We start from the raw sequence: 117,510 nt of genomic DNA, 5'->3' as shown, positions 1-117,510 counted from the left end.
CCTCCAAGCCGAGATTTAATCCACATGGAGACTGGGGGCCATTAAAGGATTAGGTGGCATTGCTTATTAGTGGGGTCAGCCATACCGGTATGTAGTCCACAGATCAGTTAATCCACAGATCATCTGTTCTGAATGTAGCCATATAGTTGGCTGCTTGCACACACCTCAAATCACTTCAGTTTTTGGAACAATAAATGTAAGAACATATTTCCCCTCAGTTACACAAACAGACGCAACCTGTTTCTATGGTGGAATTTTTTTTCAGTGAATGTTGTAAAGTTATGAAAATTAATTTTGAAAAATTTATTTCTCACCTTTAAGGTATGGCATTTTCACGTATCAACTTTTGAACAAGGCATTGTGATAAAGGCTTGAAAAATCGTGTCTCATTCATAAAAAACATTTTCCCCATTTTTTATAACTTTGAAAGCTACTTTCATATTATCACATTACCTGCAGCATCCTCTTGATTTCCTCATCCATCTCTTTCCTGTGTTCTTCGCTGAGAGTGCGAGCATCATTCTCATTAAGCGTGCGCAGACCCACCTGCGAGGAAAGTCAGAAAATATTTTCTTAAATATAAGAGAGAGAGATAGCGCGCGCACTGAAATAGCATGTTTGGCAGCCATTCTCAAACACAATCACAGCTTTCCCTGGCAATTTTTTAGCCCTACACCCAGTGCATTTGTAAAGTTGCAGGTACACCACACACAATACACACAAATCTACATGTACATATATCATGTATATTCTAACTCCCAACCAAAATAGCAACCTATCAACAAAGACAGGTGTACCATGAACTGTACATACATAGAAGATTCTTCATATATCATCATATAGGTCTTGTATAAAAAATAAGTGAGATTTAAATACATCTTTTAAGATATATTTGCCACAGTATCTTTTAATATTTTCCTATAGGGTAAACAACGATGTACCCATACTTACCAATAGTTAATGAGCAGGCTACCATATAGCACTATTCTCTGCACAGGAAAATCCTAATGTGTGAGTAATAGTTATCTCAGTTGATCTTTATAGATGCATTTAAATCTTACTTATGTACATGTACATAAATCCAAACATACATACATGCAAGCATGTACACATATTCAATTCACTGTTGTTGCATACCATAGTAAACTCATTGAGTGGACTGACCTTCTCTGACATGGCCCATCTGGAAACCATGGACTTGGCAAGGAGACTGGCCTGGTCACAGTCCGATGAAGCACCTGTGGTGACTTTGCCAGATCCAACCAATAACTCCTCGGCTGCCCTTCCCCCCAGCAGTGTGTCTAGTCTGCCCAGTAGCTGTTCTCTGTTAAGGCTGGTCACATCTTTCTCTGTGTAAAATGAAGTCTGAAGGCAAAAGTGATTAAGGTTTTAGTGTAAAACAGTCCAAAAGTATAGATGATTAAGTTCTCGGTGTAAAACAGTATTCAAATAAAGGGCAAGATTAGTAGCATTTTCTGTCATGTTCTTGAGAAATAATTCTAAAAAAATTACCCCAATCCATCATGTATTACTATAATTATACTCACATGTCCAAGAGAACCAGATGACCGGGGCAGTATGGTCAATTTGTGGACCTTTTCAATGCTCTTGCTAAAGAACCCCACCAGCGCATGCCCAGCTTCATGGTGAGCTGTCAGCAATTTTTCCTCGTGAGAAAGGAGTTTGACTCTGTTCGCCAGTGCCAAGCCTGAAGAACGATTGTACTGAATTAGATAATCAGAACTTGATAACCAAAGAAATATTTTTCAATAAATCACATGAACATCCAAGAGTTTTTCATTGCTAAAACTTGCGATGAGGTGGACAGCTTGAAATTTATTTTAAGTTTCAGTGGCTGTAGTAATTAGTTTTTCTGATGCTGATGTTCTGACCAAACAACTCGATCACTGACCCTTAACTCACAAAAGGACGTCACAGTGTGGCAGATCACAGGTTTGGGAGTTATGTATCATATCTTTTATTATCTCACCCATTCTGATTCTGTCCAGTGCTGTATCAAAGTGAGACGCATCTACTTCAGTGGCGCCATCTACTGCTGCTCTGAGGGCAGCCTGGTTGACAAAGTTGGCCAAGTCAGCACCTAGAAAAAAATTAGACAATGCTGCCAAATGTACCAACTCCTCTCCAATTTTCATTTTTATAATGATATTGATCATTCATATCTAAGTAATAGTTTCAAGATGGATCGTTAAGCTATCATGTCTCTTGAAGATAAAATTCATTGAAAAAATGTTAGATGGAAAGCACCACTTTGTGTGAGAGGAAGAAGAAAATGGAAAATAAGTTTTCACGGCATTCCTTTTCTTTAGTATTGGTGGCATGCCAACTAACTTCATAAACTCCATTAAATGATCAGTATATTAACTAAACAGCATTAATAACGTATAAAACTTAACATCTTTTTTATCTCCAGACTTACCAGTCATTCCAGTCGTCAGCTTGGCTAGCCTACCAATATCTGTGTCTGCAAACAGAATTATGTACAATGAATTCAACAGTATTTTTCCCTGTGAAACTGGTTTGACCCTTGGGGGGGTTCTTAAATATAGTTCTATTCCTATATATTGCCTATTTTAAATTTTAAATTAGTTAATTATTAGTTTGTAGGCAAATTTGTCGCTTAGTTCACCAGGCAATTGTCTCTGACCTCTGACCTATGTGGCAGACGACAAGGTCTGATTTCCCATGATGGCAGATGCACTTCTGTCCTGCTATGTTATCCCTTCAGTTTCTTACCAGGTGCACACTTGATCTTCTTGATGTAAAGTTCAAGGATTTCTGTTCGTCCCTCTAGGTCCGGAATACCTATGTCCACCTGAGTATCAAACCTTCCTGGTCTCCTTACAGCACTGAAACAATTGGAAAAAGAGGTTGGGGGAGAAAATATAATATTTGAAATCAAGGATGAGTATGCCAAGAACACATATATTGAGACGAAAAATTCCTGTGAAGGATGACAGACAATTATATATTCCTGCTTTTATTCTTATATAAACACACCATAAGAAACCTAGCATTAAGGTAGAAGTGCAAGAAAATGAATTATTAATTATGGTTGTTAACAAACAAAGTAATGATTCCAATAATTATAAAATGCACAAAGTTGCAATTTAATGCCAATGTTAAAACTGCTGCAAAATTGATGAGGACATTTGGTTGATTTTCCAGAATCAGATAAAAAAGGGTGAAGGACAGCACTTGAAAAAAAGGGTTAAAGCTTATCAGTGGTATAAAAAATTAACTTCTATAAGCCACATGTTGAAAATATTTAATGTTCAGTATATATTTATGTATGAACATGGTGGCAACTCACCTATCTAATACCTCAGCCCTATTGGTAGCTCCCAAAACAATCACTCCTTCTGAGGAACTAAACCTGAAATAATAAAAATATGTGTATAACAATTTGACTCAAAATATTAATAAGACAATTAACAGAATTCTATTTGACAATAAATAATTTGGTTTCCATTTTCCTTGAGAGACAAAGCACCCAATTCAGTATAAAAAGTTTAATGAAATTCCAAGATCAACAAAAGTGCTCAAAATAATTATGAGGTTCCAAGTCACATTCCTCACAAAGCAGCACCTCACAAAAGGACACCTTACACTCACCAAATTGTCACATTAGCCACATGGCAACCATAATAACTAACCACCACAACTGCTAACCAAATATCACATTTGCCAAATCACATCTACTCACCCAAAGTCACTTATCTCACTCCACGACTACTCACAAAGTCGCATTCTTCACTCCACAACTACTCACAAAAGGTCAATTTCCACCACAACTATTCACATAAGGTCACTTATCTCACACCACAACTACTCACACAAGGTCAATTTCCACCACAACTACTCAAATAAGGTCACTTATCTTACACCACAACTACTCACACAAGGTCAATTTCCACCACAACTACTCACATAAGGTCACTTATCTCACACCACAACTACTCACACAAGGTCAATTTCCACCACAACTACTCACATAAGGTCACTTATCTCACACCACAACTACTCACACTAGGTCAATTCCCACCACAACTACTTACCCGTCCATCTCTGACAAGAGTTGATTAATAGTCTGATTGGCATAGGGCTGCATGGCATTGGCTGTTCTTTTACCAGCCAGTGAGTCAATTTCATCAATAAATATCACAGCAGGTGCTTTACTCTTAGCTTTCTCTGACAAGATAATAAAGGAAAATAAACACAGATACCTTATATGTTAATCGGACTAAAGAATACGTCACAAATAATCTACATTCAACCATAACTGAATCAAGTGAGAAAGGGATTTTTCAGGCCTGTGTCACAGTGGTGATTTCGTGTCCAAATTGCATTTCAGAAACTTCTCAGAAAGGATAATACAGGAATATGTGAAAGAATTCAAAATTACTCACTGACAGGTGCCTGGGTTAAAATTGATTATATTGGTTGAATCTATGTAAGAGTGTGTAATTGAATAGTATGAATTGCAATCAAGTTTTAAATGGCGATTTCAGTGGCAAAAGGATAAAAAAACACCAACAGATACACAAAACTGACCAACATATTGATGATATCATATTATATAAAATCGTATAAATCATACTAGAGTACCTAAATGCTTAAGCTCAGAGGAGCAATATTTATATGCTAGTAGGTTAAGAAAACTTACTGAATATATTCCTCACTCTACTTGCTCCGACACCAACAAACACTTCATCAAATTGGGAGCCTGAGGCATAGAAAAATGGAACACCAGCTTCACCTGCAATGTAGAAGAAAAACATATCATCTGTGCGGCTTTGGAAAAAAGGGATTGGTGCACGTATATACTGCAAGTTCTTCAAATTTCCACATAAAACCTATTTAAACTGTAATTATATCACTGAAACTTGAACATCAATATTTAATGTATCTAAGTAGGATATTGGTGCATAATATACATGTAGGAAGATGTGTGCACATGCGAAAGTTAATTTTTTCTTCCAGCTAGGACGATTTACCCGCAATCGCTTTAGCTATTAAAGTCTTTCCAACACCAGGAGGCCCAACCAAGAGAACCCCTTTAGGAAGTTTGGCTCCCATTTCATTGAAGCGCTCTGGGTCTTGCAAGAACATCACTAAATCTTTTAATTCTTCCAGTGCCTCATTTTGCTACAAAATTCAAATATATATAATTTTTCAGTTGCTATATTAGAAACACACTATGTCAAGAATGTCGATATTTATCAAATAAGCAACTACTTCATTTACAATAATTCTGTCCAACACTGAAGCTAATAAATTGGCACATGACAGTGGTTAACATATCCTTCTTCAAACCTACAGTTGTCTTTGGCTCACGGGCAATTAAATATTATAAGAATTCAGAAAAGGAAGTAAGTACTCTGAAGTGGTTGCTCACCCCTTTAACATCACTAAAGCCAATATCTGGGTTGACCATGGAAACCTCGTAGTTATCTCTTGATATAATAGAAGAAATCTGACCAGGTCCTGAAAACACTGAACAAAAAATTCTTTTTCTTAAAACTATGACTGTGGATCCAAGAAAAAAAAATGAAAAACCAATGCAAAAATTGTCAAACTTTGTTTTACCTTGACAAAATGAAAAGGCTAATTATCTATTTGAATAATAAAAGAATGTATTACCAAGTATTTTATGAAAACTGATCAGTTCCATAAGTATGGAGGCAATAGGTAACACAATTTCCCTTTTATTTGCATAACAGTGGTTAAAATATGCTGAAAAAAGCAAAAAACAGCTCAACTTTTGGGAAAATGGTCTGATCACGCTGATTTTTGAACTCGACCTGTATCAGTGTTCCCAAAAAACTTTGGGCACCTGCCTAACATTATGTCTGACATAAAATATCTTTGTCAGACATTTTTTATTATATCAGACATTTGAAGAGCATATAGTTTTTCATGTTTTAAAGAACAGCAGCACATAAAAATGTCGAACTGTGTGGCATTCTATTTGAGTTCAAAACAATAAAGTAAGTTCCAGTAAATGCTTTAGCAGTCGTGCAGAAAATGTACTAGTAGATGTAAGCCCCAGAATTTTGCAAGAAGGCTAGAAAATGCTTCTTCAGGGCAAAACGGTAGACTAAAAGAGTATCAATGCATGACCTTCATTCTCCCCACAGGAGTACAGAGCACGTGGCTAAAAGTGCTTACAACTAGGCCAGGGCTTAGTATTTTAAATGCTCTGTCATCTGATAGTAAATTTGATATTATATATTTCTGTATGTGCATTTTGCTTACTGATTTTGTTGTCTTGCATTTATTGTATTGTAATAATAAAGTTCTAATGCTACTTTGGACATTGTGACTGACATTACACATCGAACATTTTAAATTTATGGCGGACTGCCTGTATTTTGTCAATATTTGTCAGTTCTGTAAGTTCGAACACCATGAGTAAAAACATTTATTATCTTATTTGCATAACACTGAAAGTGCACAGTGCCGACACCGTCGACAACAGACACAGGAGATGGCTCTATGTAAAGACACATCTGTTTCTGTATGTAAAAATGGTCAATGTCCCTGCTCCTATAATTAGACAGAAGCAAGTAACCTCAGTCTTTACATAGTAAAATCATCAGTATTTAACTTACTTAGGAACAGAAGTACAAAGACTGTAGACCACAGGAAAATCTTCAGAAAATTTGTTGAAAAACCATCCGCTAAATTTTTAGTAGACTGGAATAAAAAAACGCATTTTAACAAATCAGTAATAATCCACTTTAAAAAATGTTGCACCTGCATTTATGACTTAATAAATGTTTTAGACCACTGGCTACTTTTAATATTATCATAATAATTTATATTATTATTGTGGCTTACTGCACATTTATTCCAAATTGAAAAATCCAAAATTTTTGATGTAAACTCCTATACCAAGCCAACCCTCTCAATAATACCTATGATGTGCCAAAATAACTCATAACTGACTCTTTCAATGCAAATATTTTAACATGGACTCTAGCAAGACAAAAAAAAAAAACAAACTTTTTTCAAAAATGTTATAACTTTCCATACAAACCATCACGTAACAGCAAATACTAAACAGAGGAATCAATTAAATGGAATCTTATTTCAATCATGCCAGATTTAAACCAATAAAAACTGACAAAATTGAAAGAAAAATTAAAATAAAATCTAAAAGTGTAACAAAATTGTAACATAATTTTACAATTACGAAATCCAATTGTGTATTTATTGCAGATTATGTAACATTAATTCGGTAATACAAATGAAACCTTTCCAGCATCTGATTTTGTTTTTTCTTCTGCATCTGATTTTGTTTTTTCTTCTGTCCTCTCTCTGGTTTTCTTTGCTGTTTTCTCAACAGTTTCTGGAGAGATCACTCCAATGGCTCGTGAGTGTTTAGTTTTAAAACCACGTGTTTGTTGCAGACCTGGAATACAATATAAAAGACACACTAATAATAACATTCATGGTGCTACTGCAGTATACAGTAACAAATTTCTCATCAGGGAAGGACAAAATGGGGTATAATGGCCTTCTACGGGTAGATATTGGAGGGTTAACAGAGTGAATAGACTTCCACTTAAGTTAGATATTGGTGGGTTAACAGAGGAAATAGACTGTGAACTAAACTGATGGCAATTAAAACTTGTTAAACATATATTGACAGACGATTGGTCTTAATCAATATTGCAAAATATAATCATTTTCACCATCCACTGCCAACTCGGCAGTCGACCATCTTGACACAATTGGAAAATAATGTGGGCCATGGCTAATATTAGCTGGAAGTCAAGTCAGTAGAATGAACGGCATATCTGGAAACCTCTGCTATGTGTGGGTTTTGATCTTTTGCTTTTCCTTTTAAGTGTTACAAAAGACATGCTGAAACTGCCAGTCTGATCGATCATGACCAGGAAAATTTGTCTGGACTGGTAGAAAATTGGCTTTGATTGCTCCTAAGGACCGACAAGAGTTTTAAGAACCACAATTTTGAATTTACAGTCATCTTTCGACAAAATTCACTAATGAAATTACATAAAACCCAAAGCATTTTCCCTTCCATTTCAAGCCTATCACATTCACAAACAAAGTAAGCTACCTAATCGTACTGGTAGTATCTGTCTCAAATGAATAGGGGGATTTTGGGTACGACAAAAATCCATTCGGTCTGGCATATTTTTCATTACTGCCGGTCCAAATTTCCGGTCCTTCTGAAAAGTTTTCAGCATGTCTGTTACAAGAGACTTTACGAAAGGGGTTGGACCATTGGATATGCCTGGCAAATTTCGTCTCGGTCCGATAAAAAATCCTGTATTGTCGGACCTTCTGTTTGGCAAGTTTTCAAACTGACTGGGAATGTGTAAATATAGGGAATACATTGTTGTTTCTTTTCTGAACGATATATTTCGAAAAGAAAAATGGGATCAAACTCCAGGGACGTTCCCAGCTAATTATACATAATTTATTACCTCAGTTTCACTCAAATGCTATTTTGTGACTGGCTGAGGTTGGGGGATTCCTGGATGATGTAAGATACAGTCTCGTTTTCATTTTCGTGATACCCTTACGCGACAAAATGGCCACAGGACATGTGCTCATGCTTTTTTGCGTTTTTTACTGACTTGATCCTATGTTTCTTCATTATATGTTGTGCACAGTACTCATGGCTAAGTCTTTTGTTTAGAAATGTGATGTTGTTGAAATTAAAATACTTCGTTGGTGCACAACATGGGGAAAAAATGAAAACGAAGTGTGGAAAAGAGCCAGATTGATCGGAAGTTTTCTGAAATTGGAAAGAAGGTGGGCCCTGGCGGACTTAGAATCTGGAGGAGAGGAAAATGGTGTGTACCGAGTGTCAGGAGTATTATGATCAACAGCAACATAAATCTTACTGCTTTATTATGGGTTCTGAAATTATCAAAAATTATATGTCTACTTTTACATGTACCGTTCACGACCACGAGTTGGAGAAAGTGCACATAACTTGATGAAGGCTCATAGTGTGCGTTTCTTTTTATAAAAAAAAATGAAGAAGGAATTTTGACTCAGGCTGGGCAGTCCCTATCAAAGTTTCAATTGGATGAAAGAGACTGCCTTACTGTGCTGTTTCACAATGCATACCAGTATGTTATATTGCCAAAAAAAAAAAAAAAACAATGGATGAAATGGTTATCTGATTAATAGATGTTTTTTTTTTTTTTTTTGGACAAACGTTTGATATGACTGGCTACAAATTCTTCATACTTGTATTGGTATTAGTCCTTGTGTCATTCTACAACACCTTTTTCATTAGATAAAAAAAACTTGTTATGCAAATAATTTTTTGTCTATTTTTGTTTTTTTGTTTTTTTTTTACACACACACACATTTAATGCTGATGATTAAAAATGTTATAAAATACACCTGAAAACATAAATGATTTGTCGTATTTCAATTATTTCACTTTGGTCTGACAGATTTTGTTTCGGTCTGACAGAATTTTCAAGCTTGCCAGACCGAATGTCTGACAGATTTTTTGGCCTTTCGTAAAGTCTGTTACAAAGTTATGGCAAGTGTCAGAAAAGGAAGATTAAAGATTGGTTGGTCAAGGGAAGATGTCTTTTACCCTGGGGAAATTATTTAAATATGAGTTTTGAAGGGAAAACACTTCCTTGGAAGCCTTTAAGTAAACCTCCAGTACCAACAACTCACCTCTACATGCATGCTGTCTACTTGCTAGAAATATACTTCCTTCAACTATCTGTGGTGAGGTAATGTCTGAAAAAAGTTTTAGTCACAGCTATCAAAAAAATGAGCATATCTCAACTTAGAAAAATTCTTGAAAACTCAATCTTTGCCAAATGTGACACAGTAAGTTTACATAGGTAGGAGTGAATATGGAAAAACTTCTGCTTTGTTTCTTAACAAGAAAGACTTGGCAATTGTTTCAGACTTAAACTTTATCTTTATTCAACCACTTGCTTTAGATTTAAATTACTACATTTTGGTCACACAGTTTAGACCAACTTTCAAACTTTAGAAGTGTTGAGAAAATGACCCCTGTCTAATATGTGCAGTTATTGGAACAAAACTCACATGGATGATTCACTTGCTGTAACAATCTGTGTACCAATCTATGTATCTTTTCTTGACCGGGGCATAACTGGCTCTGTAACAGACTCTCAGGAAAACCTGAAAAAATGTTAAAACATCTAAAAGCATCAGATATTTAGTAATATGTTAAAAGCAAAATGCAAAGTTTGGGTTATAGCCTGTTTCCTTGGTAGATCGGCCAGATTTACAATTTTATATCTGGTTTTCATCGAATTGTTTAATTCTGATAGGTTCTCAACCCACAAGGCAGTATACAACATAATCAGCAATTGGGCATGACTCTGAAATTCCGTGACCAAATAACAGTTTCACATTTTTGATTCCACGTTAAACCTGCTTTGGCCACCTCTGATGATTCTCATTACCATGCATAACTGGTTCACCTAATACCGTACCATTCTTACCATTTTTATTCTCAAAGAATGTGTGCCCAGACTGGTAGGAAGACTTCCAGCATGTGTGACCAGTGGAGACTTCAGGTAGAACTCTGGAGATGGAGCTTAGCAATTCTGGACTTGTCTTTATCTTTAACAAACCTGATAAGTCCAGATTTCCCTGCAATAAAAAGTTAACAATGAAGACTATTATCTTTTTTTAAAAATCTATTTCGAAGTTAGCATTAAAAGCTGTAAAATAGTTAATTTCTATTATCAATCACTCTTTATCCTTTCATACTCTTCCCAATGTTTATTCTATCTTTATTTTTGAAAATAACAGATATGCATTCAAGAATACATAATGTATCAAGTAATTCTTATACTATACAGGCCTTTATAATCATAATGCATTTTCTTATTGACCAATTTTGTAAGATAATCACTGTTTCTTACCTAATTTTATATTACACAATGTCATTCAGGAAAAAGTAATTCATTTCATACTTTTCTTTCTTATTTAAAATTAAATCTTATTGGGTAACATCATGAGTTAGAAATTTACTGGATAAATTATTACTGTGCTTAGGGTCACTATAGGAGGCTTTACCTGATGACTTTAAATAAATATCTCTCTTCTCATTTATGAAACTTACTTTACTACTTATTTATTTCAGAGATCAATATTTAATATGCTACTTTTACAAACCCAGCACTTACAAGTACCACAGTGTTATCTCCTTTCACAGGCTTTCTGTCAATTTGTTTCACCTCTGTCACAATTTCTTTCACACTCCTTCTAGAAGCAGTGCGAACACCAGAAGGGCGCACAGTGCTCCAGGCAAGATGGCAAATTGGAAATACTGCCTGTAAGTAAATATTTACCTCCATTAAGGCAGATTGAGAGAACCAAATAGCAGTCTAACTAGTAGACAAAGCTAAGCAGAAGAATTTTAATGTAATATAAACAAATATATAATCACTTTAGTTTCCAACCACACGTGAAGATAGCAGGCTTTTTTTTTTTTTTTTTGCTAAATTGATCACCCACCTCGTCTTAGAATACAGAACAGATGATAAAAGGTGACACGAATTATTACATAAACAGCCCATAAAAAGTGTCCCCTGAGTGTCCAATTTCTACCCATTTTCATATCATTATTGCATGCTGCTTTGCAACTACTGCTTCAGGAAATGAACATGTGTTGAAATTTGACTTACACATTGAACAGTCAGTATAGCAACTGCCACGCCACTGTTTTGACAACTTTGGAAAGGTTGAAAGTGAAAATATTCCAGGGTTAACTTTTAAATTGACTTAATCTTAAAAGTGGTAAAGGGTTGCAAGATTAAATATATGACGTGTAATATAAACAAGGACTTAACTTTTTCCAACAGCATGTCAGTTTTTTGGTAAAATTTGGGAAATATTTATTTTGTAATAAGGCTTTCTCCAGCGCCTCAAATATAGCTGAATGGCTTACAAGATTTTTGGCTTGGTTGGTTTGACTCCCTATGAATTAATTCAACCAAATTACAGATTCACAGGTGGACTCCCTGCACCCCAATTCCCAGGGAAACCAGCTTTAATTTGTAATATTTTGCCTCCCCATCCTCTTGTTCCCCATTCTACCAATGTTAGGAGGTAAAGTTCTACTGCATATACTTTGTATCAATTTGTATTTTCCATATTGCACACATCCTTGGCCAAAAATTATTTCACTTTGTCTGCTTCACTAGAATCAAATTTTAAACTGTGTGCCCATGCTAAGCACATTTACTAATCATGCGACAAATTTCAAGTTCCCATGATATTATTTAGGGGGTGAAAATCAAGTGCAGCAACTTTGAGTCTTTTTTGAAAGTTGCATCTGAAAAAAATTCAGACATGGTTTCATAAAACTTGAATAAGTTTTTATCGAAATGATATAGTTAAAAAATTTAATGGTTTATTCATACTCTGATAAGTAGCTATCTGTGTGTAAAATATCAAGTCTCTTACTTATTAAAAAATGTGTGGACCCTACTTAAGTTAAGAGTCTTACACACCTAGCATAGCATATGTGTCATCGACTTTACACTTGGGCATCACACTTGCTTCAACTAGTTAGCATTAGTAATAGTAACGTTAGTGCATAACCAGGGTACCCATGGAGTACATTGCCACCCAACAGACCAGTGTTGGTAGCATTAGTCTTAAAAGCTGTCTGGGCACTTGACTTTCTGCTGACTTGTTGAGGCTGCAGACAGCATTACCAGGCCCAGTGGAAATTACGTAAATTTCATAGGCATAGCCCAGATGGTTATTTGAGAATTCAGATGCACATTATAGTACATGGTTGTTATTGGTTGTCTTTAACTTACCTGTTGTGGTAGAATACTCGGACTGAACATTTTGAGCTAATCAATTTGTAAACATTTGACCAATATTGACGAAATAATAGAAAGAACCCGATCGACTGCAGTCTGACCGGAAATGGGGATTCTGAAAGCCTACTGAAAGACTGCTTTTGATTGGCTTGTGGTACAATGAGCACTCCAATGGCTGCTATCGTTACATTAAGTGCTTGTAGAAAGATTATGCGATAACCGTGAGGTGTTGCATGTGCATATGTAGTTCCTTTTCTTGTCCAATGTTTCGATGTCTGCCGTCTATCAGATTTGATCAATCCATTCAGTGGTGTATTTGGCATAGAACTAAGGCAAATAAATACTAATAGTTAAAATATTACAGGCCCGTAGCCAGCAATTTCAAAGGGGGGGGGGGTTCTTTTTCTGAAAAAGTGGACCTTTTACCATGTAATCCCCATGTACATGTACATGTACCTAGGTCAAATTTTACCCAGAGTGGACCTTTTTCCAGCAAAAAGGGGGGTTCTTTCGAGGGGGGGGGGGGGCAAGGCAAATATATCTCCTGAATATAAGCTATTCACTTGGAAAGCAGGCTACCTAATTTTGAAAAAAAAAAAAAAGACTCGATCACTGCCTGGCATATGATTATGATTTTGACTTATTAGGTGCGTTAACTGTCTGTGCTCTCTCTCTCTCTCTCTCTCTCTCTCTCTCTCTGAAGCCATTTTTCTTTCCATCGTTGAACTATTAGTATTTCTTGAGTCTTGACGACAAACAGTAAATATAGCAGTCGTTATTACACTGCTCTTGAGCTTGTATTTGTACTTAGGCCTATACCTTGTAATAATAGTGTAGGCCTACGTTGTGGATATATAGTCTGATCATGGCTTCAGTAAACGTTGTGCTATCTAAAGTCGGTGGAGGTCGTAATAATTGAATATTTTCAACCATTTGCACCAGTAGATTAAAACTAGGAATTTGGTGGGTTCTAGACCAAAACAAACGACACAGTGTCAATCCCTGACAAGCAAAATCCAAGATGGCTTGCTTTCGGCGACAGTATTTTCATATGATACCCGTGTCTATCCGAAAAATGATGGAGGTTGTTAATTGTACGTTACAATTAAAACCCAATGTAATATACAACATTTTTTTATGACAGACATAGTGGACCTGCAGAAAACATAAACTGTGATGCAGGTTTTGCATAAAACATCTATTTTAAACGCAGGGCGTATTTTGTAACGGAATCTTGTTAGCATGCATCTGTTATAACAATTACAAGGTGAAATTTCCGCACAGTCCTACAGATGGTTTATGCTGAATGTAGAATTTATCCCGAGTTTTTTTTCTATGAAATCATACCTATGTAAAAAGATTGTATTTTAAGGCGAAGCAAAAGGACAAGTAAGCCATATGGAACCTTTCACTGAGCTCAAAAAGAGTTGGGGATAAACATTCTAAAAAATTGCCAGATTAAAGGGCCAAGGCGTTCAACCAATGTTTGTTGAACTTTCTAAGCTCAAATGATACTTTTTGATCATTTGAGAAGAGTCATATTCGCAAGTATTTTCTAATCTATGTCAGCTGTCGAAGAAGATTGAAAAAAAAGCGCTTTTAAAAGCTTGTTTCAGAGCTACGATGCGTGTCAGTAAGGGAGAGTCATACTTTGCAAGTGATGAGTCGAAGAAACACAGCATTTGAAGGTACACTTCTTGAATATTCCCCAAATGCTTATTGCCAACCACAGCTTCTTATAAAACCTTACATACACCTAAGAACGCGTTTTCAACCTTCAAATAATTTTCTGGAGTGTACCTGATGTTGAAACTTCCATCGGAACTTAAGATGATGGTCGCTGGTTATAATGACTGGATAGTCATTTCAAACTTAAACAACTTTTATTAATTTAATTAATAAAGGTTGAATCCAAGTGCAGAGATCTGATGGATAGATTAATGATTCACGAGTAAAAGAAAATTGCTTATTTTCTCGGGAAATCTATTTGGCGGCTAACTCCCATGGAGTTGCCCTATAATCAGGAATAATTTGTTTCGCATAATTATTAAATATCTTTAGCAGGACACCTTTTATGATTGGTGTCCCATGAAAATCAAATCTGTCTTTTTGGGTGCCCAGCAAAGTATTCTGTTCACCGTAATCATAAATCCGATGATCTTCGTGTTGACCATATAAACTTAAAATGTTTATGCACGCAAACAGACTGAAAAGCAACGCTTAAGCGCTCTATCGATACTTTTTTCTTAATATACGTCAGCTTTATCTTATTCGTTGATGGGAAACACGATAAACCAACGCGTTTCCAGATCTTGTTTTATTATTTCGGTCAACCTAATCGAAAATGTATACCATCTTTCGCTGTAGGTGCCCTTTGTCCATTATCTGCAGTACAAATGTATAAAGGAAGTCAAATGTAATGGCATTATAAACCTCGATATATTCTGACATGATAAATTCGTCTCGTGTGCTTTTAACCACAATCTTATAATTCTGACAAATTGCCATTTAATGTCATTTTCCTTTCAATATCTCGTTACTACAATTATTATCACTGTATTAGTTAGCTCACATGATATGATGAACTAACAAAAACCTCTTAACTGTCTGATTTTATTATATTGCAATGTATCCTGTCTAACTATAAAATATGCAGGTGAAATGACCCCATTAATGAGACACCTCAATGGCAAAATGGAAACAGGCAGAGACTGAGAAAGTATATAATTACTATTGCGATTCAAAAGGACTTCGTGCGTGGCGTCACTTGTAGCTAGTCGATTACCCTCTACCAGGGCCGCAGTTATTATTGTGGATATTACTGAGAGCCAAAATGACTGTCTATTTATCTATAGACATATCTATAAATATCTGTGGAAAATCAATCTGTCGCCCTGGTAGAGAGTACTAGTCGATCGGGTCGATCTGCTTAACCGACAGTATGGATTCATCTGTCGAGAAAAACCGTGCAATTAATGGAAAATGGTGAGCTGGAAATCCACCAATATATCACACATGTAGCACAGCGTATGCAAACGTTAACGCATGTTAACCAAAGAGTCAAGGGCAAAGAAAAATAAAATAGTCATAGATTTTAATATATATTCTCATATTTAGTATAGAAGATATTCTAAAAGGTGAAATCATTAGTATAATCCACTGCTTTGGCCAACTTATTGCACGGTTTGGCCTATTTGAACCAAAATGTAGTGACCCCTCAAGATAAGCTTAATTTGTCGCTAAATGGACCTCTAACTTGCCTATTAAAGACAAAAGGCCCTGTTCTTGTTGTTTCCCTTTTTTTAGAGAGAGAGAGAGAGACAAAGAGAGGTGTGTTTATTTTATCTCTGAAGGAGCAACTGTGAAAAAAAATTGACACGATTATTAGGGCTGCTGGTCACGTTTTAACGTCTATATAAAAGAGACAGCTAGTTACTCCTGGCGTGGATGGGATCGCCGCACGAGAGCCACTCAGTGCTTGAACATGCAGTGGGTCAGGCAGAATTGTTTGATTTTCTTCACTTTACTCTCACTGGTAAGTACGCATCAAACGTTTTTCCGCTTTTTAGGCAAAATTTATCGAATTACCTCCGCCCAAGGAGGTAATATTTCTGTTTGTTAGTAACTCTGTAGTTAGTTTGTCTGTCTACCAGTAGCATAACGCAAACATTTATTTACAGATTTTGATACGTTTTTTTATTGCGGTGAATCGGAATACATGTAGTTAAAGAAAGGTAGAATTGGATACGTTTTTATGTAGTCCGACGGAGTACTTTTTTAATATTCAATTCCCGGAAAACCCGGGCCCAAACGATAGCCTGATGCGGTGTAATTGACGATAATGCAAAACAACTCACCAGAACCTCTACTTCTATGCCTGAACGCAACTGCAGAAAACTCGCTGAAACGGAAGGGACGTAATGTACTTGGTAGACTCGTTTAACCGCCATGCTGCTTATGATATGAATGGTTTGGAAGCTTGTAGCGAGTCGTAATTCTCATCGTTTTGACTGAAACATGTTGAAGAGAGGCAATGGGCGCTATTGTGTGGCGCAGGGATGCAATAGTAGCTCTATTGACGAAGTTTTGCTTCATTGCTTTCGGGTAAAGAAACAGAAATTGAGAAGACAATGGATTAATTTTGTTCACGTGCCACGTAAAGATTTTGATGTGCCGTCAAAAACGATGCAGATAAGTGAGAAACATTTTGAGGCTTTGCGTTACCTAATAAAGTAACGACTATTGAAAAGCATGGAAAAAGAATAAGAAATAAAATGTAAAACTTTGCTAACAGAGGCTCGCATGCATAGGAAGAAATTCATCATACAAGGTATCAGATTGTACACCCAAACCCAATATAGAGGTGCATTTCACATGCTGAAGTGTAAAAAAAAAACTTGAATGAATTCAAAGTTGTATTCAGTTTTTTTAAAACATGTGTATAGAACAAAAATCCAAATTTAAATTCAAATTTTTATCTTACCATGCCTTTTACATTACGCAAAGAGCCCTAAATGGTTACACATGTTCCAAAAGAGTACGGTAACGGGTCCTTAAATAATGTGGAGCTGTTCATTAAGATCAATTGGTAAGTTACAGAAATACAAGATGTACTGCAATGTTTAGTTGTGCATCTTATGGATAATGTGTAATATACATGCGGGCTTAAATACCTGTGTTTTTCCATTCAGATCCACAAGGCATATCCGCTGGGTAACTGTACAGTCGTTGGAGGCGGGATAAGTAAGTAAATCAAGCTGATACAGATATTCACGTACCTCTTTTCACTGAAGACATGTTATGGTCTTGTTCCTTTTAATAAGACTTTTGCGGTTGATGTAATCATTATATATACACGTATATTGCCTGTTGAGTTTTTAATAGTCCTGATGCCCCACCTGTTTGCGTGTACTTTTAGTATTAGTTTTTGCAAACATTTTCCTGTCACGCCAGAACTACAGCGTGCAGTCTTGCTAAAGATGGAATATTGCAAGAGAATATAACATCTAAGATTTTAATTACTTCAAACTAAGATAAAATGTATCCTACAACCAGCTCAGTGCTTCATTTTAACCCCGATCAAGTTGAGATGGACCACTGTCATATTGTAGGGACGACCAAAATAAGGATTAGCAAATGGCACCATTTCTTGCATGTACACTTCAGTAGCTGGGTTAAAGAACGCCTGATTAGTTCGAGCTTCACCGGGAATAGAAACCCAAATTTGGACAGAACCACCACCATGGGTATTGGGAGGAGCATGAGTATAAATTTTGTTTCATCAGAAAACCAGACATGGCGCCAGTGACGCATTTCACGGCAATGGAGTTGTTGGGTCCTTTCCTAGCTATGATGGCTATGATATTTTGCACTGGGCTTCATATGCAATTAACAAATGTTTTTAATTACCAGAACCAGACATATGCCTGAAACTCCATGGGTCCTCTGCTGAGATTAGAACAATTTATTACTTTTCAGCTGTCCTCTATATACTTTTTCGTGGATTCGTGTGTGTTCTGTCAAAAAGACTTTAAGACCCCAGGCTATGCCATTAATGTACCCTGATTTTTTAATATTTTTTAGGCCTTGAGTAGAAGTATTTAAACCTGAAGTGTTGTGTTTGTTGAAGCATGGGGAATATTTTTAAGAGAATTAAACGTTACAATGGAAGTGAATGGTATTTTTTATAGTGGTTTGTAACCTAAACCTTCAATCCGCAGACGTAAGTTGCGAGTTTTTGTACAGTGCGTCGGAAAGCTCAGAATTGCACACAGTCAATTGTAGATATAAATGCATTTTGAGCAATAAGACGAATAAATCTTATGAATCTTATATTATTGTTATATATAGTGTTGTTGTTGTCTGCTGTCCCCGCGGTTTTAAGTAGGTCACCAGAAAATATCGCTCGATATCGCATGACTATGCAATGCCAGAGAGGGCTCCGTCAGTTAAAATCTCTTAAGAGATTTTAACAAAACGTTTAGGGAAAAAATTCTGGACTAACTTTGAATGCAGGAATGGGGTCGTCGACCAATGGTAAGTACGGGAAAATTGCCGTTTACCCCAGGAAAATCCAATTTTTGGCCAAAACGAAGAGTTATTATGACTTTAAGTGGCTCTGATGTCTGGCACGCCCACTGAAGTTGTTAGGGGGTAAATAACTATCGTTTGAGTGCAGTTTAACGAGAATCCCCACGGAAATAGGTCGATCCTGCTAGATCGATCTACGAAATCTATGGTAACAGGGTCTTACTCAGGAATTGTGCAAAGATTGCATAATTTATGAAGTCTGCGAGGTACATTGTAGGCCTATTGTATATTTCAATTGTAGCGTGCGAATATTACCTTGTGATTGGAAGCGGTTACACCATGGTATACGACAGGGACCGAGTGATGCCGGATTGCACCGACCAGAATGGGCGCCCCCTTGCGACCGGATGCGTAGCTTGTAAACTGACGGAAGGGGGCGACTGTGGCGGCGTTCCCAACAAGACTCAGATTTCATTTGGTATGTTAGGGCAAGCTTTGTTCTTCAGGATTAATTAAAAATCATACCTCATGTAGTGTGCATTGTAATAAGTTTTGTTGTATTACAACTTGGGGGTTGTGCGTGCGTCTCTTCCGGCACAGAATAGCTGAACTGTCAATGTACTTTGGGACAGCAGTGGAGAAAATCAAGTGTTTTTTACTGGCAATTTCACCCTTTGAAATGTAATCATTTTTTATTTTGAACAAATATGTTAGAGTACAGGCATAAATACCCCTTATTGTGATTATTGAATGTGTTACTGTTAGGTGTGCCAAAAACTATTGGCAGGATTCCAACTCAACATTTCCTATAGGATTGCATGCTATTTGTGATAGATACAATACGAGTCGCCGAGCTGTACGTGAAATATTACGAGTGTATTGGCGAGCCGCAGGCGAGACAATACACGAGTAATTTTCACGTACAGCTCGGCGACGAGTGTTGTATCTGGCTTAAACCACGGCCTCTGATTGGCTACTACACTAGTAGTGCAACAGACCGTGGAACGCACTCGTACATGACGTGCTTGTATGTCGCATACAGCACGGCCGAGTCTTTTGTTCTACGCACTAGCCGTGGTTTAACTATACATATGGTATCTTTTTTTGCCTGCCAGTCAGGTCGAGTTGCGTCACGCGCTTTCCCCATGTGCTTAACAGCATGGAAGATGCATGTCATCAGTAAAGTTTAAAGCAATCGTTGATTCCACTTATCTTCGTGCGCGACTGTTTAAAATGACCTTATTTCTTACATGACCTTTTGTATTATTTATCTATTAATATATACCACGTTTCTTTCTAGATGATGTCAATACAGGTGACGGAGTTTACCGTAGAATCTCGACTGTAAACGGGAAGCTCGTTGGTCCAATAATACGCGTGAGCACAAAACGTCTTACAGATTTACTTAACGAGCCCCCATCCGTGAATAAATTATATTTTATTTCATAAATAATATAAGTAGTGAAAATAACTTACTATTTCGACATTTAGTTCCCTTTGGTCATGAATTCATATATACCACAGTGATGTACAAGTTACGAGAAGAGACATGTAAAAGAACAATCAACATTCCATTCAAACAGATTTAAACTACTACTAGTCTGGTTTGTTCGAGGGTTAAATTCAGGTCAGCTGACCTGCGCGTTCAAACCACCCTTCAGGACACGGAGGGGTGGTTTAAATTAATAATCGTTTAATACATAAAATTCAGATCAATACACCTTAATTTCATTCTTCATTTTTCTTACCTATCCCAGGGAAAACTGGGGGCACAAATGGTTATCCATGTGACCAACAACATGATCCACGAATCGTTGACCATTCATTGGCATGGACAGTTCCAGCGCAACACCCCTTTCATGGACGGCGTTCCCATGATCACTCAATGTCCCATACATAGTGGCCAAACATTTACCTACAGGTTCAAGGCAGACCCGGCAGGTTAGTTTAATACGATGTCCTTCATGACAACCACTGCAACGATAAATAATACAGAAAGACTGATACTGAATTTGAATATTGAAACTGATCAATAAAGGCCTTTCGCTCTTTGCTCTTATTAATGGAATACCAGCTATTTTAATATTTATAATATTAAAATGCCTCTTGCGTGAATGAAATAACCTTAAAATTTGGTGGTTTGTATTTGTGTGAACCACATTTTCATGTATATCAGGGCATCTTCTCTGTTACAGGAACATTTTGGTACCACAGTCACACTCCCGGTTCACGATCAGACGGCGTTTTGGGTGCCCTTATCATCCACGAGGACAGCAGACCTCATGGTGAGAAGTATGGCGCCAAGCATGCTCCATCTATCGGCGAGGTTTCAAATAACGACCAACACGTAATTATTCTACAGGACTGGCAACACGAGGAGTTTGACAATCTTTTCTTGCAACATTTTGGTAACGGATGGTTTTGGCCAAACAATCCAATTTTTCCGGAACCAAGCGATCGACATAATTTCAGTTTAGGTCCAGATGGCGTTGCTGCTGTTGCAGTTCCTTACGTTTCGGCCCTTATTAACGGTAGGGGACGCTTTGAAAACCGCCTTTGGCACCAAGACAGGCCTGTAGAAAATAACGTTCCTTACGCCAGGTTCTACGTGGATCCTACTGCCCCTGATAACCGGTACAGATTCCGTATCGTAGGCGTTTCCATTGAGGGTCTCTGTCGACGCCCATTTGGTGACAGTGATAGCCACAGATGGATTTGACATTGAACCCATCCACAACGTTGAAAGTGTTTTGGTTACCCCGGGAGAACGGTATGATGTCGTAATCACAGCTAACAATCCGCTGAGAAGAAAGGCCTATTACATCCGCGCGTCACCCGATCTCAGCGATGCTGGCTATGCAACCGATCAACCATTTCAAGAGGTTAAAGCATTGCTGATATATGGACGAGAATCGGAATCGTATGTAGAACCGCCTACAGGCGTGCTTGATGTCCCACGTCCATGTGAAACCCACCCGACCTACAAATGCAGAATTGTTAATTGCCCTTATGCTTTTTTACCTCCTTCTTACAACGCCCAGTGCATTCATGTTGATCAGCTCATAAGGAAAGGCGAAGATGTCCCTGTCCCTGGACTGACGGCACTACCAGCGTCTAACAATTTCTGGTTCAACACGGCGTTCCTGCGTGCAGGTCCGAGCATAAGTGGCATTGCATTTGAACCGCCATCCTCCCCGCCTCTTTCGCAGAGAGATCTCTTGCCTAATTCAGTAACACCCTGTCCAGCCTCCTGTCGGTCTGCCACTAGCCTTCAGGGCTGTCGGTGCACCAATATTCTTACCCTGGATTACAACAAACCCTACCAGTTAATTTTCACCAATGTCGGCGCGGGCGGAGCAAACGGTACGTAGACCCTTTTCTGTAGTAAAAGAAATCAAGCAGTGTATTTTTTCGATCATAATCCCGCTTCCCAAAGTCGTCGCAAACTTTTGTTTGTATCTTTTCATTCTAAAGAAGTGATCGACATTTCGTATCTTAATTATAGTTACACGTACAGTTTCTATTTGAACCATCGTTGTTTTTGCATAAAAATGCAAAATTGCCTTTTGTCCAGTTCCGCAAGACAAGATTGTAAGTTGTTAACGATCTGTGAGTACTTTGAGAAAGTTGGTCCTGTACAATTTCCGTTGGGAAATAACCATATAAACTTATAGTATTGAAAAAAAAAACACAATCCTGTGAAATCATCGAAATAAAACTTGACATGCTGTGTATTGCCTGAATACCATCGCATCAGCCCTAAATTGTTTTCTATTAAAACCCCTTTTCCATCGCTCACGACGCTGTTTTATTTTTTAGAGGGCTCTCCTCATCCCATTCACGTTCACGGTCATAGTTTCCACGTGCTCAAGGTGGCCTTTGGCGAGTTACAGAGCAATGGGTTGTACCGCAGAGCAAACTCGGATCTCTGCTGCCCATGTCCGGACGATGAACAAGTGTGCTGCACGGAAGTAGACGATGGGTATAGTAGGGAATCTGAACATGCACATGCGTGAATTCGAAAAGAAAAAAAGCCTTTGAAAATATTTGAAAGTGATAAAAAAAGGGTTTAACGGGTTATTTTTTTGAACATCATTTCTACTCTTGGAAAGTTCTTGTACCTGGAGATAGAGTAAAACCGAGTTGAAAGTTGGTTGAAATCTTTTCTTCCTAGTCCAAAGAAATCATGTTTATTAGCACGACCATACGCATACACTTCTAAATTCCTTACTGATGTATTTGTGTTGATGCAAAGGGTCATCGGTCTTTAAGTAAATACTAAATACACAACTATGTACATCCTTTATTTCATTATGAGATTTCTTTCCAAACCAGCAATCGACATCTCACAACTTCTACAAATGGGACTGTACCATGTCACAGTCCTCGTTTTGTAAACGACGAGTGGAACAGAGACCCGAACAAGATCTCCGGACTCAACAGAGAGAACCCTGTACGTAAGGATTCCGTCATAGTGCCATCAGGGGGTTACGCGGTCATCCGCATCACATCTGATAACCCGGGTAAATAATTTTATAAAGCGTGTCTGTCCCCATAAGCAAATTTGGTTTTTCTAAAGAGACCAATTGCAATTTGTTTGTTTGTTTGGAATCAGTCGTTTAATAAAGGATTAAAACGCCATGACATTGATAAACGCATTAAATCTCCATATAAACGTAAACTATTCTGTTTTACCATCTTTACACAAGGCCAATTTCGCCGAATGAGGGAACGACTTCTCCCTAACACGTGCTATAAACACTAGTAATCTGGTGCCATTATTTCAGGTTGGTGGTTCGTCCACTGTCACGTCGAGTTGCATTCTGTGGCCGGTATGGCCTTCGTCATTAACGAAGCACCAGAGAGACAGCCGCTCCTGATCAAACCACCAGGGTTTCCACAATGTGGCGATTTCACGTGGACGTCACAGGATTTCCACCGGGCAGTCAACGCCTTTGTCACTCCGGAGGTTTCTCTACGTGCTCGTCGTTTTGGTCGACCAAACTATCATTACGTTTACTGAGTAATATCCATCTATAGCATTCGACTTCCTTCACTGGTATTCCATTTTTGATTTATGTGAGCAGAATTAAGTGGGCTTATATATGGTTCCCAATGGATTTCAAAACACGAAATAAAAGCTAATAAATAACTTGTACGAGTATATTGCGCTACATTTGTGAGAGAAATAAACTGAATTGCAGTACTGCATATCTATGCTCTTACAGTAAAAAAGAATCAAATATCACGATTAAGATTTTGGCGTTAGTAAATGTCTTGTGAAAAATAAAACCGTGGTCTTGATAGAGGGTATATAGACCTTAACGCTTCAGGTTGAATGTGGCCTTCCACCCACATTGCTGCTTTCAAAGTGTTAAAAAAAATGTATCTCTCAAGATAAATACCTTGAAATTATTATAATTATATTATCTTAAATGTTTGTTTTAAGATGACGTTAACAAATATCATGAAATTCCGAATTAGTATGCGCTCTGCTGCGGTACAGGCCTACGGATTAATTTTTTATAATTCAAAAGATCACCGGTTGAGAGGGCAATATGATCAAGTGCAGAGAGAGAAAATCAATGTTTCCCTATTCACTTCTAGAGGTCCCTTTAACTGTTACAAAGTTAATTAAAAGTCATTCGTCCAATTTTGTTACAAACAGAAGGGCATATGCAAAAGAGTAATGTTGCCCATGGACGCATTTCCCTTCGTTTGAAACATATGCCGAGGACGCGAACATTCCAATATTTCATTAAAATCACTTATGACCTAGAAGAAAAAAAAAAAAATAACCCAAACCATTTACCTGCATGCTTCTTTCTTTTAGATTAATATATTTTACGGTTATAACTTATACCGTGTAAAACAAACACCGAACAATGTGTTACAACTCGGCAAAGTCTATACGTGTTGTAGTTCTAGCCAAGTCTGTTACCGGTCAGGTTACACTGTTTGGCTACATAAGCGGCGCTACGTCATTAATGCTTTCAGAGGCCCTCTTTGCTCGACTGTGATACCTGTCTTTGAAGTATTCCCTTGCATCACAAAGGTTATGTTAGTCGTTAAGGGAGACCGGGGCTAGTTGGACCCCGGGGTAAGTTGGCTCCCTATCAAGTCTTTTTAATAAAGTTACTTTAAGATGCTAAATTATTTCATTTGGACTCACTGCCGAGGCTTTCTTGGCACTATTGGATACGGCCACTTTACAAAATGATGTGATCAATTCTTTTACCTCATAGTTACTTTGATGGGGGGCCAACTTACCCCGGGGTCCAACTAGCCCCGGTCTCTCCTAATTTCCAAAATAAAAAAGAAGAAAACATATTTAGAGGAACAAACCGAACAAGAGCACCCTTAAATACGCCGATGACTATATCTCTAAGCATTAGCGGAAGTACATGTAGAAAAGGTAAGAACCGGACATCATTTTTGGTGTTTGAGTTTCAGAATGATCAGGGAAGAAACGTTGCTGTTGCCGATTAGATTCACCACACCTGCACGTGGGAAGCAGCCTTTACATCTTGCCACCCGAATTAATTTCAACGTGTCCCGCATTTCAGACGTGAACCTAGAAAATCTCTCAACGGGTTTGTAATCAACGAGCGATTAGATGTTGCGTGGATGACCGCCTTGGTCACATCACGCCTACATGTAATTTGTCAAGAGAATATTATCATGAAATGGGTGAAATATCACAATGGGAAAATAATGCGTCTTTAAAATCCTTTAGGTATTGGAAAATTGCAAAGATACATTTTAATTCCAATTGACAAGAGACGAACAACGGCACTAAGACTGAAACGGTTTGCATGCATTGCATATACTGCTTGTATTCTTTCTGAGTGTGTTGTTCTACAGAAAGATATCTGCAAAAGCCGTAAATTTTCGAATGCTAGGTCTGTAGAAATAGGGTAGCATATTACATGTAGTAGTGAAAACAAAATAAAAAGAATCAGTTGCAAGGATAGAATATTATGATTATTCAATTTATTCAATCCTCAAGTCCTGCGAGTCATCTGACAAATGTACTTTATACAAGAATTTGACAAAAAAATACTATTAAAAATTTTTACAAACATATTAATAACAATACTCCACGAAAACAATTTGATAAGTTTGAAAACGCTTTGATTGTAAAACCGTTGTGTTGGATTATGCACAAAATATCATCGTAAAATAAGTTCGTTTTATGATGAAGTGCCAGTATGCACGTGCGCTTAAATCGACCGTAATGATTAATAACGAGGTCTAATTGGGTATTGAAATGGGCTCGATTCCACTAGGTGAAAACCACGCAGACCGACATTTAGGTGTAATTGCACACCAGCACCGGGTTTAAGGAGCAGGTGCGCCCTGGGTGGTGTTGGGCAACCGTCAAATTATTCAGCGTAATTCGCTTGAGCAAAGCATTTCTGTTAGTATATATATAAGCTGGCATAGATGGAAAAAATCACATTGTCTGATTTTCAAAGCGAACATTTGAACAGGAGAAGTAATCATGTGGTTGAAGATAGCCATAGTGATGGGCTGCTGGTCAGTCCTGGTTTCAGGTAAGTAACCAGTGGCGCATCTAGGGTGTGGTAGCTATAGAGAGCGTCATAAGAGATGCTCTTTTTGGGTCATGGTAACGTCTTTGCAGCAAGAAAAAGCTTTCAGCCATGTGCGCTGTTTGCAGTAGATACGCCAATACAGGCGACAGATGCGGTGGTGGCAATTTATCTCCAAATTGCTGTGCATAAAAAAACATGTAAGGGAGTGGACGTCCAAGAAGGCACTCACATGCATTCACAAAGACGAATGCTTTTATTTCGATAAAAATTTTAATAATTCTCAATTACTTTTCATCAAAGCTAAACCCGCCGGGCGTATTGACCGAGTTGCACGGCAGACAACGTTCCCGGACGCCTGTTACGCAGGCAGCCGTCCAGAAGTGCTGACCGAAAGCGACGCCAGCAAAGACATTGCTATTGTCGACTACGAGAATGACATGAGATGTAAATGGAGAATTGCAGCCGGAGAAGGAGAGGTACACAGGCCTATGGGGGGCAAATAGGGGGGAGGGGGGTTCAAAGAGTCACCGAAGAGGTCCGTTCTAAATGAAAAAATGATTCCGTAAACACATGGTTTTCGCGGTATTCAGGTCTACTTAGTAAGTTAAATTTCCAAATTTCAGTCGAACGGAATGTTATGTCTAGAAACTGTATTTTGTGTTTGTGGGAGTATTACAATGAGCAAGCGTGAGAGGTCCCAATTACTGGTTGGTTCTTTGTGTTATTAATATTACGTATATTGTAGAAAATCATTTTTAAAAAATCAAAGGCCATGCTTGTGCAGCTAAGCCATTTAGTGTACGGAAAGGTTTTGGGATGAAACTAGACCTGTTTTACTGGACGGAAAAAGGAGAGTTTAATAGTTGGATAAATCTATTATGTTAGAAAATTTAGCGGCAAAAGAGTGCCGCTTTAATACAAAATACCTAACGTATGAATTACATCTATCAATAAACACTTTCCATTATATTTCAGAGAGTCCGTCTGACTGTTCTCAGCTACAGTATAGAAGACCACGGCACTTGCAAATTCGACAGGCTGCTGGTTCGCGACGGCTTCAACAACAAGGCTCCTCGCTTGGCCAGGATTTGCGGGAACAGCACAGGCGTAGAGGTGTATGAAAGCACGGGCAACTACATGTTCCTTCTCTTTAGAACAGACGAGTCGGTGACGGATTCAGGATTTGGCGCGTTTTGGGAGGTGATTACCAATGACACTAGTAAGTGGGCAATTCGTGACTTTTTTCAACTTCTCGCAAGCATTTCCTGATTCTGTAAATGCGCACATGTGTTTTAGCTTTATTTTGGCAGTGTAAATGTATAATAAACTTCATGTGAAACATAATACCGCAATCGTCTTCTGTCACAATGTGTTATTACAACAGATTCTTGTTTTGTTTTCAGACCCAACTGACGCTCCAACTGACGCCCCAACTGACGCCCCAACCAACGCACCAACCCAGGCCCCAACTAACGCCCCAACTAACGCACCCCCTTCTGGAGATTGTGGTAACTTATGGGGCATTTGAAAATTTGTAACCACTTTTCGGTTCCTTAGTAATTGTTATCACTTCCACTTCTTTAATTGTGTGCACAATGAATTTATGCTGAAATTCAAATTAGTGCGCCGGATTTTCGATGAAAATACTGGTTAACCCAAGAATGCATAAAATGATACGATACATATTTTAATTATGGACACAGAAGGAGCGCGAAACCTTTGTACAGCATAAACGAATCTTCCTGGACATTTTAAAACTTTTTCTTCATCATCATACCATGGGACACCATGTCCAAAACATTGGCAAATTACAAACTAGTTTATAAACCCGTTTCTGAGTTTAATGTTTTTAATAATTGAATGTCTCTCTGGAACGGAGACTGAAACATTTCACTGGTAAATGCAAATTTTGAACTCGAATACTGGTTTATACAAATTCGTCATTTTCCTTTCTGTTTTGTGTTTTACAAAATATATATATATATATATATATATATATATTTTTTTTTTTTTTAGCGAACTGCGGAAGGCGGGGCACTGCGGTCTCGGCATCAATCGTTGGCGGGCAGGAGGCCACGCCCCACTCCTGGCCCTGGATGGTGGCTCTGACCAATGGCTTTGGCGGTGGTCAGTTCTGCGGTGGAACTCTTATTGACCCTGAATGGGTTATGACGGCAGCCCATTGCACAGGGTAATAATAATAATAATAATAATAATAATAATAATAATAATAATATGTCATCTCCTAAAAATAGAAATGCGCGGCAAGCGTTTATCAAATATTTAAAAGCTTTGACAAAAACACTCAATGAAATTACTTATATCAAACGAGAACTTAGACATGATAGTAATTTATGAAATAATATTTATAACTATTTTTAAACATGCAGACATGTTGGGATGCTATCTGTTTACCATATCCAAACCTTTGCCTCTACATTTTCTATTTGGAGTTATGATCTCCCTTTCACTCATTATTATTTTTTTACTTCACACAGTGGAGATTATCTCAGTGGCACACTGAAGATGTTTTGGCAATTATTTTAAACGAAACAAAAAGAAAATGAAAATACAATGTACAATTTTACTGTTTATAATCAGAGGGACCATCGTCGTCAGGCTTGGAGAACACGATCTGTCCGCCACAGAGAATCCGAACCTGGTGGTGGAAAAACGTGTTATCAGAACAATTGACCATCCCAACTATAATGGAAACTCTCTGGACAACGACATTTCGTTGTTGAAACTGGAAAGCGCCGTGACGCTCGGAACTGGCATTAACATTGCCTGCCCCCCTGAACCCAACTCCGAACTGACCGATGGCCATTACTGTGTGACGACTGGCTGGGGCGCAACAGGCAGCGGTAAGTATGGAGAAATAAATACCACTTGGGTTAAATGGTGGGGTGAACAGAGGGCGGATTTGGAAATAGTAGTCAAGGATAATATCATTGTCAGATGACGTCCACGGAGATAATTATTGGCTTGTTTTTTTTCTACTTCGCTTGCCACAGGGAGAGGGGTAGGATCAGATACATCCGACGCGATTTAGGGAGGGGGGGGGTCACATTGATCTGTGGCCTTTGGATCCGTCATCTTAGGAATTATCAACAGAGATTCCTTACTTGAGGAAGAATAAGTATTTTGTTGCTAGTGCATGACAACGACACGATTCTTTGTGAGTCTTAGACTGGGTTCCCATGCCTAGTTGATCCATCTCCAAGGGGTTTCTCGCTAAATTGCTTTCAGCTTAAGCGGCTTATATATCTGGCACGCCTACTGAAGCTGCTAACGAGAATTAATTACCCCAAAGTTAGTACGATATGGGCTGGGAATGGTCCCTTATTTACAATTGTCTTATTACCAACCTTTTCAACAACGTACTTTTTGAGCCAATTTTAGCAACATTGCGTGAACTTAGAATATTTGAATGTTACCGTGTATTACAAAAATTAACATTTAATTTTAGGGCAATCTGGAAGTGATAAACTATTGGAGGTGGATGTCCCTTACATCTCCACCGCCACGTGCCGCGCCGATAGCGCGTACGGGAATCAGGTCCTTGACAGCATGATTTGCGGCGGAACCATGGCAGGCGGCAAGGACTCTTGCCAGGTAAGACTCGGGACCGGTGTACGAAGAAGCCGGTGTTACAGAAAATTAAGTCTGCTTGGAACCGTAGTCCATTTTCCATTACTTTGTACAGGTGACACTCGTCCCATACACTAACCCCAACTAACCCTTACCTGTGCTAACCATACGGAATCCCGGACTTCCATTACTAGGACTACCGTTCCTGTCACATAAAAATGTATAGCTGAAATATAGTCTAAACTTTGGAACCAAAAATATTAGTCTTGCTATAACACAGGATAAATCTGATACATGTAGAAAGACTAAGACTGGAGAATAAAAATAAATCAATGGCAGTTTCAAGAAGAATTTAACAATAGTTATGCAAAATGACAAAGACAAATGCATTTGCATCAACTCCCCTTATTTACTTGGTAACATAACAACGTGGATTATTGATATGTAACTTTTATATCTAAATTCACTCAGTACTTATTTAACCGTGTCACGTATTTTTATAAAACATAAAGCAAATGACGTTTACAAATGTCAGCCTTGAAATGAAAAAGAAACTACTGTATTAGAAAATTCATCTTTGGTTCTTCTTTTTAAGGGAGATTCTGGCGGCCCCTACGTTTGCCGCTTCATGGATGACAACGGTCAGGCGTTCTGGAAGGCTTATGGTGTCGTCAGCTGGGGTTATGGCTGTGCCCAGGCAAACAGACCAGGTGTCTACTCTAAGGTGTCCATATACACCGAATGGATCAAGAACACGATGAACAGCAACTGAAGTTCTTAAACCTGGCCAATAAGTTAGATTTTAGGACGTTAACCTTATTAGGTCCCGTTATTGGCGTGAAAATATTTTTGTGGGCAAGAACTGCTATTATTAAGTAAAATTTCCTATTCTTGTAGTCTCTTTAGCTGGGCAATAAAATCATATCGGTATTGATGATAATTATGTTTTGTGTTTTCCTCTTGATGTGTCTAATTCGAAAGATAAAAGAAAGAAAAATGAAGATATTAAATTGCGATTAAGGTCGGTTTATCTCATTTTTGTAGTGAAGTTTCATTTTATTTGTCATGATCAGAGTCCAGGACTAACGGGTTCATGGTTTTGTTTTAAATCATTATTATCATTATGTGATTTATATGGTATTTACTAACCCGTGCCTGCAGAAAATATGAAGTAACATTCTGCCTCCTGACTAATCCGCCACGACCCACTGGAGGTGACCTGTTGGTACCTTCTGCCACGGCCGAAGATTAATTATGTGCAATTTTCTTCAGTGCGACCCTGTACCTTTTGGCATGATAAAGGCAATTATTTCTACACTCGCGCCAGTGCCTTTGCTTTTGCGCTTCAGTTCCGCAATCTGTCTTCGATTATCTGTCTGGTAAACATGTCACTTGGTTAGGAGTACGCTCGTCTCTCACCTTGAACGGTTAAAAAAACAATCCGAGGCACATTTCTGCATGAAGACCAAAGCTTTTACGTGTAGTTTGTTGAAAGGCTCTGAAGTTGTCGGAAGTCAACCAACGTTTTTTCATGGGAATTTCCCCGAAAATTCTCGAATAAACTTTTAGCAGGTGTAATTACATTCATGCCACTGCTAGACTTCCCCCTTGGCAATCCTGTACTGGGAAAATAATCGTGCACATGCTTGTATTTGTCACGTTTATAACAATAATATGACGTGAGAAAAAGAACAGGCGCCACTCAGACTCTAAATGCCCGTGCGCACAACGTTGCTGACTGATCTGGTTATTTGAGGTGATCGAAATTTACAAACAAAAAGAGACTTTTAAGATAAAGTATTAAAATACTAGTATGTACACTATCCTTTTTAAGTGACATGCAAATAATTAAAAAAGATTAATAAAAGATTTCACCATTCGAGCATTTTGGGGAAATTCTCTCTGAACAAAATGGTGGTCGACACCCGCCTTCCTCGGCAATCGAGGAATTTATCTGGGAACTTCCTTCTCTGTTATCGGCAGAGTGGCCAGATGGTGTGCATGTTGCTTGTACCTGTCGACAGAAAGTGCAGAGCAATTTCAAAACTGAATTGATTGCAGTCAGAGGGATTTGGCAGGAACTTGCGAACTGGCAGTGCAAAGCAGTTATGCAAACAATTGCCAGTCCTGTAACTATCCTTGAGATTTCAGAACAGACTCACAGCAGAGAATCAATTGCAAGTCACGAATTAGTTGGAGACATATCTGTGAACACCTAGTGAAAAGTCAATCTGTGGCCCTGGAAGTATTGATAACCTATGACTTCATTATGTAGTACAGGCAGCAAGTTTGTTTTCACTTTGATCGTAGAACACGACAATGGCATTGCGCAACAAGGCTAGGGGAGACCGGGGCTAGTTGGCCCAGTTAGACACTTTTGGCCTTGTAGAGCCAACTAGGAATGGGTTAGAGTAACAAAACCGGTTTCAAAGTAAGCCCTATGAACTAAGCTACGTATGTAACGCCATTATTTTTCAAATATAATGCCAGATGGCTCACAATTTGACAAAAAACGCAGTTGACGTCAAGGGGGCCAACTTGCCCCGCCACGGGGCAAGTTGGCCCCAGGGTCGGGGCAAGTTGGCCCCCCTATACTAAAATGAAGTATATATCCCATATAAACGCCTTGAAATACATTTTTATACATTTTTAATTTATTAAATTGATTTTTGAGAGTCTTTGATGAATAAATAGTTCAAATGAGGCAGATTTATTGAGGTTTCCGTACGACACGTTGTGGGGGGGGGGGGGATGTGTTGCAAGAACAAAAAAATCTATCAATAAAATTTGTTTTGTTTTAATTAAGAATAAATTAATAATGTTATAAAGCAGGTTTTTAATGAATAAAAACTAATAATAAATTTACGTTTTAAAAGAAAGTAATAAATTCAGTTTTAAACCATTGAGTTTGTTTCAACAATGGGAGGGGTAGAAAATCCCCTTGGGGCCACATACAGTATAACACTATAAATTCAATAAAATCACCTTACAATGAATTAAGGCAAAATAAATGTTTTTCTAAGGAAAGTCCAGTGGATTTGCTTTCTAATACATACAATCAACAGAATATTTCTAATATAAATTTTCGAAAAGACACTAGAGAGCAAATTTAAAAAAATCAATCAGACGGTTAACTCCGGCAAGCTTTGTCAATTTCACCAACTTGTTTATTTCAAGAAGTTACAACTTCTTGTTTATTTCAAACAGCGTTGCGCGCAAAGGATTGTGGGTAATATGAGGGTCCAACTCGCCCCGAGTCGAGGGGGCCAACTAGCCCCGGGTGCATATTATTTATTTTAAGGGATGGCAGCCATTTATGGTGCTAGAATGAGCAACGATGATACATCTCTGTGAAACTTGAAACAATGAGCTTCAGTTTGATGCCCTATACATATCTTATATTCGATCAAAAGCCTATGAAAATTGATTTTTAAATCTCTTAAACAAAATTACTTTTAGGTGCAAAAATAGTTTATTTGGACTCACCGCTTAATTAAAACTTTTCAACGGCCGACACTTCCTTAGCATTGTAGGCTACGGTCACTTTACAAGAGTATGTGGCCAATTTCTTTACCTCGTAGTTACTTTTTCATAAAATGACGGGGGTCCAACTTACCCCGGGGTCCAACTAGCCCCGGTCTCCCCTATTTTAGTAACACCACGATTTGTGCACGCTGGCTTCGCAAAGTGTAAACAAATACATTATTTTGGGAATTTTCTAGTTACTGGGGGTTTATGAAAGTTTTTTTCAACACGTGATCAACAGCTTCACGGACGCAAGTGCACTTGCACAATGCTATGCTGTTAAATCTCTTTTCCCGCTAACTTTTAGTCTCTGACAAGCTAACAATTGTTTTATAACAACGATAGTCTGTTTCTCAGTACAGGTGGTTGGTAAGCCCCGGGGACAATATCTTCGGTTTATAACGCCGTATTGAAATCGGTCGTCTTTTCACTGGCTCCTATGTTAAATGCCCAAGTTGCCCAGTCAGAAGTAAAAAGTGAACGCATGCGCAGCGAAGTAATTTGTGTCGCATTTATCGCGCGAGTCATTATTGGACAACTTTATTTTGTTCACTCATTTCAGTTTCTGAACGCTCATTAAAGATAGACCACCAACAACATAAAAAATATATTCTACGCAAACGTCGTCGTCGTAAATATTCAACCACGAGAATGTTGCGCAGGGGCACATTCTTTATTCTTCTTCAGATCATTTTTGGTGGGAATATAATTTACACTGCAGCAGTTGCGTCTAGCGCTTACTCCTGCCACGTTGAAAACCACCAGCAGCAGAATCTGTCACCCGGCTACGTGATCCAAACCAGTCTGCAGCCGAATGATAGAGAATGCGTCGCCGAATGCATGACCAGTAGTAATTGCAGGTCGGCCGCATTTTGCCACACAACGGGGACTTGTACTCTCTCGAATTTCACGAGCGTTACTGACTCTGCACCTGTAGATCTTCTGACCAGTGACGGCAACTGCACCTATCTGGATTTGTCCAACTGCCAGACGCCCGGATACGACGTGAGTTATACCTAGCTGGCCATGAGGTTAAAGACGGCCTGCTCGTTTATACAACTTGCACACCTTAAATGCTGATTATGAATTCATTTATTTTTCATTCATTCATCTAATGTTCGAATCATCGAGATTTTCGACGATGACAGTTCTGCCTTAAGAGAAATATTGAAGAATGATTAGGAAAGGAGACTGTTAAACTAGGTTTATTTTTAAAAAAGACAGAAATAAGAAATTGATTTAAAAAACTGAAAATAAAAACGTCCGCAAGAGAAAATGTTTTGTTAACAGATTAAAAGATGAAAATTGACCTCCATTCAAGGAAAAATATTTATAAAATGTTTTGTGAAAAAAGACTTTGCCATTCAGAAAGATGCTTCCAACGCTTTTCCATCAATGCTCGATGTCAAATTTTTAATTTGAAGATTAAAATCATTCCTTCTGAACACCGTAAAGTAAGTAGTAAAACTTTCTAAGGTGTTTGTTTCCATTGTGTCAGCCAACCCTGTTTTGCTTTATCTTGAATTCTTAAAGGACACATATTTCAATATTTAAGAAGTTCTTATGTCTTACACACGATTTATTGAAGTTGTTTAATACTTGAAAAGCACATTTACCAAGGTTATCTCGGCGAATATGTTTTTAGCAATAACAAATTGCGTGTTAATTTAAGTTCTCTGCCTTTGCTTTAATACAGATAGTTTCTACTTCATTATTATTATTATTACTATTATCATTATTATTATTATTTCAGCCATGCAGTCAAATCACGTGTCAAAACAGTGGAAAGTGCGTTATCGTTGACCCAACAGTCCCGCGGCCTGTAGGGGAATGCTCATGTCCTTTCCCCTTTATCGGGAAGTTTTGCCAGTCTTGTAAGTTTTAGTTAGTAACTATCTTACATGTATTAGGAGAGAGAGAGAGAGAGAGAGAGAGAGAGAGAGAGAGATGGAGGACAGGAGGGCGGAGGCCGATACGATTGCACTTAAGTTTTTAGAGATTTGGGACCTGATAGTGCCCGTGCAAACATTTTACCGACATTAAAGGCAGAAGGAAAAGGAGAAATTGTATAATAATACATGCACCAGTATGACACACAAAGTAAATGTTATCTGTTATTATAATCAAAGCAATTTATACGAATTTCTTTACCTATCTGTGGTATCTTTTTTACTAATCAGTGTACCGTTTGCGAAATCGAAACCCTTCCAATCTACGAGACTTTACACGTTTCTTAATTACGTAAAACGTCGGCAGTTAGAATTACTGATGCTAATCAAATCGATAATTAGTGCTAAAATTATAACATATCGACCATTGGCCATACAGGTGCCCGCGGACAATTCGTCGATGACCATAGCAATCACGAGAGCATGCGTTTATCGAGAAGAAATGTCAGAGGCGGGGAACTATCAAAACACCGTCATTAAAAGCTCGCTTGTCGACATACGGACTTACAGCACAGAGTGAACATTTTGGCCTAATTGGACCCAAATTAAAGCAGTAGTAGTCCTTTCAATTTGGATGCTGAACCTCTTCTTATAATAATGGATGAAATGCCTGGCAATTTAGATCTGTTATTACAGTTGTAGTATAATGAAACGTTAAATACTGCAATGAATTCGAAGTTGCCAACTTTTTTGGCCGCACAGTACATGTAGATAATCTGACACATACTTTCAACTCTAATTATTTTGGGCATTTGGGGGCACACTTTTCTCTTCAAAGACCTATAGATATTTCTGAAGGGCAAGGCATGTACATGTATCTGTCGACTTTCACAACAACAATGGCAGAACTCTTGGCTCCTATTGGTGTATAGATATTTCTAAATCTCATATCATTAAACAAAGACGCGTTGATTAATATTTAAGATTGTTCTACCCTTATGCACTTTATCTAAAACGACATCTGTTTACAAATTCCAAAGAGAAGAAGTTCATGACTTTATTTTATTGATTATTGTTAAAATCAATGCACAGAGCAGTAATGCCCTTCCACTTCATCAAGGTATTATATAATTATAATAGATGTAAACCGCACAATAGCTTTGTTCGATATCGGTGACGTGCTGTAATCAAAACATTATTTCCAGATAAATCTCAATTCAGACAATAGCACACTTCAGACAATAGAATAATTGCACATGTATGTCGCATTTGAATACGGTTTGATTCGTTTCATTCTCTTGTAAGTGAAATACAAAGCGCCAATTGAAGCGCCAATAAGCGGATAAGTCGGTTCCAAATCTGCCGAGACGAGTAGCCCTCTGAGCAAGCATACTGTGGGCGATTCGTCTTGTATCATGTACGTTAACAAATACATAAAGAAAGACAGAAATTAGCACAAAAAATGGAATGTGTTGCATTTATGTGTTCATGTTCGTCGGGGTTGGGTGTGTGTGTGTGGGGGGGGGGGGGGGAGGGGGGCAAGTCGTATGGAGGACGTTGAAATTGACTGTTCTTAGGGGGTCTTGTACAGGAAGTTATCTTAATTCCAATATGATACAAGAGAAAATAAATCGTGGAAGTTCTAACACTTATCGTTTGTCTTTTCACCAGTGGATTGTCCCGCAGGGTTTGATGTGGAGTACGGAACCAGCTGTTACATGTTTGACACGTCACTGCAGAAGAATTACGCCGACGCTGTGACGTATTGCATGTCACTGGGAGCTCATTTGGTGGCGGTCTCCGACGCGAATGAACACGCCTTTCTGCACAATCAGATCTCGTCAGACAATTGTAAGTTAGCATTTTAAACAGATCAGACTGACAAGTGGTTGAGGAAAGGGGCTAGCAGTTGCGGATTTAGAGGGTGGGGGGGGTGGGGGGTGTCAGGGGGGTCCTGACCCCCCCTCGATTTCTGGTCCCCTCTTGAAATTAGACTTTTGACTAGCTAAATCATAGTTCTAAGCCGTATCAAATGGCACTGTTCGCCCTCTAAAATACCACAAATTTTCGGGTCCCTTCAGCCGGCCCCCCGAACTCCTCGGTGGGGAAGGGGGGGATCGGTTTCACATCCACGGACCCCCCCCCCCCCCTTTCAAATAATCCTGGATCCGCCCCCGGCTAGTCTGATACAAATATTGAACTCGTTGCCGACGAAAACCTGCGTTGGTCCCACTACATGGTTGTGTGAGAGTGTATGCGTTTGCCCATTGACTTAACAGTGTACACTTGTGTCTACCAGTAAACGCATGTGCATAAGGGTTTAGGCGCCCACATAGGGAAGTAATATTTTCATACAGATGAAGATCGGGCTACGTAATAAATTACTTTTAAAGTAGTGACAACAATTGAAGTACGCGTAGCACCTTGTTTCTTTGCATTTTTTAAAACTGTGCCTCATTTAACGCCGTTTAAATCGCTTCTTCTTTTGGAATTGCATCTACCAGCACAATTAAAAAAATTAGACGTCCAAATACATAAACAGTCGGTCCAAAGATAATCACGATCTTCTTTAATACAGAGATCTATCGAAAATACACATACTGTTTTTCTGCAAATCACCTTCCAGCTCGCTCTGGGTTAAATTGGTGGGTGGACGCCAATGACGAGACTAACGAGGGCACATTTGTAATGAGGAGCTGGGGCAACATCCCTCTACCGTACACAGCGTGGGACAACGGCCAGCCAGACGACGGTGGCAACCAAGACTGCGGTTACTACTGGAATTCCGGAGCGGCCTGGGACGACGGAAGCTGCAGCAGCAGCATAAATTTCATATGCGAATATGTGGGTTATTAAACTTGGTTTGCAGTCACACACGCCGGAATCTTCTGGCCTCGCGTCTGTCAAAGGATGACAACTATCGCATGGCGCCGTTGGGATATACTCTTTACCAGAGGCCCTTCTAGCTGTTCCAGCAGTTGCAAAACTTTTGAGGGACTTCAATTTTCGATTTTGTAGCAGCCAGTGAGCCTCTGGTAGAAAGTAGTTGTCAACCTCACGAGAACTACGGTTTAATAGTGTATAATGATATATATATAATTATTTAGAAATATTAGCCTATATAAGCTGGTCACATATGGTTCACCTGAAGATTCACCTTAACGATGATATTACCACAGTAATTAACTATTGACAGATAACGCAAGTTGAGAAACAGATAAACCTTTAGTGTATACATATATATTTGCTCTCCCCTGGATGTCTGACAACCTTCATAAACTCGGTTTACAATCACTAGGCACGACTGTTACAGGATAAATAGCCAGACTGGACAAATAACTGAATAAAAAGCTGTAAGTTGGTCACTCGCACAAGTAGTACTCACATTTTAAACGTGTGGAGAGGCTTTATTTTGCAACTGTACTCCTTCCTTTATGCTACTCACTTAAACGGGAATTCACATTAAAATTGAATTTTTGCGTGCTATATCAGTAAATTGTATGTCACACGAAGTCTGAAATGCTTTCATTTGTAAATATGCGAGTCATTAGATCCTCACTGAAAAGTTTGCAATTGGAACGTCATCAAGGGAATCACCGTGGTTTGGACAGGACTTACAAAAGATGACTAAGAGTTGTGACTTCAAGCTTTTTGTGCATAATTAAAGTGCCTTTATCACACACATATACACTTTCCTACAAATAGAAAATGCAATATCATTTTAAAATCTTTTCCTTGGCACATAAAGAATATAAGTGTTCTCAACTTCTGATAAGTACCAGAAAAAAAAATCCACTTGGTAGCTAAGCACAAAAATCTTATCACTGAAACAAAGAGGATATTGACCAACAACAGTTCAACAGGGAATGGATCAATAATTCTTTTCATCATGTTTTATCATCCAGTGCTTTTTCCAAATCATTCATCTGAATGTCCTCTATCTTTACAGTGGTTGATAAATGTTCTGGTTGTGTCTGGTGCCAGTGCCTTTGTTTGGATTTTTTCTTCTTGCCCTTGTTTGGATAGCCATGTCTACTGAAGCCACGAGCAGCACCAGCACCAAAACAAATTGTTGGAGGAACACTGAAAAAATTGCAATAATCCAAATGTTGTAATATATTGTAATGTGACCGATAAAACATTAATGAAAATAAAAGTTATTATTATTATTATTATTATTATTATTATTATTATTATAAGTTTTGAGTATTCTTTTTTGTAAATGTAGAGAAAAATGATGCCTTTCTACACAAAAAGAGCAGTATCATGCATGATATTAAGTGTTCAGATGTGACAATTAGATATTTTTTGCATATGATTTTGCCAAAAAGATAAGAGATAAACCACAACAATATACACAGTACTACAAGCATGTCAAATACGTTGCATATCTTCTAATGCGGGGGATTTGTATTAGATAGACAATCAGAACAGCAAATCTCACCCTGAGCTTCAGAGATAACTAGACACTAACCTCTTCACTATAGCCTATCTTCACACGTAACTTGACACGATAAAGATAGGCTATAGTGAAGAGGTTAGTGTCAAGTTATCTCTGAAGCTCAGGGTGGCAAATCTTAACTTAAAAAAAAAAATTGAAACTTAATGCATCACATTGTGCTTAATAAACCAACTGTGAAAAACACTGAAAAAATGTGAATATTTTGTACTTAAACTGTTTCATAAAATAACATGCTAATCATATGTGAATGAGTGTGTTAGTTGCCCCTGCATCAACCGTGACAATGTGGTGTACAACTATAAAAATACTCTAGCTCTACTGTCATATTGACGATTATTTGTGTACCATGATGAGCACTCTTTAAATGAATTTATAAAAAACATGAAACGTTATACGCTTTCTTTACCATCTGCTAACAGATGAAAAAAAAATAAAATACAACTGCCAGGGAATAATTTCACTCGAAACTGAACAAATCAAGAATATGGTCACATGTATGAGTAGAAGAAATTTATTTACAAAATGGATGGTGTTAATCTGGTGACAGAGTACACAGCTCATCAAGAGAAAAGTTTCCTTCACCAAAAAGTCACCAAAAATGTGCACCAGAATACCAAGTCCTATGTAAAAGAAAATCTGTTAAACAAGTATAACTGAAGTTGGTAATATGCTTTTTAATTCACAATGGGAAGGGCCCTTTCATTAATCAATAAGCTGATTAACTCTGGAGATCAACTGGTCTCATACATAATATATAAGATACAGGTTCTAACACTTTGCGTTTCTGGTGAAATATATGGAGAAGAATTGATATACCTGTGGAAAACTCATTCTTTCACACTGTGCAGTGTACTAATAAGTATCACAATTTTTTGAGAGATTGGCGATTTGATAGTCTGGTTATAAGAGAGACATTTAAATGGAGCCTAGGCGTTAGGCATGGACGACAGAGAGGACAGTTAATAGGATTCAGACATGGGAAAAACTTTTTAGGTACTGATGGTCCAGAGGACCTGCACTACAAGAAATCAGCAGGTCTTCCTAATTGTATGCTTGTCCAAACTAAGTATTTTATTTCCATTAGCCTATGTTTACAAGCAATTTCTTTTTATTTGCTTTATCTTCACATAAACCTTACCAGTCTATAGGACCTGCATTATCAAAAATCTTGCTGGTCCTCTGGCTCTTCAGGCCATCATCACTGCCTAGACCAGCAGTTTCCCCATGTCTGTCGGATTCACTTTGATTGGCCCAAACAGATGGAAGCAAACTTGTGAAAAGGAGCATCCCCCCCCCCCCCCCCCCCCGCCTCCGACATAATTAGGTGTTAGGACCAGGCAAAATGTTGTGATACAGATAAATATAAGTATACCACACCATGTACACTCTAAGGGCCTTAGTTTAGATATGACTTACCTGTAAACAAATCTTCTTTGTTGGCCTCCGCCCCCAGTGTCCCCTCCCTGAAACACGTCCATTTCCTGCTGTTGCTGACCAGTACCACCTGTTGCCCCAGTGCTCCCTGAGGCACCCCCCTGTGCCTGCAGAACATTGTCCATGTCCTGCTGCTGACCACCTATGTCTGTACACTTTAAGCTCTGCTTGGTTTCAGTGGGGTCACTGATGTCCATCTTACAGCTGTCCTCTGAGGCCTCTTTCTTGGGTTTAGGTCTAAGATGGGAAAATGGTATTAAGAAATGAACAATCCCGCTGTCAAAGTGGTTGTATACTATGTGTGTGTGTGTGAGAGAGAGAGAGAGAGAGAGAGAGAGAGAGAGAGAGAGAGAGAGAGAGAGAGAGAGAGAGAGAGAGAATTACTCTTACTTTTTCTGTCTGTCCCATCTATAACTGGCTGGATAGTGATGCTGCTTGATCATGTGATCCTTGCGGGATTTCGCATCTGGGAATTTGTCAGCACAGGCCTCAACAAGACACTGGTACTAAAATAAAAACATTCAAATAGATTGTGATATTCCAATATTTCAACACATTTTTAGTTATGATTATCAGAGATGTTTATTCGTTATCTGTTTGTCCATTCAATCTTTAGCTAATATTACAAAGCATAAACTTTAAAAGGTCTTTATAGATTCTTCAAAAGCTCATGACAAGCATCATTAGAGGGCTTTTTAGTCCTCTGATGATACTTGTTGTGTTGAAACTGTTTGCTGAAACTGTTGTGATTCTTTTATATTATAGATAACCATTTCTCAATATATACCCTTCACCAAATACCAGTAAAACTGAAGAACAGTTTAATTTTGTTAATTTGTTGGTCAAATATATTTTTTTTACTTGATGCCAGAAGATTCTTAAACCCAGGTGCCCCTGACATTTCTGACACAGACTGAGATACACTTACCATGTTCTTTTGCCTGGCTAGTAAGTGGAACATGGTATCATGCCACTCCAGTATGTGTACCTCCAGCAGGTGATTGGTGGGAAACCGCCTCTTGCATTCACTGCACACATGGGTGTGGAAGTCCCTGTAGTGAGCCTCGTAACTATGGAGGGGGAAAATAAGGTAAATTAAGGCTGTATTCCCAGAGCTTTTAGATCGATCTATCCCTGCGGGGAGTCTCACTAGATTATGTCAGATAATCTGGCTTAAATGTCCATCCCGCCTACTACAAGCTGTAAGGGGGTAATTAACTTTCGTGTCCGCTCGGCTGAAAGCTATTTAGTGTGAACCCCCAGGGAGTTAGGTAGATCTAAAGTAGATCGATCTAATCTCTGGAAATGGGGTCTAAGGCTCTATTCCCATAGATTTTAGATCGATCTATCCCTGCGGGGAGTCTCACTAGATTACTTTCAGATAATCCGACTTAAATGTCCGTCCCGCCTACTACAAGCTGTAAGAGGGTAATTAACTTTCGTGTCTGCCCGGCTGACAGCTATTTAGCTTGAACCCCCAGGGAGTTAGGTCGATCTAAAGTAGGTCGATCTAATCTATGGAAATGGGGTGTAAGATACAGGGGCAGACTGAGGCTGTCTTCTGAGTCTTATGAAAGATGGTCAGAATTTTTCAAGTTAGTATTGATAGGCATCTACATTTACTTTTTTCAGTTGGATGACAGATAGAAAATGGAGGATGGATGAACAAAGATAATTTGGAAGACTGTCAGAAAATACTTGTACATCTGGATCCGCCACTGAGATATACTGTGAAAGGAAACCCCTGTGATTACTACCAAGTACCTTGATGTGGGAAATGTGTTGTGATCATCATATCTGCTTTGGACATAGAAATTTAGGTCCAGTAACTATAATATCTATAATCCATGTATCCTATAATCCATCATAGTATTATGTAAATATATATTCTAAATGTGAAGGATCTGAACCAAGAAGCTGAATAAAACTTCAACCTGAATGATAATTTTGCACATTTTTGAGCAAGACCCATTACAATTAATATTATAACCACCTCTCTTACTATATCTTGAAAATCTACCGAGTTTCTGAGTTCAACAGATGGGGGCGTCTCGATAGTCTGAAGGTTCATTGGTCCGAAGGTTCATTGGTCCGAAAAGTGGTAACATTTTCATCGATTTTTTAATCAAGGGTTCATTGGTCCGAAGGTTCTATAGTGAACATTCAGACCAATGAACCTTCGGACTATCGCTACGGACCCCAACAGATAACTAGAAACTTCCCCTTTCATCAAGCATACCAATGCTGAAACAATACAGAGGGTCAGTCACTGTCAAGGTGCAGCTTTGGAGAACCAAGGAGTTATAACAGATATAACTCCTTGGGAGAACTAGCTGAAAGAACTAACCTTCCAATGGTTTGAAAGCATTTGGTACAGCCCGCAATATTGCATGGTATCACTGTATTGCTGGAATGATAATAATATACAACACCGAGTTTTTTTATTAGTTTTTTTTATGGAACAAATGTGTTTTATATGCCTTTTTTGAAATATGAATTGGTTTGTAAATAAAATCATTCATTTAAAGTTATTGATACTAAAATGAACTGTTAAATTATATCTAATAATGATGAAAACACATTTTGGTTTAATGATGCTTAGTTGTTACTAGTATTTTTCACTTCTGCCAAAATTCTACAAAAAGAATGTTGTTAAAAAGAATGAAACACTGTTTTCGTTTTGAAAATTATTTCATCATAACCAATTCTTCATTTTTGAATGGGAGGGAGTCTTGCAACTGTAGGATCAGTGTTGGAATGTTGAATAATACAGACAATATAGAAAGACAAATTATGCACTTGGATCAACCCTGGTGCATGAATTTTATTTACTAGTAGGCACACCTGCCATCTTCAATGCTGTCTTCCTCCTCTCCCTCTCCATTCAGATGGATCAGTTTAGCCTGCAGAGAGCACACTAAGTCACCTTCCTCAAACAGGGGGTGACACGGGGGAAGCCGCCTTTTCACAGGTTCCCAACTCCATTTAAATGGCGTACACATGCTGACATTGCCAGTTCTTATTCCTGCGCAAATATAAAAGAAGTTAGTCAAATAAGTATGGGAAAGTGGAATGAGGTGTGCCTTAGTTCTGGGAGGCACGAAATCTACAAGAGTCAAAGTAGTGGTGAGTGGAGGTGGGGGGGGCGAACGTATGTTTTTGAAAATCTTTGCGTTTGTTTTGTCCCTGCAGGTAATACTCAGCGTCTTGATATAGAGCAATATATATTTATTTTAGCGATCGATCAAGATTCTTCATAATATCTAGCCCAATCACATGATATGCATAAACAACTTACACTTTCTCAAGATCCGTATTTCCCCGTTTAGCTTAGCGCATGCGTACAACATACTTCCGTGGAGAACGTGTGTTGGTTGAGGTCAGAAAGCTTACCGAGTGATCAAGTTTATTTTACGGAAGTTGAGTGAAACAGTCATACAGCCAACGCGTCATGGGAAAGGACGTAAAAAAAGTCGTGCGGGTGGGAACCCGAAAAAGTCAGGTAAGGGTGAATTACGAAAATCTGGCCCATAAAACGCGATTGTGTAATTTACCTCGAAATGTTATGTACATGATCCACATACAGTAGCTTACATATACCTGTAAACCCTCATGTACTTTAGTGAGATGATTCTTGATGTCCCCGCTGCAGTAACAAACCCTTGTATGGCTTCAGGCTTATCGACAGCAAACCAGCTAACAAGACCAATGTTATTTTAAAAAAAGTTGGTTTTGATAAAAATAAGTAAGACTTGACACACAATCATATGAGGTCTACAGTGTACTTAGTATATATATATAGTGTAGTGATAGGGAACAGCTGTTTAAAATTCCCACACATGGCACAAGATGTTAGTGGCATCTTGTCTCAGCTTAGTTGGAATGATTGGGCATTTTCTTTTGAAGCTGGGTGTTGTGACATGAGGAAATCTCTTCCACTACACCATAATAATAAAGATACAATGACAGTGTACTGTACGTTTCATTTTTAAAAGTAATAAAATTAAATGGGCCTGAGCATGATTGAGATTGAGAAACAGGCCTTTACTTGTTGCTCAGAATCATTTAATTTTTTTACCAGTGTATCATTGTTTGACCTTATAAAAGTAAATAAAAAAACTTAGTAATGTTTTGAGAAATATGACTTAATTTAGCCAAGAGGGTTAGACTATATTCGCAGGTGTGTTTTAAAACATGGTAGTCCAGTCCTGTGATACATCCATTGAAAACCATAGTGCATTTCATGATTTGTTGGTGGAACTAAAGCAGAAACCCCTTCATTATAACAATGTTGATTTATGTACAGTATAGAAATGCACGAAGTATGACACATATAATAATACAGTTATTACATGAGTTATGTAAGACAACAACAAGGCCAATATGATTGCTTTATTTTCTAATATTCAGCGCGGCAGTAAGTATGCTGTGTGAATACCTGATGAGGAGGACTAGACATGCGTGATGTATATGTAACCTAATACTCAGTTATACTTATAGGTGTAAGGGACAAGAAGAAGAAGGGGAGGGGGTCACAAAACTGGACAAACATTGATCAAGTGTTCATAATACTCAGTTATAAACATGCTTTTAGTTAAGAGTCAGGATAGTCACTGTTAAATAAAAAACCTAGGCACTGTTTTACTTAAACTTGTATTTCACTTTGCTTTTAAAAAAATCAAATCTTTGCAAAGGTACGAATTGTGCTCTAGGCCTCATTCAATAATATGTGAACAGTTTTATCTAATATATCGTACGTATATATATATTGTACTCCATAAAATAAATGACTTGGATCAAGTGATCAAAGCATGAATCTTTTGTCTGCTACAGATAAGTATGAACTGTGGTATATAACTATAAGGGATTTTTTTCCATTAAGACAGTCTAGACTACTGAGATGATAATCTGTGTTGATATTAGCATAATAGAACTCTAGTCATTTGGCATCATAAGTCCCATACCAAATGTCAGTTGAAAGCAAACTTTTGGCCTGACAAGTAAAATTTTAGAAATTTGTTCAGTTACTGGTTACTGTTTTTATATAAACTCAGTGTATTCTTATAGTCTGAAGGACCAAGGTTTGGGCTTAGATGTTTTAGCACAGACTGCAGATTATGCCTCCTTTTCTTAGGGTAAAACTAGTAATTCTTTGTAATATTTATTTTGATAACATCAGGCCAAACTTTGATGCTAATGTATACAGTTTAGATAATTTAAACTAGTTCAAGGTCTCTAATGATAGTCTGGGTATCTTTTTAATTATCTGTAATTGTCATTAATAGAAAGGGAGCATGGATAAACATCACGTAATAGCTACAACCAGCATGTATCTTGCTGAATACAAATTCAAATGTATTAACGCTGATTGTTTGTTGAAGAACTACACAGATACCAGGTGTATGAGTATTATGTCAGGGTTTATATGTCTCTTTCATATTCTCCACATACAGCAACTAGCAGGTGCTCTGTTGTTTTATTATCACTAGCATTACCATATGATGATCATTGACTGACATAGACGATTATGGCCCTCTATTCTTCTCCATCCCTGGTCAATCTCAGCAGCTCTGTAGTAGTAACACTTTCCAGGTGTGTCCATTCTACAAGACTGTTTATACTATATTAAAGTTCATGTGAGGTTTTCTATTTATAAAATAAAACCATCAAATGTGGTAAAATAATTTCTAAAAAAAAAAAAAAAAAAGAACTTAATCATATATTTATATATGGGGTGTGTACTAGTAGAGTAATGTACTAGTATTGGTCCTGTAGCCTAACAGGTCAATGTAAGTCCCTGTTTGCTGAACCGAGAAAAGACACCTCATTTTAGTTAGTGTAGTCTGTACCAGGCTATCTGGTTGGTGTCATCTTACACTACAGTACTAGTATATAGCTCTGTCCATAATCAAAGATGTCCAGTTTATTGGAAAAAAAACCTCAGATGTTTCAAAGTGTCGGTGCGCACTTTCTTGATTATTATGTTGCACCACCCTTTAAACAATAAAAAGAATTTGTGTAGTCTATTATTTTCTTTCCTTTTTTTCATTTCATTCATTTTGTAAGTTTTGTCCCCTATGAAGAAAAATTATAGAAGAGAGAGAGAAAATGAGCCAGTCACTGATGAAAATAGTAAATATTTTGATTCTCTTCTCTATATTTCTTTTGATATATGATTTTTTTTATATTTGAATTGTTTCAGCTTGCCCTTATACAGACCCACCATGTGATAGATCTGCTGTCTAAAATATACCCAAATATTGAGTTTGAAGTCAGTAAGTATGGCACATGTATAAATACAAACAATTACAGAATTATTATTGTTGAAATGCATGTACTAGTACTAGGAGGTGAATGCTGGTGTTCTGTACTTTTAGGCCTTTCTAATCCTTTGTGTGCTTATAAAATATAGACAGGATTAGCTTTTGAATATAAGTTGACGGGGCCATTCAGAGTGAGTTAGGTTGCACTAGTTAGTGCATTTCAACTCCACTGCGGCTCTTGCTGAATGCAATCAGATTAACAGACTGATATGTCTCCTCTTGTCCATCATGCTTTTATAATCATCAGCTTCTCTGTATTCTTCTCAAGACCAGGTGTGTTAGTCTGTTAATCTGATTGCATTCAGCGAGAGCACTAGTCCCCCTACTTGTGCAGCCTAACGTATTCCTTCTGAACGGCCCAAGATGAATGTTGCTTAATTATATTACCTAACATTGTTGTCAAGAATGTGATGTTGTGTGTCTATTCTTCATTGTACTTTATCTGTTAAAGTTGATTTTTTGTTAGATTGAAGATGAATTTTCCCTCTTATGGTGGATCTGATATCAGATAAATTAGATCATAAAAATCACTACTTCCATATTTGATAATTCATGTTGGTCATGTTTTATAGACAGAATTAAGTAAATTTTTATTCATTTATATCATAGTAACACAGGGAACTGGTGGTGGCTAGATTAATATGACTATAAGAGAACCAAGCACATAAAAAGAAAATAATAAAATTGAAAGTTGTTCATTTGTATGCAGAGAAGATCACCATGTTTTGTTATCATATTCCTGAATACATATTGAACACTGTTGTATGAACTTTCTGTTGAGTTTGTTCTGACAGTTGAACTGATGACTTTTTAAATTTTTTCAGTTAAAATGTCCACAACTGGTGACAAGGTTTTGGATACAGCCCTGTCTAAGGTACATATAAATTGTCAATTTTTAGAATAATATTCATCAGGTTTTTCAAATTGTTTCACATGTTATCTGTCTTTGATTTCTCTTCATAGATATATTATAATAATTTAAAAGTGTGTGCATTTGCATGTGTGTGCTATGGCATAATAATTATTATGCTAAGAGAAAAATGCTGCTGTTTGTTTTATCTCGAAAAAAAAAGAAAAAAAGTAAAATGTTCGGTAGATTTGGACACCTGTGACGAGGGTTTGCCTAAGGCCACACTATGTGTACATGTTGGTCTTATACCAGTGGCACCCGAGGTCACACACAGAAATATGTGAGGTCACACTTGGTATATCTGACAGCTGGTGACATCTGGTGTCAGGTTAGGTACTATATCAGTGATACCTGAATTCCTTGATTATTTCCTAAGCTTTCATCATAAAAAAAAAGAAGAGAGAAATGAAATGAAAAGAAATGGTGAATATCTTATTTTATTTTATATTCATCTATATATATATGGTTTTGACAATCTTGATTTTTTAGATTGGAGAAAAAAGTCTGTTCACCAAAGAGCTAGAGTTTGCCCTTGAGGACAAGAGAGTAGATTTTGTTGTCCATTCCTTGAAGGATCTTCCTTCTACCCTTCCTCCTGGCATGATTATAGCAGGGGTGCTAGAGTAAGTGTTGAGTATCAGGACTAAAGCTTCTCAATGATCACTCTCATTTTAGGTTCTGAGTTTTATAAAAATAAAATAACTGAACTGATTTTTTAAATTCAAAATATTTAGATTAGATACAAAAAAATTGCTTTAATTTCGTCAAGATAAATTGCCCATATATCTTGGTTGAAAGACTAAATACAAGGAGGCAATCTGGTATTAAGATTCTTTTTGAAATGTTGATTGGTTGGTTAGTCCAGTTAAGATTTAAGTCCATAAACTGACAAGCTATTTTTGTGAAACAGGCCCCTGATCTACAGAGTATTTAGCATAGAAAAAACTTAAATAGTTTTTGTTCTATTACTCAGGAGGGAGAGTCCCTGTGACGCAGTTGTCTTCCATCCAGATGTGAAGGACAAGAAATTACAGAGTCTTCCACAGGACAGGTATAATGAAAGCTCTAGTCACTTTTAAAGAAAACTGGAGAGTAGTCTTAAAGGGTTTGCTTTGTTTGAAGATAAGTTGGAAGAACAAGTCGGGCTTTTGTGCCATTTTTAGTACTCGATTAAAATGGCAAATTTCTTTTTCTTTTCTTTTTTTTTTTTGCTAAGTTGTTTTGTCTGAATTAAAACAATTTTGAAAGATATTTTATTATATAAGAAAGAAATTTAGACAATGAAAATGAATACCTTTTCTGTTTCAGTGTAACTAACATTTTGTAGTGGGTTTTGGATAGACTGAAATAAAATTATTTATGATACTATTATTTTTCATGGAATTTTGAATCGGGTGAAAGTCATGAAAATGTGGACTATTTTTTCAGTTTCAGTATTTTTCTCATTTTTAAAATGGTTTTACATGAATGAAAACAACATGATTAAAGATATTTAGATGAATTTTTGAGTTAAGTGGAAATAATCAGTATATATTCTTTTTGTAGTATAATTGGCACAAGCTCCTTACGCAGGGCATCACAGCTGAAAAGACAGTTTCCTCAGCTCAAGTTTCAAGATGTTGTATCCTTTATTATAAATCTGTATTAGGTAAGCCTATTAAGAAAAGGAGGTATTAGTGAAAGAAGTTTGATCACCCTTGCCAATATGTAACTGCTTTAAAAAACGAACATACCTGAATAATTGCATACTAAGAGCTGAATTTCTACTTTCTTGCAGCTTTTCCTTCATATGATGCTAGATCTAAAATTTACTAGATACCTATGAATAGTTTGTGATAAAAAATTTAAAGTATTTTTACATGTTTTCCCACTTGTCATTCTTAAAAATAAAAGGATCATACCTGGATTCATATAAATTTATTGTGATCATTTCATTCCACCCTGAATAATTGTCTATCCTAAAAAGTTCATCTAAATATGTGAAGAACACAAAAAGTTATCTCACCTTTAAGGTACATACACACAGTCAAGCATACAAACCAGCAACAGAAAGCAATAAAAACAACCTCTTCTGTTGCTGGAGGTAAGGAGAGTATAGGTCCTTAACGCACTTTCAGCGGGGCAATCTGAACACGAGACTTCGTAAGCTGGACAACGGAGATACTTATTCAGCTCTTGTGTTGGCCGAGGCAGGGCTGAAGAGAATGCAGTGGAATGACAGAATTGATGAGGTATTTTCCTATGAAAATATGAAAAAAAGATAACAGTAATAAATAAATAAAATAAATAAAATAAAATAATAGTTAACCATGTTAAGTAAAATGTGACTGATTTAGTATGTCCACACTCCTTCACTGGGTTGAAGCTACCGGAGTTAATTGTCAAATGATGAAGCAACAGTTATTGTGTGTAGAATTTATGAAGTTCATGAGATTTTCCTGCTACTGAAACCATTCCAGTAGTGCACCTGTTTCCTAATTATTTCATTTCATTATAATTTATTGTCGGCTAAATGAAGCTGGGATGTGTATAATTTAATGCATTTACTCTACTGAATGATATGTTCCTCTCATCTCTTCAGACTGGTACATATTATTGTGTGCCAAATGTCAGTCTATGATCGAAAAGGCTACAATTGACATACATAATATATATTATTGATTTTTTCTGTTTTCCAGGTCCTGTCCCCTGATGTTTGTATGTATGCTATATGCCAGGGAGCTCTGGCTGTGGAATGCAGGGACAATGACACTGAAACCCTGGAACTGATTAGTAAACTGCAGCACAGAGAGTCTCTTCTTAGATGTGTGGCAGAGAGAGCTTTCTTGAAGAAACTGGTGAGAAGATTGGCTGTTAATTTTTTTTCCTATCGTAAAAGCAGATGTCAGTCAGGGGAAAGGTCCTTTTGTATGAGATTGAATCCCCTTTTTTTATGTACAGACACAGATGTGTCTGTACATATTGCCATCACCTGCGTCTGTCGTCGCCGGCGTCGCCGGCGCCGTCGCCGTCGGCGCCGTGCACTTTCCTTGTAAACACGATAAGTGGAGGGCAGTTTTACTTTTTGGCTTTATATTTACAGAGCTGATGAATATTCATAAAACGCAGATCAAGTTCGAAAATCAGCATAATCGGGCCATTATTGTAGAAGTTATGCTGTTTTTTCACTTTTCAGCATATATGCAACCCTGTAAACACATTTTAAGGAAAACCGTTAGGCCTGTTGTCATGAAACTCACAGGAGTAATCAATCTTACTAAAACGCAGGTCAAGTTCGAAAATCAGCATGATCGGACCACTATTTTAGTAGTTATGCTGTTTTTTCATTTTTCAGCATATATGCAACACTGTAAACACAATATAAGAAAAATAGATTGGCCAATTGTCATTTAACTCACAGGAATGGTCAATCTTACTTAAACGCAGGTTGAGTTCGAAAATCAGCATAATCGGGGCATTATTTTAGAAGTTATGCTGTTTTTTCACATTTCCTAAGATTCAATTCTTAGGCATGTTAACAGTCTTATTATTTTACTAATAAGATACATAAAAGTGTTTGTTTGACATTTCCTGCATCTTTACAACATTGTTAGTTGATTATGTAAAAATGATGGTAAACTTGTTATCATGTGTTGTGTAATAAAGTTTCAAAAATGGAAATAAACTCATATCATTGCTGTTTGTCAGATTCAATCATTCACTATGTTCAGAATCTCAGAATGGAGGAAATTGGACATTTAACACTGTTGTATTGATATTTTTCCCATCTCATCAATTTTCTTAGTTGATCGTATAAAAATGGCAGTAACCTGTTAATATTGTTTTATGTTAAAAAATTGTTAAAAATGGGGAAAAAATTTTCAGAACAGTGCTGTCTTGTTTACATTTTGGCATTTTCAAGTTGTGACTTTGAAGCTCCATGGGCCTGAGGACCTTTGCTAGTCACATTTTCTGAATATCCATGATACTAATATTTTATTATTAAAAATTGATGGTCATTATGCTGTTAAACATTATGTAATATTGCATCAAAATTTGAAAAAAAAAAAAAAAACTATTTTGGGCACTGCTCCCATGATGACCATTTAAGAAAAACCATGTCACTTACTGTTCTCAACCTTACAGGAAAGAAACATGGGACTAGAATACAGCTTCAGTAGGCAATGCAGTCTGTTTGGTAATTCTTACTGCCAGTTTAAACAGTTTTTTTTTTTTTTTTTTTGTGAAAATTTAATTTTTCACATATTGGCATTTTCAAGGTGTGACTTTGAAGTTCCACAGGCTTGAAGACCCATGCTAGTCACATTTTCTGAAAATCCATGATACGTATATTTTATTATTAAAAATTGACGGTCATTATGCTGTTAACCATTATGTAATATGGCATCAGAATAGAAGAAAACTCAATTTTGGGTGCTGCTGCCATGATGACCATTATGGGAAAACCATGTTACTTATGATTGCCAAATTTTCAAAAAAGAAATACGGGACTAAAATGCAGCCTGAGTTGGAAAAACAGTCTAATTGGCTTCTTTTTCTGGAAGTTATACATTTTCAAAGTGTGAACTTGTTACACATTTTACTTATATTGGTATTACCTGTTGAGCATAATTAAAATTTGATGTTGAATTTGCAGTTTAACATAATGTACTTTTGCATCAGAATTGACAGTAGCCTATTTTGAGCATAGTTATTTCCTGTTTTTTGTCTGTACATTTGACAGCTTTGCTGCCTTGTTTAATTTATAACAATCAATTAACTGAACTTTTAATTGGTATATTAGGAATGTTTGACTTTGATCAAAAGGCACATAAAAGGGATAAGTTTTCTTATAATATTTGAACATTAAACTTTTTAATGTATCTCCATAAACATACATTTTGACATGAATTCCCAAAATTTAGAACTTAACAGGGTTTTTTTCAGGTATTTCAGTACTGAAACTTTTATTTTTATTTATTTTATTTATTTATTATTATTTATTTTATTTATTTATTTATTTATTTATTTATTTATTTATTTGGGGGGGGGGAGGCTGTTAAATACTATTTGTTCAGATGAAGTGTGAAGTTACGGCATGTTTATATTTATTGTAGGAGGGTGGATGCAGTGTTCCTGTAGCTGTCCACAGTGAGCTGGCAGATGACAACTTGATGCTGAAGGGGGGAGTGTTCTCACTTGATGGCACAGAAGCTGTAATAGACTCTATCAATGTAAAACTTCCAGAGGAAGGAGAGAGGTCTCCTAAGAGGGTAACCTAGGAATATTTTTACAAATTTGAATACATGAGATAATTTTTATGTTATATATTTTGAAAAGTGTTTGAAATATTTGTAGTCTTTTTGTTGTGACAGCAAAAATTACTGGAGTTAAAACCAGGCATAATTCAACAAATCACCTTGTGTTGAAAATAAATAATTGCATTGCTTTAATTTTTAAAAAGTGACAAAAACATTGACTTATATCAATTTTTGTATGTTTTTAGTTTCAGAACATTAAGTGTGTTATAGATTTTAATAACTGCATTAGAGATGGGAAATTTGATTAATATATATGTTTTTCCTGCATAAGAGATGCCTCAAGATTGGACTAATCTGAAAGTTTATGTTTTCTAATAATTTTTCTACTATTTTTTCTGCAGAGCCGCAGTGTCTTTGTTCCATCATGTGCAAGTGTCGTGTCCAATCAAGTTTCATTCCACGTGATGCAGGCTGCAGAGGCTGCTGGGATACGTGTTGCTGAACTGCTGCTAGCAGAAGGGGCGGGACCCATTTTGGAACACTCACGACAACACACAGAGGCTCATACAAAACGGCACCCATCTGGTGCGCCTGCTTGCCCATACTTTGAAACTGTGAAAAAGGAGCTGGAAACAGAGGGAGTGATTGATAAAAATGATGGCCACGTAATAGACCATGTGCCTCCTAGAAGACCCAGCGCGGGTGATGAAATTGAGGGGTTGCCGCACTGTCCATATTTTGAAGTTGTCGACAATAGTGAGGCTGATGCCACAGATGCAGGCAGCAATGGTAATGGTGTTGTCAAAGAGACCCCTGTTGTCATAGAGACACCTGTTGTCAAGGAGACACTTGTTGAGACTAAGAGTAATATACAGTTGAAGGAGGCTAAAACAAATGGCTCTGCTGCAAAGTGTCCATTTCATAATGTAACAGATACAAAGTAGTAAAATTGTGGGGTACAAGACCTACATCACTGCCATATATCTGCGCAAAATTCCATAAGTTTAAAAATATTTATAAGTTAATTTTTTCTTTATGTCTGCTAGTACTATTACTACTGTTTTTTTTAAATCAATTCCTGAAATCCACAAAGAGTTTGATATTGTCTCAAAGATTTGCCACCACCTAGTATTTTATATTAAGATCTTGACATTATTATGTCCATTTTCTTTTGGCACTCATATTTCCATTTTAATTTAGATGCTCTTGCTTAATATCTAATGTGGGTTAGAGGGCTAGATATATTTTTAAAAATTCTTATTTGAACAGAAAGCATATTTTATGCTTTTTAAGTCTGTGATTGTTCATGACATGACCTTTGTTAATATGTTTGTCTTCTTGTATTTTGCCAAAGTGATAGATTAAATAAAAATGAATGCCTAGTTAACTAGTAATGGTACCAATTATATTATTAAACTCAAATATATCACACATAGAGCAGAGGTACACTGAAGCTTTAGATTAAATTATCCATTATTTTCACAATTATAGTTTTATTTAAAATAAGTTTTAAGTGGAGAAGGCAGCTAACTTATAGTATCTAATAGATATGGTTTTTATCATCCTTGTTTTCACAGATGTTTTATTTTAAGAAAGTATAACATTTCTTTAAATATTTTATATAAAAATTGTTGGCAATTGAAGATTGCAAACTATAAGCAAGTGGCCCTTGTGTTGAGACGATCTCTCTTACAGATGTTTCTTTTCCAATATTTTACAAGAAATGCTTTCATTTCTTCAGTCCAACCTCCTGAGCATGAAATACAGCTGTTTGTTTGTTTTTTGTTTTTTTTAAATATTTTTAATTAAGCACTTTCAGCAAAGTTCTTGATTATCTTTTGTTCGTTGTATTGTGCAATACCCCAGTCATTGTTCATGTTAAATGTTTAATTAAATTCTTTGAGTATGTACATATATTATAATATTTGACAGATAAATCTTATAAAAATTGTACTATAACAGCTGTTAAGTGATGGTACAGGTTTTCATGTACAAATGTATATCTGAAGTAGCTAATAAATAGTTGGAGAGAGATCTAATTTTTCGTTCTTAATTTTGTAAGCAAAAAAATTATGATGCAAAAAATCCTTAACATTAATTTCAAGTTACAAGGGACGAGATGGTGTATACATTCTGTACAAATTTTACTGAAGTTTGGCCAATGTACTCAGACAAAGGTTATGTTAATTTCAACTTTTGCATTGTCTCTTGGCAAAATTTAAGCATGGAGTTGGAACCATGTACTTATACGAATTTTAACAATTTAGTTTGTCCTGTGACATCTTTGCGTCACAATTGCTTCTCTCTCACTTGTCTCGTATACAAATAGATATCAACTTGTCTCGTATACAAATAGATATCACAGAAATGCTTTTTAAATGTTTCTGTCAGCCAGTCAATTCAGTCTGAGTCGACTGTTAGTGATTTATCGTATTTGTCCAACTCTCTCATGGTGGCTTCTATATCAAGTTCCATCTCTTTCTCCTCATCACTGTCAATTTGTACAGGCTCGGGCTTAGGCTTCTTGATGCCTTTATGATCTGATACTTTTTCTTTCTGTAAATAGAATAAAGATATTCATCAATAAAGCACATACAGAGTTATCCTGAGCTTTAGTATTTTAAAAAAATTATGCCATGTTAGATCTGACATGAACTGTCCATTGATGATTGAAATTGATTAAATGCTGTTTGCAAAATTTATGTAAAAAATTGCCACTTAAAATCCAATATTTTCATTGTATACATTTAGTCTGTGAAACAGAGGGTTTTAAAAAGTGACATCCTTACCATAATTCTATCCTCTCTTTGCTTCTGAAGCAACATGATGGCATCCTCCCTGAATGCAGCTTTCTGTTGCAATTTATGATATGCATCTGCCCTTTCAAGAGCATGGGATGTCAAAAGGAAGGACGTCAATTCTGAAGGAAACATCAATAAAACGAACAAATTAAATAACACTCACAAAAAAAAAAAAAAAAAAAAAAAAGCAGTACATATACTGCATTAATACATTGGGGGCCAACAGTTGCGGGTGTGAGACAGACTGTGTTTGATACATTTTCACTTTTCACATCACAGCTATTTCTGACACAGCTAGAGCCCAATACTAGTAATTACATGTACTGGTACGTAGTACATGCATGTGTTTGCATTGCATATCTATCTAAAGTTTAACGCCCAGCTCCATCAAGGGTTATACCCTTTCAAATTTACTTTAAGTGGTATGTTCTATACTTACGCGGTGGCTCGGCTTCTGTATGGTGAGCGAGGTTAATGGCTGAAAATATACATGTATCAAAAGAACAAATGAAATGATTTAAGTTGTCTCAAAAGAGAACCTCGTAAGACCTTCAGCTCTCGTTTTCAAAAATATGCATAGATTTTATTTATCTTTCATTAAAATAATCTTCAATGCATGATAGAGAGAGAAAGAGAGAAGTGAGAAAGGGGAGGAGGGAGAGAGACAGGTGACATACGTTGTCCGCCGGGTGGTGCTCTCTTCAGTCTTTGGCGGATATCACTTGAAACTAGACGGGACTCAATCGGAGGATGGAGTTGAATAGATTGCCAAAAACTCTTTGCATATGCTTTGTCTTCTTCTGATGATCCACTGAATTCCGTTTTCTCGTTGCTTTTCGGAAGTTCAACTACCACAGTAGCCATTATGGGGTTTCTATAAACAATTTGTATGCGCTGAACTTATGCGCATATCGCTTAGAACAATATATTTTGGGGTCGCTTATAATTTAGATTTTAGCACTAAAATTCATGTGAGAGCAACGAAATGATATCGTTATAGTTCGTTAATTATCAGTTATGACATAATTCTTTCAGCATAATAAAAATTCTAAAGATTGTCGAAAAGTTGCGCCATCTGACGTCATGATATGTCATGGCAACTTGAAATGTTGTCCAAAATGTGGTAGCGAACAGAATGCAAGTCTCCTACTGGATTGGATAAAATTGGGACCGACGGGCACTCTGATTGGACATGACGTCAAGCTTGCATTATATTCTACGCAGTACAACTATGAGAAGGAAAGACGGAGACATTTCACAACAAAATATACGGAGGGGAAAGAACGTTTTTGGGAAAGAGGTTTGGACAAATAGGTTAGTTGTACAACAAATGGATGTTTCAAGCATCTTATCGTGTATTTTCAGACCAAAAATGTGTGTTATTAGAAGAAATTTGCAGGGGTTTTCCATGACCTATTTTTTATAAACAAAGGAAATTCCAATTTCCAGAGTGTCGTATCTGAGTCACTAAGTAGTAGTCTTGCGTAGGATGATCATGTGTAGGAGAATATTCGTCAGTTTTGTAAAGGTGTGCTTTGTAACAATTACAACCACAAGGACTTGTTAACTATTGTTTAATTATGCTTTTGTTGCAGGTAACAATTTGAAGGCTTTGGAAAAAAGTAAGAACAACACGTAGAATACTCGGCGCCAAAAAAACAGCAAACTGATAGTAAACAATTAAGTAAGACAGACACGTACTATAAAATCTAAAATTTGCCCTTAAACTAGGGTATTGGTAACATTTTATTTAAACTGTAAAAGCTATGTTAAAATTAAGTGCATCATGAAGGACGAGATCGCAGCAGCAGTTGTATTCATCAGTCGCCTACTCGAGTCAAACAAGCAGTTGTCACCAGAAAAGGCTCAAGAATTTTCTGCAAAACTCTCAGACATTTTGGGAGAGAAATTCAAGAATCATTGGTACCAGGATAAACCTACAAAAGGCCAGGCATTCCGATGCATTAGAGTCAATGAGACAGAACCCAGGGACCCTGTGTTGGAAAAAGCAGCATCCGAGTCTGGACTGAAGTATGAAGAGTTGAACCTTCCTCTGGAGTTGACTTTGTGGGTAGACCCCCATGAAGTTGCCTGCAGGTTAGTGTTTCTTATAAAATCCTCCAGAATTCCTGGTGCAAAAAAGTGTATGTAATTATCACATATTACAAAAATAATATTAAATGTGTAAGACAAAATAATAATAATAATAATAAGTAAATAAGATGATTTAGGATCACTCCCTCTATTCATTTTCCAATCACAATATTTGTTGTGATACATTTAATGTATTTGATGCGAACAAATGTCTTCTTGAATTACACCTATATGTTACAATGGCCTCAACAGTAAATAGTCATGGGCATTGTAACAATTTCTGTGTTTACAAATATAATACAAAAATTGCATCACTCCCCCTTGAATGTTGCAGTTTCCTTGTTTTGATTTGGCATAGGACAGTATCTGATGTGTCCTTGATATGTCATAGTTTGTTTTGAGATGGAGATGATATCAATTTTTCTACCACTGGAATCCATTGAATCCTCCCTTAGATAGTTTTGAAATTAATATCACAATCTTATATCTATATTTGATCACATCCCAGTTGTCTTTTTATAAGAAAAAAAAAGATGGCAATGGTGTCAGATTGTTTGAGTGAACTCCCAATGCTATGAAAGGAGATATTTCATCTTGATTTTGTTTGGTTCATATGGGGTTTTTTATCTTGATCATAATTACCTGCTTATCAGAATATCTTGAGTTGATCTTTGCTATGGAGATTGTGCTTCTTATTATTGGGCTTTTAACCTGCCTCCACCCCCTCTCCCCAAAAAAATAAAAATGTAAATCGTGTTCATCAATAAACTAGTACTAGTAATTTGTTAAAAAAGAAGTTGACTGAGATCAAAAACCCCAGCTGAAGTAATTAAAGTCATAATAACTCTTCGTTTCGGCCAAAAGATGAATTTTCCTGGAGTAAACAACAATTTTCCCACACTTACCAATGGTTAATGAATCCATTTTTACATTCGAAGTTAGTCCCTGGTTTTTTTCTAAAAAGTTTGTTTTTTTGTTAAAATCTCTTAAGAGATTTTAACAGAGTATAGACATCAATGGAGGTCACGTGGTCTAAAGACAAGCTCAGATATCAGAATAATAGCTAAAACTGCCGTTTTTGTGGTAAAACAGAATATATTATATTTCTATGAATTATTCACAATGTTTTTATTATGAAATATAGATTTCATACGAAGAGTTATTATCCCTTTAAGTTTGTTATGTTTATCTACGTCGCATCAGCCAGTGAAAAGGTCAAGTTTTATTTTGTATCTCCTGTTTAGAGTGGAGTAGAATAGAGTGCCTTCTCAATTACCTTTTCCCTTATCTTGTATCTGGTTGTCAATGTAATGACACTTGAGGAGATGGCAGGTATATTCTCCTCAAATCTGGGACATTGCATATGAAGATGACCAGCAATGATTGAACAAAGGGTTAAATGATTGCTCTGTTAACTTTGTGAATTTCTCTTCACATGAATATGCTGTAGATTTATTTGTTTTCACCAAAGTAAAAAGTGTCTCATAAAGCTTTGATCTCTGCTTGGTGAAGCTGGTGTTTTATATATCATATGATGATATTAGTAGAAAACGTATGCAAGAGCAAGAGGTTAAGTGGTACTTAGGTGGGCAACAATTGCACTGTAGTGCCTCAGTCAGATGATTGAAGTAGATGAAAACAATGCAGTGCATAGATTTCACACATAGGTTGCTTATAGTGGAAATGAATGGCTGCGAGTGACTCCCATCTATTTGTGTCATGATATAGCGCATGATTATTGCTAAAGCTGGGAATGTAAGTCAAACATTTCAGAAGCCACTACGATCCACCTGCATATATGCTATTATCACACACAGCATTCATATCATTTATTTATTCTCTTCCGCTTTACATACATACAAATTGATTTCAAACCTGCAGCTGTATCAAAAGTGACCTGGTTGTTATGAAAATAAAAGAGAATAAAAGAAAAATTTGTTTTGTGAATAATTTAGGGAAATCATGTATATATTGTTTGCTAAATTTTAACTTTGTTTCTTATTTATTTATTGTTTGTTTGTTTGTTTATTTTGGATCTCTACTTGAAACCATTGACTCGATCATGGGCATTGAAGTTGGAAAAAAAAGTAAAAGTGGATAGCCTGAATCTGTACAGTTACTACCAGGTACAGCTTGTTGGACATTATCATATGGTGTCCAGGGTAGCTTGGTCAGTTGGCAGTGCTTTGTGGCCTTGGCTGCTGTTGCTGTGAAGGCCAGTATGGTGCCTGTTGAAGCATACTGATATGGAAGAGTAACTGAATAAGAAATTGGCCACGGCCTATTATGAAGATTCAGATCTGCTGTTTCTTTTTATGTACAGACACAGATGTGTCTGTACATATTGCCATCGCCTGCGTCTGTCGTCGCCGTCGCCGATGGCGATGCCGATGCCGATGCCGTCGCCGTGCACTTTCACCGTAAACACGATAAGTGGAAAACAGTTTTACTTTTTGGTTTTATATTAACAGAGCTGATGAATATTCATAAAACGCAGGTCAAGTTCGAAAATCAGCATGATCGGGCCATTATAGTAGAAGTTATGCTGTTTTTTTCCTTTTCAGCATATATGCAACCTTGTAAACACATTTTAAGGAAAACCGTTAGGCCTGTTGTCATGAAACTCACTGGAGTAATCAATCTTCTTAAAGCGCAGGTCAAGTTCGAAAATCGGCATGATCGGGCCACTATTTTAGTAGTTGTGTTGTTTTTTTTTCATTTTTCAGCATATATGCAACACTGTAAACACAATATAAGAAAAACAGAGAGACCCATTGTCATTAAACTCACAGGAATGGTCAATCTTACTAAAACGCAGATTGAGTTCGAAAATCAGCATAATCGGGGCATTATTTTAGAAGTGAAGCTGTTTTTTTCGCATTTCCTCAGATTCAATTCTTAGGCATGTTAATAGCCTTATTATTTAAGTAATAAGATACGTAAAAGTGTTTGTTTGACATTTCCTGCATCTTTACAATATTTTCAGTTGATTTTGTAAAAATTATGGTAAACTTGTTATTGTGTTTTGTGTAATAAAGTGTCAAAAATGGAAATAAACTCATATCATTGCAGTTTGTCAGATTCAGTCATCCACTATGTTCAGAATCTAAGAATGGAGGAAATTGGACATTTAACACTGTTCTATTGATATTTTTCCCATCTCATCTATTTTCTTAGTTGATCATATAAAAATTGCAGTACACTGTTTATTTTGTTTTATGTTTAGAAAGTGTTAAATATGGAAATAAACCCATGTCAGAACAGTGCTGTCTTGTTTTATTATACTGTGGGTGAAGAGGTTAACAGAAAAGCCAGAACTCTCTTGGGAAGATTCTATAAGCTCTCATCAAGAGGTTTCCCACTATCCCCAGTTCATTTGACTAATGAGATGCAGTGACCTAGAAATGTGCAACTAGAGACTGTTGCTAAGGGTGGAAAGGTTAACAGAAAAGCCAGATCTCCCTTAGGAAGATTCTAAGCTCTCATCAGGAGGTTTCCCACAATCCCCAGTTCATTTGACTAATGAGATGCAGTGACCTAGAAATGTGCAACTAGAGACATTGTGAAGGAGGCCATAGGTTTACAGAAGAAGCTTGGTAAGTTGTTAATTTTAGTTTAATGTTAGTTTTTAAGAGGAGTTATTTATACTGCTATTGCAAAACAATTTAAGAGCAAAAATAAAGCTAATTAATAAATCCTAATTAACAGTTGAAAAGATCATACATACATAACATTAGACACTGAAGATGTTTATGTCAAATCTGTATCCTAAAGCTCTATAGTATTTAAAACAGTGCATAACTTTTAGAGATGTGCATCAACAATATTCACGACTAAAGAAAGTTAAGAATAGCTATGTGAAAAATCTCATTAAATGGCAATGGTGTCTTGCTTGCCTGAATTGATGCCACATTTCTTTATTGGGGAAATTTGCCTTTCATTGATTCACAGGATAATGCATTTGTTTTATGGTGTTTAACAGCATGTGTACTTTGCTCCAAAAGGGGGTCAAGGTTTATCCTGTGTTACAGTACTAGTAAGTACTAATATTACTGGTGATATTTTAATATACTTGTAGAAACCATAGTTTCTTCTCAACATTGTGGCTGATAAAAAGTGAAGGAGTATGTTTGTGATGGGTCCATAGCAATAGTCCGAAGAATCATTGGTCCGAATGTTCACTAAAGAACCTTCGGACCAATGAGCCCTTGATTAAAAGATCGGCAAAAATGTTACCACTTTTCGGACCAATAAACCTTCGGACTATCGAGATGCCCCCTTTGTGATATAAAGAGAATCAATGCTAGATTTAATCATTTTAAGTTGAATTTGTATAATATTATATTTCTTCCAGCTCACAGTTGAAGTTAGAAGCAATTCAGTTGAAGCTTCACAGAATAATAAGTGTGGCAAGTATTGTTTGTTTTAAATCATTAGCATTTAAGTCTCACGATCATCAAAATACCAGAATTATGCATTTGATGTAGATAGCTAAGTACTAGAATTCAAGTATATAGAAAAGGTAATACTTGAACATCTAGGCAGCTACTAAATTGCAGGAAGTATGTGGGTTGGTTATTGAAGCAACAGAATAGATGGACCACTGACAAGCAGATCTGTCCACTAAATATGTTAAATTCCTTAAAGGTCTTCTTGCCCCCACACATGCCACAACTGCAGGGGCCTAATAATTAAACCTTGCATGAGGTTAAATCCATTTAAGGGCGCATGTGGAGGATGTAAGACCTTCTGGATTCAGCGCTATCATTTTTAAAGTAGGGTCAGCCCTATTTAGTTGGCAGATCTGCTAGTTGGCGGATCATCTTGTTTTAAATGGGACCTACAGAATATATTAATTTACATTGCACCATATATTTCAATATCGTTTATATCTCAACTGTTTATTTTTTATTTTTGACTCTTTTGATCATATTCTGTTCATTTTACCTCTGTAAAATCTACTAAACATTTTTTTATGGATTTTAGACTGTAAATAAATATTATTATTATTATTTATTATTATTATTATTATATGCTATATATATTTTGAGTAACCATAGTTTCTTCTCAACAATGTGGAGCTTATCAAAAGTAAAGGAATATGTTTGTGATATTAAGAGCATCAATGCTAGATTAAATAATAGTCAGTTGAGTTTATATAATATTCTATTTCTTCCAGATCCCAGTTGAAGTTACTCAGTCAGTTACCCTCTCAGTCAATTGCACCTTGTCAGGATAATTAGTGTGGCAATAGTATGTAAGTATTGTTTTAGATACTTGTCATTTAGTCTCAAGATCATCTAAGTACCAGCAGTGTGCACTTTATATAGATAGCTACTAGCAGACAAGAACATACCAAGGAAATACTTTTAGATTGGTAGATACTTTATTGTTGGCAATATGTGGGTTGGTTATTGAAGCAACAGAATAGAGGGACCACTGACAAGCAGATCCATCCACTAAATAATTTTTACCCCACTTCAAAAACCATGCCATTTATTCTTTAACGGTCTTCTTGCCCCTACACACGCCACAACTGCATGGCCCGATGGGCCTTATAATTAAACCTGGACACATGGTTAAATCCTTTTAAGGGCACATGTGGAGGATGTGAGACCTTTGGGATTCAGCACTATCATTTTTAAAGTGGGGTCAGCCCTATTTAGTTGGCAGATCTGCTAATTGGCAGATCATCTTGCTTTGAATGGGACCTGCAGTATATATTTATTTACATTGCACCATATATTTCAATATCTTTATATCTTTACCAGCTATTTTTTTATTATTGACTCTATTAATCATATTCTGTTCATTTAACCTCTGTAAAATCTACTGAACATATTATATATGGATTTTAGACTGTAAATAAATATTATTATTATTATTATTATTATTATTATTATTATTATTATTAGGGTATTATTATTATTATTATTATTATTATTATTATTATTATTATGTTTGTGATATAAAGAGCATCAATGCTAGATTTAAATAATAGTCAATTGAGTTTATATAATATTCTATTTCTTCCAGATCCCAGTTGAAGTTACTCAGTCAGTTAGTTACCCACTTAGTCAATTGCACCTTGTCAGGATAATTAGTGTGGCAATAGTATGTAAGTATTGTTTTAGATACTTGTCATTTAAGTCTCAAGATCATCTACGTACCAGCAGTGTGCACTTTATATAGATAGCTACTAGCAGACAAGAACATACCAAGGAAATACTTTTAGATTGGTAGATACTTTATTGTTGGCAATATGTGGGTTGGTTATTGAAGCAACAGAATAGAGGGACCACTGACAAGCAGATTCGTCCACTAAATAATTTTAACCCCACTTCAATAACCATGCCATTTATTCCTTAACGGTCTTTTTGCCCCCACACATGCCACAACTGCAGGGGCCTAATAATTAAACCCTGCATGAATTTAAATCCATTTAAGGGCGCATGTTGAGGATGTGAGACCTTCTGGATTCAGCGCTATCATTTTTAAAGTAGGGTCAGCCCTATTTAGTTGGCAGATCTGCTAGTTGGCGGATCATCTTGTTTTAAATGGGACCTACAGAATATATTAATTTACATTGCACCATATATTTCAATATCGTTTATATCTCAACTGTTTATTTTTTATTTTTGACTCTTTAGATCATATTCTGTTCATTTTACCTCTGTAAAATCTACTAAACATTTTATATATGGATTTTAGACTGTAAATAATAATAATAATAATAATTATTATTATTATTATTTTTATATGCTATATATTTTTTGAGTAACCATAGTTTCTTCTCAACAATGAGGAGCTTATCAAAAGTAAAGGAATATGTTTCAGATATTAAGAGCATCAGTGCTAGATTAAATAATAGTCAGTTGAGTTTATATAACATTCTATTTCTTCCAGTTCCCAGTTGAAGTTACTCAGTCAGTCAGTTACCCACTTAGTCAATTGCACCTTGTCAGGATAATTAGTGTGGCAATAGAATGTAAGTATTGTTTTAGATACTTGTCATTTAAGTCTCAAGATCATCTAAGTACCAGCAGTGTGCACTTAATATTGATATCTACTAGCAGACAAGTACATACCAAGGCAGTATTTTTAGATAGGTAGATACTTAATTGTTGGCAATATGTGGGTTCGTTATTTTGAAACATCAAGCCTTTATGGCAATTTTTATTACTTAAATATAATACTGTTGTATACTTTCCTGAAATCTGAAATGTCAGTATCCACTGATTGGTTTCTCCAAATATGAGAAAAGGCTCAAAAAAGTTTGCACCATTTTTGTTCATGATTGATTGTTCACATTTGAAGGTTGCTTTTGAATACATAACAGACCCTTAATTAGTCCATCTGTCTAAAACGTGCAATTTACAGGTGTTTGGTTCAGAAATGAGGACCAGATTAGTGTTGGGCTGAATTAACTTGTCACCCAGAGCATCAATGAGCATATTGAACACTGTTGTGCTAAGAGTATCACCTACAGAGTATCACCTAGATCCCTACAGAGGGAATGAGTTACTAGTAGCAGCCCTTTTATTAATGAAAATATCCTTTTAATTTAGTGCGCATTTACTTCATAGTATGATTGTTAAAGGTAACCATCAATACCACACTTTAGCATCTTACACCCCATTTCCATAGATTAGATCGACCTACTTTGGATCGACCTAACTCCCTGGGGGTTCGCGCTGAATAGCTGTCAGCCGGGCGGACACGAAAGTTAATTGCCCCTTATGGCTTGTAGTGGGCGGGGACGGACACTTAAGGGGGATTATCTGACGTTAGTCTGGTGAGACTCCCCGCGGTGATAGATCGATCTAAAGTTGTGGGAATAGACCCTTATAGATGAGACCAGTTCTTTTTCCCTCTCCATATAAAAAGGTACTGTTTGGTTAATAAATGGATTAAGCTTCCAAGCAGAGACTCCCCAGCATTTATCCAAGTCAGCTAAAGATAACTTATTATGAATATTCCCTTTGAACATTAATTACTTTGTTTACGTTCATCATTAGGAGATCAACAATTTGAATATTTCTTAATGGATGGATCAATTAAATGTTTATTTAATAACCCATACAAGTAGCTTTTTTGGTAACTGGTCTTCACCTTTTATAACTTCTGTGTAGCAATCTTAGAATTTTTTTTCAACTGCTGTCACTTTATCCTTGTTTTACTTTTCACATGTCTCAATGTGCAAATTGCGACTGCTGATATTTTTATCTTTTGACTAAAGTAATAAGTACAAGTTTACATTTATCAAATGTACCAAGTTCCTTTATCCATGTTTTGTTCTTTAATATACCTGTTCGGGAGGCCGATAGCAATTAGGTTGTATGAGGGTTGATTGATAAGTAGTTAGCCTCATATAGAAGGGGTACACATTTTACAAGTATTTTTGTTTATTTCTCAACATACTCTCTTTGAGTATCTATACGCTTTTGCCAGTGAGTTTTGAGAGACTGTATGCCACTTTCATAGAAGCCCTTCCCTTGGACATTCAGAAACCCCTCCACTTCACGTATGATGTCATCATCTGACACAAAGTGAGTACCTGAAATGGCCTTACTCAATTTGGGAAATAGATAATAGTCAGAGGAAGCAAGATCAGGATGTTGGTGTATGTTCTATCAGTTCAAAGCCACACTCGTTGATTGCAGCCATGGCAATGACAGACTTGTGAGCAGGGGCATTTCACAAAAATCACTTGCCTTGCTTATTTGAGAGTGCTTCCTCGTCGACATAAACTAATCAAATGACACCAAACTTTGGCTACACACCTTTAAATAGTCAGGAAATAGAAGGGCTGAAAAGGGATATCGCTGCTTAACCCCTTCCACACGAGGCTCGCTACTTACTACAACCCTTGTAATTTAGTTACCTTGTAAAAAATCCATCCAGGTATTTACAGATATTCTGTATATAATGAAGTGTTATATATCATTGCACTTCTTTTTCAGTAGCTGTAGCTTACTAATTTCACTTGTTTTCTGACAACTTGATTATAACAAATCAATTCATATTTAAAAAGAGTAGCTTAAAGCAGGTCTGAACATGTTCCAAAAGTCCTATTTTCTTCTGAAGTCTTTTCTTTTTCCATTTGACCTTAACTAAACAAACCTTAAATAATAGTTTTTTTTTTTTTAGCATACCTGATGCCCTTAATTTACATTTCTGAGCTTTGACATCTTAAGACAAATAATACTACCAGACTCAATATAAACCAGCTCGGTGCTGGAAGTAGAAACTGGGCTATTATTATTATTATTATTATTATTATTATTATGTGTAGTTATGTAATCTGTAATGACAGTAATATGATGGGCACAACAAATATTATGCTTTGCAAGGAATCCAATATTATATTATTCTGACTCTATTAAAATGGAATAAAACATTGTATCTAAGGCACCGTTCTAATTAAAAATCCAAATTCCAAAAATCCAAAAATCCATTGACGGTATCTAGTATTCATGGTCTGTGTCCTGAGTACCCCGTGTTATAATTAACTAGCATTTTGTAAAACAACACCAAAAGGCATATGTGAATACATTCTTCTATCTGCTTTCTCTGCTGTATATAAATGGGACTGATAAATTTTAGTAGGTTAGATAAGTAATCCAAATTAACCATCAATTTAAATGAGATAGTTTAAGGCTATTTTATTGTTGATGAAGTGATTAAATTGTTTTGTTCATTGGCATGTCAACTTCATTTTTGTTATACAAGTAACTAGTAGAGGTAGATTACATGTACATGTATTACTGGGGATTCGCACTCCATCGGCATGTACCTTTAATTACAGAAACAACACATCAGTAAATAATGTTTTTGTTTGATAATGTTTTATTTTCGGTGCACTTGTTAGTCTTGGTAGTTTGTTAAGGGCCTCTTAAGCAGTTGCACTCGAAAGAAACTGTTTACAACTCTCTTAGTTTCTATTATGGTTTGCCAATAAATATGTATTTTTTCATATTTCTAGATGCCTAGGTTGAAAAAACAAAGCATGGTCCAAAGAAGGGCACATCAGAAGAAGATGATCAAGAAAAGTCGCAAGAGGGTGACTAAGGATGCCACGTCTACTATTGTGCCTGCTTCGGCAGGCACGCCCACCTCGGTGGGCTCTGTGAAAAACTGTGAAATTACTGATAGAAGCAGTGAAATTACTGATATTACTGATAGAAGCAGTGAAATTACTGATAGACGCAGTGAAATTACTGATAGAAGCAGTGAAAATACTGAAAAAAGCAATGAAATTACTGAAAATACTGAGATTACACAAATTACTGAAAAAAACAGTGAAATTACTGAAAACACTGAAAAAAGTGAAAATAATGCAGTTATTGAAAACACTGAATTTCCTGAACACACTGACATTCCCATTGCTTCAGATGTTACTGTTCATGCAGCTTATACAGATGCTTCAGACAAGACAGATGCTACAGTTGACACAGCCTATCCTGTCAGTTTGAGTGCCACTGATGCCCCTGGTCATTCAAGTAAGTCTATAATATATTCAGACCATTTTTCACCATCAGATAAGTCTGTAAAATCTAACATGCCAGTCAACCCAAAGCTATCATCGGTACCCCACAAATTAAAGAAAGAATCAGTAGTTTTTCCTGAAATTCAAAAAAATGAACCCAATATGGTTACATTAAAAACATCCTTAAAACCTGTGGAAAAAAGTGTTCAATATTCAAAAGTGGGTTCAATGAAGAAGGTACCATTAACAAAACACACTGGTAATACCATTACCTCTGATTCTATTTCATCCATTTTTGATAAAACAAATTTGCACAAACCCCATTTAAAAAGACTACATGATGAAATGAAGAGGCAGTTAAAATGGACAGAAGACAAACAACAAAGCAAAATTGACGCAGTGAATAAAACTCTTTTGGATACCTCACTTACGGGAACCAGTAGCACTGACAGAAATATTTTGAAAAGAGAGAAAAATAAAATCAGGATGCAACTTCTTAGATCTGATCCACAGTACAGGAAAGCCGAACAAAATGCTCAGAGATTAAAACGTTCTCAGGTTGATGAAAAGAGCAAAATTCTAAAGCACAAACAGTTGAAAAGGTCTGATCCACAGTTCAGGAAGCGCGAACAAGAATCTCAGAGACTAAAACGCTCTCAGGTCGATGAGAAGAGGAAAATTTTAAAGTACAATCAGTTGAAAAGGTCTGATCCACAGTTCAGGAAGCGCGAACAAGAATCTCAGAGACTAAAACGCTCTCAGGTCGATGAGAAGAGCAAAATTTTAAAGTACAATCAGTTGAAAAGGTCTGATCCACAGTTCAGGAAGTGCGAACAAGAATCTCAGAGACTAAAACGCTCTCAGGTCAATGAGAAGAGCAAAATTTTAAAGTACAATCGGTTGAAAAGGTCTGATCCACAGTTCAGAAAGCACGAACAAGAATCTAAGAGACTAAAACGCTCTCAGGTCGATGAGAAGAGCAAAATTTTAAAGTACAATCAGTTGAAAAGGTCTGATCCACAGTTCAGAAAGCGCGAACAAGAATCTCAGAGACTAAAACGTTCTCAGGTCGATGAGAAGAGCAAAATTTTAAAGCACAAACAGTTGAAAAGGGCAGATCCACAGTATAGGAAAAAGGAACAAGAATCTCAGCGACTAAAACGCTCTCAGTCTGATATGAAGACCAAAATTCTGAAGCACAAGCACTTGAAAAGGTCTGATCCTTATTACAAAGTAACTGAGAGAAGTAATAAAAGGTTAAAAAGATCTGATCCCGAATTCAGAAAACATGAAAAAAAATCTGATTCATTTGCTAAACGTAATAAGAGGCAGAAAATCAATACTAATCTTCAACAGTTAATACAACAATTCCACAAAAAAGTTGCTGAAGGTTGTATTTACACATGTTGTATATGTCAACAACTTTGGTACAGGCATACTGTGATAAATTCAGAGTCTATCATGAATTTAGAAAATAATGCAGTTAAACATTGCAAAGAAACTGGTGATTTATTTGACAGTAATTGGATATGTTTAACATGCTCTTCTCATTTGAAAAAGAACAAAATTCCTCCATGCGCTATGGTGAATGGCCTGTCGTTTCCAGAAAAACCCAGCTTCTTGGATTTAAAACCTTTAGAGTGGAGATTAACTAGCCCAAGGTTAGTTTTCATGAAGCTTCAACAAGCTCCTCGTGGAAAACAATACAAATTAGAAGGAAATGTTGTAAATATACCAGCAGATGTTACATCCACTGTAACAAAGTTACCAAGAACTGAGGCAGATAGCTCTACAATTAAAGTTCAGCTCAAAAGAAATGTGAAATTTAAAAATTATGCATATGCTCAGAATGTAAGACCTAACAAAGTACTTGAAGCTGCAGCTTGGTTAACTGCAAATGGAAAATTATATCAAGAAAAGGGAATAACTGTAGACACAACATGGAAATTAGAAGAAAATCCCTGCAGATCTGACACATTTGAACAAACAAAAAAAGAGCATACAACTATTTATAACTTGCGTGAGGAACAAATACAAAACTTACTGAAAGAATATGTTTGTGTTGAATGCCCTGCTAGTTGTAAAAACATTCAATTTTCTGAAGAAGGGCATCTTATGGATCAGGATGGTGATTTTGCAGATGAATTCTATGTCATTTTAGACAAGCCTTATAAATATGATCCATCTGTTGATGTTGACAAATTTGTGGCTACTATTCAGAGTGAAAGAAAAGGTGCTGGTTTTTCAAAACAACCACACATTTTTGGTGTACCTGCATTCAAATCACAAGAGAGAGGCAGATCAAGATATCGCAAGAAGATAAATACAATCAGAGCTTCTAGTAGAGAACGAATTGAAAAACTCATTGCTTATAAGCGCCACCATATTCTAAGAAAATATAAGCATTTGAAACTGAGTTATTATGGCTTGTTTAAAAGAAAAAAACAAGGAAGAACATGGTACTCAAGATACTTCAGAACTGTAAAAAAAATTCGACACAGAGTAAGAAATGTTTCATACTTGCAAAAGGAGTTATCATACTTACAGCAAAGACATTTATTACCTACATATTGTGAATCTGAAAATGAGGTACAACACATACGGACTGACAATACTTCATTCCATTTTATGCCTGTAGATGCCCTCTGGCAAGAGAAAATAACCAAGAAACTAAACTTACCATTAAAGCGTCCACACAATTGGCCTGAAACTGGTAGTGATATTCTCTTGACAAATCCTAGGCAGTTGAAGAAAGTTATTGGAGATGGTAATTGTTTTTTTCGAAGTTTGTCTTTTACCATCACTGGTTCTGACATGTTGTATGATAATAATCACATTATACTTAGAAACAAAATCGTCAGTCATATGAAGCAGCTTGAGTATGCTTTTGCAAGTAGTATGTTAGGCGATAATGACAGCACCTCAGCAAATTATATTAGACGAACCCGCATGGATAGTGTAAATGTTTGGGGTACTGAAACAGAAATACTTGCTGCAGCACATCTGCTACAAACGGACATCTATGTCTACTGCAAGCCTGGTGACTCTTGGAAATGGTTAAAGTATTCTGCTAACTTTCTTGACCAGAACAATCATTCACACGAGACAGCTATTTACCTACAAAATACAAACTCTGATCACTATGATATCGTGCAGAGTGTATGCGACTCATCATTGTCTGCTGATAGCATATACAAGAACTTGCTGCAAACAAAGCAGGTAACACGAGCTAAATCAGATATAAGTAAATACTTACAGGAAAATGATACTACAGATTGGGACGAAATTGATGAGGAAGAAATGAAACCTGGTATAAGAGATACAATGTTAACAGGTAGAGACTTCTTAGAAGACACAGAGAGAGAGAAAATTTATTCTTTTGCACCTGGCCAAGAAGGTCATCCACTCAGCATATTCAGAGATGAACACTGTGAGGAATTGGCTTTTCCTGAAATATTTCTTGGCAATGCAAGGCCTGCAAATCAAAACAGACTTGTCCCTGTACACTACAGTGACATTTGCAAGTCGGAATTAAGACGCAATGACAGAAGAGCAGCAATGTGTGTTGACAACATATTTTTTAAAGCAAAAAAACTACAGATGAAAAGATTGATTGGGTCAGCTTCTCTTGCTGTAAGAAAACATAAAACTAGTGGAAAGAAACTCACTGCAGGAGATTTGAAACAGTCTGGAGCCATTGAGAAACTTTTACATTTTGATGAAGGTTATACATTCCTAAAAGGAGTACGTGGTTCCCCCCCCATATTTTGAGAAAGCAAAAAAAGATTTATTTGCAATGATACGTCAGCTAGGAGCAGCAACTTTTTTCTGCAGTTTTTCTTCTGCTGAAACAAAATGGAATCATTTACTTGGAACTCTTGGTCAATTAGTAGATAATAGACATTACTCAGAATCAGAGTTAGAACAGCTAAGCTGGGATGAAAAATGTCGCTTGATTCAGAGTGATCCCATTACTTGTGCACGGCATTTTGATTATCAAGTCCAGTGTTTGATACATCACTTTTTGTGCCACAAAGTAGCACCATTAGGTAAAATACAAGATTTTTTTTACCGTGTAGAATTTCAACACAGAGGTAGTCCACATATTCACATGCTGCTTTGGATAGAAAATGCACCTATTTATGGTGTCAATTCTAATGAAGACATCATACAATTTGTTGATAGCACAATTTGCTGTAGCAAACCAAATGAAGATGATCCAATAAAAGAACTTGTATCTTATCAGACACACAAACATACAAGGACATGTATAAAGAATTTGAAAAAATCTTGCAGATTCCATTTTCCACAGCCTCCGATGAAAAAAAGTATTATTCTGAAACCCCTTGAAGATACTTCACAGAAGAAAGAATATGCACAAGTTTGGACAAAGATTCATAATATTATAAATGACAAAAATTTTACATGTGTTAGTCTAACATTTGAAGAATTTTTAAATAAAGTACAAGTCTCAGAAGAAGATTACATTTTGGCAGTGAGATCTACAATCAAAACTGATACTTTGTTCTTAAAAAGACTGCCCTGTGAAATTTGGATAAACAATTATTCCAGGTCATGTTTACAAGCATGGAGAGCAAATATGGATATTCAGTTTGTTTTAGACATCTATGCTTGTGCAACATATATTGTAAATTACATTTCTAAAGGACAAAGAGGCATGTCAGATTTACTTTATCAAGCTTGCAAAGAAGCTAGAGAAGGTAACAGTGACATAAAACAGCAAGTCCGTCACATTGGAAACAAATTTCTTAATAATGTTGAAATTTCTGCTCAAGAAGCTTCCTACATCACTTTACAGTTACCCATGAGAAGAGCTTCTCGATCATTTGTATTCATTAACACTACACCCCCTGAAGACAGAGTACGATTACTTAAGCCACTGGAAGAAATAAAAGAATTAGAAGATGAATCTGACAATATTGAGTCCAGCAATCTTTTGAAACGTTATAGCAGGCGCTTACCTTCCTTGGACAATATTTCCCTTGCAGATTTTGCTGCATATTATGACAACAATTTGAACATTATTGGCGGAAGCAAAAAAAGATCTTCTAGAATATTAGATACAGATGGTATGCCATTGGAAAAGCATGACCTTGAAAATTTTGAGGATGATATTCATGATATTCCATGTGAAACAGACATTATTAAAAGAAAAAAAGCAAAAATTATTCGCAGTGTTTGGTTCAGTGAGAGTTTATATCCTGAAAAGCATTACCGTGAGCTATTGATGTTGTATATTCCATGGAGAAATGAAGAATCTGACATTTTGCAAAATTTTGAAAGTTATGAACAGAGATGTCAACATTTAGAAAATGAGATTAGGGAACAACAGAGAATGTATTCTCCAGCTAAAGATGAATTGCACAGAGCAATGGAAGATCTAAATAACATGGATAGTGAAGATGAAGATATGTGGGCCACTGTTGCACCAAATACTGAATGTCAAAATGAAGCTGATCAGTGTGAACCTAGTGATGTGGTACAATCTTCTGTTGGTCTGTCCTATGACTTAGCAGAAGATTTGGGTATACATGTATCTGCCAAAAGTTGCACTGAAGAAGAAATTGTTAATAAAGAAATACCTGATATCAGTTACTTTAAAATGATTAGAAACATGAACAGACAACAGTTAGAGTTTTTCCATCATGTTTTACATTTAATCAAATCCAATTCTGATCCATTTCACATATTCCTGTCTGGAGGTGCTGGTGTGGGGAAATCATTTGTCACTCGTGCTCTGTATCAAGGTATTTTAAAGTACTTGTCAAGTTTACCTGGTGAAGACTTCCGGACAATTAGAGTTGCTTTGATTGCTCCTACAGGAAAAGCTGCGTATAATATTGGTGGCCACACAATTCACAGTTTACTGAAAATTCCTGCAAATCAGAGTCTCAAATATAAAAGACTCAGTGCTGATGTGTTAAACAGTTTCAGATACAAACTTGGATCACTTAAAGTTCTCTTTATTGATGAAGTTTCAATGGTTGGGAGTAAAATGTTAAGTTTCATCAATGAACGGTTAAAAGAACTAAAAAACAATGACAGATTGTTTGGAGGTGTTAGCATTGTGGCTATAGGTGACCTATTTCAACTGAAGCCTGTGTTTGATAACTGGATATTTGAAAATCCAAACAATGACTATTATCCATTAGCTACTAATTTGTGGCAGAAACATTTTCACATGTATGAACTGACTGAGATTATGCGTCAGAAAGACAGTAAAGAGTTTGCAGAAATTTTAAATAGGCTTAGAGAAGGACATCACACAGACAAAGACATAAAAGTTCTAAGTGAACGTCAACTTGATCAATCAAAAACTAGCCAACAACCATTACTACATGTTTTCCAAACAAATTCTCTGGTAGAAAATTTCAATCATGCCAGTTATCAAAATGCGAAAGGAGAAAAATTTCAAATTGCAGCCACTGATACTATCACTGGGCCTGTACCAAAACATTTAGAAAACAACATCAGAAAGCAAATTCCATTGGATCATAAAAAAACCATGAATTTACGAAGGATTCTGCATATTGCAGTTGGGGAAAGAACTGAAGTTGTCCTAAATGTTGACACAGAAGATGGCATTACTAATGGTGCACCAAATGTTGTGAAACTGGTAGATTTAGACAGACAATTAATTTGGGTACAATTTGATGCAGAGGACATTGGCAAAAATGTCAGAAGAATGAACAAACCATTATATAATAGCAAAATTTCAAAAACATGGACACCTATCTTTCCTGTTAAAAGACAATTTCACCTGGGAAAAACAGGACAGTATCAAGTTGTAAGAAAACAATTCCCACTGCAGTTGTCTGCTGCAAAAACTATACACAGATGTCAAGGTGACACATTGAAAGAATTAGTTGTAGATCTCAGCGGCAGAAAAAATGAGCACATGCATAATGTTGCACTTAGTCGAGTAGAAAAATTAGAAGGGTTGCATATTTTGGAATTAAATGCCAGTAAAATATGCATTTCTGACAAAGTTAAACAAGAAATGAAACGTTTAAGGCAAGAAGCACAGCTTGTTAAATCAATATCATTTCTATTTGAACAACCAGATGACCACTTCAAAATAATCCATTGGAATTGCTGTTCTCTTCACAAATACATTGATGATATCAGAGAGAATCTTGATGTAGCGAAAGCAGATGTATGTGCTTTCACTGAGACCAGATTTGCAATTAAAGACCTAAATACAAAATACCAGCTAAAAGATAAATATCTTCACAGAAATGATAGTACTCTTCATAGACAGCATGGTACTGCTATCTACAGTCACCATAGATATGCAGAGAATTTTCCAAAAAATTGCAATTTCTCTGGAATTGAGATTACTGTCACACGGTTGGATCAGTTTCCTGACTTAGTTGTCATCACAATTTACCGACCTCCTCATGGTAAAATGCAGGTACTTCTTGAGGCTTTGAGAAATATTCTTGACACTATTGATAAGACAGACAAATGTGTTATTATAGGTGACTTTAATGTCAACTGGCTCCATAAAAACAATGCAAATGCTCTCAGAAAAATGATGTGCCAAGACCTTATGTTTACACAACATGTCACAACTCCAACTACCAATTATGACTCGGCCTTAGATCTCGTCTTCACAAACTTTAATCATACAGATCTTAAACTTATAGTTTTGCCCACTTATTTTGGTGATCACTTTCCAGTCTGTTTGTCTTTTCCCAAAAATTGTCTTTAAATTTATATTACAGATTATAAGACAGATTGTTTCCAAATTTCATTTAACCTATGTACTTCCAACCACATATATAGCTAAACACATGTGCAGAAGTTTCAGAGAATAACACTTCAAAAAAGAAAGAAAAAACATTAACAAAACCTTACGAATTTACCCCTTCTTTAAAAAGTTATTTACTTTTACCTATACATGTGGAAAAATAATGTCACACCCATTTCTTCAACTTCATAATACTTGAAATTGACCAATGATATTTGTTTACCGAATTATTTATTTCTTTCAATTCTAAGTTACATGATTACTCATACATTTTCACACATTATTGTGCTCTTCTTTACTTTTATAAAATTTTACATATTATATTGTTAAATATATATTTATATATAATATTTTACATAAATGACGAAAGCAAGAACATAATCATCATATTAAAGACAGTTATAGTTCAAGAAGAAATACCATCTTTCCCTTTTAACTTAAAACATGGCATAATAAAAAAGGAGATAGACTTGGCTGGTGTCCTTTGCCCCATACCTACCAAACCATATTCTTGTTTCACTATCATTTTAAGAAGTACATTTGTTTGGTAAAGAAACAGGTTGCTTTTTAAAATCAGCATGATCAGTTAACAATTTACAGCAGTCATTATTTTTATATCATTTTTTTTCCACACATTGACATTTTCAGTGGCTTATATATCCCTTAAAACTGGATCACTTGCTACTTTGCCAGCTTTGCTGTCTAGTCAATTTCAGTGTACCAAACCCATTAAAAAAAACCAACCAAATTGAGCAGTGACAAATCTTTATGAGATTAACATGTCATGTTACATATATTTCTTAATTTCAGAAAGGAAAATACCACCTACTTGGAGAAGATTAATGTTCACTTGTAACTTCTTTCCATGGGGTTTATGGAAACAAGACTGGGCTCAAGCATAGGATTTCTCTTCTTACTCATAGTATGAGGAAAGAACAATAAATGTTATAATATAATTGACACTGTTGGAGATGTGTTATTTGTGAAGTTGAAATGTTCATTCTTCACACTGAAGAACACTCAGTATACTTGAACAAAAAACAATGTCATGTACAGTTTTGTACCTCTGATAGAGAAGACAATTTAGAGTAAATTATTCAAGTTTATTCATTTTGACTATTTAAATGTTGGTAGCAAAAAAATGTCAGAAAAAGATTTTTTAAGAAATCTGTATGGCTATTGAATGAGTTGAATTGTATTTTATGGAGCATAGCAAAACAGAGTTTCTCCTATCATTTCTTATTTTGTGAATACAGTTAGTTTTATAAAATTGAAAGTAAAAAAGATATGTAAAAAATATTTGTCTTAGAAATGAACAAAATGTTATTTTTCATGGCTAATATGTACCCCTGGTTTTGTTGCAGACATGCAGTTCTGGTCTAGCACATTCCATACTGGTCATATTTACAAATGCTCTGTATTCTAAGAGTCATTTATTCATTATGTTCAAGCTGTACATTTTATACTTTATTGTTTTAATGCTGAATACCCCATGGCATAAATAACTAGCAGCACAAATTAATTACAGCTTTGGAAATGACTAGCTCACGCTGCTAATTAATATCGCTACAGAGTAAACATACCGTGAACACTAGATACCACCAATGGATTTTTTAAATTTTGCATGTGAATACAGCCTAATAGTAATATATTAGCTTGTTATAATGTCATCTTTCTTTATTTTGGTATCTTAGAAAATAAATGCTCTAAAATGACCTCACCAATTAGTTATGTGAGTATTTATCTACAGCTAAATTGCCATCTTGCTTACCCTTATTCATTCTTGACAGATATATGACTACTATAAAGCTTTCAATTTTCAATTAGCAAAATGCCCAGGGTCTGTAATGCAGTTAGTACGACAGCCGAGTCTAAATAAAAAAATATATTATATATATATTATGGTAAACTTGTTATCGTGTATTGTGAAATAAATTTTCAAAAATTGAAATAAACTCATATCATTGCAGTTTGTCAGATTCAATCATTCACTATGTTCAGAATCTCAGAATGGAAGAAATTTGAATGATGTGAATTTTTCTTCAGTCAACAGCTAATATTGAGATAGGTTTTACCTCCATATTAGCTGTTGACTGAAGAAAAATTCACATCATTCTTAAAACTTAACACAGCTGATGAAATTCTTCTGGGAAGAAATTGGACATTTAACACTGCTCTATTGATATTTTTCCTATCTCATTAATTTTTATAGTTGATTATATATAAATGGCAGTAAACTGTGAATTTTGATATATGTTAAAAATTGTTAAAAATGGGGAAAAAACATTTCAGAACAGTGCTGTCTTGTTTACATTTTGTCATTTTCAAGTTGTGACTTTGAAGTTCCATGGGCCTGAAGACCTTTGCTAGTCACATTTTCTGAATATCCATGTTACTAAAGTTGATGGTCATTATGCTGTTAAACATTATGTAATCTTGCATCAAAATTTGAAAAAAAAACTATTTTAGGCACTGCTCCCATGATGACCATATAAGAAAAACCATGTCACTTACTGCTCTCAAACTTACAGGAAAGAAACATGGGACTAAAATACAGCTTCAGTAGGCAATGCAGTCTGTTAAGGGGTCTAGGATATTAAAAATACGTCTAAAACTCGATTTTTAGTTTTTTATACGTTAGAAATAATCAATTTTGTATCTAATACTCAATTAAGTTATATTTGTGAAACACGGACTAAAAATATACATTTGGACGAGTTTTTCTACCTGTCCTGACTGGTACGGGTGGCAGGCTTTAGGCTCCGCCTCCGTTGTCAAGCACCGTTACTATGGGGGGCGGGGCAAGAATGGTTGTCTAACTTCTAAAGCTGTTACGCGTGCCCTGGCAGCTCATAAGTCTTACGTCAGCTAAGCAGAACACAGTTATATACACAGTCATGGGAAGAAAGAAAGTCGTGAGAAAACGGATGAGCGAGGAAAGCAAGAGAATTGTGAAAGAGAGTGCTTCTGGTGGATGGAGAAACCCCGCGGTAAAGACTCGAGATCACACTTGAACTGCTGAGTATTCGTACAACGTCTGGGGTTGTCAGAAAAAAATCGTTAGGCAATCATTTTATGCACAATAAAGATTGTAATAGCAAGCAAGTTTTACAGTAATATTGCCACCCAAAACATTTTCAAATTCGCATATTACGGTCTTGGCACTCTGTGGCATCATGGCATATATGTACCCACCTTCGGCCATTTCTCGGAGTTAATCTTGCTTTACTTTCTCAATTTTCGCGTCTTGGTGTGTAGAGCGGCGCCCACGCACGACGGGTGGCATTGTCCTCTGCTGGCACACCAAGCAATCCTCTTTTTGTTTGTAAGCGCTTCCTTAGACACTTCCTAGACAGTGCACAGACTCCTACTGCGTCAGGCACAATTATGATTAATTACGTCAGTGAAACGAGAGTAGGTAGACCTACTCAGCTGTCAATCATTTCCCATGGAAGAGCGACTTTCGTGGTACGAATAAGTTTGCGTACAAAAGTAAGATTTTCTGGCATCTAGATAGAAACAAACAACCCAATTTTAACACGTAATGGTGTATAGACCTTCCCGATCAACAAGATGATAACAGGTAAGGTGGAGGTGCAATTATTTTGCTTAAATAGCCCAATTACCTGAGCAAAATGGTTTAGGAGCGATTTCTCAGCTTTGAAGATTGATAACATAGTCTAAACTTCAATCCCCATATCTCATTCTGTAACTGTCAGATTGACATGAAATTTGATGTGTCTCCGTTTCAGTATAATATCTAGTCGTCTGAGTCTTGGTTTTTGGATTGACCTTTTATTTTTGAAGTTATTAATACTGAAATCGGAAGGTCCATATATTTTTCGTAAAATTCACGTTTTATCAAAATAAAATCAAAAGTAAAAATAAAAAGAGAAAATCCTGACAGAGTTTAATGGAGTTTGTGCTAACCTTTAGATAGCTATTTCAATCGCATTAATAGGGCTTTTTGTTTAAGAGAAATTCTTGATTAAAAAAAAGACAATTTTAGCCTCAAAACGCTGATATTACGTCACTCGTGTTACACTGTGACTACAAACTTTGAAAAATTGTTTGGCTTGCTAGACCTTTTCTTTTAGTTAATAGGAAATTTCATTAGCTGCATTTGTTTTGGACTTTTTCGTTAATATCCAAGATCCCTTAAGTAATTCTTTCTGCCAGTTAAACAGTTTTTTTGTGAAAATTTAATTTTTAACTTATTGGCATTTTCAAGGTGTGACTTTGAAGTTCCTCGAAGACCCATGCTAGTCACACTTTCTGAAAATCCATGATATGTTTATTTTATTATTGAAAATTGATGGTCATTATGCTGTTAACCATTATGTAATATTCCATCAGAATAGAAGAAAATTCTGGGAGCTGCTGCCATGATGACCATTATGGGAAAACCAAGTTACTTAGGATTGCCAAAAAGAAATACAGGGCTAAAATGCTGCCTCAGTTGGAAAAGCAGTCTAATTGGCTTCTTTTTGTGAAAGTTATACATTTTCAAAGTGTAACTTGAACTCCCATGGGCCTGAAGCCTTATGCTTGTTACACATTTTACTTACATTGGTATTACCTGTTGAGCATAATAAAAATTTGATGTTGAATTTGCAGTTTAACATAATGTACTTTTGCATCAGAATTGACAGTAGCCTATTTTGTGCAGTTATTTCCTGCTTTTTGTCTGTACATTTGACAGCTTTGCTGCCTTGTTTCTTTAACCTATTCATATCTCTGTGTGAGATTACTCATGGAATTCCCTTACTGTGAAACAGAAAGTACATGGATAAAGAAAGGAAATTTTACTGAAGGTGCTTATTTCCCTCAAGTGGTTGGCCTGGTAGCTTGACTTGGGTCACATCTCTATCATCTTAATGGGCTAGGGATGTGAGGGATGAGCACAGCCTTAGGAAGGTTGACTAACTGCTCAGCAATGTCTCCACGCCACTGGGATGGTAATTGTGTGGTGATATAGGGAAATATTCCTTGTTTTATTCTAAATGCATTGCAGTTGGAGATAAACTTATGCTGTGGTGGTTTTTAGAAGGAAATGATAACAGTGCAAGTCTGCTTGTGCACTAGGAATTTACCACATTAGTGGAGCATTTTTTCTTTGTTCAGAAACAGTGTATCAATTACCATAGAATAATGAATTTTTAATGGCAATTTCATTTTCATTTGCCAAGATATGACTTTAACATCATAGGCCTTGGAAGTAAGTATTGAGATCACATTTACATGATTTTATATAGGGGGGGGGGGGGTTGAGACTAGATATAGGATAGATCCCCCTTTTGAACTGTTCACATGTAAATGCACATGCCACAGTGCCATGTGTTTTTTGTACATTTTTTCATACCAGTAGGCATCTACCTATTGGTCAGTTGGTGCTTGCCTGGCAATCAGAGCTTGCATTTTTTCCCCTTAGACTTGAAAATTATGTATAATAGAAAAAACTCAGATGGCAACTTAAAATTTATTTACATTTGAAAGTAATTACTTGGAAAATGGAATCGTTTTTTTAAAAGCCTGACTTTGAATGTTCAAATCAGTTACTCCACACTGCTTTTTAGCTATTTTTACTGAATGTTTATGACAAATAAAATAGTTCATAGAATTTATTTTACTTATATAACATTGATATTCTTCACCTAAGGGGTGTTAGTTTTGCCATGGCCACTTCTGCAACAAAGGCTTTTCTTTTGGCTTGTAATTGCACTACTAGTAATAATAACTTCCAGGTAAATTTTTAAGAGGATTCTAATAGCATTAGGTGGTTGTCAAAGTCTACCACTGTGTCCAAGTCTCCAAACACCTGCCAGTCTTTGTGCTATTGTTCAAAAGAAAGGGATTGGTGCTAGATATGATATTAGCTGAAAGGCAAAAGCTGAAAAGTCTCCCCATTATTTATTGCCTTATGACCCTATCTGGCTCTTCAAGTTACATTGAAATGTGGCTTTGGATTATCATAATGTAAACTTGCCATGGTCACTTCTAATTTTGTTCTTTATAGCCGTACTTCATGGGACATTTTATATTATCGCCCCCTCCCTTTGGTGTCCTTTTTTTTATTACCTAGAAGGAAGGTAAGATAATGAGCAATTAACAAAGTAGATAACAAAATTGAAATTGAATAGTTGGAACACATGCAGTCGAACTTTAATGCAGAGTAGATAAGAAAACAAACATTCAGAAAAAATATCAAACTGAAGCTGTGGCAGTTTAAGTTGATGATTTATGTACATCTCAGTATTAAGCCTCATTGCAAAGATCAAATTTGTAACAGCATACTTAATAGAATTTTTCTAACCCCCTTTCAGGCAATTTTCTAGATTTGGATTATCATAAATATTATCCAAGGCACCCAGGCAGATTATGTTAAAATATTAGTTATGTAATGAGCTGTGGGCAGGTGTTGACCTGGGGTCAGACAACCACAATAGACACTGAGCTACACATACACAGAGAGCTGTTGTATATCTGAGAAACATGACTCTACTCGTACCTTTCTGTTATCGGCCATTGGGAATTTACTAGTTTGATTGTGGTTCAAATGGAAAGGACTAGGGTGTTTAACACACTTTTTGGTATTTGTTAAGCTCCATTTGAAATGTAGAATATGTGCGCTGATATGATCTGCCCCAGAAGATGATCTGATATGCATGTACAGTACTACAAATTTAACCCAGATTAAGATCAATTTTATCTTCTCAGATAAATGTCTTAATCAGCCCTTCCTTTTGGAGTATCTTCTTATGACAATATGCTGCAAGATGTACTGCAGTGATGTTGTTTAAATATACTAATTATCTGAATTCAAATTTAGAGTTCAGTCAGGATAAGAAGATTGTTTGCAAGTTAAAAAATAAAAATAAAAGTGCTCATAGATTTTCATCAGCATTTAGTTATGTCAGGGATATAGGAGCTCAGTTTACTTTCTCTAAGACCCCTTTCTCATAGACACCATTGATCTATGTCAATCAATCCAACTCTGTGGAGACTCTCGTTTAGTGCAATCAGCTAAACGGAATGACAGTCCTTGTGGTTGAGTCGAATACAGAAAAGATGTGATTATACAGGTATGTTGGAAATAAGAAGAGGCATTTCATTCAGTTAAGCTGATTGCACTTGGTGAGAGTCCCGCAGAGTTGGATTGAACTTTGTAGACCAGTAGCGTCTGTGTGAAGGGAGCCTAAGGCTCTATTCCCATAGATTTTAGATCGATCTATCCCCGGGAGTCTCACTAGATTACTTTCAGATAATCCGACTTAAATGTCCGTCCCGCCTACTACAAGCTGTAAGGGTGTAATTAACTTTCGTGTCCGCCCGGCTGACAGCTATTTAGCGTGAACCCCCAGGGAGTTAGGTCGATCTAAACTAGGTCGATCTAATCTATGGAAATGGGGTGTAAGTGTCTTGAGTGTGGTAGCACTGAAATTGGGAGCAGGTGGTGTTCTTCTCCAGTGAGCATGGACAAAGACTTGTCTGCCTCTGGAGTTTTGTGCACAGATACAGTTAGGAACATGTGATGGTTTTGTCACAACTATTACTAGCAGAGAAATATGTTGTCACAGCTGTATGTGGTGTTATGAAAAATGCCCATCTTGCGTGTATGGCCTTTGTTAGCACATGGAAAAAGTGAAATATTTTGGATTACTTTGCTTAGTCTGGCAATCCTTTTGCTGTATTGGCACTAACTGGAGTTGTGAAATCTGAATTTTTTTATAAATCATCTTATGGTTCGGCCTATAGTTTGATAAACTGTCATTTGCAAACATTGCTGCAAACATTACTTACTGTTTCATCATCCACCTAGAACTCTCCAGATTTAAGACAAAAAGCAATATTAAAATGTTGAACTTGTCATTTATAGTGGTATAATGGTATTGATAATTATTAATGCTCTCCTTCCCCATGCTCAGCAAATAATCAAATATATAGTTAAATACCATTTTTATGTACAGACACAGATGTGTCTGTACATATTGCCATCACCTGCGTCTGTCGTCGCCGTCGCCGATGCCGGCGCCGTGCACTTTCCTTGTAAACACGATAAGTGGAGGGCAGTTTTACTTTTTGGCTTAATATTTACAGAGCTGATGAATATTCATAAAACGCAGGTCAAGTTCGAAAACCAGCATGATCGGGCCATTATTGTAGAAGTTATGCTGTTTTTTCACTTTTCAGCATATATGCAACCCTGTAAACACATTTTAAGGAAAACCGTTAGGCCTGTTGTCATGAAACTCACAGGAGTAATTAATCTTACTAAAACACAGGTCAAGTTCGAAAATCGGCATGATCGGGCCACTATTTTAGTAGTTATGCTGTTTTTTTCATTTTTCAGCATATATACAACACTGTAAACACAATATAAGAAAAACAGATAGGCCAATTGTCATTTAACTCACAGGAGTGGTCAATCTTACTAAAACACAGGTTGAGTTCGAAAATCAGCATAATCGGGCCATTATTTTAGAAGTTATGCTGTTTTTTCAAATTTCCTCAGATTCAACTGTTAGGCATGTTAACAGTCTCATTAATGAACTAATAAGATACGTAAAAGTGTTTGTTTGACATTTCCTGCATCTTTACAACATTGTTAGTTGATTATGTAAAAATGATGGTAAACTTGTTATCGTGTATTATGTAATAAAGTTTCCAAAATGGAAATAAACTCATATCATTGCAGTTTGTCAGATTCAATCATTCACTATGTTCAGAAACTCAGAATGGAGGAAATTGGACATTTAACACTGTTGTATTGATATTTTTCCCATCTCATCAATTTTCTTAGTTGATCATATAAAAATGGCAGTAAACGGTTAATTTTGTTTTATGTTAAAAAAAGTGTTAAAAATGGAAAAAAAACATTTCAGAACAGTGCTGTCTTGTTTACATTCTGGCATTTTCAAGTTGTGACTTGGAAGTTCCATGGGCCTGAAGACCTTTGCTAGTCACATTTTCTGAATATCCATGATACTAATATTTTATTATTAAAAATTGATGGTCATTATGCTGTTAAACATTATGTAATATTGCATCAAAATTTGAAAAAAAACTATTTTGGGCACTGCTCCCATGATGACCATTTAAGAAAAACCATGTCACTTACTGTTCTCAAACAGTACAGTAAATATGTACAGATGTGTCTGTACATATTGCCATCACCTGCGTCTGTCGTCGCCGTCGCCGGTGCCGACACCGTGCACTTTCATTGTAAACATGATAAGTGGAAGGCAGTTTTACTTTTTGGCTGTATATTTACAGAGCTGATGAATATTCATAAAACGCAGGTCAAGTTAAAAAATCAGCATGATCGGGCCATTATTGTAGAAGTTATGCTGTTTTTTCACTTTTCAGCATATATGCAACACTGTAAACACATTTTAAGGAAAACCGATAGGCCTGTTGTCATGAAAATCACAGGAGTAATTGATCTTACTATAACACAGGTCAAGTTCGAAAATCGGCATGTTCCACGGGCTTGAAGACCCATGCTAGTCACATTTTCTGAAAATCCATGATACGTGTATTTTATTATTAAAAATTAACGGTCATTTTGCTGTTAACCATTATGTAATATTGCATCAGAATAGAAGAAAACACAATTTTGGGTGCTGCTGCCAAGATGACCATTATGGGAAAACCATGTTACTTATGATTGTCAAACTTTCAAAAAAGAAATACAGGACTAAAATGCAGAGTAATTGATCTTACTAAAACGCAGGTCAAGTTCAAAAATCGGCATGATCGGGCCACTATTTTAGTAGTTATGCTTTTTTTTTCACTTTTCAGCATATATGCAACACTGTAAACACAATATAAGAAAAACAGATAGGCCAATTGTCATTAAACTCACAGGAGTGGTCATTCCTGCTAAATCGCAGGTTGAGTTCAAAAATCAGCATAATCGGGCCATTATTTTAAAGAAATGCCGTTTTTATGTACAGACACAGATGTAATTTTACCTGTTGAGCATAATTAAAATTTGATGTTGAATTTGCAGTTTAACAAAATGTACTTTTGCATCAGAATTGACAGTAGCCTTTTTTGTTATGTACAGACACAGATGTGTCTGTACATATTGCCATCACCTGCGTCTGTCGTCGCCGTCGCCGTCCCTGTCGCCGTCCCTGTCGCCGTCGATGTCGCCGTCGCCGTCGCCATGCACTTTCATCGTTAACACGATAAGTGGAAGACAGTTTTACTTTTTGGCTTTATATTTACAGAGCTGATGAATATTCATAAAACGCAGGTCAAGTTCGAAAATCAGCATGTTTGGGCAATTATTGTAGTATTTATGCTATGTTTTCACTTTTTAGCATATATGCAACACTGTTAACACATTTCAAGGAAAACCGATAGGCCTGTTGTCATGAAACTCACAGGAGTAATTAATCTTACTAAAACGCAGATCAAGTTCGAAAATCGGCATGATCGGGCCACTATTTTATTAGTTATGCTGTTTTTTCACTTTTCAGCATATGTGCAACACTGTTAACACATTTCAAGGAAAACCGATAGACCTGTTGTCATGAAACTCACAGGAGTAATTAATCTTACTAAAATGCAGGTCAAGTTCGAAAATCAGCATAATCGGGCCATTATTTTATAAGTTATGCTGTTTTTAAACATTTCCTCAGATTCAATTCTTAGGCATGTTAACAGTCTCATTATTTAACTAATAAGATTCGTAAAAGTGTTTGTTTGACATTTCCTGCATCTTTACAACATTGTTAGTTGATTATGTAAAAATGATGGTAAACTTGTTATCATGTATTGTATAATAGAGTTTCAAAAATGGAAATAAACTCATATCATTGCAGTTTGTCAGATTCATTCATTGACTATGTTCAGAAACTCAGAATGGAGGAAATTGGACATTAAACACTGTTCTATTGATATTTTTCCCATCTCATCAATTTTCTTAGTTGATCATATATAAATGGCAGTAAATTGTTAATTTTGTTATATGTTAAAAAATTGTTAAAAATGGAAAAAAAACATTTCAGGACAGTGCTGTCTTGTCTACATTTTGGCATTTTCAAGGTGTGACTTTGAAGTTCCTTTGGCCTGAAGACCTTTGCTAGGAACATTTTCTGAATATCCATGATACTAATATTTTATTATTAAAAATTGATGGTAATTATCCTGTTAAACATTATGTAATATTGCATCAAAATTTGAAGACACCCCTATTTTGGACACTGCTCCCATGATGAACATTTAAGGAAAACCATGTCACTTACTGTTCTCAAACTTGCAGGAAGAAACATGAGACTTAAATAAAGCTTCAGTGGGCAATGAAGACTATTTGGTAATTTTTTCTGGCAGTTAATCAGTTTTTTGTGAAAATTTAATTTTTCACATATTGGCATTTTCAAGGTGTGACTTAGAACCTCCACGGGCTTGAAGACCCATACTAGTCACATTTTCTGAAAATCCATGATACATATATTTTATTATGTACAGACACAGATATGTATGTACATATTGCCATCACCTGCGCCTGTCGTCGCCGTTGACGATCATGTCGCCGTCACTGTTGCCGTGCACTTTCAGCATTAACACCATAAGTGGAAGACAGTTTTACTTTTTGGCTTTATATTTACAGAGCTGATGAGTATTCATAAAATGCAGATCAAGTTCGAAAATAAGCATGATCGGGCCATTATTGTAGAAGTTATGCTTTTTTTTCACTTTTCAGCATATATGCAACATCGTTAACACATTTCAATAAAAACCGATAGGCCTGTTGTCATGAAACTCATAGGGGTAATCAATCTTACTAAAACGCAGGTCAAGTTCGAAAATCGGCATGATCGGGCCACTATTTTATAAGTTATGCTGTTTTTTCACATTTCCTCAGATTCAATTCTTAGGCATGTTAACAGTCTCATTATTTAACTAATAAGATTCGTAAAAGTGTTTGTTTGACATTTCCTGCATCTTTACAAAATTGTTAGTTGATTATGTAAAAATGATGGTAAACTTGTTATCATGTATTGTATAATAGTGTTTCAAAAATGGAAATAAACTCATATCATTGCAGTTTGTCAGATTCATTCATTGACTATGTTCAGAAACTCAGAATGGAGGAAATTGGACATTAAACACTGTTCTATTGATATTTTTCCCATCTCATCAATTTTCTTAGTTGATCATATATAAATGGCAGTAAATTGTTAATTTTGTTATATGTTAAAAAATTGTTAAAAATGGAAAAAAACACATTTCAGGACAGTGCTGTCTTGTCTACATTTTGGCATTTTCAAGGTGTGACTTTGAAGTTCCTTTGGCCTAAAGACCTTTGCTAGGAACATTTTCTGAATATCCATGATACTAATATTTTATTATTAAAAATTGATGGTAATTATCCTGTTAAACATTATGTAATAGTGCATCAAAATTTGAAGACACCCCTATTTTGGACACTGCTCCCATGATGACCATTTAAGGAAAACCATGTCACTTACTGTTCTCAAACTTAGAAGAAACATGAGACTTAAATAAAGCTTCAGTGGGCAATGAAGACTATTTGGTAAATTTTTCTGGCAGTTAATCAGTTTTTTGTGAAAATTTAATTTTTCACATATTGGCATTTTCAAGGTGTGACTTAGAACCTCCACGAGCTTGAAGACCCATGCTAATCACATTTTCTGAAAATCCACGATACGGATCTTTTATTATTAAAAACTGATGGTCATTATGCTGTTAAGCATTACTTAATATTGCATTAAAGCAATAATAACTCTTCATTTCGGCCAAAAAATGAATTTTCCTGGAGTAAACAACAATTTTCCCATACTTACCAATGGTTAATGAATCCATTTTTACATTCAAAGTTAGTCCCTGGTTTTTTTCTAAAAAGTTTGGTTTTTTGTTAAAATCTCTTAAGAGATTTTAACAGAGTATAGACATCAATGGAGGTCACATGGTCTAAAGACAAGTTTAGATATCAGAATAAAATCTATAACTGCTGTTTTTGTGGTAAAACAGAATATATTATATTTCTATGAGTTATTCACAAGGTTTTTATTGTGAAATATAGATCTCGTACGAAGAGTTATTATCCCTTTAAAATAGAAGAAAACACAATTTTGGGTGCTGCTGCCATGATGACCATTATGGGAAAACCATGTTACTTATGATTGTCAAACTTTCAAAAAAGAAACAAAGGACTAAAATGCAGCCTGAGTTGGAAAAGCAGTCTAATTGGCTTCTTTTTCTGGAAGTTATACATTTTAGTGAAATATTCATTTTTATCATGTTGGCATATTCATTGTGGGAATCGAAGCTCCCATGGACATGAAGCCAAATGGTAATCAAATTTTCTACATGTCCATGCTATTTATAGTCAATAATCAAAAATTGGTGATAATTATTCTGTAATTTATTATGTAATGTTACATCAAAATTGACAAAAATCTTTTTGCACTGCTACTACAAACATTATGAAAAGAAAACTATGTTACTTATTATTATTTTCAACTTACAAGTATGATTTGTAGGATTGGCATGCAGTTCAAATTAGAAAGCCAGCTCAAATGGGTTATCATTTATTATTGAATTTAAGCAGTTTTATGTGAAATTTTCATTTTTCTCATTCTGGCATTTTCAAAGTGTGAACTTAAACTCCCATGGGCCTGAAGCCTTACGCTTGTTACACATTTCACTTACATTGGTATTACCTGTTGAGCATAATTAAAATTTGATGTTGAATTTGCAGTTAAGCATAATGTACTTTTGCATCAGAATTGAATGTAGCCTGTTTTGTGCATTGTTATTGTCTGCTTTTTGTCTGTACATTTGACAGCTTTGCTGCCTTGTTATTTCCTGCTTTTTGTCTGTACATTTGACAGCTTTGCTGCCTTGTTTAAAGTCATAGTCCTATCTAACTGAACAAGTACATTTGTATTAATTTAATTTTAGATGATAAATTTATGCTCTTTATTTTCCAGGTTTGGTGAGAACCACAATTCCTACTGCACGGTGGCCTCTTTCAAGGGGGACAGCAAAGAAAACAATGCCAACACAATCAACATAGAGGCCATGGTGGAGAAGACACAGAAGCACATGGCTGGCAGCGGGAGCAAGCAGGGACCCTTCAAGACCTTCCGCACCAACAAAAAGGGCAGCCATTTCCAACACCATCTTCAGAACAACTCCAAGAACAATAGCAACTACCAGTTGAGCAGCTTTAACATTCAACAACAGCCATTCTACAGCCAACATAACACCAAACCCAAGCATCAGCAGCACTATCAGAAGGGGTCAGGGGACCACCAGCAACAAGGCCAAGGTCATTTGAAGCACCAGCATCAAGCTTCCCTTCGTCCCTCCAAACCATTCCACTCCAAGGTCGGCCACTCTTCAGGATTTAATGCGCGGAAACAGGACAAGTTCCATTGGGTTAGAGGAGCAGATTTGGTTAAAGCATAATGGTGTATAAGAATTGAGACATGCCATGCTTTATTATATCTAAATATTGATATTCGTACAATGGACTAGATGTGCAACGGACACAAAGGGGACAGATATTTGCTTCCTGGATTTCACTTCCCCTCTTTTTCTAGATATGACACACTGACTTCCATGTGCTGTACTACTTTTGCCTTTAAATTGTGCCAAGGTTTGACTAGAAGATCTCAAAAGAAGAAACTGTTGAAAAACTCTTCATCCACCAGAACCTAATGAGTTAGGTGCTTGGCCTAAAGAAAATACTCCTTTCCTGGCCAGACATGGTGTTTAGTGACTTCCAAGTTAAATGAACAAGAATAGATAACAATAGCTATTGACTCCAGCATCTTCCTGGAAACTTGGTCTCTGTGAGACTTTACCTCTGTGGCAGGATAACAGAGAGAGAGAGAGAGAGAGAGAGAGAGGCAGAGAAATGTGCCTATCTGCGTTTCTTCAGCAAGATTGTGGAGTTTGATTGTATCAGGGAAATTTTACACTTGATCTCAGTACTTTGCACATAGTTAAGTTTGTTTGTGTGTGTTTTCTGTTAAAATTCAGTCACTGGGCAGCATTGGACAGATGGCACTGGAAAGTGAAATAAACATCATTATAGTATTATTGGTAACACATTGTATTCTGTCAAGCACTTACTTATGGATCTTAGGGAATTTTATTTTTCTTTTGCATGGAGACAAATGTACTCTGTCAAATCTTACAACTTGCAGTTAATGGCCAATTTAACAACTGTTTATTCATTTCTCACTTGAGAAGGCTGCACACCATGAAGCATAGCAGTAATACTTGTTACATTACCAAATACAAGGATCACAAGTTTAGATTGAACTTGATCATTTTTATAGTATCTTCCACAACATTTTAATTCAACCCAGTCACATTAGTGATAGTTTGTCACATTTGGGTTTGGCTTCAGCAGGTCAGGGAATTTCAGACAGGTGTCATTTCCAATGAAAAAATAACTAAGAAATAATCTCAAGACTGATCTCTGGATAGGATTACTATTATTATTTTTATTTTGAAATAAGGTTAAATAAGGGCTCTGAAGACTGTGATTTATTGTATGATTTTCTGACATCTTTTGTGATACTTTGGAATGCCAACATTTAACCGGTGAGATTTGTGTAAAAAGCACTTGGCTTGTTTTGCACCAGTTAGCTTCTGTAACACTTGATGAAATTGTGGGACGACAGATTTTTTTTTTTTTGCAGTTTTCGCAAATGAATGGTCGCTCTTTGTGTTTGTAGCACATCTGGACACCCCGTGTGTGTGGCTTATAGGCAACTTTTTTGTATTGGACAGAAAGTAAGCTGAATACTCGGGGTTATGGGTTTAAGACGAGATTAGGGTTAAGCCAGTTGAATTATGTAATCAGTGTTGTTGCTAATCATTCAGATTCTCAGATTAATTTATTGTCATTTTTACAGTAATTGAGAATTTAATTTTTCTCTAGCACAAGCTTTCAGCATTTTAATGTGTATTGAATCTGACAACATTTTCTCAGTTTTTCACAAAGAACTTGTTTCATATTGTTTGTATAATGTATTTTTTCGCTCTAAAATTGTGAATAGTGTACAAAATCTTTTGGACCATGTAGCTGTAGTGTACATTTGCACAATGCCATGTATTGTTTTGTACAGAAGGGAGGTTGCAGTTGTAACATAGTACATTATTATTGATACAGATAATATGTTAGTTTTCACCTGTGTCCCATTTTCCAATGAGTTAAAGGAATGTATACCATATTAAAATGGGTTCATCAGATGTAAAACCTGCAGTTTCATTCACACAGCCTTACTTCAATTTCAAGAAAATAAGTTTTGTTATACCATAGTAAGTACCATCATGTCAGCTATTGCCATATTGTAAAGCTACCAGCATTGGACGTGTTTGAAGGCAAAAACGTCCATATCATATGTAAGTGCCTCGCCAATTTTTGATGGGAAAATACGGCCATGTGGTGAATCACTTCATTCAAGATCATTGCAGTTCACTGTACATAGACAGCAACTTTCCCTTAAGAGGATTGTACATATCAATACAAGGTACTCCTACTTTGATTTTGTTCCTAAAGATAAACTATATGTGAAAATGACATAATTTTGTAAGGAGTTGATTGTACTCTAGTGTATCACATGGTTTCAGCAATTTGCAGTATATCATATGTGTATATTTTACTCTAGAGATGGATAGGAAACGGGCAATTTTAGGTCACTTATTGCACTGGGTATCTATATTATAAGCTATCAAAAGAAACTAGATGCTAGACAACACTTCACTGGGGTAGGGGACATTAAATTTGCTAATATTAAAACAACATTGTTTCTTTGTTGGTCAGGTCATTGTAGTAGAAATAGATGATGTACGTCTAGATGTGTAGTGATAAGTTTGTGGTCATCTTGATGGACACTTGCTGATAGTGGACATCGTTCACCCTGTCCTCTGTTATCTGATTTCATGTGCATTATCACTAGCTCATTAATGATGCTTATATGTAGAGACATCCATTTTACTATTTTATCAGATTTTTATTTATGGATTTGCCAATAGAAGGTTATTAAATTGACTGTACATTATTTTCGTTATGATATGGAAAATATGTTTGAAACTGAGAAAATTGAGAAGAATGTTTTTTTTTTTTTTTTTTTTTTTTTTCGGTTAATTTGTAGAATAAGAGAGAAACGGTTTTTAAATGCATGATATGCAGACTGCTAGAAATGTGAAACATTGAGCACTGCAGGGCTGATTAAGGTGACTTAGATGGATAATTGTTTCAATTTTAACTAACCATAAAATTAACAGTGAACATTTACAATACCATGGTTTCACACAAACTAGAGTTTGTTATACAGTGCAGGTGGTTTCATGCATTCCTGCATTTAGATCTTGTGATCTCCTTGGGTGTTATTCCATTAACATGAGACAGAATGGTTTGAAGTTTGTTATTAATATTTAGAGATACTATAATTTTCATGCACAAAATATATGTATAACTGGATTTATGTTTATAGTAAGATATGGTTATGTAATTGCTTTGGTTGTTGTATCCACTGTGAATTTGCCAAACCATGGAAGGGGATTAACATGTAACACATTAGTAGGCTTAGGCTGCCTTAGCTCTTGAGTGGACCATCTCCATTTCATAGGTAATTTTGAAGGCACAGACTTGTGTTTTAGATATATAACATTTGCTCTGGCACTGGTAATTATATAATATAAAGGATTTGGGCTGATTATGGAACATGAGCTTTTCATTTAGTAATTTTAAACAATTGTATTGTGGTGCTCCAGCTGAACAGGTTCATTAAGTCAGCTTTGTGTGGTTTGGAATGGGGCTTGTCTTTATTGAGGAATCAAGTGCTGCCATCTGTTTATGTGACAGTAGGGATAAAGAGAGGGTTTTCTCTTTTGGTAAAGTTTTATGACTACTCAACGGGTGGATAGGATGTGACCATTTGCAGATACAAACAAATGATGATTGAAATGAGGACAAATTTATATAAAAAGACTTTCAGGACTATATGATTGAAATAATTATACTGTGGTGTTCATAGAGAATTTCTCATTGCAACAATTTCAGTCTAAGAATGACTGCACCTCCAATTGGAATACACTCACTGCCATTAGATTTTGCACTCTGGGCAAGAGCATTTTTATATTATGCTTAATGGCCTTAATTTAAAACTGAAGGCTAGGTAGAAAGAGTATGACTAAGGAACACGTAGACAACACATATGTCAACACAATGCTTTGTAATATAAATTTGTACAGCAATTGGTAGTTTTGTACTTTTGTAATTGCCAAAGACCAAATGGAATCTCTTGACTGTAACTATTTATGATATGCAGTTATTTAATGAAATGTGTAACTTTAACAGTTATCAATGGAGCTTGGAGTTTTATTAGCAGCTTCAGTAGAAATTTGGTTTATCTGTATGACAGACATTTGGTAATGTCATTATCTTGAAATCCAGTTTTTCATCAGCTCCTGTATTTTCCACTGCCTAAGGGAAGTGTTATGTAGTAAGATATAACTAACTGAAAACTCTGGCAATGTAGGTTCAAGGATAACAACTTGTGTACCTCTAAGCTAGGGACGCTCCATAAATAGTACATTTGCCCAGTTCTTGGCTTATTGTCAATGATGGGCCGAATGCTGTTGCTCTAGGACATGTTACACTAGGGTTTTCCTCTTTTACAATGCGGTTCCAACTGCCAATGTGCAAGTCTATATTGTTAAGAATGGGGAGCCAAGAGGTGAAGTTTTGTTTGTATAAATAATCACAATTTTTGCCATATTATTAGAAGGGGTGTTTTAGGGCAAGTTTCTATTCACTTGTTTTTTTTAACCTGCAAAGTTGCAGTTTCATGTTCTTTCGCATGAGATTTGAATTGAATGCAAACAATTAGTTTTTGTTGAGATAATTTAAAATTTTGCAGTAATTTGTCTGATGTTATGCTGAATAGCTTTTAAGTAACTAGCTTTTTGTGTTGGCAAGGTACGTATCTGTATTGTAGTATATGGTTTAGAATAACAGTGTGGGAATTTAACTGGTTTAATATTTTCACGTCTGTTGTAGTTGGCCAGACTGCCATTGAATGATGCCTCGTCCAACATAAAGCTACTTGATGTCTGGTTGATTAATCATTAATGAATTTTTAAGCATTCATGTGAGCTAGTGTTGTCACTGCTTTGTTACATGTGTTCATGAATGAATAAAGATGTCTTAATTCTATTGCAACATAAAGAAAACTCTTGTCTTTTACTTCCGGATATTTGAGATTGTGACAAATGTGAAAAGGGATTTTAGAAACCTCAAAATAATTGTGAACTTCGCGTGGAGTAGAAAATTTACGTTACGTTGCTTTTCACTTCGGTATCTTTATGATTGTGCTTGTATCTTGCCAAAATTCAACAGCGCTCATCAGATCTCATCTGTCACAATGTTGGTCTAATTTGTCTTTGATGCAATGTCAGTGTTTTTTTTTAATGCCCTGAAGTTGTTTGTTTCATAATAATCTGTAGATTGAATTTTTGTGCAAATAACATAACTTATGAAATCACGTACTGTTACCGTTTTCTGTTAAAATGTATTTTAATTACTTGATTAAAAACAGCTGAATTATAAATTGCCTTATTAAAGCGCTGATTTTAATTTCAAATGGGAAATATCGATCGTCAAACAGAAAACGTTGGCGTTAAATAAACTGGTGAAACAAATGCAATAATCCTCGCGATACCGCAATTTATTACAAAATGTTTTGGTTGTGAAGATAAAGTCACGCTCCCCGTCTCGCCTTGAAATGAGTTGGCAAGTAAGTGCTAACGCGTGCCATAACTTTTTTATCTTGCCCAAGGGATTTCATTGTTAAATAGAATTGTAGAGGGAGTTATTTGTTTAATATTTTGGACGTGCTTATAAATGTGTCTTCCTCAATTTTTCACGGGCGAGTTTTCTATATTACTCACAAGAGATACTAAATAATTTACAAATAATCAACATTGCACGCGTGGTTGTATGCAGACGATCAAACATGGAGGAAGACGAGTGGTCTCTCACGATGCAGCGTATTATTTTTTCCTTACTGCTGTTTATAAGGGTTTCAGTAGCACAGGTAATTATGATTACTTTATAATCCACGGATTTTGACATCACTCGTGTGTTTTCTCTGCCGAATTGGCGTTTTGTGAGACCCTTGAAAATTAATTTTGCAGACTTGCGTCTTCTTGATTAGCTGCGATGCAGTCATGCATGCAGGGTTTATGGCTATTAGCAAGTTGATGGTAGCTTTTAGTTTACAAAATAAGCTATCAGAATTGCATATGTATTTTACTGTTTGTAAAGTAAGTTGTATTTACGTTATTTATTATTATTTTTACTTCAGTGAGTCCACATTTTGAAAACAACCCCCACCCCCAGTAAATTCAGTGCAGTAGTGAGGGCTGCAAACAGTGGTTTGTTAAATAATAAATACCAGCAATCATTGAATGTTATAGTTACATGAATATACAGACCCACTGTTGCTGGCATATTTACTGTGAACAAAACGTTCTCACTGGAGGCAAAATAAATCCTTAATAATACCACAAATTGATATGTGTATATATATACACTGTATGTGGGTTTTTTTTTAGCTAGGATATGTTTGGGATGGAGAGATGTATGTATGTGGCAAACATTTGCAGCTTTAGAAATACTTTGTCAACCAAAATGGTCTCTTTTATGCTATGTGGAATGCTTGGTACTGAATATTAATGAGTTCTCCAATGACTTGCAAATAGTCTGCAGTCTTTATTGCGAGTTTAAGATGATTTGCTTATAGAGTAATATTAATATTAGAAGGCCAAGCATTAACGTAATTTAAAAAGTAATTATTATTTTTCAGGACATTTCCTCCACAGATGTACCTGTACAGCAGATCAGAGCAGTAAACACTTACAGCATAGACTTCCAAGACTTACCTCCTTTGATTCCAATGAATAACTTACCAAACACCAATGTAACAGTTACATATGGCTGCAAAGAGCCAAGTGTGGCTGGAGTTGAACTCAGTGCAATTATTACAAATACAGGACAAAAGCTGATGTTATTCGACAAAACATGGCTGTGTTTACCACTGGAACATATCGTTCAGTCCCTTAAAACCAACTTAAAAGTAAATGAAAAATCTTTGAGAGAACTAAAAATGCTACTGTCTAGCCAGCAGAAGACTACTTCAAATTCTGGTGCTGCACAGTCCAGCAACACTTTGGGATTGACTTCTCTCACAGTGCCAGCTGTTGTTAGAGCATGGATAATTTCACGGGAATTATACAGTCTTAGTGAAAACCATCAAGGAGCTTGGAATATGGCCTCAACTAGAACTTCATACCAAATAAAAATATTACTTCCAATGTCCATGCTGACTGAAGAAAATGAGCAGACTAAGAATGTCTCAAGAAAATTGTGCCATAGTTGGAAGAAAGTACTTCAGGATGAAATCTCAAAATCTCAGCCATTATGTGTTCAAGAAGAAGAAGGTATGTGATTGGAAAAAAGAATGAGTGTTTTTCCCCATAATTCTCTTAAATAACATTTGATAAAAAAATTTAGCACCTTAGTCAAACCGTGCTTCAGGAATTATGGAGGATTAATAGACTGAATTAAATACTGTATCAGAATATTTGATATGGTATTTTAGAAAGTTTTCATAACATTTCATTTTGTTTCATTTTAGAAAACTTGATTTAATTGATCAAAATTTGAATATTTGCTATGATATTTAATGACTTTATAATTGAAAGTGATCTCGAGTTTCTTAAATAGTTTGCACAAAGGCAGTAAATTAATATATTTTTGTATTTCAGATGTGATCCAAATTTTAACCTATCCAGTACTGATGAGAGCATCTGCTCATGGGGTTTCCAGGACCTTCACACCGTTTAAAAATAAAGAGCTTAGACAAGAACAATTCTCATCTCCCAGGCAAGTGTTTTTATAATTTTTTTTCTGAATCAGTTGCCTTTTTTGGCTAGGATTGTAAAATGGATAAATGTCAAAATTGCTGATAATTATAATTATACTGAAGGGTGGGGGTGGGATTCATGTGTGCTTAGGGAACAAAATAAGTTTTATTTGTTACATATTCATACTTTTATATCCAACATAAAGATAACCTTGAAAGAAAAAAACTTTTTATTTTACAGCTTTTAAAACTTAAAACTTGTTGATTTTTTAGGTTTACTGCAGTCATTTACCTGTATGTGATGCAGTACAATTGCAGCACCTCAAAGTTTGGCAGCCTAGTACAACAAAGGACATGGGATGGGCAGTTTCTTACTCCTATCATTTTGATCCAGGAAGAGGGTAAGTATGCTGTAGATATTAATGTCACTGATCATTTTCTTTAACAGGAAAATGGTCCATTTATTTTTATCTTACTAGTAAACTTAAAGGAAAAATTCAGTTTAGGTCATAATATTGTCATTTTTGTTAATTTTTCAGATATAAACTATAAGTTTATCTGAACTCACTTTAGATATTACTCTGTAAATGATGACAGGTCAGACGATGGAATATTGCCAGAATTTAAGACTGATAACATTTATGGATGTCAAGCAGTAATTGACCTAAGTTAACTTACAATGTCATTATTGTTCATAATGTGTCAAATGGGCGTGTTTAAAGTAAATACATTTCAAATTGTTTGGCAGGTTGTTGAGGGTAAACTTTGTCATAAATTTCAGGAAAGATCCATGTTCAAGTTCACAAGAAAAATAATCAGTCTGTTGCCTTGGTTACCCCACTCACGATACCAAAGAACAAGTGGTGCCGCCTGGTGTTGGTTTTTGACCAGTACTATGTGAGTAATGAATTTGTATTGAAATGGAAATTCATTGGAAGCATTTGTAGCAGTTATGATATACTTTTAAAATAATGCTGACAGTTGTTTATTGAACATAGCCACCTCTCAAGAAAACCATTTATCTTTTCTGTATTGAATTTGAAATTAAAAAAAAAATTGGAAGACCTTTGTTAAAATGTAAATTGATTGTGATGTGATTTTTAGTTGTGATTCAGGATTCTGTTTATTGTCACAGGCAGTAATGTGAACTGTGATATGTACAACATGTCTTCAAAGTTACTTCTATGTTTGGCATTTAAATCTAGATATTACGTGCAGAATGAAAATTAAACACATTCTGAATTTTTCATTAGAATATATATCCATTTACTGAAGCATTTTATGTTGGTAATTAGAATATATCAAGCGACTTTTGATAACATTTATTTCTTTGGTTTTCAGTGGAATCTGACAGCCACCTGTAGGAGTAACATAGGGACCTGGGAGAAAGTTTTCTTTACTGAGTACACGTGAGTTAATAATTCAGTTTGGCTTGCCAGTTAATTTATGAAATCACATGCACCATTGAGAATCTTTAACCACATTAAAAATTTTGTCAAAATGCTCTTAAAATGTAATGCTACAGTGTTTAACATAACAGGGTGCTGATAAAAATGATAAGATTGTTGAGTTTCAAGAACTTCAAAGGTATTCCTTATCTTTTTATCACTATGGTGAGTCTGGGCAAGGTTTGAAAAACATTCAAAACATTCATTGGATTTAGTAATCCAAAACACTTAAAGTGGTGGGTAATTTAGATATAAAAATGCTGGTAAACTCCTCTCTACCAGATGCCAAACAGGTGATGACTTCAGTTCTGTGCAAAACTTTTTGCTGGACAGTCCAGAAATGTGCAAAAACATACATTATCTGTGAATTGTCTAGCAAAAAAGAACTTTTTTGGTCCTGGTAGAGGGTACTAATCTTGGAGTAATCTATAAAGGTACAAATCACAGGGTTTGTTTTTAAAGTGACTTCCAGTGACTTAACCAATATGTTAATTAGCTATGCATATGTGCATATTTTGGTTTTGTACAATATCTTTAGTTGTGAAATGTTTGGCAGTAACAAAAGCTAAATGTTATGTGATAGCTGATGTTTATTTTAGCACAAAGGAGATGTTAAAAAAATAATTGAGAATCATATAAGTTAATTTTTGATTTAATAAAAAATTAATTGGCTTAAAAAAAGTATTTAAGTATTATAAGAGAAAGACTTTAATAATAAGTCATAAGTGTCATTTTTTCAGTAAGGTATTGAGGTAAATACATTGTACCTTACACTTTGAGTCCATCACTGATGGTAAAAGCATTAGTTTAATCTATAAGAGCCCCCCAGAAACAATGACTGTTGACTCCTCCTTCCTCATTTGAAAGAAAAAACTCCTCTGCTGCATGAAGGAACTCTTCTTTACTGATCACATTATCATTGTTTGTATCCATGGCAGCAAATGCAGCATCAGCATGGGTTGTGTCAATACCATGGCCTGACAAAAATGTCCTGTACTCGTCCACAGAAATCTCACCATTTTTATTCAGATCAATAGCTTCATATATGTAAGGCATGGCCAGTGTTACTATTTCTCTCCTATCACCCTTCACAAATTCTGCCATGTTGGATATGAATTCCTCCTCCGTAACTTGGTCGCACGTGGTTCCGTGGCACCAGCAGTGCTGCCATGTGTGTGCGAGAGCACGTCGCAGGTGTTGTGCTTTGACGGGACTGAGCTGTCCTGTCTTTTCAAAGTAATCCGCCATTTTGATGTACTCTTCATAAGTGATGTATCCATGACTGTGTTTGTCTGCTCTTCGATAAAAGGTTTTCATCTTTTTGTACCAGAATTGTGAGGGCTCCTCTGAGGAGGTGGACATATTTTCTGTGTTATAAAGAAAAGTGGGGAGATACTGCAGTGTCAGATTTGAGAGTCGTCTCAGGTACTCCATTTTCTCTCAGCCCCACCTATAATTCAGAAAATACAGTTATCACCTGGGCATGCCCTACCTGTGCTTGTTCAGCTTATTTAGAGATGTTAAAACTATTTTCCTTTAAAGGGATAATTACTCTTCGTTTTGGCCAAAAAATGAATTTTCCTGGAGTAAACAACAATTTTCCCATACTTACCAATGGTTAATGAATCCATTTTTACATTCAAAGTTAGTCCCTGTTTTTTTTCTAAAAAGTTTGGTTTTTTGTTAAAATCTCTTAAGAGATTATAATAGAGTACAGCCATCAATGGAGGTCACGTGATCTGAAGACAAGCTCTGATATCAGAATAATAGCTATAACTGCTGTTTTTGTGGTACAACAGAATATATTATATTTCTATGAGTTGTTCACAATGTTTTTATTGTAAAATAAAGATATCATACGAAGAGTTATTATCCCTTTAATCAAATTTTTCAACAATTGATAAAAATTAAAATATACCATTGTGAGCCCAGAGTGATTGTTCCCATAATTTATTAAATAACATTTGATAGTTTCTTTAATTTTAAAGGGATAATAACTCTTCGTTTTGGCAAAAAATGAATTTTCCTGGAGTAAACAACAATTTTCCCATACTTACCAATGGTCAATGAATTCATTTTTACATTCAAAGTTAGACCCTGGTTTTTTTCTTAACAGTTTGGTTTTTTTGTTTTTTGTTCACAATGTTTTTATTGTGAAATATAGATCTCATAGGAAGAGTTATTATCCCTTTAATTGAATCAGATATAATTCTTAGTTTGGCAAAAAAGCTATAAGGACTTACAGTTTTCATTTCTGAAGAACTTAAAAATTGTGCTCACCTTTGTTCAATACTTTGAGAATATTATGATGTTCAAATATACAGGGATGAGATTATCTTGAGAATTGGAAGATTTCCAACTTTGGGAGCCAAAGATATCATTGGTCAAGGTGACTCCCTATAACTATAGAGCCCCAACCTTATTTTTTCACTAAATGGCAGTCTCATATCCCTGAATATAAACCATAAACACGGCACATGAGTATGATAAGGCAGCTTTCTGTAGATAACATCTATACTTACTGGATTCTCCTCTAGTAGGTAGGTACATATACCCTGGAACATCATAAAAACTTCACTGCCCTCTCACAGCCAAGTTAAATGTGAACTGCCTTTACAACTTAAAAAATCAGCCTTGAAAACAGATGCGACTGATTACCATGTTCCACCCAGTTATCTCAAGTTTCAGCTGCTATATTTGTAACACTCTCTTGTAGTGTTTTCTTCTATTTCCATGACCCAGATACCCACCAGCTATTTAAATATGTCCATTGTGATCATCCTGAGTTGACTTCAGGCCCTAAGTGAGGTGTTCCTTGTACATTGACTCATGCATTGCATGTACTGTGCCTTGGCTTATAGTCATGTCTTAGAAAGTTCAGACTTTCACATTATCAGAGAAATGTGCTTTCAAAAGCAAAGCCTTATTACTTTTAAAATCTTTTGAAATTTTATTATCACTAACAAAGCATTAATTGCTACTTATGGAATAATATTAACTAAATTTGTTCAAATTTAAGAAATAATTACCGTTTGCCCACTTTGACAGTCCCAGCTGTGTTTACTTCAAGCCCTATATGTGGGGTTTGCATTGTGAGATGACTAAATGTATATTATACTGTAGATGTATATATAGACAGTGGCTGAACATGCAATATGGCATGCATGGTTGAAGTTCCATCAAAACAACCTTAGTACATACTGCAGTATTATAAAGTGTGTATACATCGGAACACAATTATAATAATGGGCATGTTTATTTTCTTTGCCCAGTGAATTATATGTATTATGTGGTATATATGTAATTTTATTGATATATTGTGGAATACATGTATAGTAGAATTGTGAGATGTGGTACTTTAAAAGGAGTGCTGATTGAACATAATTTTGTTGTTCTCAATCTGTATCAATATCCACTTGATATCAAATTTAATGAAGATGGAGATTTTTTTTTTTGAAACGTTCTCTACATTTTAGTGCTCTCAGTGAACTACTATGTTTCTTTTTAAAGACTATATACATATTTTATATAGATTATTATTAGTTTTAAATCTAGGCATTAAATGAACTTATTTACTTAATGATAATTGTCAGTGAAAGAGGGATTATACAATGATAAATAACATTTCTAAAAGTTGTAGCAAATATTACAGTTTTGAACCTTATAATATGTAGCCAGTTAACATGGCATGTCAAGCATGGAAACTCCATTAAGTTGACTCTCATTGGTAATAACCAGACTATTTAGTTGTTGATCTCTTAAGCTTCATTCACATGCAATGTCTATTTTCTAAATTCTATTTTCTATTCGCGGTATGTCTTATGATCACGGTCTGTGCCCTGAATATCCCGCGGCGTAATTACTGGCAGCGCGAGCCAGTTACTATAAGTTACTTTAAGTAACTGACTCGCGCTGCCAGTAATTACGCCGCGGGATATTCAGGGCACAGACCATGATCATAAGATACCGCGAATGGAAAATAGATTTTTAGAAAATAGACTTTCCATGTGAACGAAGCCTAAATGTACCACTCACTGTGAAAAGGGTCTTGATTTTAGACAATCAGCAGATTCTGTGCTTCAAAAATAAAGATGTTATATTTAATGACATATGTATGTCCTTGCAATCTTTGAATGATGGTGTTTTTAAGTGTTTATATTTTTAATATATTTTATGAAGGTATACCCCAGAGCAGAAATTCAGATACAGTGACACAGCTGGCACCTTTGACTTTGGAGGAACAGACGCCATTCCCAGCTTCAAAGGAATTCTTGGTCATGTGACCTGGTACAGGAGGACAGCAGTGCCATCTAGTAAGGTGAGTGGAATACCGTCTGATAACAGAGAGCATTTTATTTTATTTATTTCAAGATACCTCATGAATTTAGAATCATGACTTATTGCATTGAATATCTTTAGAAAATTTGTCTGTTGAAAACTAATTGTTTCTTGAAAAGGATGAATTTTCACCATTTTTTCAAAAGTAAGTTTAAATATTTTTATGAAAATGTAAGAGTCAGTAAGTGAAAATGGCATTCATATTTAGATGCTTACTTGTCAAATTTCTTTTAAAAATTAGACACTTTCCCATTTTTGTATGCATTACATACAAACTGTAGGATCTTGTTCAACATTATCACAATAGCCTAGTTTGCCATTTTTTCTTCATAAAATATAACAGTTAACTGTGTTAACTTTATTGGCAATTGGCATTTTTCTTTTTTTTTTAATTTGATTCTACAAGTTATATTTAGAGTGTACACTATCTTTCTTCCCAGATTCCCTATCTCCCAGACACTGACCCTGCCTTCCAGCTTGGATGGGAGATAGACAACCATAAAGCCAGGTGTGAAGGTCACAACAGCAGATATTTCCTCCTACTCCTGGCCTACATGACCAAACTGAGGCACATTGACAAGAAAAGTACATATTAAAACCCTACATTTCATTGATTAAGGATTTGATTAATTATCAGATTTATTGATTGGATTTTGATACATAATATTATATGGTATTTTGTATGGCCCTACACTAAATCAGAAAGGTGCGTGAAGGTGACAAGGGCCAATTTAGGACTTAAATGAATCATTAGTAAATCATGTTAGATGTGGTATTTTGTAAGGATTCCTAGGAAATGTTAGGTATAGACCAATAGAGAGAGGGACGTAAACCAAATCAGAAAGACTGATTAATAATTGACAGACAGATGGACAGATTGCTGTGATAACATCAGATATTTGACAAGGTGAGAGAGCTACTCTCTTCATAAATTCCTTATAACAATTCCAGGAAGTTGCCCTGCAGTGCCCCTGGTCACCAAACCCTACACCATTCCTACCTGCAGTCAGTACAGCCAACCTGGTCTCCTCTCCAACCATGAGAGGGCGCTACTAACCAGTATGATCCTGACAGGTCGCAAATCGAGACAATATGTTGGTCTTGTCTTGTATGAAGAGGCACTCAGTATACTGGTACAGTGTATAAAGGACTGTCATAGATTTTTAAAGAACATTTTAAATAGAAATTTCCTTCAGTATCAGCTCCTGTTTGAATTATTGGTAAAATGTTGTTGTGTTGCACCTGGAGGGATATTTTAATTTCTTTAAACTTTGTCTACATTCATTTTCTAAATGTCAGCTTATTTACAGTTAGAGTGAGTGAATACTATAAAGAAGCAAGAAGAGATGCCATTCTGAATTAATAGGCAGTCTGACAAAAAGACTTTCAGTCTGGCAAATTTTTTATAACTGCTGGTATGCATGTCTGTCTGTTTAAAAAAAATTTCAGCATGACTGTAGCATACAGAAACAAAAATATAATCATAATATGTGTAGCCTTTTATTATTCAGTGTTCTTAAATAACTGTTTCTTCCTTGCACAGGAGTTGAGTTTCTCCAATGCCCCACATGCAGTGACCCTCCTGGAGCAAGCCAGTTGCTATGGAAACCACGCTGCCAGCTTTACCTTATCTGCCATCTACACATATGGAGTTGGAGTTAATGCTAGCAAATATGAGGCAAGTGTTTTAGCTTATGTGTCACATGCAAGTGAATTACAAATGAGTTATCATGTTATCTGGAAGCACAAACTGAATAACCTTGTTGGTGTGGGGATGGGGATGGGAGAGAACAGGGGTTTTATATATGAGGGAAATGGAGGCCAAGGATTTAAGAACTGCTTGAAGAACTGGCAGTTAATTTGAAACTAAGATGTCAAAAGGTATTATAAAAATCAACAGTAAAATGTATATGAGGCTTTGCTCAATTTTTTCACAGTCAGTCAAATTTTAATAACTTTGGCTAATTAGTTAATAGCATTGAATCTTATAGGACAGCATTTTTTAAAACTTTTTTTGTGGTACATGAGGCATTCTGAATTTAATTGCAGGCTCTGTATCATCTTGGGCAAGGTGTGTTAGCTGGTCATCGTCTTTGTCTCTTAGCAATGGGAAATAAGCACATGAATGGTCTAACCCATGTACCATATGACCTAGAGTTAGCCTACAGTAAGTATAAACTACACGAATGGTCTAACCCACATACCATACGACGTGTTGCTAGCCTACAAAGTATACTACAATATAACATACAATAAGAATCATATCAGATCCTTCAAGTAGTTCTGACAATTTCATTACTCAGTTATAATTAGTGCCCCCATATAAGCATTGGATAAGTTGCAATGAATTCAGGTGTATGTGTGATATGATATGATATGAATATTAATGTACATAATTGTCATTTACAGCATATTACAAGCATATATCTGATATCACCAAAGATGACAAGGAATCCTATTCACATGAGGATGTAAGCAAACTTTTTTAAACACTGAGTTGAGTAACTTTGAATAACTTTGAAATAAGGCAATGCCAGTTGCAAAGACAAATTGGTCATAGTATAATTATGTAATAAACATGTGAAACATACATCAATTCACATGCACACATAACTTATCTGGCTAACTGGAGACCTGTACATAATATGCCATGAAATATATGTTTATTTTCTAGGTGTACACAGAACCCATTCGGCTGAATGATGATTTTGAAGTGAGCGAGACAACAGAGGAGGACGGGGACATTTTTCTCTGGCTCAAATATCAAGCTTCTCAAGGCGATCTCTGGGCTATGGTAAGTATGAAATTTCTAGCATCGCTAATCATCATTTGTGCTTTATATATTCTGGAGCTGTTTGCTAAGTTTAAACCTTTGAATTAAAAGTTTTAAAAAGTTACTTGAGCCCAATGTATGAATTACAAGTTAATGCATAGGTTTGCTGTACTGTGTGTTTATTCATGCCAGAAACATTACAGATTATACCTCACCATTTTCTATGGTAGATGGAGTTGAGACATTCTCAATTAGATTAAATTGTACATGCTAACTTATACATATTCTGCTGTTTTACATACAAATTAACAGCAGGAAGATATCATGTTACACTTCAGCTTCAATTACACTGTCTCTTTTTTGCTCCTTACTTCCAGCGCCGCTTGGGTCTGCTGCGGTACTGGGGTTCACACGGTGTGACCAGAAACTTGACGGAAGCAGTCATGTACTACCGCATGGCAGCGAAGGCGGGAGACCCCATTGCCCTTTTTGATTATGGGCTTCTGCAGTTAAAGGTGTGTATGGTAATTACATAGAAATTTCAAACACCTCACATATTCTAATTTCTCGCAGAAGATTTTTCATTTATAGTTATACCTCTGAAATGTTCTTTCCTACACAGAGCCAACTTACTTTTCAAAATATTTAAGTCAGAATAATTAAGTGTTGCTAAATATAAGAAATGAAACATTGCTTTGTGGATATTTATTTATTTATCTCAAATTTACTGAGTAATTATTGTATCAATGTATGACTGGTGTACTGTATTAAATAGGTGGTTCGGGTGTATTCAGATCTTATTAGATATTGTTTAAGGATTATATTATGATCATGAAGTATATAGATTTGACTATGTGCACACACATGTGCAAGTTCACATAAAAGCAGGCAAAGAAGATATTCCCACATGCACACACATACAACACAACACACACACAGTTTGCATGTTATGTGTTCAGATCCATTGACAAAGTTTCCTTATTTATTTACAGTCTTTATATAGCCGAGTGTATTCCAGATGAAGGTATTATGCTAAAAGTGTTGTAATCATGGTATCACTTTTTCAGGGCCTAGGAATTAAGAAGAATATTTCACAAGCCCTTCAAAATCTCAACAAATCTGCTGAAATGGTGAGCACATCCTAAGTCTATTTTTGATGGTGGCTGAGTAGGTTTTATATATTTTATTGATTGATTTATTTTGCCTATCTTTCTTAGTCTCTGTCATGTGGAATATTTAGTAATACGTGATATGCTCCTTGATACTGGGTTATATTTATTACATTCTACATGATTTTAAAATATGAATAGAGTTTTTATGAATAAATAATGACTTTTTAAATGGGGGGATCAAGTAACATTTTAGTTTTCACATCGTTTGTTTTAATTTATTTCCCTGTTTTAATCAATTTTACTAGCCTTTTTTTTATTATTTTTTGCATGTTTTATTGGAAAGTCTATGGAACAAATTTGGATTTTAGACTCAAATATTATTATTATTATTATTATTATTATTATTATTATTATTATTATTATTATTATTATTATTATTATTATCTATTCTTAAGAACCATGGAGATGCATGGAATGCCCTGGGCTGGTATTACCTGAACTTTGAGGACAACCTAAATGAGTCAGCCAGGTGCTTTGAGAAGGCGTATAGCTTGGGCTCAGTGAGTGCGGGTCACAACCTGGGCTACCTCCACCACACAGGACAGTTCCCAGGGAAAGGGGCAGATAAGGTATTCATATTAGATGCTGTTTATTTATTTATTTATTTGTTTGTTTGTAAGTTTGTTTTTTAATTAATTTATTTGCATTTATTTATTTATGTGTGTGCTTTTTTAAGCGTTTATTTATTAAAAGGTTAGACTATTGTTGTAATCATAATATTCATGAATGACATTGTTCATGTTATAGTTTTGATTACTTTTTGAATTAAGTTGAATGCTAAATTGAACTAAATTGAATCTCTCCATATGCGGAATTATTGATAAAAGGTAATATTAGCATAATTAAACCATATATGATTGTTGAAGTGGTAGTCCACATTTACAGATCTTTGTTTAAAGGTAAAGAAAACATTAAAGGTAATTTTATATGATCATGATATGTTCACATATTATTATTATAATCGATAAGCACTGGGAGGCAATTGGAATTGGATCAATATTATAAAAATGGTAATATATGGAAAACTTTTATGTGAATTTACATTTTGGTAAATAGATTTACATCTTTTTTGGTTTCAGGAGTTATGTATTTAATTAAAGGTACACATATTATGTAGCTGTTAATGGTTGAAACGGGTCTAGGTGATGGGAGAGTTGATTTTGGTGAAAGTTCGGTGTATTGCATGGGCTTCTTTCGACTTTTTTAAAGTGTGGTTATTAGTATTGGGGAAATGTGTTTGGAGTTGATTTCAGAAAATTATGGCACAATTTTTTGGATAAGGTTTTAGTAATTCTATGGGTATCCTAGGAATATTAGAAGATCATATTAACTTGTGTCCCAGAATGACAAGCTGAAGTTTGTAAATTATGGTTTATAATTAATTTTTAATGAATATCTAACTTGTATTTAGTATATTGGACAATTTGTGAAATCCATGTCCAATAATAAGTAATTATAGTAATATCACAAACTGTTCAACAATATGCATGAGAGTATTCAGTTCCAATGCTATTTATTGATCTGTCACTACTTACAATTGTGAGAAAGGTAAAACTAATGAAATATCTGATTGTATCTCTTTAAAGATGATCTTAATTCAAATCATGTTGTGATTGAATATATGTGTGATCATCATTTAATTTGTAATTAAAATTGAAAATATGTGTTTTTGACAATTTGAAAAAAAATTAAATGGCAGTGATAAAGGTTTCTGCACTTGACCAATTGACCTCACCTTCAACATTTTAGATAGAAATATTGATTCTTCAGAACATAAATGCAATAAGTAACAGGCAGGCGGTAAGTAATTCTCTCTTTGTAGCTAGTAAGATATTATCAGATTCAACTACACCAAAAAAAAAAAGTGTTCTGAAAAAGCTCAGCCAGTGATACTTTAGAGGATACTGTAATGAGACATTCTATTTTCCAGTATACAGCCTACCAGTACTATGAGTGGGCAGCTGACCAGGGACACCTGGACTCTGGGGTGATGGTGGCCACCTTCTATCATAAGGGCTTTCCAGGACTGGACAGGAACCCATATCAGGCTGCTATGTAAGTACCTAGATCACAAGGTGTTCCCATGTTTAGATAGACACTCATATCAGGCTGCTATGTAAGTACCTAGATCACAAGGTGTTCCCATGGTTATATAGAAACCCATATCAGGCTGCTATGTAAGTACCTAGATCACAAGGTGTTCCCATGGTTATATAGAAACCCATATCAGGCTGCTATGTAAGTACCTAGATCACAAGGTGTTCCCATGGTTATATAGAAACCCATATCAGGCTGCTATGTAAGTACCTAGATCACAAGGTGTTCCCATGTTTATATAGGAACCCATATCAAGCTGCTATGTAAGTACCTAGATCACAAGGTGTTCCCATGGTTATATAGAAACCCATATCAAGCTGCTATGTAAGTAGCCAGGGGAAGTAGGGACAGATACATGTGGCAGATAAAATTTGCTTTTAGACTGTGTGGAAATTCATTTGTTTGTTTGTTTATTATTTATATTATGAAAATCTAACATACTATTTCTCCTTTCTACTGTATTCTGAAGAAGGTTAAAGAAAGGTAAAACTTAGCATAGCACATCTTAATCGGTATAGGACTGATTATTTTATTTTCTTTTTATTGCAGCTGGGCCCAATTTCTTGGAGAAAAAAGCAATGCTGTTGGGAGATTGCTCAGAAGAGCTCTCAGAGCATACAAGGATGAAGACAGGTAAATGGGCAGTGTTAAACTCCATCTCCTAGTGATAGTAATAAATAGGGATGTTGAGATTGTTTGCTTTCTTGTTTAACTTCTAAAGATGAAATGTTACTTATTTAAAACCCAGATGTTCATCTGTCAGTGATTATATTACTTCATATTTATTCTGTCTTTCATTTCATCTAAGCACTTTTGTTTGCACTTTCTCTCTCTCTCTCTCTCTCAGATTTAAACACTGTCCATAGTCAATACCATATCATATCTATATTTCACTCCAGACACATAGCATTGCTGTACTACCTGCTGGCAGCTTACACTGGGATTGAGGCAGCAAACTTCAACTTTGCCTGGCTGGCAGAAGACCACCCAGAATATGTGAAAAAATACATAGCTGAGGAGTGTATCTGGAAACACTATAACCTGTCCACACAGAGGCCCGTGAATGCGGTAGACCCAGTGGGTAAGTATGTGCATGTGTGTGTGTGTGTGTGTGTGTGTGTGTGTGTGTGTGTGTGTGTGTGTGTGTGAATGAATGTGCATTACATGTGTGTGTGTGTGTGCATGTATGTGTGTGCACTTGCATGACATTTGTGTTTTTAAATATGTGTATGTGAGTGTCTCTTAACAAGCTTGTCAGATTTTTAGGATGTTTTAAGATCCAGGCATTTTGTAATGAATGACATGAAGGACACCTAAGGATTATTCAACTAATTTACTTATCTTAGGTAACCTAATATATAATGCACCAAAAAAGTTTTGGCTGTCATCTATTGGTAGTATATAAGTACAGTATCATGGTAATGACACAGTCTTTTCAATGGGCAAAAATTATCAAACTTTAAGATACATAATTTTTGTAATCACAAAAATTCTATTTCTGGGTGGCATTTGTGGTGCTTTATCTGCATAAGAAAAGAATTATAGAGAAGCTTGCTTTTCAATTTTGCTGCTACCATGCAATAGAAATGTTCTAATTTTTTTAAAAGATATTATGTCATTGACTTAAAAAAATACTGTAACGGTATCTGTCAATTTCAGAGTCAAGATTGAGCATTAATTGTATAGGTTATGATTCTCTAATTCGTTTTTGGTTTTATTTCAGCATTTAACAAGATGGGCGACTATTTCTGGTATGGAATTAAAGAGGCCAGGAACACCACTGCTGCAGCTCTGATGTATGGCAAGGCTGCAGCCAGAGATCCACATGTATGGATTAATTTCAATTTGTTATTCTTTAGCCACATGGAAGAATTAATTTTGTTATTCCTCTTTTTGTTATTCTATGGGTTCTGGGGGAATCTTCATAATGTGATTACAGTAAGAAAAGAAAAAAATGCATCTTCTTATATCTGTAAAACATTTTTAAATGACAAGATAATGTAAGGGGTTGATAAGGTTTTAAATAAAACTGGAAACAGTGTATGTCTATAATAGTTATATATCTGTATACTTCCAGGGTTTATTTAACCTAGCAGCAGTGGTGGCAGAGGGAGTGGAGGTACCACAGCAAGTCTGGGGAGAACTACAGGTACCGCCATCTATACAGCAAGACAAGCTGGCTCTACAGTCCGAGCTGTATTCAAGGTAACTGTGCATTGCAACAACATATGGCAGTGAATGCGATTTTTTTCACAATACTTCTTTAATTTTCTTTGTTATGTGTCTTTGCATGTATATGTGCATAGGACCAATGCCAAAAAAGATACTGCTAGGAACAAAAAATTTAATCTTAATTGTGCAAAAAAAAAAACATATTGCAAAGGATTAAATTAAATTTAAAACAAGGTGTAATTTATTTATTGATTTAATTTCATGGACTTTTCACAGCCTTTTCCCTTTCTAGCATATTTTCTCTACATCCACAAGTCTTTTAACCACATAGCCACATCTGTTTTTCATTATAGTATGCAGGAGAAGTTAAGGTTAAAAATAGTTTTCTTAAGATGTGAAGTATGTGAAATTATAACAATACTGGAATTAATATATTCACAAAGGAAACATAAATGACATTAATAATGTTTCTTATTGTAGATGTGCAGAATATGACAGTGCAGAGGCATACATTCCCTGTCAGCTTGCCCTTGTCAAGGTCACATTACAGAACACTGCTGAAAGGTAATACTGTGTCCTTGGCCTTGTTAAGTCAAGGTCGCCAACTCTGTGAATTTGTATGCAAATTTGCATATTATTATATTATTTCATTCTTAAAAGCACGGCAAATAAGAGATCTGCACAAATCAAACACCTAAATATTGTTTATAGAACACAGTAATATTGTGTGGCAAGTTCTGTCTACATAAATTAGAGTACATGTAGCACTGTCATGTTACCTTAGCAAACTGACATATTTGAACATATTTTAACACATTTAACAATTAAATTTAATTCTTAAATTATTAATAGACTAAGTATATTGTGCTGTTTGTGCAACATTAGATTTCTCCTTGCTTTCAAATGCTTTTTAATTGTCAATGAGAATATCTTGTAACGATCATTTCGACAGAATTTCCTTGAATATTTCAGAGTACTGTCCTTCTTGGGATTCTAAAAGCTGTTTTGGTGTGACGTGTCTCACCCAAGTCTACAGTCCACTGTTACCTATGTCTCCCTTGTCTGCTTTGTTGCTTTTTAAAGGGATAACAACTGTTCATTTTGGCCAAAAATGGATTTCCTGGGGTAGAGGACAATTTTCCCACACTTACCAATGGTTAATGAATCTGTTCTAACATTCAAAGTGAGTCCCTTTTTTCTAAAAAGTTTGGAGATTAATACAGAGTGTAGCCATCTGTGGAGGTCACTCGAAGAGATGGCAAGCACAAATTCCAGAATAATTACGTTAACTGCTGTTTTGGTGGTAAAGTAGAATTTAATTATGTTTCTTTGAGTTGTGCACATTGTCTTTATTATGAAATATGGACATCATATGAATGGTTGTCATCCCTTTAAACTACTTCATTTGGTGATTTATTGAAATAGAATCAGTTTTCTATCCATCCTTGGATCCCAGGGGAAAATGTTGTGATTTAAAATGAATGAATAATTTAAAAAGTATCTTCAACCAGGAAATATTTGTTACTGTAACAATAAGACACTGGCCTTTATAGTCTGTATTCAGCTAGGATAATGAATGAATGTTGTTATTAAATCACACGATTTGAATCAATTATTTATTTAAAATTTATGTATTGTTTAAACAATATTGATCAAAAAATTTGTTTGGAATTTTCAAGTTAAACTTAAATCTTTTCCAGTTGATGATGTTATTTTGTATTTTTCATATACTCCCTTTTTTTTTATTTTATTATTTATTTATTTATTTATTTTTTTAACCTTTTGGAGAGCTGCAGAGAAAAAATTATGCTTTGAGTAGGGTAATTTATATTACTATCTTGCATTAAATTACCAAGTGATTAAATAAACAAAGGCCTCTTTTATGCAATAAGTATTTAATTTTTCTGTGTTCATATGTCAATTGTATTTGTTAGTAATTTTATTTTCTTTACAATATGTTAACCTTTTGTTTGTTTAAAAATAAATTTAAAGTGGTTGAGGTAAAAACAAAGCTTGGAAGTAGCATTTAGCTCATCAGGGGTTTGCATGTCATGATCAGTAAAATTGTTTGTTTGTTGAAATCCATTTCACTAATTTTGTCACTTATTTCTGATGTTCAAAGAAAGAATAGCCCCACTTATGCATTTTAAAGATATTAAAAATATCTGTGAAGTGAAACATTTTTGCTTTTAAAGATCAAATTTTTAGTTGTTGAATATAAAACTTTGTACACATATTTACACAAAATGTCAGGAAATAAATTTAATTTTAAAAAATTGTTCCTTGGCATACTTTGTACTGTATTTGGTGGCATTTAGTTATTGCTTATCAGGACAAATTCCTGAAATTGATTGGTTATATTACTGATTATTGTAGACATAGCTATCAAATTGAGATAACATTATTACCGTACTTCAAAAAAGAGTTTATCTCCATGCAATCCTCTCCTCATTCAATGAAACTGGCAAAATGAATGCTTTTGGATGTCTTGATGTGATAGAACGTCTCTCCAAGACTTTCAAAACTATTAACTGTTGTTACACGAAGATGAGCTGAAATACTACTCGTGGACCTGTCCATAATTGTACCACCAGCGTTAGCGCTGGCGGTACACATGGTTTTAGTCCCGTCCGGTCCGTTCCGCCGGCTCCTGCGGCTCCGCCGCCATGTTACCGTTACCGCTTCTCCTCCTAGACGGTAAGGGCCCCCGTACCCATCTCTTGGATTTAGGTCACCTATAATCTCAACTCGTTCCACGTAAAATTTGGGCTTTGTCGGTATTGGGGTCTAGGTGTGGCACTCATTGCAATGCACCCTTGTCCAAAAATGGCAAAATTAAATGCTAATTATCTACCCTACGGAAGGAATTATGGGAAAAATTTCTATAGACGGCTTTCCAATAGTCATATGTGTAGATTTCAAATATGCCCTTGGATTTGACCTTTGACCTTTATTTCAAGGTCAAACGGGCAAAAATTTTCAAAAAAATGAATTTTTTTTCGAAAAAAAATTTATTTGCGCTGTTATTCAGACACCACACAGACTTAACCAATAATATTATTGGAAAATGTTACCCTTCAGGTCATCTTTCATCTGTGTGAATTTGGGGTCAATCGGTGCATTTTCACAGGTGTAGCGGCCATAAGATACCGAAACTGAAAACTGTCTCTAATTCGGGAACCGTTAATGCTAGAGACCCATTCTTTTTTGCATTTTGTAGAGCATGTAAAGCCCAACACTGGAGGTGGTCTCGGTTTTTTTGTATTCCATACGGTTTTCGAGTTACGCTGTATCAAAAAGTACATATTGGTGGTGAAAGCAAAATGTGCAGTACGGTAATGGATAATAAATTTTGAACTCCAGAAAAATAAAACATAAGGCTTGGCAAAGCAGACAACTTGTGGTCAAAAATGACATTATTTCATCAAATTTGAACTTCTGGAACTTCAGAGCACCTCCCATTTCAAGAATTTTGACCAAAATGACCTTTTCTTTATTTTAATTAATTTATTCTGTAGGAAATTTATGGCACATTAAGGTAACTCCGAAATTATAACATTTAGTCCCTTATATCTCCAAAACTGGCAGAGATAGGACTATAGTTACTATTGAAGTTGAATAGGAAGTCATGTACTGGAAATCTTACTGTGACCTTGAAATTGACCTTTGACCTACTTTTCACCATGAACTGAACTTTGCAAATTTTGCCTTCCTTTTATCTCCAAAACTGGCAGAGATAGGTCCATAGTTACTATTGAAGTTGAATAGAAAGTCATATACTGGCAATCTTACTGTGACCTTGAAATTGACCTTTGACCTACTTTTCACCATGAACTGAACTTTGGAAATTTTGCTTCCCTTTTATCTCCAAAACTAGCAGAGATAGGTCCATAGTTACTATTGAAGTTGAATAGGAAGTCATATACTGGCAATCTAAATGTGACCTTAAAATTGACCTTTGACCTACTTTTCACCATGAACTGAACTCTGCTAATTTCTTTCTCTTTTAACTCCAAACCTGGCAGAGATAGGTCCATAGTTACTATTGAAGTTGAATAGGAAGTCATATACTGGCAATCTTACTGTGGCCTTGAAATTGACCTTTGACCTACTTTACACCATGAATTGAACTTTGCAAATTTTGCTTCCCTTTTATCTCCAAAACTGGCAGAGATAGGTCCATAGTTACTATTGAAGTTGAATAGGAAGTCATATACTGGCAATCTAAATGTGACCTTAAAATTGACCTTTGACCTACTTTTCACCATGAACTGAACTCTGCTAATTTCTTTCTCTTTTAACTCCAAACCTGGCAGAGATAGGTCCATAGTTACTATTGAAGTTGAATAGGAAGTCATATACTGGCAATCTTACTGTGACCTTGAAATTGACCTTTGACCTACTTTACACCATGAATTGAACTTTGCAAATTTTGGTTCCCTTTTATCTCCAAAACTGGCAGAGATAGGTCCATAGTTACTATTGAACTTGAATAGGAAGTCATATACTGGCAATCTTACTGTGACCTTGAAATTGACCTTTGACCTACTTTTCATCATGAACTGAACTTTGCAAATTTTGGTTCCCTTTTATCTCCAAAGTTACGCTGTATCAAAAA

The 117,510-nt window shown here is 35.8% G+C and overlaps 10 protein-coding genes, 1 long non-coding RNA gene and 1 pseudogene across 30 annotated transcripts in view; 8 read left to right on the top strand and 4 right to left on the bottom strand.

Annotated features, from left to right (window-relative positions):
- LOC106161983 (ATP-dependent zinc metalloprotease YME1 homolog) overlaps positions 1-13,020 on the bottom strand; it is a 14,601-nt gene extending 1,581 nt beyond the window's left edge. The window contains exons 1-18 of one of the 2 annotated variants that reach the window (XM_013539068.2): positions 12,843-13,020; positions 11,199-11,345; positions 10,509-10,659; positions 10,087-10,182; positions 9,703-9,768; positions 7,281-7,438; positions 6,636-6,720; positions 5,420-5,517; positions 5,019-5,169; positions 4,688-4,780; positions 4,080-4,212; positions 3,335-3,397; positions 2,758-2,870; positions 2,441-2,485; positions 1,991-2,101; positions 1,548-1,708; positions 1,165-1,365; positions 454-546 (exon numbers count right to left, since the gene is read on the bottom strand). In XM_013539068.2, coding sequence (XP_013394522.2) covers positions 454-546; positions 1,165-1,365; positions 1,548-1,708; positions 1,991-2,101; positions 2,441-2,485; positions 2,758-2,870; positions 3,335-3,397; positions 4,080-4,212; positions 4,688-4,780; positions 5,019-5,169; positions 5,420-5,517; positions 6,636-6,720; positions 7,281-7,438; positions 9,703-9,768; positions 10,087-10,182; positions 10,509-10,659; positions 11,199-11,345; positions 12,843-12,872 — 1,995 coding nt within the window. In that variant the 5' untranslated portion in view covers positions 12,873-13,020. The remainder of the gene's footprint in view (positions 1-453; positions 547-1,164; positions 1,366-1,547; positions 1,709-1,990; positions 2,102-2,440; positions 2,486-2,757; positions 2,871-3,334; positions 3,398-4,079; positions 4,213-4,687; positions 4,781-5,018; positions 5,170-5,419; positions 5,518-6,635; positions 6,721-7,280; positions 7,439-9,702; positions 9,769-10,086; positions 10,183-10,508; positions 10,660-11,198; positions 11,346-12,842) is intronic. The other variant, XM_087017568.1, reaches the window with a different exon arrangement.
- A 3,026-nt stretch (positions 13,021-16,046) lies between these two features.
- Positions 16,047-24,089, top strand: LOC106165918 (uncharacterized; annotated as a pseudogene). Its single transcript, XR_015335603.1, has 9 exons — positions 16,047-16,383; positions 17,540-17,591; positions 19,180-19,356; positions 20,179-20,255; positions 20,636-20,819; positions 21,074-22,241; positions 22,698-22,860; positions 23,214-23,401; positions 23,666-24,089. The product of XR_015335603.1 is annotated as an uncharacterized LOC106165918 (transcript).
- A 2,158-nt stretch (positions 24,090-26,247) lies between these two features.
- On the top strand, positions 26,248-30,959 carry LOC106161992 (transmembrane protease serine 3). The gene is made up of 8 exons (XM_013539077.2): positions 26,248-26,434; positions 26,735-26,910; positions 27,410-27,653; positions 27,838-27,942; positions 28,451-28,625; positions 29,036-29,298; positions 29,904-30,049; positions 30,621-30,959. Exons 1-8 carry the CDS (start codon positions 26,383-26,385, stop codon positions 30,795-30,797), a joined length of 1,338 nt encoding a protein of 445 aa, XP_013394531.2. The 5' UTR covers positions 26,248-26,382; the 3' UTR covers positions 30,798-30,959.
- A 3,120-nt stretch (positions 30,960-34,079) lies between these two features.
- Positions 34,080-38,925, top strand: LOC147760797 (brevican core protein-like). The gene is made up of 4 exons (XM_087017432.1): positions 34,080-34,555; positions 35,304-35,424; positions 37,111-37,290; positions 38,066-38,925. Exons 1-4 carry the CDS (start codon positions 34,202-34,204, stop codon positions 38,293-38,295), a joined length of 885 nt encoding a protein of 294 aa, XP_086873558.1. The 5' UTR covers positions 34,080-34,201; the 3' UTR covers positions 38,296-38,925.
- Positions 38,794-44,724, bottom strand: LOC106162005 (zinc finger protein 511-like). Of its 2 annotated transcripts, none has more exons than XM_087017430.1 (7): positions 44,634-44,724; positions 44,168-44,360; positions 43,683-43,742; positions 42,264-42,405; positions 41,726-41,841; positions 41,318-41,572; positions 38,794-39,522 (listed from the first exon to the last, which is right to left on the bottom strand). In XM_087017430.1, the coding sequence occupies exons 2-7, from the start codon at positions 44,335-44,337 to the stop codon at positions 39,327-39,329; spliced, it is 939 nt and encodes a 312-aa protein (XP_086873556.1). In that variant the 5' UTR covers positions 44,338-44,360; positions 44,634-44,724; the 3' UTR covers positions 38,794-39,326. The 2 variants fall into 2 exon arrangements, with proteins under 2 accessions (XP_086873556.1, XP_086873557.1); XM_087017431.1 differs by having other exon boundaries at positions 44,180-44,360.
- On the top strand, positions 44,668-55,842 carry LOC106162003 (porphobilinogen deaminase). The gene is made up of 10 exons (XM_013539096.2): positions 44,668-44,837; positions 47,538-47,610; positions 48,483-48,532; positions 49,058-49,191; positions 49,542-49,619; positions 50,114-50,189; positions 50,686-50,799; positions 51,247-51,405; positions 53,665-53,820; positions 54,210-55,842. Exons 1-10 carry the CDS (start codon positions 44,787-44,789, stop codon positions 54,750-54,752), a joined length of 1,434 nt encoding a protein of 477 aa, XP_013394550.2. The 5' UTR covers positions 44,668-44,786; the 3' UTR covers positions 54,753-55,842.
- LOC106162006 (cilia- and flagella-associated protein HOATZ) lies at positions 55,587-57,692 on the bottom strand. Its single transcript, XM_013539100.2, has 4 exons — positions 57,287-57,692; positions 57,049-57,087; positions 56,598-56,728; positions 55,587-56,364 (listed from the first exon to the last, which is right to left on the bottom strand). Exons 1-4 carry the CDS (start codon positions 57,471-57,473, stop codon positions 56,209-56,211), a joined length of 513 nt encoding a protein of 170 aa, XP_013394554.2. The 5' UTR covers positions 57,474-57,692; the 3' UTR covers positions 55,587-56,208.
- Positions 57,693-57,760: 68 nt separating this feature from the next.
- LOC106162001 (maternal B9.15 protein) lies at positions 57,761-96,199 on the top strand. The gene is made up of 3 exons (XM_013539093.2): positions 57,761-57,923; positions 58,205-58,706; positions 90,934-96,199. The coding sequence occupies exons 2-3, from the start codon at positions 58,396-58,398 to the stop codon at positions 91,412-91,414; spliced, it is 792 nt and encodes a 263-aa protein (XP_013394547.2). The 5' UTR covers positions 57,761-57,923; positions 58,205-58,395; the 3' UTR covers positions 91,415-96,199.
- LOC147760796 (uncharacterized) lies at positions 61,014-78,935 on the top strand. Of its 14 annotated transcripts, none has more exons than XM_087017436.1 (7): positions 61,014-62,739; positions 63,058-63,112; positions 63,883-63,960; positions 64,740-64,821; positions 65,610-65,691; positions 68,689-69,205; positions 77,777-78,935. In XM_087017436.1, exons 6-7 carry the CDS (start codon positions 68,689-68,691, stop codon positions 77,866-77,868), a joined length of 609 nt encoding a protein of 202 aa, XP_086873562.1. In that variant the 5' UTR covers positions 61,014-62,739; positions 63,058-63,112; positions 63,883-63,960; positions 64,740-64,821; positions 65,610-65,691; the 3' UTR covers positions 77,869-78,935. The 14 variants fall into 11 exon arrangements, with proteins under 14 accessions (XP_086873560.1, XP_086873570.1, XP_086873562.1 ...); XM_087017434.1 differs by having other exon boundaries at positions 61,014-62,299; XM_087017444.1 differs by lacking the exon at positions 63,883-63,960 and having other exon boundaries at positions 68,689-68,766; positions 69,098-69,205.
- LOC147760795 (uncharacterized) lies at positions 81,684-90,933 on the top strand. Its single transcript, XR_015335441.1, has 2 exons — positions 81,684-84,166; positions 84,382-90,933. It is a non-coding gene; the product is annotated as an uncharacterized LOC147760795 (long non-coding RNA).
- Positions 96,200-96,361: 162 nt separating the features above from the next.
- Positions 96,362-115,177, top strand: LOC106161986 (protein sel-1 homolog 3). Its single transcript, XM_087017425.1, has 23 exons — positions 96,362-97,062; positions 97,834-98,467; positions 98,795-98,912; positions 99,166-99,293; positions 99,674-99,789; positions 100,234-100,301; positions 104,520-104,658; positions 105,119-105,263; positions 105,630-105,811; positions 106,222-106,356; positions 106,728-106,845; positions 107,088-107,149; positions 107,353-107,472; positions 107,829-107,966; positions 108,519-108,581; positions 109,019-109,192; positions 110,554-110,678; positions 111,270-111,353; positions 111,620-111,801; positions 112,444-112,547; positions 112,798-112,925; positions 113,373-113,456; positions 113,865-115,177. The coding sequence occupies exons 1-23, from the start codon at positions 96,982-96,984 to the stop codon at positions 113,887-113,889; spliced, it is 3,153 nt and encodes a 1,050-aa protein (XP_086873551.1). The 5' UTR covers positions 96,362-96,981; the 3' UTR covers positions 113,890-115,177.
- On the bottom strand, positions 100,919-103,450 carry LOC106166477 (sarcoplasmic calcium-binding protein). 4 transcript variants are annotated; one of them, XM_013545052.3, is made up of 2 exons: positions 103,370-103,450; positions 100,919-101,790 (listed from the first exon to the last, which is right to left on the bottom strand). In XM_013545052.3, exon 2 carries the CDS (start codon positions 101,772-101,774, stop codon positions 101,148-101,150), a length of 627 nt encoding a protein of 208 aa, XP_013400506.3. In that variant the 5' UTR covers positions 101,775-101,790; positions 103,370-103,450; the 3' UTR covers positions 100,919-101,147. The 4 variants fall into 4 exon arrangements, with proteins under 4 accessions (XP_013400506.3, XP_023930006.2, XP_023930004.2 ...); XM_024074238.2 differs by lacking the exon at positions 103,370-103,450 and adding an exon at positions 103,091-103,242; XM_024074236.2 differs by lacking the exon at positions 103,370-103,450 and adding an exon at positions 102,863-103,237.
- Positions 115,178-117,510: the final 2,333 nt, after the last annotated feature.

Source organism: Lingula anatina, chromosome 7 (genome assembly GCF_051362555.1).
Source record: "Lingula anatina isolate TDL-2025a chromosome 7, LinAna3.0, whole genome shotgun sequence".
NCBI classification, from domain to species: domain Eukaryota; kingdom Metazoa; phylum Brachiopoda; class Lingulata; order Lingulida; family Lingulidae; genus Lingula; species Lingula anatina.
This window is presented reverse-complemented; position numbering and strand designations above follow the sequence as displayed.

Coding starts and splice junctions, on each gene's coding strand:
- LOC106161992 (XM_013539077.2), top strand. CDS start 26,383: ATGTGGTTGAAGATAGCCATAGTGATGGGCTGCTGGTCAGTCCTGGTT. Junction 26,435..26,734: donor CTGGTCAGTCCTGGTTTCAG/GTAAGTAACCAG, acceptor TTTTCATCAAAG/CTAAACCCGCCGGGCGTATT. Junction 26,911..27,409: donor TTGCAGCCGGAGAAGGAGAG/GTACACAGGCCT, acceptor ATTATATTTCAG/AGAGTCCGTCTGACTGTTCT.
- LOC147760797 (XM_087017432.1), top strand. CDS start 34,202: ATGTTGCGCAGGGGCACATTCTTTATTCTTCTTCAGATCATTTTTGGT. Junction 34,556..35,303: donor GCCAGACGCCCGGATACGAC/GTGAGTTATACC, acceptor TTATTATTTCAG/CCATGCAGTCAAATCACGTG. Junction 35,425..37,110: donor CGGGAAGTTTTGCCAGTCTT/GTAAGTTTTAGT, acceptor TCTTTTCACCAG/TGGATTGTCCCGCAGGGTTT.
- LOC106162005 (XM_087017430.1), bottom strand. CDS start 44,337: ATGTGTACGCCATTTAAATGGAGTTGGGAACCTGTGAAAAGGCGGCTT. Junction 41,842..42,263: donor TAGCCAGGCAAAAGAACATG/GTAAGTGTATCT, acceptor TTTTTATTTTAG/TACCAGTGTCTTGTTGAGGC. Junction 39,523..41,317: donor CAAAGAAGATTTGTTTACAG/GTAAGTCATATC, acceptor CAATTTTTTCAG/TGTTCCTCCAACAATTTGTT.
- LOC106162003 (XM_013539096.2), top strand. CDS start 44,787: ATGGGAAAGGACGTAAAAAAAGTCGTGCGGGTGGGAACCCGAAAAAGT. Junction 49,620..50,113: donor CAGAGTCTTCCACAGGACAG/GTATAATGAAAG, acceptor TTCTTTTTGTAG/TATAATTGGCACAAGCTCCT. Junction 50,800..51,246: donor GGAATGACAGAATTGATGAG/GTATTTTCCTAT, acceptor TCTGTTTTCCAG/GTCCTGTCCCCTGATGTTTG.
- LOC106162006 (XM_013539100.2), bottom strand. CDS start 57,473: ATGGCTACTGTGGTAGTTGAACTTCCGAAAAGCAACGAGAAAACGGAA. Junction 57,088..57,286: donor AGCACCACCCGGCGGACAAC/GTATGTCACCTG, acceptor GTATATTTTCAG/CCATTAACCTCGCTCACCAT. Junction 56,365..56,597: donor AAAGAGAGGATAGAATTATG/GTAAGGATGTCA, acceptor TTCTATTTACAG/AAAGAAAAAGTATCAGATCA.
- LOC106162001 (XM_013539093.2), top strand. CDS start 58,396: ATGAAGGACGAGATCGCAGCAGCAGTTGTATTCATCAGTCGCCTACTC. Junction 58,707..90,933: donor CCCCATGAAGTTGCCTGCAG/GTTAGTGTTTCT, acceptor TTTATTTTCCAG/GTTTGGTGAGAACCACAATT.
- LOC147760796 (XM_087017438.1), top strand. CDS start 68,689: ATGCCTAGGTTGAAAAAACAAAGCATGGTCCAAAGAAGGGCACATCAG. Junction 69,206..77,776: donor TGATGCCCCTGGTCATTCAA/GTAAGTCTATAA, acceptor TCTTAATTTCAG/AAAGGAAAATACCACCTACT.
- LOC106161986 (XM_087017425.1), top strand. CDS start 96,982: ATGGAGGAAGACGAGTGGTCTCTCACGATGCAGCGTATTATTTTTTCC. Junction 97,063..97,833: donor TAAGGGTTTCAGTAGCACAG/GTAATTATGATT, acceptor ATTATTTTTCAG/GACATTTCCTCCACAGATGT. Junction 110,679..111,269: donor AACCCATATCAGGCTGCTAT/GTAAGTACCTAG, acceptor TTTTTATTGCAG/CTGGGCCCAATTTCTTGGAG.
- LOC106166477 (XM_013545052.3), bottom strand. CDS start 101,774: ATGGAGTACCTGAGACGACTCTCAAATCTGACACTGCAGTATCTCCCC.